This window comes from Nerophis lumbriciformis, linkage group LG13 (genome assembly GCF_033978685.3).
Source record: "Nerophis lumbriciformis linkage group LG13, RoL_Nlum_v2.1, whole genome shotgun sequence".
NCBI lineage: Eukaryota > Metazoa > Chordata > Actinopteri > Syngnathiformes > Syngnathidae > Nerophis > Nerophis lumbriciformis.
In genome coordinates, this window is record NC_084560.2 from 23508934 (window position 1) to 23653112 (window position 144179).

At 39.8% G+C, this 144179-nt stretch overlaps 1 protein-coding gene across 1 annotated transcript; it reads left to right on the forward strand.

Moving 5' to 3' along the window:
* The first annotated feature begins 31385 nt into the window (after window positions 1–31385).
* On the forward strand, window positions 31386–64495 carry LOC133613724 (matrix-remodeling-associated protein 5-like). The gene is made up of 12 exons (XM_061971466.1): window positions 31386–31716; window positions 33027–33225; window positions 33380–33509; window positions 49452–49693; window positions 50182–50333; window positions 50966–54288; window positions 54944–55085; window positions 57936–58071; window positions 58198–59319; window positions 59426–59633; window positions 61383–61604; window positions 61686–64495. The coding sequence occupies exons 2-12, from the start codon at window positions 33047–33049 to the stop codon at window positions 63639–63641; spliced, it is 7812 nt and encodes a 2603-aa protein (XP_061827450.1). The 5' UTR covers window positions 31386–31716; window positions 33027–33046; the 3' UTR covers window positions 63642–64495.
* The last annotated feature ends 79684 nt before the right edge of the window (window positions 64496–144179 follow it).

Genomic DNA, 144179 nt, shown 5'->3' on the forward strand with positions numbered 1-144179 from the left:
TTGGGAATAAAAGCATGAATGAAGACACTCTCAGTGCACTTTAAACCAGAGGTGTCCAACATTATGCCATTGGAACTGTCAGAATAATTGTATCTAAGTTATCACAAAGTTATCTTTGATCCTACCAAGCAAAAGGCTTGTAAAACTCCGCTGTGTAGGATGGGAAGTGACATGAAGGTGTCTGTTTCTTTGATGTATTGTAATCCACAGGAAGATTTTGTCTTGACCCGAGATCTACAAAGCGAAGAGGAAGCCGGACCTGACCCCACTCCAGGCACCTTTTCTTTGAACTGTTTTGTAACCAAAGGCCACGGCTGTTTATGACCGCCCTTCCCTTAGAAACAGCTGTTGCCATGTAATCAGGGAAATTCCAAATAAAAGAGGAGGCGTATAATCTTATACGCGTTTCTCCTAATTGAGCCAAATTTAATTATGTCTCTGTTTGATTCCTTGCTTCTTTGGCTGTTTAATAGATGCCATCAGTGTTTGAACCTGACAGGAACCCAAGTCTTTGTTGACCCACAGCAAAAGTGACCAAATAGGAAATGATGACTTTGAATAGTAAAAAAATGCTGACTGTCACAAGAAATACCATTAATATTGATCAATATGAATGAATGATAGGTTCTCACTTCTCTGTGAAGTGTTTTGAGTGTCTAGAAAAGCGCTATATAAATCTAATCCATTATTATTATTATTATTATTATTATTAATACAGTGATACAGAGTTTTTATACACCCCACTTTTGGTATGATTCGTTTTTTGACGAAAACTTTCGGGAAAAAGCTAATGTATACAATCTCGGTTATGAGGACAGCGTGGTGCAGTTGGGAGAGTGGCCGTGCCAGCAACCTCAGGGTTCCTGGTTCGATCCCCACTTTGTACCACCCTCGTCACATCCGTTGTGTCCTTGAGCAAGACACGTCACCCTTGCTCCTAATGGGTCGTGGTTAGGACCTTGCATGGCAGCTCCCGCCATCGGTGTGTGAATGTGTGTGTGAATGGGTGAATGTGGAAATAGTGTCAAAGCGCTTTGAGTACCTTGAAGGTAGAAAAGCGCTATACAAGTATAACCCATTTACCATAACCCATTTATCATACGACCAAACATTGCACGTAACAAACTACTGTATTTTCCGGACTATAAGGCTTACTTAAAATCTTTTTTTTTTCTCAAAACTCGACAGTGCGCCTAATAACCCGGTGCGCTTAATGTACGGAATAATTCTGGTTTTGCTCACCGACCTCGAAGCAATTTTATTTGGTACATGGTGTAATGATAAATGTGACCAGTAGATGGCAGTCAAACATAAGAGATACGTGGTAAGAGGTATGATGGCAATACGACTCAAGTAAACAACACCAACATTTTATATGTTCCATTGAAAAATATAGAATATTACACACGGCACTCAAAAATATATCAAACTGTTTTAGTACGACTTTGGTAAGCTATGAAGCTGCTATGAGTATGAGTATTATCTGGCGTTTTTTTTTTTTTGCAATATTACCGCAGATATGCGGCCCCCTCCAAGGTTTCTCGTTGTATCCCATTGGGTTGTGTTTTTTCTTGCCCTGGTGTGGGATCTGAGCCGAGGATGTTGTTGTGGCTTGTGCAGCCCTTTGAGACACTTGTGATTAAAGGCCTACTGAAATGCGATTTTCTTATTTAAACGGGGATAGCAGGTCCATTCTATGTGTCATACTTGATCGTTTCGCGATATTGCCATATTTTTGCTGAAAGGATTTAGTAGAGAACATTGACGATAAAGTTCGCAACTTTTGGTCGCTGATAAAAAAGCCTTGCCTGTACCGGAAGTACCAGACGAGTAGCGTGGCGTCACAGGTTGTGGAGCTCCTCACATCTGCACATTGTTTACAATCATGGCCACCAGCAGCGAGAGCGATTCGGACCGAGAAAGCGACGATTTCCCCATTAATTTGAGCGAGGATGAAAGATTTGTGGATGAGGAAAGTGAGAGTGAATAACTAGAGGGCAGTGGGAGCGATTCAGATAGGGAAGATGCTGTGAGAGGCGGGTGGGACCTGATATTCAGCTGGGAATGACTAAAACAGTAAATAAACACAAGACATATATATACTCTATTAGCCACAACACAACCAGGCTTATATTTAATATGCCACAAATTAATCCCGCATAACAAACACCTCCCCCCTCCTGTCCATATAACCCGCCAATACAACTCAAACACCTGCACAACACACTCAATCCCACAGCCCAAAGTAATGTTCACCTCCCCAAAGTTCATACAGCACATATGACATGCACATAGCGGCATGCACGTACGGGCAAGCGATCAAATGTTTGGAAGCCGCAGCTGCATGCGTACTCACGGTACCGCGTCTGCGTATCCAACTCAAAGTCCTCCTGGTAAGAGTCTCTGTTGTCCCAGTTCTCCACAGGCCAATGGTAAAGCTTGACTGTCATTTTCCGGGAATGTAAACAATGAAACACCGACTGTGTTTGTGTTGTTGCTGCAGTCGGCCGCAATACACCGCTTCCCACCTACAGCTTTCTTCTTTGCTGTCTCCATTGTTCATTGAACAAATTGCAAAAGATTCACCAACACAGATGTCCAGAATACTGTGGAATTTTGCGATGAAAACAGACGACTTAATAGCTGGCCACCATGCAGTCCCAAAATGTCCTCTACAATCCGTGACGTCACGCGCAGGCGTCATCATATCGAGACGTTTTCAGCAGGATATTTCGCGCGAAATTTAAAATTGCACTTTAGTGTTGCACTTTAGTGTTGCAATGTTAAGGTTTCATCATTGATATATAAACTATCAGACTGCGTGGTCGGTAGTAGTGGGTTTCAGTAGGCCTTTAAGGGCTATATAAATACACTTTGATTGATTGATTGATAACATAATATTACAGCTAACATTGATCATTAGCTCCTATGTTGAGCAAACAGTCTGAGGTGAGCAGAGAACGCAACACAATATAATACAATTCCTGTGTCAGAATTTCAAATCCCCATTTTGACATTAGCACGTTGCTTAAAACATTGCCTGTGCAACTAATAAATGAAACCCATCAATTCAATTGTCTTCATTTCCTTTGGGGAACATTCAAGTTGTTGAAATACGAACATGTCAGACATCCACCAGCATTCCAGAGCAGAGTAAAAAAGGTGTCCAAAATCTTTCCAGCAGACATGAATAATTAAATATCATGCTTGGCTGGCGAGTCAACAAAACACATGACGTTGCCTCACCTACCAAGTTTTATTTAGTCCCCGTTAAGTCATGCCAGTGCCAATTACAGTCAGCGTGACATTTCTTATAGCGTTTTCGTCAGATGTTTTTCCCCGACTCTTGAATGTCAACTCTCAAATTAAATGAGTTCAAAAGAAGGTGGCAGTTTGCCTTCCATTTTGGGCCAATGCACACTGTTCCAAACAAGTCCTCAGGGGGGTCTTGAGAAAGACCTGAGAAAAAAAATGCTCAGAAACTCAACCCAAGCAATGCAAGCGCCTTCATGTGAAAGGACTTTATGGACCAGAGGCCTGAGCTGGACCAAATGAAGTCAGTGGAGGACTAAGTAGTTACAGCTCAAATGGAATAACTGCAGAACAGCAGGCCATTAAAAAGACCGTTTTAACTCAGGTGTTCCCTAACTGGTTGAAGGCAAACGGGAAATGTGTTGCCTCAGCCTGAGGGCCTGATTCAATAAAAACTATTAAAGCGTTGTCTGCAAGGGGCTGAGGCGGATGCAAGAGAAACCGAGTCCCCCTTAGGGTATTTGGGGTCCCTAATGAGGAAACACCGCTGTGAATTCAATGAATGGTGGGTACAAGTTGAAGTGGGAAAATACGTGATTAAAATATCCAGGTTGTACTATAGCGGGGGTCGGCAATCCAAAATGTTGAAAGAGCCATATTGGACCAAAAATACCCCCAAAAAATCTGCCTGGAGCTGCAAAAAATTAAAAGCCTTATATAAGTGTTATAATGAAGGCAACACATGACGTAAGTGTCTATATTAGCTATATTAGCTTACTATCAAAGGCTAATGCAAATCTTCATTGACAAAAATGTTGTATTCTATTTTTAATCTACACATTTTTGCAACATTGGAAAACATTAGTAAAATGGAGGCTTCTCACAAGATGCGATAACTCCTGGAAATTACTGGCTCAGAATGGCCAAAGGTAAAGATGTGTGTGTCCAAGTTAAAGCAAACGGCAGGCTGTCTTCTTCTAATGGATTTATAACAATCTTTGCAAGCTGGGGAACGTTCGCTGTGGTCTGGAACAACATGGCGCACAAACAACTATGAGAAATGCAGCCAATATTATATACAGATAATGTGTCATGAGACATGCAAATATAAATTAAATACACAGAAGACATACCGTATTTTTCGGAGTATAAGTCGCACCGTAGTATAAGTCGCACCTGCCGAAAATGCATAATAAAGAATGAAAAAAACATATATAAGTCGCACTGGAGCCCGGCCAAACTATGAAAAAAACTGCGACTTATAGTCCGAAAAATACGGTAAGTAAAGGAAATCAAATGAGCTCAAATGTACCGACAAACGAGGTATAATGATGCAATATGTACATACAGCTAGCCTAAATGGCTAGCTGTATTTAGTTAGCATTGATTAGCTTGCAGTCGTGGAATGACCAAATATGCCTGATAAACACTCCAGCAAATCAATAAAATCAACAAAGCTCACCGTTGTGCATTCACGCACAGTATAAAACATTTGGTGGACAAAATGACAAAAAGAAGGAGTGGCAGCCTCGGAGAAAGGTGTACATGTAAACAAACTACGATGCGTTCAAGGATCGCTGAAATTAGTAGGACAAAACGGTGCTCGCCAAATACTCTCATCAGTGAAGCATGTATAACATAAACAGTGGGATTTCTAACAATTAGGAAGGTTCGTGTCATGTTTGTTCTCCTACAGAAAATATATTAAAACAAAAAATATATATTTTTTCTTCATCTTTTTCCATTTTCACACATCTCTGAAAGAGGTCCATGAAGCCACTAGGGTGGCGCTAAAGAGCCGCATGCGGCTCTAGAGCCGCGGGTTGCTGACCCCGTACTATGGCAACTATACCTACTGCTACCTAACGATCATATGGAAACTGTGCACTTACTTACTCTACAGAAGTCTGCGTTTTTCTGTTTCACAACCAGCAAGTTCCAAAATAGTACAAACCAACAAAGTGACCATGGAGTTTAAGTTGTGATCTGTTTCTTGAAAATTAGGCACTTTCACTTTATTCAAATTTTACCGTACACTGGTCACACTTGGGTTGCCAGCCGTCCCTTGAAATACGGAATTTTTCCGTATTTAGAAACAAAAATATGAAGCTGTCAAGGGACGCAATTTGTCCCGTGTTATTATTACAAGGGGGAAGTGGCCAACAGAGTTGGTTATTTCGAAATCATGGTGAAGTGGCCCAAAAAGCCAATTCCTATTTTGTATTCATGTTCCAGGGTTATCACACCCTTTAGAGTTAAAAGAAAAAGCCAAGTCGTTACACCACATGCTAGTTCTGCCCCAGTAGCCAACGCGCACCGAGCAGGCTCTTTAGGTACAGCAGATAACTAAAATAAATGTAATAGTACCATATTTTCCGGACTGTGAGACGCACTTAAAATCTTTTTTTTTTCTTAAAACTCGACAGAGCGCCTTATAACCCGGTGCGCCTACTGTAACGAATACGTTTGGTTGAGCTTACTGACCTCGAAGCTTAGCTAAGTTTCTTACAAGTATCATCCCTGCAGGACGAGGAAAAGCTAAACATGGCGTCAAAATGTAAGCAAACACCGTTGGTGGATCTACACCTAACATCCACTGTAATGATACCAAGTATAGGCGCGTATCAAGTCGATATTACTATGATTACGTCGATATTTTTTGGCATCACAACATCTTCTTTAATTTAAAAAAAATGTATATTATGTTTATAAACTCAGGAAATATGTCCCTGGACACATGAGGACTTTGAATATGACCAATGTATGATCCTGTAACTTCTTGGTATCTAATGTAAAGTATCAAACAACAGAAGAATAAGTGATTATTACATTTTAACAGAAGTGTAGATAGAACATGTTAAAAGAGAAAATAACTAGATATTAACAGTAAATGAACAAGTAGATTAATAATTCATTTTCTACCACTTGTCCTTAATAATTTTGACAAAATAATAGAATGATAAATGACACAATATGTTACTGCATATGTCAGCAGACTAAATTAGGAGCCTTTGTTTGCTTACTTACAAATAAAAGGCAAGTTGTCTTGTAAGTTCACTATTTTCTTTAAAGACAAACTTGCAATAAGAAACATATGTTTAATGTACCCTAAGATTTGTTGTTAAAATAAATCCAATAATGCAATTTTTTTTGGTCCCTTTTATTTAGAAAAGTATAGAAAAGTACCGAAAAGTATCAAATTAATTTTGGTATCGGGACAACACTTGCAGGAAAAAAAATTTAAGAGCAAAAACATGTATTCTGTTCATTTAAAAAAATTTCACATTTTTTTTATTACTGAATAATTTGTTTCCTATGTATTCGTATTAATCCAAAACCTGGGCGTCTAAATGGATTCTGCCTGCAGTCAATTAGTATACAAATATGTCATATAATCCAACAGTCATATCTTGTCCAGTAGAGTGTTGAATATTTTAAAATGTGTTTTGCGGCAATTCAAACTTTGACCACAGCGTCGGTTGCTATGGAGAGAGGCGCTTTCCATCATTTTCAGCACACTGCATTGCAAAATGATTAACCTCTGGGAAAATAAAATACCCCCCTGCGTTTCCAAGTTTGAGACAACCGCTTTCCACAATGCTACAGTATCCTGAGGGCATGTTTTCAAACGAGAAAGTCGTCACGTTTGTAAACAAATATTACAGCTCAAGTCAGTGCAAGTCAGTTTGCTGATGTTTTGTATAAAAGTGGTGGTAGAGATATCCGATAATGGCTTTTTTGCCGATATTCCGAAATTGTCCAACTCTTAATTACCGATTCCAATATCAACCGATACCGATATATACAGTCATGGAATTAACACATTATTATGCCTAATTTTGTTGAGATGCCTCGCTTGATGCATTAAACAATGTAACAAGGTTTTCCAAAATAAATCAACTCAAATTATGGAAAAAAATGCCAACATGGCACTGCCATATTTATTATTGAAGTCACAAAGTGCATTATTTTTTTTAACATGCCTCAAAACAGCAATTATTATTTGGGACATGCTCTTCTTGAGAGAGCATGAGGAGGTTGAGGTGGGCGGGTTTGGGGTGGAGGGTGCTGCAAGGGATTCTGGGTATTTGTTCTGTTGTGTTTATGTTGTGTTACGGTGCGGATGTTCTCCCGAAATGGGTTTGTCACTCTTGTTTGGTGTGGGTTCACAGTGTGGCGCATATTTGTAACAGTGTTAAAGTTGTTTATACGGCCACCCTCAGTGTGACCTGTATGGCTGTTGACCAAGTATGGATGGCATTCACTTGTGTGTGTATGTGTGAAAAGTCGTAGACATTATGTGATTGGGCCAGCACGCAAAGGCAGTGCCTTTAAGGTTTATTGGCGCTCTGTACTTCTCCCTACGTCCGTGTACACAGCGGCGTTTTAAGAAGTCATACATTTTACTTGTAGAAACCGATACCAATAATTTTCGATATTACATTTTAAAGCATATATCGGCCGATAATATCGGCAGTCCGATATTATCGGACATCTCTAAGTGGTGGTAAATTGTTTTGCAACAAAGTGGTGGAACACAAGCAAAGTCATCACTTTACCGCCGCAGAATGACGACAGACATGACAAGTGGCCGTGACGGAAGCTGCGGCATCCAGATTTGCGAACGCGCCTTCATATTAGGCTACCGATCCATCGCCGCGTTCATGAATATCCATCACGCTGAATAGCGGTAAACATAAGAATAAAAGTGTGGAATTAAAGCTGATTTATTACAGCCCGCTTGACAGACAATTTAATATTGAATCACCGAGCGAGTGAGCGCCGCGTTCAATTATTGATGTTGTTTGTGTCTATTGCGGAATGATCTCGTATGTAATCCCCCTAATGAGTTGTTGCTGTTGAAATAGTTATGAAGGGAAGGACGGCGGAAGATGAGCAGGAGCTCGAGCAGGCGAGAAGGGGGGGATTAAAAAAAAAGAGCTACGACAGAAAAGAAAAGGAATGTTCCACATGAGGCTTTGTTATTGTCATTGTGCGTTCCGTGCTGATTTAAAGCTCATGTCTTGTGGCGCATATCTATAGGACCGCAGGCCGTCAGACGTCACGCCTCCAGGATTACACTCTCTTGGCCACTTCCTCTGCGCCTTTGACCCCCCCCCCCCCCCCCCACTCAGCCTACCTGGCCTTGGCTCGTAAATCTCGCCCTCTTCATCACGACCATAAGCATCTCCCTCGTCTTTCCCATCCGCAGCTCTTCTGCGGCATAATTTACAACATCTGTAAAAAAAAAAAAAAAAAAAAGCTTAATTGTACAGCAGGGCTGTTCAGCTGGCGGCCCAGGGGGAAAATCCTGCCTGGGAATGACTCCAGAATGACGCCTCGAGATCATTTAAAAACCTGGGAAAGGACTTTTTACAGCAAATTCCTAAAGACACTAGAACAGGGGTCGGCAACCCAAAACGTTGAAAGAGCCATATTGGACCAAAAATACAAAAAAAAACGAATCTTATAATGAAGACAACACATGACACAAGTGTCGATATTAGCTATAATAGCCAACTATCAAAATTACCTTAAAAGTCTTATATAGGTCGTATAATGAAGGCAACACATGACATAAATGTCTATATTATCTATAATAGCCTACTATCAAAATGACTTTAAAAGTCTTATATGAGTCTTATAATGATGGCAACACATGACATAAGTGTCTATATTAGCTATAATAGCCTACTATCGATAATTACTTTAAAAGTCTTATATAGGTCTTATAATCAAGGCAACACATGACATAAGTGTCTATATTAGCTATAATAGCCTACTATCAAAATGGCTTTAAAAGTCTTATATAGGTCTTATAATCAAGGCAACACATGACATAAGTGTCGATATTAGCTATAATAGCCTACTATTGAAATGACTTTAAAAGTCTTATATTGGTCTTATAATCAACGCAACACATGACATAAGTGTCTATATTTGTTATAATAGCCTACTATCAAAATGACTAAAAGTCTTATATAAGTCTTATAATGAAGGCAACACATGACATAAGTGTCTATATTAGCTATAATAGCCTACTATCGAAATGACTTATATTATATATAATAGCCTACTATCGAAATTACTTTAAAAATCTTATATAGGTCTTATAATCAAGGCAACACATGACATAAGTGTCGATATTAGCTATAATAGCCTACTATCGAAATTACTTTAAAAGTCTTATATAAGTCTTATAATGAAGGCAACACATGCCGTAAGTGTCTATATTAGCTATAATAGCCTACTATCGAAATTACTTTAAAAATCTTATATAGGTCTTATAATCAAGGCAACACATGACATAAGTGTCGATATTAGCTATAATAGCCTACTATCAAAATGACTAAAAGTCTTATATAAGTCTTATAATGAAGGCAACACGTCATAAGTGTCTATATTAGCTATAATAGCCTACTATCGAAATTACTTAAAAAGTTTTTTATAGGTCTTATAATCAAGGCAACACATGACATAAGTGTCGATGTTAGCTATAATAGCCTACTATCAACATGACTTTAAAAGTCTTAAATAAATCTTATAATGAAGGCAACACATGACATAAGTGTCTATATTAGCTATAATAGCCTACTATCGAAATTACTTTAAAAGTCTTAAATAAGTCTTATAATGAAGGCAACACATGCCATAAGTGTCTATATTATCTATAATAGCCTAGTATCAAAATTACTTTAAAATCTTATATAAGTCTTATAATGAAGGCAACACGGGACATGACAATCATTGGCACTTTAACTTTATCTTAATAAGTGTCGATATTAGCTATAATAGCCCACTATCAAAATGACTTTAAAAGTCTTATATAAGTCTTTTAATGAAGGCAACACATGACGTAAGTGTCTATATTAGCTATAATAGCCTACTATCGAAATGACTTAAAAAGTCCTATATAAGTCTTATAATGAAGGCAACACATGACGTAAGTGTCTATATTAGCTACAATAGCCTACTATCGAAATTACTTTAAAAGTCTTATATAAGTCTTATAATGAAGGCAACACATGCCATAAGTGTCTATATTATCTATAATAGCCTAGTATCAAAAATACTTTAAAAGTCTTATATAAGTCTTATAATGAAGGCAACACATGACATGACAATCATTGGCACTTTAACTTTAACTAAATAAGTGTCGATATTAGCTATAATAGCCTACTATCAAAATGGCTTTAAAAGTCTTATATAGGTCTTATAATCAAGGCAACACATGACATAAGTGTCGATATTAGCTATAATAGCCTACTATTGAAATGACTTTAAAAGTCTTATATTGGTCTTATAATCAACGCAACACATGACATAAGTGTCTATATTTGTTATAATAGCCTACTATCAAAATGACTAAAAGTCTTATATAAGTCTTATAATGAAGGCAACACATGACATAAGTGTCTATATTAGCTATAATAGCCTACTATCGAAATGACTTATATTATATATAATAGCCTACTATCGAAATTACTTTAAAAATCTTATATAGGTCTTATAATCAAGGCAACACATGACATAAGTGTCGATATTAGCTATAATAGCCTACTATCGAAATTACTTTAAAAGTCTTATATAAGTCTTATAATGAAGGCAACACATGCCGTAAGTGTCTATATTAGCTATAATAGCCTACTATCGAAATTACTTTAAAAATCTTATATAGGTCTTATAATCAAGGCAACACATGACATAAGTGTCGATATTAGCTATAATAGCCTACTATCAAAATGACTAAAAGTCTTATATAAGTCTTATAATGAAGGCAACACGTCATAAGTGTCTATATTAGCTATAATAGCCTACTATCGAAATTACTTAAAAAGTTTTTTATAGGTCTTATAATCAAGGCAACACATGACATACCGTATTTTCCGCACTATAAGGCGCACCGGATTATTAGCCGCACCTTCTATGAATTACATATTTCATAATTTTGTCCACCAATAAGCCGCCCCGGACTAAAAGCCGCGCCTAGCTGCGCTAAAGTGAATGTCAAAAAAACGCTGCGCTAAAGTGAATGTCAAAAAAACAGTCAGATAGTTCAGTCAAACTTTAATAATATATTGAAAACCAGCGTTCTAACAACTCTGTCCCAAAATGTACGCAAATGTGCAATCACAAACATAGTAAAATTCAAAATGGTGTAGAACAATAGCAACATAATGTTGCTCGAACGTTAATGTCACAACACACAAAATAAACATAGCGCTCACCTTCTGAAGTTATTCTTCATTCGTAAATCCTTCGAATTCTTCGTCTTCGGTGTCCGAATTGAAAAGTTGGGCGAATACGGGATCCAAAATGGCCGGTTCCGTCTCGTCGAAGTCACCGGAGTCAGTGTCGCTGTTGTTGTGCAGCAGTTCTGTGAATCCTGCCTTCCGGAAAGGTCGGACCACAGTTGTGACCGAAACTATCTGCCCAGGCATTTACGATCCACTGGCAGATGTTGGCGTATGTCGACCGGCGCTATCTGCCCGTCTTAGTGAAGGTGTGTTCGCCTTCGGAGCTGTGTGAAAAAAGCCACCCGGCTTCTTCGCGTAAACTTCCCTTAACCACTCGCTCATCTTTTCTTCATCCATCCATCCCTTCGAGTTAGCTTTTATGATGACGCCGGCTGGAAAGGTCTCTTTTGGATGGGTGGAAGTTAGCATGGCAAGCTAGAACCACAGTGAAGGATGACTTCTCATTCCCTGTGGAGCGAATATTCACCGTACGTGCTCCCGTTCCACAGTGCGGTTCAGTTGCTGTGAAATACGGTAGTAATCCGTGTGCGGATGGAGAGATTGCGTCTTTTTATGAACCGGATCGTTTTGTAGGAGCCATTTTGTGGTCTTTACAGATGTAAACAGGAAATGAAACGTACGGTGATATCCGCGCGTTTTTTCTTCTTCTTCCGGGGGCGGGTGAAGCGCTTCCTGTTCTATGGGGGCGGGTGAAGCGCTTCCTGTTCTATGGGGGCGAGTGCTTTCATTGGCGGTTGCTTGCGTAGAAGAAGAAGCGCTTCCTGTTCTACCGGGAAAAAAGATGGCGGCTGTTTACCGAAGTTGCGAGACCGAAACTTTATGAAAATTAATCGTAATAAAGCGCACCGGGTTATTAGGCGCACTGTCAGCTTTTGAGAAAAATTGTGGTTTTTAGGTGCGCCTTATAGTGCGGAAAATACGGTAAGTGTCGATGTTAGCTATAATAGCCTACTATCAACATGACTTTAAAAGTCTTAAATAAATCTTATAATGAAGGCAACACATGACATAAGTGTCTATATTAGCTATAATAGCCTACTATCGAAATTACTTTAAAAGTCTTAAATAAGTCTTATAATGAAGGCAACACATGCCATAAGTGTCTATATTATCTATAATAGCCTAGTATCAAAATTACTTTAAAATCTTATATAAGTCTTATAATGAAGGCAACACGGGACATGACAATCATTGGCACTTTAACTTTATCTTAATAAGTGTCGATATTAGCTATAATAGCCCACTATCAAAATGACTTTAAAAGTCTTATATAAGTCTTTTAATGAAGGCAACACATGACGTAAGTGTCTATATTAGCTATAATAGCCTACTATCGAAATGACTTAAAAAGTCCTATATAAGTCTTATAATGAAGGCAACACATGACGTAAGTGTCTATATTAGCTACAATAGCCTACTATCGAAATTACTTTAAAAGTCTTATATAAGTCTTATAATGAAGGCAACACATGCCATAAGTGTCTATATTATCTATAATAGCCTAGTATCAAAAATACTTTAAAAGTCTTATATAAGTCTTATAATGAAGGCAACACATGACATGACAATCATTGGCACTTTAACTTTAACTAAATAAGTGTCGATATTAGCTATAATAGCCTACTATCAAAATGACTTTAAAAGTCTTATATAGGTCTTATAATCAAGACAACACATGACATAAGTGTCTATATTAGCTATAATAGCCTACTATCGAAATTACTTTAAAAGTCTTATATAAGTCTTTTAATGAAGGCAACACATGACATAAGTGTCTATATTAGCTATAATAGCCTACTATCGAAATGACTTAAAAAGTCCTATATAAGTCTTATAATGAAGGCAACACATGACGTAAGTGTCTATATTAGCTATAATAGCCCACAATCAAAATTACTTTAAAAGTCTTATATAAGTCTTATAATGAAGGCAACACATGACGTAAGTGTCTATATTAGCTATAATAGCCTACTATCAAAATGACTGCGTCGCAGGCTAAAGCAAATCTTCGTTGACAGAAATGTTGAAATGTAATATTTATTCTAAACATTTCTACAACATTAGAAACCATTAGTTAGTCAGAGGCTACTCAGAAGGTGAGATAACTCCTGGAAATTATTGGCTTTTAATGGCCAAAGGTATAGATGTGTGTGTCCAAGTTTAAGGAAACGGCAGACTGTCTTCTTCGAGTGGATTTATTATAATCTTTGGCGAGCTAGGTAATGTTTGCTGTGGACCGGAACAACATGGCAACATTTGCTGTGGTCTGGAACAATGTGGTAACGTTTGCTGTGGTCTGGAACAACATGGCACACAAACAACTATCTGAATTGCAGCCAATATTGCATACAGATAATGTGTCATGAGACATGCAAAACGAAATTATATACGAAGAGGATAAAAGTAAAGGATATTAAATGAGCTCAAATATACCTACAAATGAGGCATAATGTTGCACTATGTACATACAGCTAGCCTAAATAGCATGTTAGCATTGATTAGCTTGCACTGACCAAATATGCCTGACTAGGTCTCCAACAAGTCAATAACATCAACAAAGTGCACCTTTCTGCATTCACGCACAGTATGAAACTTTTGTTGGACAAAATGAGACAAAAAAAAGGAGCCTATCTCAGCTGCATTCCGGCGGAAGGCAGTGTATACCCTGGACAGGTCGCCACCTCATCACAGGGCCATGACACAAAATTATTTAATCATTTAATTATTGATTTATTTAATTATTACAAGGGTCTATTTCTTATTTAAATATTTTACAATTCAATTAGTTGTTTACTAATGAATTGGTTTATCAATTACTTTATCATTTGATAATTATTTCACAATTTAATTAATCCTTTCAAGATTTATTTCATTATTTAATAATTTGATGATGTGTTTAATTATTTCTTGATCTAATTAATTATTTTAAGAATCAATTAATTATTTCATGATTTAATGATTTTTTATTTATTTAATGAATGTCTTTACAACTTGAATAATTATTTCATAATTTAATGGTTTATTTGATTATTTAATAAAGATGCTTGTCAGTGCTTCATGAATTAATTTTATACGTTATCATAAGTCCATCGAAACATATTTAGGTTTATTAAGCACTTATTTCTTGCTCTTGGTGTATCATGTTAAGAAATGCAGTTTATTTTCCGTAATGGAGGTGATTATTATTAGCTTGGGATAGTAGCTCCACAATGTGTATGGAGATACACAATGAGTTGCTAGCCACTTGTCAGCCGGGGGGGGTCTAAAAATAAATACAGTGTCCTCGGCGTTTGTGATTGGCATTAAAAGGCGATCACACTATTTCTCATAAAAATTGTCCGACACTGTTTGGCGTTCGATCAATCGGCACATGCCTAGTTCAACCAAAGAGTCACCCTTTCACAAAATGTTGTGAAAAGTGATGATGTATCTTTTGCATAATCCTGCTAACTAACAACTATACTCAATCAACTAAGCAATCACAGCCCTTTAAGGCTATTTTTACATATGACTGTCTGTTTTTCGTCTGTAAAGAACACAAGTCTGTGTGGTGTATGTAGAACATCTTGCAAACGTAATTGACTTGTTTAAAAAAATGTCATCTCCTTCAATGAGGATTTTGCTCTGGGAGAAATTAAATCCTCAAATGGGCCTTTGGGGTGTTGTTGAGGCCAACTGTAGTGTATGGAATGTCTTTTGCGTCATTTCCATTTCTGAGTACAACTCAATCCCGCTATACTAGTTAAAGCACTCTGACTGCCATTGTGCTGATGTTGAAAAATGAATAACCATCGTATTAGTCATAGTATGATCAAATAAAATGTATGTTAGGTGCTATAAAAATCTCTCGATTAGTCGCCTAGGTGTGTTATACCATAGCTTCAAGTAAATGTATTTTGCCGAGACAATCACTGAAAAATATGTTGAAGAGGTTCATTTAGCCTACTAATGTGTATTTATAAACCAATATAAGATTTTTAAAGTCATTTTGATAGTAGGCTATTATAGCTAATATCGACACTTATGTCATGTGTTGCCTTTTATAAACCTTACTAGCCTATATAAATCAACCATTTATAAATCACTGAAAAACTATCATTAATATTTGCTGCTGTAAACATGTCAACAAAAACTAAGTTTTAACATGTTTAGCATAGGGTTGTCCCGATACCAATTATTTGGTACCAAAATATATATTGATACTTTTCGATACTTTTCTAAATAAAGGGAAATACAAAAAACTTCAATATTGGCTTTATTTTTTATTTTAATTCTTACATTACATTAAACATGTGTTTACCATTGCACTCAAAGAACAATTTTAGAAGGTTAAAATATAAATTAAAAGGCATTAAACACATCAGGCTTTTTTTGTTGTACTCAAAGAACAATTTGCAATATTTCCATATTACATATAGTTTGCCATGATTAAGGATTAGGTTAGAATAGAATATATTGACATTATATTAAATTTATGGTTGCCAATCCTGACAATTATTAGTAAATACTAAAAACTAAACTATGGATAAAAGTACACAGATAAGACATGTGGCAGGTAAAACACACATTGTTAAATCTAAAAATACAAATTGTAAAAATTTGTTGCAAAATTCTGTCATTTCACTTGCATTAGTTGACTCTAATTCAGTGGTTTTAACTCCGCTAATATTTGGCATCAAGCCAAGCAGCTTTCGTCTTCCAACGTCTCACTCTTCCTTTGTGCTCGCTTCTATAACCAGCAGTATATTCAGCTTCAAAAATATAAAATGGTAAATCCTAATGTGTCCAAAAATATTTGTCTTCGTTGTCTTCAACCAAGTCTGCCATGATTAGAAAAAACGCTCGTGTCTGATTCCGAAAGTAGGAACACAAGTTGATTCCAGAAGTCAGATATGTGCTGCTATGGAAACGGAAGTCAATGCGTGGAAAATATCAGTCCCGGAAATTATTAAAATGATCAAAATACAGTAAATATTGAACATATTCCATATGATATGTCTGTTACTACATTATATATATACTTGCTTGCAGTGTATATATAAAACGTTGCTGGAGGGTTTTGAAGTTGTTTTAGAGGGCTTTGAAGGCAACAACCATGACTCCCATTAGCCACATCTTTCAAGAGTTTTTTTTATCTTCCTTAAAATCACTTTTTAAAAAAAAGACGTGTGTTCTTGTCTCTCATAATGATTGTGAACGGTAGGCAAAATTCCCAAAAAAGTGCAGTTCCCCTTTAAGTTTGTGAAAAAAAACTATGTCTTTTACTGACCGGTTCCCCCAGATAAGACCTCGTTTCTTCCATTTTGGAAGATTGAGTGTGTAAACTAGGGGTTCCTAGTGGCGCAGCAGGAAGGTACAAACACAGCTTTCAGCGCGCTCAGTGACACTTCTTCCTCAATCACTTGTCCATTTGGTTATGGTTATGGTTTAAGTATTTTTCATACATGCTATACAGATGGGTGAACATTTTAATGTAGTTTGATCAAATTTGAATGGATTTATTTTAGTACAAAAATTCAAATTAAAGGTTTAAAATCTGGACTCGCAAGTGTCCTACTTTTTTTTTTTTCATATCCTGCACAACCTATTGTCAGTCGCAAATGCGACTAAAATGCTCGCACCGTACAGCCCTGAAACATCTTGGGATTGTAACTGCATGCAAAATCTACTGTGTAGCATTTACAAACAAGACTTACAAGATATAAAAAGTGATCTTAATCATCTCATCTTTAAATGTTCTATTAAAAATTTGATTCTATAACTAAATAATTAACATTTATTAACACATACACAAATACCAACAATTGGTACTGTTGAGTACCGGTATCAATTCCCAGGTAGCAGGAATCGAAACTGCATTGGTTTGAATGTAAAAGGTACTTCTCCCTATAGTGTATACGTAAAAAGTGGATAAAGTACACAATAACACTTCTTGGAGCCACACGGACAAACACAGTTCATTAGCATCACTGTAGGGCTTTTCCTAAAAGCACCTTTTAACTCCAATGCAAGATCCAATATACTATTGTGGGACCTCTGAGACTTCTCACTGAATTGTACTTGGTATTACGCTAAATACTTTTTTAGTTTCAATATTTTAATGTGAAAGGCTGATATTCTGTCACGGGTCTCTTATTTAGGTAGTCAACTGCCATAAAGAGAACATATTTTCCACTTAAGGATGTATTCACACTCCACGATTTCATAGGGGGACGAAACAGCTCTCCAGTTGGTCACAAAGGTCACACTCTAACTGTCCTGAAACTGTAATCTAAAAGTTTTGTGGCTGGAAAGTAACATTGGTTTTTTGGTCGGACAGTTGTCGGATAAGATGACAGCTATTTCCTCATGATGTCTGCGTGCATTACATCATCCACGCAGCACTGTCAGGTTCTGTTTATTCAATTATGCAGACAGGCCAACAGTTTTAATGCAAATACTTTTGAGCTCTCCTCGACAGGATATCTCTAAAATCCTACAAATCCTCAGTAAATCTAGTACAAATCATCTAAGCGTGTGGTGCATGTTGATCCCCACAGCGTGATCTACAGATCTACTATAAGTCCTTGTATGGCTGCAGTTGAGATGATTGGCAGCGTCCTGATGTGACTGTGTCCACTGGTGCTAGGCCTTAAAGTGTACTGCAGAAACACTCCCACATGTGTATATTCGCTACTTACACTATATTGCCAAAAGTATTTTGCCAACCATCCAAATGATCAGAATCGGGTGTCCTAATCACTTGGCCCGGCCACAGGTGTATAAAATCAAGCACTTAGGCATGGAGACTGTTTCTACAAACATTTGTGAAAGAATGGGCCGCTCTCAGGAGCTCAGTGATTTCCAGCGTGGAACTGTCATAGGATGCCACCTGCGCAACAAATCCAGTCGTGGAATTTCCTCGCTCCTAAATATTCCAAAGTCAACTGTCGGCTTTATTATAAGAAAATGGAAGAGTTTGGGAACAACAGCAACTCAGCCACCAAGTGGTAGGCCACGTAAACTGACAGAGAGGGGTCAGCGTATGCTGAAGCGCATAGTGCAAAGACTTTCTGCACAGAGCTCCAAATGTCATGTGACCTTCCAATTAGCCCACGTACAGTACGCAGAGAGCTTAATGGAATGGGTTTCCATGGCCGAGTAGCTGCATCTAAGCCATACATCACTAAGTCCAATGCAATGTGTCGGATGCAGTGGTGTAAAGCACGTCGCCACTGGACTCTAGAGCAGTGGAGACACCTTCTCTGGACTTATGGATCACACTTTTCCATCTGGGCATCTACATCAACTATATGATTTGCCTAAAAAGCTGGACAGGACATCCATCCATCCACCCATTTTCTACCGCTTATTCCCTTCGGGGTCACGGGGGCGCTGGAGCCTATCTCAGCTACAATCGGGCAGAAGGCGGGGTACACCCTGGACAAGTCGCCACAGCAGAGGCCTCCTGTTACATTGAGGATCTTTGACCATATTGTTTTTGCAGTAGGTCCATGTAAACAGCAGAGGCCTCCTGTCACATTTAGGATCTTTGACCATATTTTTCGCAGGAGGTCCACTTAAACAGCAAAGGCCTCCTCACAATGAGGATCTCTGACCATATTTTTTGCACAAAGACCACGTAAACAGCAAAGTCCTCCTCTCACATTGAGGATCCTTGACCACATTTTTTTCAGGTGGTCCATGTAAACAGCAGAAGCCTCCTGTCAAATTGAGGATCTTTGACAATATGTTTTGCAGGAGGTCCACGTAAACAGCAGACGCCTCCTGTCACATTGAGGTTCTTTGACCATACTTTTTGCAGGAGGTCCACGTAAACAGCAGAGGCCTTCTGTCATATTGAGGATCTTTGACCACATTTTTTGCACAAGGTCCATGTAAACAGCAGAGGCCTCCTGTCACATTGAGGTTCTTTGACCATATTTTTTGCAGGAGGTCACTGGACAGGACAAAAAAAAATATATATATATTTTTTAAATTAAACAAACAAAAAAAAAAAAAAAAAAAAAAAACGTTTCCATCTGACAATCGAATGGACGAGTCTGGGTTTGGAGGTTGCCAGGAGAACGGTACATTTCGGACTGCATTGTGCCGAATGAATTATGTGAAATTTGGTGGAGGAGGAATTATGGTATGGGGTTGTTTTTCAGGACTTGGGCTTGGCCTCTTAGTTCCAGTGAAAGGAACTTTGAATGCTCCAGGATACCAAAACATTTTGGACAATTCCATGCTCCCAACCTTCTGGGAACAGTTTGGAACGGGCCCCTTCCTCTTCCAACATGACTGTGCACCAGTGCACAAAGCAAGGTCCTTAAAGACATGGATGACAGAGTCTGGTGTGGATGAACTTGACTGGCCTGCACAGAGTCCTGACCTGAACACCTTTTGGATAAAAAAGAACGGAGACTGAGAGCCAGGCCTTCTCGACCAACATCAATGTGTGACCTCGCCAATGCGTTTTTGGAAGAATGGTGGACAATTCCTATAAACACACTCCGCAACCTTGTGGACAGCCTTCCCAGAAGAGTTGAAGCTTTAATAGCAGCAAAAGGTGGACCGACATCATATTGAACCCTATGGGTTAGGAATGGGACGGCACTCCAAGTTCATATGTGAGTCAAGGCAGGTGGCCAAATACCTTTGGCAATATAGTGTAATTGGTTCACACAAGTTGTATCCGAAATGATGATGCTTGAAAAAGTAATCATTGGAAATCATCACTTAGTGCTGTTTACTCCAAGGCCGCTGTTTGTTCCGTTTTAATGGCCAAATATGATGAACGACTGCGTCTCCATGTTGTAAAAGTCAAGGACAGAAAAGCAGTAGATCTGCATGTACCATCTCAGTTGTACATGCTAAAATACAGCTGGGTAGCATATACCCGTTCAAGAGCACACACATGGTGACAGAACACTAACGCTGATGGGTTGCCACTTACGTAAAAGGTGGGAAAAAGAGGGATGCAGGGTGGATGAGTAAAAAAAAAAAAAAACAGAATGGGCTCTGATGGGGTGGAACTCAGTCTGGGGCCGGGAAAAAAACTCAATAGACACTAGTGTTGTCCCGATAACAATATTTTGGTACCGGAACCAAAATTATTTCGATACTTTTCGGTACTTTTCTAAATAAAGGGGACCACAAAAATTGCATTGTTGGCTTAATTTTAACAAAAAATCTTAGGGTACATTAAACATATGTTTCTTATTGCAAGTTTGTCCTCAAATAAAATAGTGAACATACAAGACAACTTGTCTTTTAGTAGTAAGTAAACAAACAAAAGCTCCTAATTTAGTCTGCTGACATATGCAGTAACATATTGTGTCATTTTCTATTCTTTTATTTTGTCAACATTATTAAGGACAAGTGGTAGAAAATGAATTATTTATCTACTTGTTCATTTACTGTTAATATCTGCTTAATTTCTCTTATAACATGTTCTATCTACACTTCTGTTAAAATGTTATAATCCCTTATTCTTCTGTTGTTTGGACACTTTACATTAGTTTTGGATGATACCACAAATTTGGGTATCAATCCGATACCAAGTCGTTACAGGATCATACATTGGTCCTATTCAAAGTCCTCACATGTCCTAGGACATATTTCCTGAGTTTATAAACATAATATAATTTTTTTTTAAACGAAAGAAGATTTTGTGATGCCAAAAAAATCGACATACTCATAGTAGTATCGACGAGATACGCTACTGTACTTGGTATCATTACAGCGGATTTTAGGTGTAGATCCACCAATGGCGTTTGTTTACATTTTGACAGTGTGTAGTGTTTAGCTATTCTCGTCCTGCGGGGATGATACTTGTAAGAAACTTACCGGTACTTTTCAGAGGCGGTATAGTACGGAATACGATTCATTAGTATTGCGGTGCTACACTAACACCGGTATACCGTACAACCCTAATAGACAATATAAGCACACATACACATGTGCACAGTACCTTTTTTTTGCTTGTTAAAACTCTCAAAATAAATGTAAATTTCAACTGTTAATTAATTATACACTCATTGAACTACTCAAAATGTCTATGTCTACACATTTTTTTGGTACAAACTTCCTATGGCTAAGATGCCTCATTTGAACTATTAAACTGGCCTCGACGAAATTGACAAGATCTTGGGTTTGGGGGATCCTGCTTGTCGTGACGGAGCGGTTGTTGCTGGACACATGACGGACTCTTTGGAAAAGAAGGAGTGCCGCGTGCCTGGCGACCCTGACAGTCGAGGACGTGGAGATATCCACCTTTTCGGAATTATAACAACAGGACATCTGCAGATTGGACAAAGCGTTTCTCTGGTTTGTTGACAAATTGGAAGTTGCTGGCAGTCTTCAAAGTACCCCAAAGCTGCCACAAATGATTGGAGGATGCAGGAAGAACTGTGGACACTCTTGTGATTTGGATAACGTTGGACTGTCTGCCCCGCAGGATGAATTTTGAGGACCAGTCATAGACAATTTAAAGTGAAAAGCAAATTTTATTTTCAGTCACGTATAAAACATTCTAACTTGGATTGTTTCCCTGGCTTCTAGACTCTCCTGAAGGACAGTGCAACCAAGACACAACAAACTCCCTTCTTGTCTCTCATGGACACACATCTGTTGTTGTTGACTTTGGACTGACTAGCGACTGCATGACACTAAGGCCGCGGAACAGAGACACACGGCAGGCTTACACACACACATGCATCCACAAAAATATACGCCACACACACATACCCCACCCCCCATTAAACGCCCTTGACGCGAATCCCTTAGGGGCGCCTAAAGAGCTGCAACCCGCCACCGTAGCCCCCACTCTCTCCCCTCTGTTGCTAGTCTCGAGATGTATGTTGTAATATGCATATGTGCTTTGCTATGGAGTTTTTTTACCACTCCAGACTGGGCCCCCTTAGGAGCTCAGTCTCCATTGTATTTTTTTACTCATCCTTCCCCAGCGTTGACTTTTTTCCCCTCTTTTGTGGCGACCCATCAGCGTTCTTGTTCTGTACCCCTGTACACTGTTTGTGTACAGGGGTACACGAAAATTCTACTGATTAATAAAGAGTGTGGTGAAGTACAATATGGAGATATTTGGGCTTCAAAACTAACGATAAAGGTGACGTTTTAGACAAGGAAGCGCCGCGCTTCAAGTGTTGCTTTAAAACACGCCTCACCAAATGTGGCGATTAGTATTAGCACCTTTGCTTCAAACTTAGGTCAACATCTAAATGATAAGCATTAAGATCTACACAAGGAGTTATAAAGAGTGACAGATAATAATGTAGTTGTTACACCTGTACAGCTGTTCGGCTAGTCGAGGAGCACTGGGGAGACGTTCCTTCCAGGGCAGATGTGTTCGTCGGGGGTAACACCCTTCACTTTACCCGGCAATGGGTCTGCTAAGCTCAGCTTTCCGGTCAGAATTTGCGGCCGCCGATGTGTGACAATCTGGTTGCTTTATTATTAGTTTTGAAAGCACAACCGGACCCGTTCATCACTCTATTACGCAGTACATGCGCTACTGCTCTCTCTCTTTGCTCACCCACTCACTCACCGACGTCACTCAGACGATAAGTTGACATTCTCGCAGACACACATACTTTACGCTACTCACTTAAGTTAACCAGCTCCTCTGTTGTGCACATGTAGCTGCGTAACATGTAGATACATAACATGTAGATGCGTAGACGTGCACACAGCTGCTTGGCTTGATGCCAAATATTATCGAAGTTAGGAAATTGCTACAATTTGTGTTTTATCTTTAACAAGTGTGTGTTTTACCTGCTACATGGCTTATCTGGGTACATTTATCCATAGTTTTATTTTTAGTTTTGGCTTGTGCAGCCCTTTGAGACACTCGTGATTTAGGGCTATATAAGTAAACATCGATTGTTTGTCTAATCTTGAACGGGTTTGTGCTGAAAACAAAGTTTCGTTGTACTTGTGCAATGACAATAAAGACCTACCTTGAGTGTTTTTTACATCAGGATTGTGTTTGATTTCCAGAGCTCTCACAGTATTTTCTTTTTTGACAAAAATTGCAGTTCGGAGGTCACTTCAAAGAAGACATTAAGTGAACGTCTACAAAGTCATCCCAGTGGGTCCTTGACACAACTTGAAACTCTCACAAGTCAACTAGAAAGCCGTGACCTTTGACCCACCACGAAGCTTCAAATCAATAATAGGCCGCGCTGTCTCTTGGCCCCGCTGCCCCGACTTGCCCTGGGGCTTACGGTGGGAAACACCCCCGATAAATAAAGTCGTACACGTCGAAGAGTCGTAGCTGTTAGTTGAACATCGCCAGGTTCTGTTACTGGCTACGATTGGACATGAAATGCAACACATTGGAGGCTGCTAATATACTTTTTGACAGTAAACCAAGGTTGCAAAGATAACCACTGATGCTCTGCCTCCAAGAAGCAGCAATAAATCACGTTTTAAATATCTTATTATATGGTAATGGTTGTGGTTGTTTAAAGGGGACAAGCTGTCACTGCTGCGTTAAACCACTTTACAAGCACACAGCCTTAACCTGCTTGTAGCCCGGAGGTCATGAGTAATTCAGGGTTTCACTTTTTCCAAGGATAGCGCTCAGCTTCCGGTGTTTTCTGCTCTTTCTATTCCTGTTTTCCCTTTTTTTTCTTCAAACTAGCAACTTGCATTTCTGCTTTCTCTGACCAAACGGTATTTTCAAGTGGACTATATAACACATTAACATAGCAACGGATGACACCATCGTCATGTTTTATGGCAGGGATGTATTTTATGCAGCCACAGATGACATCGCACCATCGCCGCCTTCCCTGCCTGCATCTTTATTGCTCGCCGCTTTAGTGACAGAATGAAAACGGGACGTAAAAATGTGTTATAACTTAAAAAGACCCGGACAATACAGTGCTTGGAGAGACTTTCTACACAACGTTGGAGTGTGTCTGTGGGATTCTTTTGTCCATTTGTGAGGTCAGAGGTCACTGTCGGGTCACTATCTTTGCTCGAGGTCATCCCAAAGGGGCTTGAACCGCACCATGCTCACCCGAGCATGACTTTTTGGCACTGGGCCTAGCTGCAGCAAAAAAAAAAAAAAGGCCTTCAGCAAACTCTTCGAAATGCCCATTGAGAATCTAGCTAACACTATCAACACTGCTTATGCAGCATCTCACAGCACTCATAATGCAGCTGACATTTGTCGGACAAAGTGCTTTAAACGTGAATATACAGTACTTTACAGAAGTCAGTGTTCAGTCCGAGTTAGGCATAGGTATGTACCTTTTACATTTGAACCGATGTCATGTCGAGGTCGCATAGTTTCGCGGTGGTCATTTCTGTTACGGCTCCAGAACCCGCCGCTGCTCAGACTGCAATGCGCTCATCTGGACACGCCCACGGGCGTAAATCTCCTGCCGCGTGGCTGCGCTCACTCAGAAATCAACGCACCGGACACCGATGAGGACGCCGCTCACTATTTAGACCAGCGCGTCCGGTGTTCCAGTGCCAGAACGTAGCTACCTGTCATCTTTATTGGCGGTCACTCGAAGCGAGTATGACAATCCTCCTGGTAGGGGGGTATCCCTTTATGGAGGATGCCTGTGCGTGACTTTGTTTAACATGGGGAGACTGGTGCACAGACAGTCACCACACGATCCTTGACAGATCCGGGTCAGGGTCCAGTGGCATGGAGTCCAAGACGACCGAGGACCCTTTTCTACTGCAGCCTTCATCCGCCATCCCAGCCGTTGTGACGCTCCATAGGTTTAGCAATCATTCTCTGCCTGTTCCACCGTTGAGGTCTTGGATTGTTATTTCCCCATAACTGGGCCCACATGGATGTGGGGGTGCCTTCTTCCGCCATCGCAGCCGTTGTGGTGGTTCTTACATTTACCGTCTTCCGCCTGCTCCGCCGTTGAGGTCTTCACCGTATCCCTGGCTAGGGGGCAGTCAGGTACTAGGCCTTTGCCAAGGGCCACCTGGGGTAACAGTAGTAAAGGGTTTAACCTCCTAGTGCCCCAAGACCCCTTAGAGGAGCCTCCACTGCCGGACGCACTTTAACGTCATGCCCAGGACCAGGTAGCTACTACAATACAATACAGATAGCTACTAGTAGCTACCTGTATTGTGCAGTAAGCCCACATGTCTCTAGCTCTGTGTTTCCCCTCCTCTGTGCTCATTGTGTCTTGTCCTGTGTCGTCATCTTGCAGCTCCTCTCTGTCTCCTGGATTCGAGCTGTGTGTCTCGTCTTCCCGTACTCCCCTTGGACTTCTTGCTGCCTTCCCGGATCTCGACCTTTCGCCTGCCCACGGACATTGACGCCTCTCTCCAGCCCTCAACCTCTCGCAAGCCCACAGTGTTCCGAGCATGCTTTGCCCTCTCTGGAGTTTCGCATTCTTCACAACACGCACCTTCAACACCAGTCGGTAACACTCAAGTTAATCGCAGCACATAGTCGCACACCACATATTTTGGTTAGTTGCATACTTCATACTCACAAGGATGAACACAGATCTGGGACTTCTCAATAGATGTATTTCAGAAGGCGGGGTCTTGTAAAAAAAAAAATTGTGATTGGATGAACCACTTGTCCGTTATCTTGAATGACGTGCTACTTCAACCACTCACATCGAAATCAAACCGTGACGCTGATGAGAGCAACGCTGGGAAATCCAAAAGAGAACAGCCGACATATTGGATAACAACAGAGCGAAAAGTTCTCTGTTCATCTTTTAAAGAATTAATATTCGATAGATTCGACAAAACAGTTGCAATAGCAGAATCCATGTCAGCACACAACTCCCCGCCATTGTTGTTTGAATCAAACAGTCGCTTCGGCGCTACGTCACATCTATGAAATTCCGCCTGGCTATCCTGATTGGTTCAATATTTTTTGCTATCTTGAAGGAGTTTGCTTCGCCCTCGATCCCAGCTTCTTGTGTGGAGCTCAGCAAACTACAAGGATCAGGCAAGAGACAGGTTAGGTAAAAATACAAAAAAAGGAAATCCTGCGTATAGCATGAGAAGCTTTGGCAAAGCTTAACAATAAGACTAACAAACCAAAACAGGAGCAAGAAGCAAGTAGAACCAACGTAACTGTTGCGTGTTGCGAATAAGACTGCCAGGCAGAGTATGGCCCGAGGCAGGAATAAATAGCTCTCCGATTAGTGACCGGGAGCAGGTGAGCTTCCCGACCACTAATCAGAGGCAGGTGACAAAAATCAGCACCCATGGCTACAAGGGAGCTGATACAGAACTATTCACCAACTAAAGTAATATCAAACTAAACAAAACATGATCCGGCTGTGGATCATGACAGTAAGGGGCGGATTCCAGACGTCCTAGAAAAACAAAAACTGAAAAAGTTCAAAGTCACAGGAGGGCGGAGGGAGGACTAGGCGGTGGGTCGCCTGGCCATATGTCCTCGCAACCAGGAGGGAGGAATCAGATGGGGAGTAGACCACGGAATGGCCATATTTGTGGCCAATGAGCCGATGAGCGTGAGCAGCACCAGAGCCTCAACAGCCGGCAAGTCTTACGGCCAAGTTCTGGCTGTCGCTGCTGATGACGCAGAGGGCGTCCATGAATTGACCACATACATAGCCAACGAGGAGGCTGACGTGGGCGACAATATCCGACAATAGCCAATAAGACTATCAAACCAAAACAGGAACAAGAAGCAAGTAGAATCAACGTAACTGTCGTGTGTTGCAAATAAAACTGCCAGCCAGGCATAAATAGCTCTCTGATTAGTGACCGCGAGCAGATGAGCGTCCTGACCACTAATCAGAGGCAGGTGACAAAAATCAGCACCCATGGCTGCAAAGCAAACAAACAATGGTGCTGAAACAGAACTAATCACCAACTAAAGAAATATCAAACTAGGGGAGACCGGATGCAATGGACGTTGAGTGGGTCTAGCATAATATTGTGAAAGTCTAGTCCATAGTGGATCTAACATAATAGTGAGAGTCCAGTCCATAGTGGGGCCAGTAGGAGACCATACCAAGCGGAGACGGGCCAGCAGCGCAGAGATGTCCCCAACCAATGCACAGGCGAGCGGTCCACCCTGGGTCCTGACTCTGGACAGCCAGCACTTCATCCATGGCCACCGGATCTGTGCCCCCCCTTCTACAAGGGAGAGGGGGGCAGAGGAGAAAAGAAAAGAAATGGCAGATCAACTGGTCTAAAAAGGGGTGGCTATTTAAAGGCTAGAGTATACACAAATGAGTTTTAAGATGGGACTTAAATGCTTCTACTGAGGTAGCATCTCTAACTGTTACAGGGAGGGCATTCCATAGTACTGGAGCCCGAATAGAAAACGCTCTATAGCCCGCAGACTTTTTTTGGGCTCTGGGAATCACTAATAAGCCGGAGTTCTAGAGTTATCATGTTACCCACCTGCCAGTTGTTTACAAAATAATGGCCGTGTTGAGTCATTTTCAGCTACACGCTGTACACTGACTGCTCTAAAGTGTCATTTCTGAATTATTGTCGCTTGCAAAAATATACCGAGTTCTTCCTGACTTTGGAAGACAGACCAGCCCAGTTTAGTCTGGCAAATTCAGTAAAGGTTGCGATGATGAGCATGGAGCCTGTGTGGCAATATATCACACAGCTGCAGTGCAGCGTAAGAACTGTCAAGCCGTCATGCATTAACCTCGCCCGCGGAGGCAAACCTGCTGGAGATGTTAGGAGAATCCATAACAGCGGAAAGATTCATCTGAGAATATCAGATAAACAGACCTCCTGCTTAAAGATGTTTGCAGATTTCCTCCCAATCTAATAACCACAATCAAAAAGACGTCGCAGTTATTTCTTTAACGTTGTGTTTATTTTTCTTCTTGCATCTGCTTTCTCGCTCTCAGTTGCAGTTTGCTACAACAAAGTCCTCTTGCCTGTAATATGGGTCTACTGGAAAAGTGAATGGAGCATGTAGGGGGAGGAGGAGGAGGGTGTTTTCTGTGCCTCGGAGACAACAGCTGAGGGGCATTAGGCTATTTTTGTTCTCCCCCGTTGTGTCTCACAAGGAGGTTGGCTCATTCACTCACAGTCAGGGATCGCACATATTTCAACTATACATCACCCACTGTACTTGTGGAGCAATGCTGTGTTCCACTCATGCTTTATTCGCCAGCACGACGATTGAAATCATATTCTAGTGCTTACATGTGTATGCCCAAAAGTCTGCATTAGAGGATTGTGGAAGTGTTATTTTTAGGGAACCCTGGGTACTTCACAAACCTGCACTCTCAGGCCTCAAACCCTGAAACTAAATCCTCAAGACTTCATAAATGAAAGAGCAAACCAAAATTAGAAGGAGGTTGAATGTAAGCAGAAATTATCACTGGGGTGTAAAAAAATGAATCCTGCAAATACTTGGGGTGGGAAATTTTTAGTGCTGTCCCGATACCAATATTTGTATTTTGATACTTTTTGGTACTTTTCTAAATAAAGAGCACCACAAAAAAATTGCATTATTGGTTTTATTTGAACAAAAAAGCCTATGGTACATTAAACATATGTTTCTTATTGCAAGTTTGTCCTTAAATAAAATAGTGAACATACAAGACAACTTGTTTTTTAGTAGTAAGTAAGCAAACAAAGGCTTCTAATTAGTCTGCTGACATATGCAGTAACATATTGTGTCATTTATCATTCTATTATTTTGTCAACATTATTAAGGGACAAGTGGTAGAAAATGAATTATTTGCCTACTTGTTCATTTACTGTTAATATCTGCTTACTTTCTCTTTTAACATGTTCTATCTACACTTCTGTTAAAATGTAATTATCTCTTATTCTTCTGTTGTTTGATACTTTACATTAGTTTTGGATGACATTTTGGCATCAATCCGATACCAAGTAGTTACAGGATCATACAGTGGTCATATGTCCTCATGTGTCCAGGGACACACTTCCTGAGTTTATAAACATAATATAAATTTAAATAAAATAAAAAGAAGATTTTGTAATGCTAAAAATATCGATGTAATCATAGTAGTATCGACTATACGCTCCTGTACTTGGTATCATTACAGTCGATATTAAGTGTAGATCCACCAATGGCGTTTGTTTACATTTTGACGCCGGTGAGCTACGGTGTGTGGTGAAGCATGTTTAGCTATTCCTCATCCTGCAGGGATGATACTTGTAAGAAACATACTTTATTTGTCGCCATGGAGACGAGGATTAGTGATTTAGAAGTAGCTAAAACACTGCAGACCGGGGATGGACTTTAGCCGCTAGCTAGCTAGCCGTGTCTTAAAACACCTTTTCCGGTGGGTGTTTCAGTGTTATAACTTCACCTTTATCTTTAGGTTTTTAAGCCAAAATGCGTCCATTCTCCCGTTTCTGTCTACACACTGTGTCTGTTTGTAAGTACTCTATGTGTGTGCGCTGCCGAACATGCTCGTCTGCTCGTAAACCAGCAATGACACGACGTGACGACGACGGGGGACGGGGGGGTGGTGGACCGGTACTTTTCGGAGGCGGTATAGTACTGAATATGATTCATTAGTTTTGCGGTACTATACTAATACCGGTATACCATACAACCCTAGCTGTTATAAATATATACTTTTTATTTTTATTGGATATTTGTCTTATAATTCATTACTTAATATGCATCAAGATGACTCTGTGCACCTTATAACGTGATCTTATTTATTATTGATATAAATATATATATATATATATATATATATATATATTTTTTTTTTTTTTTTTTTAAATAATTATTAAACCCCTGCACAAAATATTTTTGGACAATTATCATTTAATGTATACGTTTATTTACATTTTCAAATTTCACTTAATTAATAAAAAAAAGTAATTTAAATAATCTTGGTTTATACATATACTGTATGTTAATTTATCATAATATATTTGATTGTCATACTGCTTTATTAATTGAATAAATTATGTTTTTCAAGGATTGCTTTAAGCCCTGCGCAGAAATGTGTTTTAATGATTTCTTTACACGCATATATTAATAATATGTTCAATGTTTTTCCATCACTATTAATATTATTGATAATGTTGCTATTATTAATTTTATTTTGTTTTTCTTAGTACTGTATTTGTATGTCTTCTCAATTGCTTTTTTTTTTTAATTACTATCCCAAGTATTGTAAAACTGGGATTGGGTTGAATTTGGAGTCGCTCTTTATTTATTTTTTTATTATTATCATTATTAGATAAATCTACATGCTGTGTGATTTTTGTCATTAAAATAAATATTTAAAAAAAATAATAGCACATTTTCTAAAATGTGCTTTAAAAATATTTTATTCCCACTGTCCTACAATTCACACTTTTTTTTTTGTTTATCAATTTAGGTAAATTATTATTACATCAAAGCTTTTTTTTCCCACTGTACTACAATGCACACATTTGTATTAATTATTTGTTTTCATGTTATTGTATATCAATTTAGGCAAATTAGTATTACATTAGTTTTCAATGTCATATTGTTCAAACCATGTAGAACGTAAAATATAATCATGTTTATTGGATCATCATTGTTTTATTTATGGGAACAAATAGTCATTCAAGCCCTACACTACTGTATCGCCTGGCTTATTTATGTATATAATATTAGTTTTTAATGAGTTTGATTTGGTAATACTGCTCTGAAAGTATTTGTGCAAGCTCTGCACACACTTCCATTTCTTCATACGGCTATTATTTCGTCTCAACTTGTCTTTCTTAAAAAAGAACACCAAATGTGTGTCCAACATTGCATTTCCAGAATGTGCAAACGTTCCCACCCATTACAAGACAAGAGGGGGAGTGGGACTCCCATTGAGGAGATACAGTAAAGTCAAGCCCCTCCTCTGAGAGTGAGAGCTCCTCTGCAAGTTTACTTTTGCCCATTCTCCTTTTCCCCCTCAACACACACACACCCACACACACACACACACCCACACACACACACACACACACACACACACACTCACACACACAAGCAGGCGGGTTTCCTGCAGTTCACTCACAAAAACACACATGCACACACACACGAAGAAACCTATTGGATGCTACCAAAAACAGCTGTGGATCATTTTATCAAACATTTATTTGGGTTGCATGTTTTTGTTTTTTTTCACGTGGAGTTTTTCCATTCCATGTTCACCCATGCAGTTTTTGGGACCGTACACGTTTGCAAGGGAGACATGAATGACTTTGTTGTTAAATAAGTCACTCAGCTGGACTGAAGGATTGTGAGGTAAGCTTTTAACTATTTCCATGCAATAGTCGCAAACAAACTTGAGAAATCGTAATAGTGAATAAATGGTTTGTTTGATACATTAGGCATGTATTTTACATTATGTTAAGTACACAATGCATATAAAAGTCACTGTGCTAATTGACCTTAATTTGACTTTAATAGCTAAATAATGCGATTAAAATAATATGAATTGCAATATCTGCATTCACAATGTTATATTATTGTTGGCGGTAATGATTATTTACATTTTTTTAATAAATGCATCTTTACTAAGGCACACTATTTAACCTTTGTGTGGTGTTCGGGTCTGTGGGACCCCTTTTCATTTTTTATTAAAAGAAAAATGATACAATTAATTAATTTTTCAAACTGAGACTCACTGACTTTAGCTCATTTTCTGTGAAAAACATATATCAGAATGCATATTTAATGACCACACAACATACACCCACCCCCCCCTACACATTTATATTACATATAAGATGTCTGGGTCCACTGGACCCGGGGCTAATATAAGTGTGGAAATTGATGTTCTGTGTACCACACACACACAGCAGGCTTAGACAGGAGGAGGACAGAGTGTAGGTACACAGAACATCAGAGGGTCAAATGTGCGAGAAAATGAGAGCAGACAGTGTTGAAAAACAATGTTGCAACCTTGTGTGGGAACCGCAAGTGCAGAAACTCAAAAGAAGAATCCCTGTGGGATGCAGAAACTGGCAGAGAAATTTTCCGTGCAACGTTCATATTGTTGTTACTCAGCCAGCGTTTGTGGGTCTGATGGACCCGTTGCATTTTGTGGCTTTTAATGCCTCACAATCCAACACTTGTATGTTAAAATACTGAACAGATGTTTATTGGGATACGGTAAACATCTGTTCAGTGGCTTTTAATGCCTCACAATCCAACACTTGTATGTTAAAATACTGAACAGATGTTTATTGGGATACGGTAAACATCTGTTCAGTATTTTAACATAAAAGTGTTGGATTGTGAGGCATTAAAAGACACAAAATGCAACGGGTCCATCAGACCCCCAAACGCTGGCTGAGTAACAACAATATGAACATTACACAAGGGTTAACCCAGGATTGGATGTCATTTGTCTGTGCTTAATGTTATGCATCAGATGTGAGGTGAATTAGTCTGGCAGGCACAAAGTTGTGTTTATTTTAGGACAGGTGCAACAACATGGGGCTGTGCCAAAACATAAGAAGGGCCATGTGTTGCACCGCCTCCAAAGCTCCACGCAAATTAAAAGTGTTGCAAATAAAAACAAATCAATGAGGTCTTTATCGTCTCATCAGTGCCAACCTTGAATACGAAGATGTCTCCCGGTGGTGTGTGCATCCTGGCTGCTGCACTCTCGGCCCTCCTGGCTCACGGGGGCCAGGCTTGTCCCAGGAGTTGTAACTGCTACCAGGCGAGCGAAGTCCACTGTACTTTCCGCTCCCTGCTCACCGTCCCGCCCGGGCTGCCTGCGCACACACGCCGCATCAACTTGGGGTAACGGCCTCACGCCAAGTTTGTCAAATGCTGTGTTTTGTTTACTGTGGAGAGGAAGTGTCAAACCACAGCAGAGTGAAAGTTAAAAAAAAAAAAGTTGATAGTAAACTGTTTTTTTTTTTTTTTCCCGGTGGGGCTGGGGGTGCACCTATAGGTTCAACAGCATCAGCAGGATCAATGACACCTCACTCGCCGGGTTGAAGAGGTTAGAGCTTTTGATGCTGCACAGCAATGACATCCACCACCTGCCGGATGCACTGTTTAGAGACCTGACATCACTGCAGGTAAGCAGGGATGTGAAGCAATACATCACTGGTAAATGATCGTGGGCTGGTTCTTGTCGAACCCAATTGCAGGAAAATAAGATGCATTCTGCATACTTGCCAACCTTGAGACCTCCGATTTCGGGAGGTGGGGGTGGGGGGTGGGGGGCGTGGTTGGGGGCGTGGTTAAGATATATATATATAAGAAATACTTGACTTTAAGTGAATTCTAGCTATATATATATATATATATATATATATATATATATATATATATATATATATATATATATATATATATATATATATATATATATATATAAATAAATAAATAAAATAAATACTTGAATTTCAATGTTCATTTATTTACACATATACACACACATAACACTCATCTACTCATTGTTGAGTTAAGGGTTAAATTGGCCATCCTTGTTCTATTCTCTGTCACTATTTCAGAACACACACATTATACAAATATACATTATAAAATCAATAAGAAAACGGGAGCTCTAATTTGGGAGTCTGAATTAGGATCAGAAGTTCCTATATAAACATTGCGCACTCACGTCGCCTTTTTGTATTGATTACTGCAGCTGTGCACTGGATTCATTCACAAATACAAACTACAACTCACAAACACTTTAGAGTTAGGCTCCACCAACAGAATGTGTACTTAAACTTATAAAGATCACATGGATATTATTCAGTGAGTTGATTCACCAAACCTAACCTGTTATACAGGAGAAAAAAGAACACAGGACGTTTCAATTGTTCACAGACTGGTCGCGCTTATCAGAATGACAAGACACTTCCGGTCTGCAGGTGATAGCATTCAATTGGGAAGAAACGCCCTACTGCCCCCTACTGACCAATGTGAATACTGATAAATGTGTAATGACAGCTCCAAAAACGAATTCAAACCACAAAATAAAATAAATAAATCAACACAAAAATGTGACACATTATGGGGGGGTCACATATGCATGTACAGTAGATGGCAGTATTGTCCTGTTTAAAAGTGTCACAACATTGCTGTTTACGGCAATGTTGTGAACAGGCTGTCAACACGTCACTCAGGTCCGCATGGAGCTGGAGGGGGCGTGGCCTCCAGCTCCGCTTAAATTTCGGGAGATTTTCGGGAGAAAATTTGTCCCGGGAGGTTTTCGGGAGAGGCGCTGAATTTCGGGAGTCTCCCGGAAAATCCGGGAGGGTTGGCAAGTATGATTCTGTCATATGGTGGATTCCACCCTGGATTGGGTAGGTCAGGGGTGTCCAAGCTTTTCCGACTGGGGGCTGCACAATGAAAATTTAAAGCAAGTAGAAACCGGTTTGATATGTTTGATTTTCAAAGCTAATACAATATACAGATTTTTTTTGGTCCCGGGGACCCGGAAGGGTTTAGGTTCGATAAATAACCCATATATATATATATATATATATATAGGTTAGGTCAGGAAAAAATACAGGGGCTATTTCATCCCTACAAGCCTGTTTTACAGGTTTCCCTGCTCTTTAGGGGATTTTATTAATCAAAAAAATGTTTATGAATAAAATCCCCTGATAAAATTGATACCTTTTTTTTTTATTAATAAAATTCCCTGAAGAACAAGGAAACCTGCGCAGCAGGCTTGTAAGGAAGAAATAGCCTCTGTATTTTTTCTTGACCTAACGTATACCGCTCTATCCCGGTATTGAGCACTGTATAACGGATAAACCACAGAAACCTTGACTATATATACAAACCCCGTTTCCATATGAGTTGAGAAAATGTGTTAGATGTAAAAATAAACGGAACACAATGATTTGCAAATCCTTTTCAACCCATATTCAATTGAATGCACTACAAAGACGAGATATTTGATGTTCAAACTCATAAACTTTATTATTTTTTTGCAAATAATAATTAACTTAGAATGTCATGGCTGCAACACGTGCCAAAGTCGTTGGGAAAGGGCATGTTCACCACTGTGTTACATGGCCTTTCCTTTTAACAACACTCAGTAAACGTTTGGGAACTAAAGAGACACATTTTTTTAAGCTTCTCAGGTGGAATTCTTTCCCATTCTTGCTTGATGTACAGCTTAAGTTGTTCAACAGTCCGTTGTGATATTTTAGGCTTCATAATGCGCCACACATTTTCAATGGGAGACAGGTCTGGACTATAGGCAGGCCAGTCTAGTACCCACACTCTTTTACTATGAAGCCACATTGATGTAACACGTGGCTTGGTATTGTCTTGCTGAAATAAGCAGGGGCGTCCATGGTAACGTTGCTTGGATGGCAACATACGTTGCTCCAAAACCTGTATGTACCTTTCAGCATTAATGGCTGTGTAAGTTACCCATGTCTTGGGCACTAATACACCCCCATACCATCACAGATGCTGGCTTTTCAACTTTGCGCCTATTACAATCCGGATGGTTCTTTTCCTCTTTGGTCAGGAGGACACGACGTCCACAGTTTCCAAAAACTATTTGAAATGTGGACTCGTCAGACCACAGAACAATTTTCCACTTTGTATCAGTCCATCTTAGATGAGCTCAGGCCCAGCGAAGCCGACGGGGTTTCTGGGTGTTGTTGATAAACGGTTTTCGCCTTGCATAGGAGAGTTTTAACTTGCACTTACAGATGTAGAGACCAACTGTAGTTATTGACAGTGGGTTTCTGAAGTGTTCCTGAGCCCATGTGGTGATATAGTTTACACACTGATGTCGCTTGTTGATGCAGTACAGCCTGAGGGATCGAAGGTCACGGGCTTAGCTGCTTATGTGCAGTGATTTCTCCAGATTCTCTGAACCCTTTGATGATATTACGGACCGTAGACGGTGAAATCCCTAAATTCCTTGCAATAGCTGGTTGAGAAAGGTTTTTCTTAAACTGTTCAACAATTTGCTCACGCATTTGTTGACAAAGTGATGACCCTCGCCCCATCCTTGTTTGTGAAAGACTGAGCATTTCATGGAATCTACTTTTATACCCAATCATGGCACCCACCTGTTCCCAATTTGCCTGTTCACCTGTGGGATGTTCCAAATAAGTGTTTGATGAGCATTCCTCAACTTTATCAGTATTTATTGCCACCTTTCCCAACTTCTTTGTCACGTGTTGCTGGCATCAAATTCTAAAGTTAATAATTATTTGCAAAAAAAAAAAGTTTATCAGTTTGAACGTCAAATATCTTGTCTTTGTAGCATATTCAACTGAATATGGGTTGAAAATGATTTGCAAATCATTGTATTCCGTTTATATTTACATCTAACACAATTTCCCAACTCATATGGAAATGGGGTTTGCATATACTTTTATATATATATATATAGTCGCAATCAAACGTTTATATACACTTGTAAAGAACATAATGTCATGGCTGTCTTGAGTTTCCAATAATTTCTACAACTCTTATTTTTTTGTGATAGAGTGATTGGAGCACATACTTGTTGGTCACAAAAAACATTCATGAAGTTTGGTTCTTTTATGAATTTATTATTATTGAAAATGTGACCAAAGCTGCTGGGTCAAAAGTAATAATACAGCAATGTTAATATTTGGTTACATGTCCTTTGGCAAGTTTCTCTGCAATAAGGCGCTTTTGGTAGCCATCCACAAGCTTCTGGTTGGATTTCTGACCACTCCTCTTGACAAAATTGGTGCAGTTCTGCTAAATGTGTTGGTTTTTTGACATGGCCTTTTTTCTTCAGCATTGTCCACACGTTTAAGTCAGGACTTTGGGAAGGCCATTCTAAAACCTTAATTCTAGCCTGATTTAGCCATTCCTTTACCACTTTTAACGTGTTTTGGGGTCATTGTCCTGTTGGAACACCCAATGAAGAATTTGGAGGTAATCCTCTCCGTAAAGCACCAGTTCCATTGGCAGCAAAACAGGCCCAGAGCATAATACTACCACCACCATGCTTAACGGTAGAATGGTGTTCCTGGGATTAAAGGCCTCACCTTTTCTCCTCCAAACATATTGCTGGGTATCGTGGCCAAACAGCTCAATTTGTGTTTCATCTGACCACATAACTTTCCTCCAGAAGGTCGTATCTTTGTCCATGTGATGTCAGATGAAACAAAAGTTGAGCTGTTTGGCCACAATACCCAGCAATATGTTTGGAGGAGAAAAGGTGAGGCCTTTCATCCCAGGAACACCATGCCGACCGTCAAGCATGGTGGTGGTAGTATTATGCTCTGGGCCTGTTTAGCTGCCAATGGAACTTTTTTTCAACATAGACCAGTAAGTACAAACATTGGATTAGCCGCTTAACTCTGACAAAAAACACAGCGCAATTGCAATATTACCATTTGGTTTGACGAAAGACAAGAGTAGGTGGGATAAAGTATTGTTTTCATGTAATCATGGCATGCGCACTATAACACCGACATGTGACATGTAGAATAATAAATGCTGGGAAAAGCTGTTTTCTTTATGTAGCTCTGTATATACGTATATGCAGGTGCACCTATTGTTGTGACCAGGTGAATCTATATAATGTTCATGAAGTTTATTTTTGATTGCGTTTGAAAAGAAAAAAATACAAATGATGTTAGTTTTCAAGATATATATTAAACAGTGTAGGTTTTCAAACGATACATTTGGAATCTTTCGGAGAAGGTGGGGTGTGGTTTCATTTGCAATCTACCTCCACAACTCAGAAAGTGAGTTAAAAATGTGAATATGCACCAAAATTTACACCAAAGCATATCCAATGCATATTGTCTAGAACAAGGGTTCTTAACTTTTTTGACCTTATTCCACTACAGAGGGGCCCTGGGCCGACTCCAATATCAACACTGAATTACTCGTCTTTTTAATTAATACGTTTTGATGGTATTCAATAATTATATCTAGCCTACATATAGTTTAAAATCTTGTGAAATGATAAGAAACAATGTATTAATCACAAATATTATTATTTATTGACACATTAGCCTTAGGGTTAGGTCAGGCTGATTCGAAAAATAAGTACTAACTAGAGATGTCCGATAATATCGGCAGGCCGATATTATCGGCCGATAAATGCGTTAAAATGTAATATCGGAAATTATCGGTATGTTTATTTTTTTATTATCGGTATTGTTTTTTCTTGTTTTGTTTTTTTATTACATCAACATAAAAAACACAAGATACACTTACAATTAGTGCACCAACCCCAAAAACCTCCCTCCCCCATTTACACTCATTCACACAAAAGAGTTGTTTCTTTCTGTTATTAATATTCTGGTTCCTACATTATATATCAATATATATCAATACAGTCTGCAAGGGATACAGTCTGTAAGCACACATATTGGGCGTGCTGCTGGTCCACTAATAGTACTAACCTTTAACAGTTACCGTATTTTCCGCACTATAAGGCGCACCTAAAAACCACAAATTTTCTCAAAAGCTGACAGTGCGCCTTATAATCCGGTGCGCCTTATATATGGGTTAATATTAATATTAATTTTCATAAAGTTTCGGTCTCGCAACTACGGTAAACAGCCGCCATCTTTTTTCCCCGTAGAAGAAGAAGAAGCGCGCGGTGCATGCTGGGATATGTGACGTTTCATTTCCATTTGTGTGTTTATGTAAAGACCCCAAAATGGCTCCTATTAAGTGTGTTGTCTGTCTAATTATAAATAATGCAGACGAGGCGTGTTAACTGAGTTCTCAACGTTTACTCACAGCGTGCTCATAACCACATTCTAACTGCCAGCATACAACAACGCTTCTCAGGGCTACCGCGCATGCTCGTCACTATCGTTGCATGCTGGGTAGTGTAGTTGTTATATTTGCTAGCTCATAACATCACATTAAGAGACACGCTTACGCGCTTAATTCAATACTCGCCGTCATTCCGGGTGGATTGACAAAAGACCTCCAGCCGCTAGATATTGGTGTCAACAGGGCATTCGAAGCTAGACTGCTAACTGCGTGGGAACAGTGGATGACAGAAGGCGAACACACGTGACGTTCACCAAGACAGGGAGACAGCGCCAGACGACATACGCCACTATCTGCCAGTGGATCGTAAATGCCTGGGCTGATTCAGTCTCATCTGTGGTCCGAGCTTTCAGAAAGGCAGGAATTGTCACTGAACTAATAAACGGCAACGACACTGACTCCATTAATGACGACTTCGACGATGCCGTATTCGCTCAACTGTTTAATTCGGACACTGAAGAGGAAGAATTCGAGGGATTTGTGAATGAGCTATAACTTCATAAAGTGAGCTTTACATGTTTATTTAGTGTGTTGTGTTGTGTGACATTAACGTTTGAGCAACATTGAGTTATTGATATATTGTTATTGCTCTGCACTATTTCACGTGTTACTATATTGTGATTGCACGTTTGATTTACGTAACACGAGTAAATCAGCTGTTTATTCATTTTGGGAGTGAACGGAGTTGTCAGAACGCTGGTTTGTTATCTATTAATAAAGTTTGACTGACCTATCTGACTGTTTTGTTGACATATGTGCGCCTTATAATCCGGTGCGCCTTATATATGAACAAAGTTTTGAAATATGCCATTCATTGAAGGTGCGCCTTATAATCCGATGCGCCTTATAGTGCGGAAAATACGGTAATTTTACTCATTTTCATTAATTACTAGTTTCTATGGAACTGTTTTTATATTGTTTTACTTTCTTTTTTATTCAAGAAAATGTTTTTAATTTATTTATCTTATTTTATTTTGTAATTTTTTTTTTTTAAAGTACCTTATCTTCACCATACCTGGTTGTCCAAATTAGGCATAATAATGTTCCATAATAATTCCACGACTGTATATATCGGTTGATATCGGTATCAGTAATTAAAGAGTTGGACAATATCGGAATATCGGATACCTGCAAAAAACCATTATCGGACATCCCTAGTACTAACCAAATATACTGCATACGAAGGGACTCATACATAACTGACAATTTTTAAACCATATAATTATGTTGTTTAGAATAAATAAACTAAATGAATAATGAGTATGTGTCTTATCTAAACTGTTAAATTGTTATTATTTCCCTGCCTTGGCTGAGGTTTACACTCTTTATTATACTATAGTCACATTTTGGTATTATCGCTGACAGTGGCGGATGCTGGTCTCTCAAGGAGGGGAAGCTCAATTCCGGCATACATCATAAAATGTGTTGGTTTATTTATACCTAAATTCTACCCTCCGTTCCTATTTAAGAAAGTGATCCGTGACCCTGTCGTACCAAGAAGGCGTCTTTTTCCAGGGATTTGACAAGTGTCCTCTCAATGGCCAGCAGAGCTAGGCTGCTTTACCATGAATTGATTAACGTGGACCCCGACTTAAACAAGTTGAAAAACGTATTTGGGTGTTACCATTTAGTGGTCAATTGTACGGAATATGTACTGTACTGTGCAATCTACTAATAAAAGTTTCAATCAATCAATCGATCAATTGGCCCATGGTGTTGCGGGTGTAAGACTTGAGCCACTTTAAGGGGAACATTATCACAGTTTCAGAATGGTGAAAACCATTAAAAATCAGTTCCCAGTGGCTTATTATATTTTTCGAAGTTTTTTTCAAAATTTTACCCATCACGCAATATCCCTAAAAAAAGCTTCAAAGTGCCTGATTTTAACCATCGTTATATACACCCGTCCATTTTCCTGTGACGTCACATAGTGATGCAAACACAAACAAACATGGCGGAAAGAACAGCAAGCTATAGCGACATTAGCTCGGATTCAGACTCTGATTTCAGCGGCTTAAGCGATTCAACAGATTACGAATGTATTGAAACGGATGGTTGTAGTGTGGAGTTAGGTAGCGAAAACGAAATTGAAGAAGAAACTGAAGCTATTGAGCCATATCGGTTTGAACCGTATGCAAGCGAAAGCGATGAAAACGACACGACAGCCAGCGACACGGGAGAAAGCGAGGACGAATTTGGCGATCGCCTTCTAACCAACGATTGGTATGTGTTTGTTTGGCATTAAAGGAAACTAACAACTATGAACTAGGTTTACAGCATATGAAATACATTTGGCAACAACATGCACTTTGAGAGTGCAGACAGCATCAATTAATATATTCTGTAGACATACCATCATGATCTTGATCATCTTCGGGACGGTGTGAGCCAAGACATCCAGGGGGTTTAGCTCGCTCGTCTGCGGGAACAAACTGCCGCCATTGCTTGCTGTGCTACCGAGGGCCTTTGTCCCTGAATTGCTCACACACTCCGGCAGATTCAATGGGGGTCTTGCGGCAGATTTCTTTGACTTTATCATTGGAAATGCATCTGCTTTGAGTGTCGCAGGATATCCACACATTCTTGCCATCTCTGTCGTAGCATAGCTTTCGTCGGTAAAGTGTGCGGAACAAACGTCCAATTTCTTGCCACTTTCGCATCTTTGGGCCACTGGTGCAACTTGAATCCGTCCCTGTTCGTGTTGTTACACCCTCCGACAACACACCGACGAGGCATGATGTCTCCAAGGTACGGAAAACAGTCGAAAAAACGGAAAATTAAAGAGCTGATTTGACTCAGTGTTTGAGAAAATGGCGGATTGCTTCCTGATGTGACGTCATCGCTCCGAGAGCGAATATTAGAAAGGCCTTTAATTCGCCAAAATTCACCCATTTAGAGTTCGGAAATCGGTTAAAAAATATATGGTCTTTTTTCTGCAACATCAAGGTATATATTGACGCTTACACAGGTCTGGTGATAATGTTCCCCTTTAAACAGGAGAAGCTCCTCTCTACACCTGCAGATGTAGCTCCAATCGTTGCCACTAATGACAATAGTTTGCAGACCTTCAATAAAAAGAAAAAGAAAATAAAAAAACATTCAATTATCTGCCAAGTCAAGAGTCTGGGTGGCTTACTTTCATCTTCGGAACATTAATCATCTTCGCTCATTCCTTACCCCTCCTACTGCTGCCATACTAGTCCATAGCCTGGTCACCTCTCGCCTGGACTACTGCAACTCTCTCCTGTTTGGTCTCCCTCACAAGTCACTTCACAAACTTCAGCTTCTCCAGAACTCTGCAGCCCGGATAATCACCAGAACCCCTTCAGTCCAGCACATCACCCCTGTTCTGCAGCAACTCCACTGGCTACCCATCAAACATCGCATCCACTTTAAAATAATTATTCTCACTTTCAAAGCCATCCATAACCTCTCTCCATCATATCTCTCTGACCTGATCCATGTCGCCACGCCCTGACGTTCCCTAAGATCCTCTTCATCCATCCATCTCACTGTCCCTTTATTTAAACCAGTGACGTGCGGGGCCTCACCTGCCATCATGGAAAGAAAAAAAATCTAAAAAGAAACAAATTTAATTAAATTGTTATATGCATTCAGTGATTATACTATAAAGTTATTTTCCATTTAACTTCACTAGTTTTAGATTATTTTTATTCAAAATCGCTGAATTTTCACATTTGCCGTTCAAATACTGAGAAGAGATGGTGCGGTGATCAGCAGCCAGTTTAGGCACGTCACTCAGTTGTGCCTCAACATGGATTGCGGACTCGGCTAACTGCTGGCCTGCTGTGCAGTGAGACCGTATTGCTATATGAATTATATTATACATTTCCATAGTTTAGTTAGCTGAGGTATATAATGTACAGTGTATTTTGTCAACAACTGTATGTGTGTAACGTATTTCTTGTGCTGAGCAATCATAAAACTGCTGCGAAGACGCACTGTGTGCAGTAATCCCGCCTCCTGGTGCCGGTTAATGCACCCCCGCCGCAGAATGTACCCCCCGACGGGAGCGCCACACCAACCAAAACCCACATCCAAACCCTCCACATGCAAGACCGAATCCACCTAAAAAAAAGTCACTTAACAAGAAGCCAAAAAGTGCAAAAACAACATTGCTCGCGGCGGAGGAGCCGTGAACGACTGCAGGGACACAACATTAGGTACACCTGCAGACTGCAGCATGTATTTCATATTTCATTCATTCACAACTCCTCCAACACGAACACCACTGTTCCCGCACTTATAAGTAAAAGTAAGACCATAATAACGTTTTTTTAATTAAATGTGCTTTTTTGTGTGCTACAGTTTGTATGTGTAAAGTTAAAGTTTAGTTAAAGTACCAATGATTGTCACACGCACACTAGGTGTGGTGAAATTTGTCCTCTGCATTTGACCCATCCCTTGATCACCCCCTGGGAGGTGAGGGGAGCAGTGGGCAGCAGCGGCACCGCGCCCGGGAATCATTTTTGGTGATTTAACCCCCAATTCCAATCCTTGATGCTGAGTGCCAAGCAGGGAAGAATGCTGGTATGAGCTTTTAAACACAACCTGTTAACTTCTGCCAATCAAATGGTGAATAAGATACTCTTTAGGGTTCATATGTTTGTAAATCTGACTGCGATGAAGTCAGTGCCTCACCAGCCATCAACCTCACCGCACGTCACTGATTTAAACTGTCCATCTTTGGAACTCTTTACCACCAGACCTTCGCAACTTAGATTCAATATCCCTCTTCAAATCAAGACTCAAAACACACCTATTCCTGACTGCTTATTCATTGTAATCATCTTTTCTTTTCTCTTTGTTGTTGTTGTTTTTTTTATCCAATTTGATTTTATTTTTGTGATTTTGTACGGTGTCCTTGAGTGCCCAGAAAGGCGCCTTATAAATAAAATATATTATTATTATTATTATTATTATGTGCAGCTTGCTACCTAGCTAGCTCGCTAGCTGGGACTGGCGCAAGGCTAGTGCGGAGTGTGTCCGCCTGTGAGTGCTTTGAGACGGTGGAGGGGCTCAGCAGCACCCGCGGCTCGGCAGGGACAGAAACTGCAGAGTGAACGAAGTCAGTCCCCAAACCAAAAAAATAGAAGCTCTATTTGTCGCTAGTCGTTTTTAACAAAGAAAATGTCGCTAGGAGGGTCAGGAAACTCCCCGGTTAAACTCAGAACAACAGAATGAATATTGAAAAATGCTCGCACGGACGTTTACAGCTAGGGATGTCCGATAATGGCTTTTTGCCAATATCCGATATTCCAATATTGTCCAACTCTTTAATTACCGATACCGATATCAACCGATGCCGATATCAACCGATACTGATATCAACCGATATATACAGTCGTGGAATTAACACATTATTATGCCTAATTTGGACAACCAGGTATGGTGACGATAAGGTACTTTTAAAAAAAATTAATAAAAGAAAATAAGATAAATAAATGAAAAACATTTTCTTGAATAAAAAAGAAAGTAAAACAATATAAAAACAGTTCCATAGAAACTAGTAATTAATGAAAATGAGTAAAATTAACTGTTAAAGGTTAGTACTATTAGTGGACCAGCAGCACGCACAATCATGTGTGCTTACGGACTGTATCCCTTGCAGACTGTATTGATATATATTGATATATAATGTAGGAACCAGAATATTAATAACAGAAAGAAACAACCCTTTTGTGTGAATGAGTGTAAATGGGGGAGGGAGGTTCAAGTCCGAGTCCATGGTTCTCGCCCGGAAAAGGGTGGAGTGCCATCTCCGGGTTGGGGAGGAGACCCTGCCCCAAGTGGAGGAGTTCAAGTACCTCGGAGTCTTGTTCACGAGTGAGGGAAAAGTGGATCGTGAGATCGACAGGCGGATCGGTGCGGCGTCTTCAGTAATGCGGACGCTGTATCGATCCGTTGTGGTGAAGAAGGAGCTGAGCCGGAAGGCAAAGCTCTCGATTTACCGGTCGATCTACGTTCCCATCCTCACCTATAGTCATGAGCTTTGGGTCATGACCGAAAGGACAAGATCACGGGTACAAGCGGCCGAAATGAGTTTCCTCCGCCGGGTGGCGGGACTCTCCCTTAGAGATAGGGTGAGAAGTTCTGTCATCCGGGGGGAGCTCAAAGTAAAGCCGCTGCTCCTCCACATCGAGAGGAGCCAGATGAGGTGGTTCGGGCATCTGGTCAGGATGCCACCCGAACGCCTCCCTAGGGAGGTGTTTAGGGCACGTCCGACCGGTAGGAGGCCACGGGGAAGACCCAGGACACGTTGGGAAGACTATATATCCCGGCTGGCCTGGGAACGCCTCAGGATCCCCCGGGAGGAGCTGGACGAAGTGGCTGGGGAGAGGGAAGTCTGGGCTTCCCTGCTTAGGCTGCTGCCCCCGCGACCCGACCTCGGATAAGCGGAAGAAGATGGATGGATGGATGGATGGATGGATTTTGTGACATTTTAGGGGAAGCTGAGCTTCCCTTGCAGTCTTAGAGCAATCGGCACTGATCGCTAACACAACAACTATAATAATAGTCCGATGATGGCACAGTATGAGTCTGTATTTGAATATGTTTGGGTTCTACATGAAAGATGTTTATAGGTGGATGCATGCAGGGATGAAATGTAGCTAATGCATAAAACAGCAGTTTATTAAGCCCACAGTAGACATGTTAAATGAAACCTGAGCGTAAGTGGTATTACTCAACTCATTGCACCATTCATTTATAAAGCAAATGCAGATATGTTACTTAGACTTAGACTTCTTTTTTATTGTCATTCAAATTTGAACTTTACAGCAAAGATAAGAACGACATTTTGTTCCACATTTCTGTAAAGAGACGTCGTCACATGCTAAAATTGTCAACAACTGGATCTCCTGCAGCCACCCCATGGAGATGATTTGTCCTCAGGATTCACAGAAAATCCACAAGGATGCACCCTCTTGAATTATTGTCATCTCTTGCCATATGACTGGAAGAGCAAGCGTCAGAGTGGTTGGTTTTTAATGCAACAAAACTGAAAAAAGTTCACACTTGTGGTCAAATCATGTATGTAAACATTTTTTATGTGAATCTATATGTTAAATCTTGATCTAAATGTTAAATATAAATGTTGAATCTGATTATAAATATACATGTTAAATTTAAATATGAACGTTGAATTTGAAATATACATGTTAGATCTTGATCTAAATGTTAAATATAAATGTGAAATTTTAAATATGAATGTTAAATGTAAATATTAAATATGATAATGAAATTTAAATATACACGTGAAGTATAAATGTTGGATATAAATCAAAATATTAAATGTTAGTATACATGTTACATCTAAATATAGATGTTACAATTTAAATCCAATGTTAAAGGGGAACATTATCACCAGACCTATGTAAGCGTCAATATATACCTTGATGTTGCAGAAAAAAGACCATATATTTTTTTAACCGATTTCCGAACTCTAAATGGGTGAATTTTGGCGAATTAAACGCCTTTCTATTATTCGCTGTCGGAGCAATGACGTCAAGTTGTGACGTCACATCGGGAAGCAATCCGCCATTTTCTCAAACACCGAGTCAAATCAGCTCTGTTATTTTCCGTTTTTTCGACTGTTTTCCGTACCTTGGAGACATCATGCCTCGTCGGTGTGTTGTCGGAGGGTGTAACAACACGAACAGGGACGGATTCAAGTTGCACCAGTGGCCCAAAGATGCGAAAGTGGCAAGAAATTGGACGTTTGTTCCGCACACTTTACCGACGAAAGCTATGCTACGACAGAGATGGCAAGAATGTGTGGATATCCTGCGACACTCAAAGCAGATGCATTTCCAACGATAAAGTCAAAGAAATCTGCCGCCAGACCCCTATTGAATCTGCCGGAGTGTGTGAGCAATTCAGGGACAAAGGACCTCGGTAGCACGGCAAGCAATGGCGGCAGTTTGTTCCCGCAGACGAGCGAGCTAAACCCCCTGGATGTCTTGGCTCACACCGTCCCTTATGCCACCGAAGATGATCAAGAGAAGAATATCGAACCTAGCTTCCCTGCCCTGCTGACATCAACTCCAAAACTGGACAGATCAGCTTTCAGGAAAAGAGAGCGGATGAGGGTATGTCTACAGAATATATTAATTGATGAAAATTGGGCTGTCTGCACTCTCAAAGTGCATGTTGTTGCCAAATGTATTTCATATGCTGTAAACCTAGTTCATAGTTGTTCAATCAATCAATCAATCAATCAATCTTTATTTATATAGCACTAAATCACAAGTGTCTCAAAGGGCTGCACAAGCCACAACGACATCCTCGGTACAAAGCCCACATACGGGCAAGGAAAAACTCACCCCAGTGGGACGTCGATGTGAATGACTATGAGAAACCTTGGAGAGGACCGCATATGTGGGTAACCCCCCCCCTCTAGGGGAGACCGAAAGCAATGGATGTCGAGTGGGTCTGACATAATATTGTGAGAGTCCAGTCCATAGTGGATCCAACATAATAGTAAGAGTCCAGTCCATAGTGGGGCCAGCAGGACACCATCCCGAGCGGAGACGGGTCAGCAGCGCAGAGATGTTCCCAGCCGATGCACAGGCGAGCGGTCCACCCCGGGTCCCGACTCTGGACAGCCAGCACTTCATCCATGGCCACCGGACCTGTGCCCCCCCCCCCCTCCCCCCTCAAGGAAAAGGGGAGCAGAGGAGAAAAGAAAAGAAACGGCAGATCAACTGGTCTAACAGGGGGGCTATTTAAAGGCTAGAGTATACAAATGAGTTTTAAGATGGGACTTAAATGCTTCTACTGAGGTAGCATCTCTAATTGTTACCGGGAGGGCATTCCATAGTACTGGAGCCCGAATAGAAAACGCTCTATAGCCCGCAGACTTTTTTTGGGCTCTGGGAATCACTAATAAGCCGGAGTTCTTTGAACGCAGATTTCTTGCCGGGACATATGGTACAATGCAATCGACAAGATAGGACGGAGCTAGACCATGTAGTATTTTATACGTAAGTAGTAAAACCTTAAAGTCACATCTTAAGTGCACAGGAAGCCAGTGCAGGTGAGCCAGTATAGGCGTAATATGATCAAACTTTCTTGTTCTTGTCAAAAGTCTAGCAGCCGCATTTTGTACCAATTGTAATCTTTTAATGCTAGACATAGGGAGACCCGAAAATAATACGTTACAGTAGTCGAGACGAGACGTAACGAACGCATGAATAAAGATCTCAGCGTCGCTAGTGGATAAAATAGAACGAATTTTAGCGATATTACGGAGATGAAAGAAGGCCGTTTTAGTAACACTCTTAATGTGTGATTCAAAGGAGAGAGTTGGGTCGAAGATAATACCCAGATTCTTTACTGATTCACCTTGTGTAATTGTTTGGTTGACAAATGTTAAGGTGGTATTATTAAATAAATGTCGGTTGTTGTTAGTTTCCTTTAATGCCAAACAAACACATACCAATCGTTGGTTAGAAGGCGATCGCCGAATTCGTCCTCGCTTTCTCCCGTGTCGCTGGCTGTCGTGTCGTTTTCGTTGGTTTCACTTGCATACGGTTCAAACCGATATGACTCAATAGCTTCAGTTTCTTCTTCAATTTCGTTTTCGCTACCTGCCTCCACACTACAACCATCCGTTTCAATACATGCGTAATCTGTTGAATCGCTTAAGCCGCTCACATCCGAGTCTGAATCCGAGCTAATGTCGCTATAGCTTGCTGTTCTATGCGCCATGTTTGTTTGTGTTGGCATCACTATGTGACGTCACAGGAAAATGGACGGGTGTATATAACGATGGTTAAAATCAGGCACTTTGAAGCTTTTTTTTTAGGGATATTGCGTGATGGGTAAAATTTTGAAAAAAACTTCGAAAAATAAAATAAGCCACTGGGAACTGATTTTTAATGGTTTTAACCCTTCTGAAATTGTGATAATGTTCCCCTTTACGCAGGCATGTGATTTTTCCGTCCATAGTCGGAAATCTGTGTTTTTTATCTATGTACAAATATAAACAAATATTTTAAGTTTTTCTTCGTTTTTTCTGACCTACAATGGGTGTTAAAATCTTATCCGTCTCCTGCCAACAACTACGGTTTTCCCCATAATGAATACGGTTTTTGATCATCCAGTGGTAAAAATTAAGTTTTTCCATTAAAAATGATTAATTTAAAAATCAAAGCTACGTAGCGAAGCAAATGTACTTTACTGTGTATTGCAGTAATATCTCCTGTTTAATATCACCATCTGCTCCATCACAGATTCTTAAACTAAGCTACAACAAGCTGACAGAGATCCCTTCATCCCGGACATTCTCTGGCCTAACCTCGCTACTGCGTTTGTACTTGGATCACAACCATCTCCAGTACATCCACCCTCGGGCTTTGCTGCAGCTGCCAAGCCTCCGTCTGCTCCGTCTACAAGGAAACAGGCTGCACCAGCTTCATCCCCACGCTCTGTGCACAATTTCTCTACTCAACACATACTACTTTTCTACACTCAGGTCAGTAGCAGTCCACAAGTGGCTTTGTTTTGACTCTAAAATTCTGGTATATACATATGGAATCACAATAAATCCTGTGTTTACATCTTCTATAATTTATAGTACAATATGCTGCATTCAAAGCAGCTGGAAAGTTGGGAACATCCCATTGAGATCCGACCTCAAAGCATTCCAGTCAAACATAAACAAAAAACATTTAAGATAACTTGTTTTTTTTACCACAAGAGATACTTTGTTTCTGGCAGCTTTGAGGGAGGTGATTTTGATATACGAACAACTGAATATATACCAGTTTTTGTTAAATTAAGAGGCACTGCCAGCTGTGTTGACATCACAATTTTTGGTGAAGTGATGTTCCATCGATTTCCTTGGAGTGTGCAAGAGCTCTGACTTCACTGCACTTGTCCCAGCTGGAGGTTTTCCATTCAAGACTTACTGTTACTTACTGCAGCATTAATGTATTTCATCTATTTTATTTCCTTCTGTAGGCACTTAGACGTGTCCAACAACAGTCTAAGCACCCTGCCAAGGGCCACCTTTAAGACTGCCCCCATGCTGGAAACACTATCACTGCATGCCAACCCCTGGAGCTGCGACTGCAGGATGAGTTGGTTCCCCACCTGGCATTTTGCTCACCAAGGTTACTATCATTCAGTAGATAAGATTCCAATTTTCCTAACAATGTTGTCACTTGCATGTTGTCCTTCAATAACGGCCATTATGCTTATGTTAGAGGAAAAAGAATGTGTTAGCATCAGGAATGCAAATATAAACATGAGTCAATTTCTGACTGATTGATGAGCCTATAATATGTCTTGTAAAGCTGTCAAATCCCGCCTGATGGTTGACATATGCATTTGCATTTAAATACGTGATTGTATTTTTGCCAACTGATTTGAATCGTGTCACCCTAGTCTATTTCTGGCTTTCAAGAGGGTGTAAAAAAAGACAGGAATTTCAAATGTCTCTCCGAGACATGCCAGACTTAACCTCCCATGACTAATACATATTGGCAGCATTGTGTGCAGGCAGTTGAAACAAAGGCTACCGCTTGCAGTGGAATAATTAGGTTTTGCATATTTACGATTTATAAGCAGATTAAGTAACCATATCAAATTAGTAAGTGATATGAAGTGTAATTAACAGTAGAGAAGAGCGTGCATGCTAAATCTGGCATTAGTCACGCGCACAGAGAGATGAAATGTGCACATTATCATATATAGCGTAAGGGATCACTTTCTCTCACCTGTTTCTGTCTGTCTTTTCAACTAGAATTATTGAAATGTTCCGGAGGTCCTGAGTGTCCGTTATGTGAATCACCAACTGCCCTTCGAGGTCAAAACTTGCTTAAACAGAAAGATATGACCTGCACCTCCCCTGTAATTACCCTGCGGGGAGAAAAAACACCCTCTGAGATTGAGTACAGTGAAATCCGACCGAGTGAATCCTTCAAAGAGCCTTTAGGGACCGCATCCCTTGGCCTGTCGGACCAACAGGGGAACAGTGCCGAACTGCGCTGCAACATCACTCACTCGGCAGACTCTCAAAATGAATTCCCTGCCCTGGATCTCTCTCTTCCCTCCTCTTCTCCTGTCGCCATGGCATTGTCACTAACTCTGGAATGCCCCGTGGAAAGAACGAGCTACGAGAGTCTTTGGAGGATCCTGGCTTACTACAGTGAGACTGCAGTGCACCTTGAGAGAGAAATCATGCTGAATAAACCACCAGGTCTGGCATACCACTACCGGCAAGCAGCAGGGACAGAGGGATATTATAATACTGGAGTCAAAGCCACTGTCCAAACAGGACCACACTGGTTAATGCAGCCAGCAATTGGCATTCAGCTTAACAGAGAACAGTCTAGCCGACACACGGTGAGCCTTATATACTCCACAAGAGTGTCTACTCATCCTGACCCCACAACAGATTCAGCATCATCTACCACTATTTCTCACCCATGGGTACTCATTTCAACCTCCCATACCCCCACAGCACTAGCAGCTATCGCAGGCTCTAGGCTCGAGCTTTCCTGTCCCCTTTTAAGTTCTAGTAAGCCACAAATACAATGGATTCTCCCAGATGGATCAAAACTTATCTCCCCTTCCATTAGTCAAGATGGTGGAATTCAGGCCTCTGGTACTGGGCTACTGCTGCACAAAGTGGAGCTCTCAAATGCAGGGATTTACTACTGTTTAGCCCAGGCTGGAACTGATTCTGATGTTCTCCCTCTGCGCCTGATAGTGGAGGAGTCCTCCGCCTCAACAATTGGCGAGCAAGTCGGACCCCCTGTAACAGGATCAGCTGGACAGCCTGTCAGCCTATCTTGCAAGGCATCTGGTTCACCAGAACCACAAACAGGTTGGGTGTTACCAGATGGGAATGTAGTTTGGAAGGGTTTAGCAGTATCAGGGGGACTTATGATACAATCAAATGGGAGTCTTTTTCTTTCCAACCCCTCTCTGAGAGATGCTGGTCAATATCGTTGTGTTGCTGCCAACCAGTATGGTAGCGCATCCTTGTCCATTAACCTAGAAATAAACTCACTGAACCCGTTGTCTTTTGGACATGTTCCAGTAGGGCCACAGTCAGCCTCTGGACGATCAACAAAGATACGAGCACCATTGTTACGTCAAATAGAGGAAGGATCAGGGGATGGAGTAGAGGAAGAAGTGCGAACTGTTGTAGTTAATAAAAAACATGCAAGACCTCTTCAACCTACTCCAAACAGACACTTTCAAGTTGGCAAGCCCATTAGACGAGGGCCTCTGAGAAAGGGTCCCTTGAGAAGAAGAGGGAGGCCTCTATCAACTGAGCAGATGAGAAACCACAATGACAGCAGGTCTAGAGTCACCCTAAACAAACAAAACATAGACCCTCAAAAATGGGCTGACCTACTGGCAAAAATACGTCAGAAGACTGCGCTTACTAACAACAGTGAGGACATCACAACAGGAAAGCCCACAGCAAAACCATTGAGAGGAGACAAAGACTTGGAAAGAAACGAGGATGGTGATGACATAAAGGGGGAAGGGATAAATATATCAGACATGGAAGGGTCGTCAGTTGATGACGCTGTTCTGCGAGAGGAAAGTTTACAGCCTATTTACCCCCCTCAGACGGTAGATGACGTAACACAAGTGGAAACTAGGACAAAAACTGCCACTGAGAGACATATAGACAGTGAGCCCTGGGACACACAGACACACAAGAATGAGGCTACAACACAGCTCAAAACAACAACACAGACAAATCCAGTCACCTCAACGCCACCCTTTGGAACTAATGAAATTGACCCAGATCCAGCTGGAGGAGAACAAGAGGAAGCAATCCCCACGTCCTCAAGAGTCAAACCTTTAAAATCACATAGGGGATCCATGCCTAATTTAGCCCCAAAAACACGGCCTCAAAACCCTTGGAATTCTCGCAGGAGGATCGGACAGCGGAGGCGAGTTCTCAACAGGACAAGGGGGAGACCTACACTACCACCTCAACCTCTGCCTGACTTTCCAAAAACTGTGATACCTGACACAACCGTCCCTGTCACAACGAACCAAATCACAATATCTCCTATTCTGGTTAAAGAGATGAATGATATTAAAACTACGTTGTCTACTCCAACAATTAGTATAGTAAATCGTTCAACTACGTACATTTATACCACTCTAGGTATCACCACTTCAATAGCCGACTTGCCTTCACTGACTTCATTGCCCCACATGGACACAGAGACATATGTAGACGCGATGACTCATTTAGGCAACATACCAGACAGCACAGAGTCTTGGGTCTTTAAATCTCAATCACCTGTGACTGGTGATTCTCATGATGCGCACACAAAAACACCCTTAAGCATACATGATGATGGTCCCTCAGGCAAAAAAGGTGAAGGACTGGAAACAAATGTTGATGTTGGACGCAATGTATCTCATTTCTCCACTATTCTCCAAGCCCCTGTAACCTCCACAGTTTTATTGCCAACTCCTTCAACTCCTTCAACCAGTCCCACAAATAACTATGTTACAAGTGGTACTAGTGTTGCAGCTTTAGATGAAACATTTTCAACACTGACTACATTTACCCCTCTTACTGAACGTTTTAGTCCATCGACAATGCCTACCGAAACTACCCCTATATTTAGCACTACTAAGGGTAACACATTTTCAACTTCTGCTCCCACAACTGTTATTCATTCTTCCACTACCCTTCCCCCGACTACTACTTTGAGTGGTACAAATACAGCAGATCTCTTCAGAGTTAGTCCTCAGATGACTTTAGGTCCTGCTTCTTCTACTTTGAAAACAAGCAGTCCTATTCCTGGTGCCTCCTCAGTCAAAATGTCATCAACTACTACCAGTGTAACGACACCCAGTGCATCCTCTGCTGCTGCCACTACAACAACAACATCAAGTCCTGCTGCGTCATCCAGAGAGAGGCCAATCATCGGCCAGGTCAAACCCAAAGGGAGGCCTGTGTCTGTCGCTTCAAACCAGAGTCGACCCCCAACTGACTGGAGGAACCCTGGAGCTAATTTAATTCCGGATTCACACAGCAACAGGCCACAGTGGTCTCCATCTCCTCTTCCTGCCGCCCCACGGGTGAGTCTTAATTGATTAAGAAATATTTATTTCAGGCAAATGTGTTTTAAAGCCAATACCTTCAACAATAAGACCAATTAAAAAAGGTCAACACACGTTGATTTAATTTGAATAAATGATCATTTATTCACAATCTTTGGCGATTTTCTTAGTTTTTTAGAAAAGTTTGGCATTTCTTTAAGGGCATGTTTGAAATGTAGCTTGCAGCTTTGACATAGGTTCATGAAGAAGTCATAAGCATACAGTCATCCAAATGTGCAAGCCAAGGGGTAAAAAGCTTAGCAAAGAATGCATAATAGATCTCGAAATACTCTAATCTGTGATCACATGACCTACTATTAAAACCTAAGGGATGTTTATGGAAGTTCTTATATTTATAGGATTTTTCAGCACACTGTCAGTAAGCAAAGATGAAAACCACATGCTCCATTACAACAACATTATACGTTGTCAGAGTTTAATCCCGTGGGATTTGTTACAATGAGACATTAATTCATTTACAAGACTGCACAAGCCAAAGTAATGAATCTATCACAGATGAGGAACTTTTAATCTGAAACAACAATAATGCTGTATTAAACAAATTGCATTGCCACCCTTGTATCATGCTGGTACGTTTTAATCACTAATGTGATTACAATCATACTGTTCCCAGGTAGCGGTTTTAAGATTCAGGCCAAAGATTGCTGACCCACACATCAGAACTGTGTCATTCCCAGCTGAGGGCATTGCAAGGCTGACTTGTGAGGCTCAAGGAGAACCCAAACCCTCCATCACATGGACCAAGATCGCCACAGGTAGGCAGATATGGACACATTTGATTCAGCAACAAAACACATAATACATTTATATGGAAATGAGGCCTCAGAGTCTTACCTTCAACCTACATGCAAGCCTGATGAATTTGATTTGTGTATTGAATTATAAACTCAGGAAAACTGTATTTGTATCCTATGTGGATTATGCAGACCTACAATGAGTTTACCATTTTAAATTGTTTTTAATTCAGTGAAAAGTACCGGTCCGCCATACCCCCCTGCGCCCCTGTCGTCGTCACGTCGTGTCATTGCTGGTTTACGAGCAGAGGAGCATGTTCGGCAGCGCACAATCACGGAGTACTTACAAGCAGACACAGTGTGTAGACAGAAAAGAGAGAAGGTTGTCGTTGTGGCTTGTGCAGCCCTTTGAGACACTTGTGATTTAGGGCTATATAAATAAAGATTGATTGATTGATTGATTGAGAAGGGACACATTTTGGCTTAAAAACTGACGATAAAGGTGAAGCTATAACACTGAAACGCCCACCGGAAGAGGTGCTTTAAGACATGGCTAGCTGGCTAGCGGCTATGGTCCAGCCCCAGTCGGCAGTGTTGAAGCTACTTCTAAATCACTAATCCTCGCCTCCATGGCGACAAATAAAGTACGTTTCTTACAAGTATCATCCCTGCAGGATGAGGAATAGCTAAACATGCTTCACTACACACCGTAGCTCACCGGCATCACAATGTAAACAAACGCCATTGGTGGATCTACACCTAACATCCACTGTAATCATACCAAGTACAGTAGCGTATCTAGTCGATACTACTATGATTATGTCAATATTTTTTGGCATCCTAACATCTTCTTTCGTTTTTTTCAAATGTATATTATCAGGAAATATGTCCCTGGACACATGAGAACTTTGAATATGACCAATGTATGATCTTGTAACGACTTGGTATTGGATTGATACCCAAATCCAACAGAAGATTAAGTGATTATTACATTTTAACAGAAGTGTATATAGAACATGTTTAAAGAGAAAGTAAGCAGATATTATCAGTAAATGAACAAGTAGATAAATAATTCAATGTCTACCACTTGTCCTTAAAAATGTTGACAAAATAATAGAACTGCATATGTCAGCAGACTAAATTAGGAGCCTTTGTTTGCTTACTTACTACTAAAAGATAAGTTGTCTTGTACAAACGTATGTTCACTATGTTATTTAAGGACAAACTTGCAATAAGAAACACATGTTTAATGTACCATAAGATGTTTTCTTAAAGGGGAACATTATCACCAGACCTATGTAAGCGTCAATATATACCTTGATGTTGCAGAAAAAAGACCATATATTCTTTTAACCGATTTACGAACTCTAAATGGGTGAATTTTGGCAAATTAAACGCCTTTCTATTATTCGCTTTCGTTGGTGTGTTGTCGGAGGGTGTAACAACACGAACAGGGACGGATTCAAGTTGCACCAGTGGCCCAAAGATGCGAAAATGGCAAGATATTGGACGAAACTTGTTCAAAATACGAGGGTGTGGGGAAAGCCGACGAAATGGTCAGTCGTTTGTTTCGCACACTTTACCGACGAAAGCTATGCTACGACAGAGATGGCAAGAATGTGTGGATATCCCGCGACACTCAAAGCAGATGCATTTCCAACGATAAAGTCAAAGAAATCTGCCGCCAGACCCTCAGGAAAAGAGAGCGGATGAGGGTATGGCTACAGAATATATTAATTGATGAAAACTTTATTCATTACTCGCGGTTTTACGTAAATGATTATACATAAACTGTGTTTACCAATAATTTAGCTTAAAAACATTTATTTTTTTCAATCATTCGAGTACATTCAGGTAGTCTTGTGTAATGCAGTATTTTGTGTCTATTTAGGTATGGTTAACCTGAGTGCTGAAATCGTGGAAAAATATATGTTCTTAGCGCGCCTGAAATGGGCTGTCTGCACTCTCAAAGTGCATGTTGTTGCCAAATGTATTTCATATGCTGTAAACCTAGTTCATAGTTGTTAGTTTCCTTTAATGCCAAACAAACACATACCAATCGTTGGTTAGAAGGCGATCGCCGAATTCGTCCTCGCTTTCTCCCGTGTCGCTGGCTGTCGTGTCGTTTTCGTCGGTTTCGCTTGCATACGGTTCAAACCGATATGGCTCAATAGCTTCAGTTTCTTCTTCAATTTCGTTTTCGCTACCTGCCTCCACACTACAACCATCTGTTTCAATACATGCGTAATCTGTTGAATCGCTTAAACCGCTGAAATCCGAGTCTGAATCCGAGCTAATGTCGCTATAGCTTGCTGTTCTATGCGCCATGTTTGTTTGTATTGGCGTCACTGTGTGACGTCACAGGAAAATGGACGGGTGTATATAACGATGGTTAAAATCAGGCACTTTGAAGCTTTTTTTTAGGGATATTGCGTGATGGGTAAAATTTTGAAAAAAACTTCGAAAAATAAAATAAGCCACTGGGAACTGATTTTTAATGGTTTTAACCCTTCTGAAATTGTGATAATGTTCCCCTTTAAAATAGAGCCGAAAATGCAATTTTTTTTGTGGTCCCCTTTATTTAGAAAAGTACTGAAAAGTACCGAAAATTATTGAAATAATTTTGGTACGGGTACTGGTACCAAAATATTGGTATCGGAACAACACTACTACAGGATTACACATTATTATCAACATCTTATAAGGGTAAAACTTATACAAGACTTACAAAACACTGTATAGTTTCTGCAACATTTAGGTACTACATAACTTAACTACATAATCGATCATTTATGTGTTTATCGTGTCTAATTATTTTTTATCTTTCTGTTGCCCTTTCTAATGGTGTGTCTATCGATGTTTGTGTATCAGGAGCTGTCATGTCAGTCCATTCCAGGTCTCAGCGGTTTGAGGTGCTGCCAAATGGCAGTCTTGTCATCCAAAGTGTTCAGCTACAAGACAGGGGCACGTACATTTGCAGCGCACACAACTTCCTCGGCCGCGACAGGTGAGAATACTTTAGTTATCAGTTATGAATGCAAAATAACTACACACTCTTATGCCAACACTGAGACTTTGTAAGTATTTGTATACTGAGAGAGGATGCTTTTTGTTTTTCATTTTTTATGGCAAGGCTGCTAACAACCCTGGAAGTGTGGACACGTCCCCCTCGAATGCAGCTGGCTGGCTATAGAGAATTCACCATCCATCAAGGTGGAGAAGTCCACCTGGAATGCCATGCGAGCGGTGTCCCAACTCCTCTGCTCTCCTGGGTTCTTCCGGATCGCTCAGTCCTGACCTCCACTGCCAACTCCGGCAATCATATCAGTATGGACTCAAACGGAACCCTCCATATTTCGTTAACCTTACCAAGTGATCGCGGGATATATCGCTGTGTGGCCTCCAACTCAGCCGGTGCTGCCAGTGCTTCTGTTCGGTTACACATATCGTCGTTGCCCCCGGTGATGGTGCAACCCAGAGAGGAACGCCTGGTCTTGGCTCTGGGTAGACCGCTTTATGCTCACTGCTTTGCTAGAGGGGACCCACCACCAACTTTGAGATGGCGTCTGCCAGATGGGGCTCTAGTTCAGCCATCCCAGTTTCTTCATGGCAACCTTTTTGTCTTGCCAAACGGGACCCTACATATCCGAAAAGTGGGTCCGAAGGATGTTGGGATTTATGAATGCACATCCACTAATGCAGTTGGAACTGATAGGAGGACGGTCAAGGTGGAAATTAAACAGGAAACAGATGGTGAGAAAAGAGTTGAAGGGACAACTTATACATCTGCTCTTTTGAAAAACAGATCTTTGTCCAATCCCAGCTACCAATCAATGCCACTTGATTCTGCTCGCCTGACCCCACTATCGCCTTCTCATGGATCCAGGAATGGGCCAGGAACAGGCTCAAAATACTCACATTATCCTCGCCAGCCCACTTCTGCCGACTCAGCCTCGAAAATCAATAGAACGGTCATTCCCTCCCACTCACAGCTGACTAATTTGACAAAAACCTCAGTGGTTACCACAGTGTCCTCTGGCTTTGTAAACACATCCGAAAAAGGCAGCGCTTCAGTTGTTTTGCGGTCCATGCCCGTAACTCCATTCAGCAAAGCCCGAATTGTCTTCAGCTCACCCTCCACCACTACTGTGTCCTATGGGGAAAATCTGCAGCTTCACTGCTCTGTAACAGGCCACCCATCCCCCATTATTATTTGGAGGACCCCCAACAAGAAACTGGTGGACATGCATTTCAGGTATTGAGTGTTTAAACTAATATAACGTATGAGTAATATAATTTTGCTCTGGCATTGTGTCTCACGCTATGTGTTTGTGTGTTTTCCGTGTATGTTTAAATTGAAGTTTTGAGCGACGCCTGAAAGTGCACCCAAATGGCACACTGTCCGTCCAGTCAGTGACAGAGCGGGACATTGGAGACTACCTTTGCATTGCACGTAACAAGGTTGCAGATGATTATCGTCTCCTGCGTGTTTCTGTTGTTGTCAAGCCTGCAAAGATTGAGCCCAAGCAGCCTTTCAATCAAATGGTCTCATTTGGAAAGGCATTGAAGGTAACGTACAAATCAAATGTTAGGTATTTGATCATATCAGACTATGTGGGAATTAGACTTAGTCTGTCCTGTTTGCAGCATCTGTCGTGATTTCTATTCAGTGCGCTACGCTCAAATTACCTTTCTCAAGTTTTAAAGGATTATGGCAGAGGGGTTCGTGGGTCTGCCTCACAATACGAAGGACCTGAGTAGTCTTGGGTTCAATCCCAGGCTCGGGATCTTTCTGTGTGGAGTTTGCATGTTCTCCCCGTGACTGCGTGGGTTCCCTCCGGGTACTCCGGCTTCCTCCCACCTCCAAAGACATGCACCTGGGGATAGGTTGATTGGCAACACTAAATTGGCCCTAGTGTGTGAATGTGAGTGTGAATGTTGTCTGTCTATCTGTGTTGGCCCTGCGATGAGGTGGCGACTTGTCCAGGGTGTACGCCGCCTTCCGCCCGATTGTAGCTGAGATAGGCTCCAGCGCCCCCTACGACCCCAAAGGGAATAAGCAGTAGCAAATGGATGGATGGATATTCAATAATGTCAAAGCAAGAAATCCACTGGTGGATTTTAAGCGGTATCAGACATGAGATTTCCAAGGTGGTTTAAGTCAATCATTTAATCGGTTCATGTCTTAAACCAATCTTCTAACTTTCCGGAATTGGGAAAATAGAACGCTATTCAATTTCAAGTCTAAGATGCTTTAGATATCATAGGTGAAAGGCAGTGGGGGTGGCACTCTCCACCGTGACTATAAATAGTATAATTTAACTATAAAATTGTTATAACTATACCTCTGTAAAAAACTGTGTGATTTTTGCTCATTTCCCACCGTAGTCACTGTGAAGCCAAGCGCTACATATGCTTCATTATATTCTGGTGCGGCAAAAAAAGCCGGGCCCGCCCCACTATTTGAGAAGGACTGAGCTAAATCATTGCTGTGAGGCTGATTTGGTGTAGGTTCTGCAAAATGTTAACTTTCTCATAGATAATGATGTTAAAGAGATTCGAATTCATGCAGAATGCTGCTATCTATCAGTCAGCAGTCTTCATCGGTGACAATTAATATTTAAAACCTGGTAGTGCTAATAACAAAACTTAATTAAAAAAAAACATGAGGTGATGTGCAAGGGAGGACCCTGACTTACTGCATTAATCTGTTACTCTTTTTTGCTTATACATGTACAGCAAGTGTTTCAAACTCTCACAGTTTGTGGCCTTCTACTTAACTTCATAATGTAGTGTGTTTGCAACCGACACACCGTGGGCGGTGAATAGTTAAATATACTATTGCAATCTTGAAGTCTAAGAGTAAGAACTCTAACTACAATAACAGTGCAAACACAAAGACACGAAGAACAACTTCTTATAGGCAAGCGGAGGTCTCTCTGACCTTCTCCTGGGACACTCAATAGTGTCAAAATATGAAATTTCTACATTAAATTTTACATTCATAATCAATTAAAGCCTACCATAGATCATAGTCATAGTCACAGTTGTTTGTAGGAGTAGTTACCACATTTATACACATGGTTAAATGGTGGAACTGAAGTGAAATTTTGCGAGGCCCAGCCTCAATCCGACTCTACCTCCAGTGGCCCCAGTTAAATTGACTTTGAGACCCCTGATGTACTAATGTGTACGAAGTTTTATAGATTGTGTTTTTCAGTAGCAATGATTAAAATTAATCTGCAATTGATTATCAAGTTCTAAATATACATACTGATTATTAGTTCCTATTGTAAACAATGATTATGGTTCTTACAGGTGGACTGTGTAGCCTCAGGACGACCTGACCCAGCCGTGAGTTGGAGTCTACCAGACGGAACAATGGTAAACAGTGTGTTGCAGGGGGAGGATAGAGCGGGGCGGGCACGCAGGCTAATCGTCTTCGATAATGGAACATTGCTGGTTCCAGCAGTGGGCATGGGAGAGGAAGGGGAATACACCTGTTATGCTGAGAATCAAGGAGGTCAAGATACCATGAAGGTGAAGGCAAACCAAAATTCAGAAAATGCTTGCAATCTTTTATTTTGTAATTTATTTTACCAGATACTTCTTTCCCTTAAGGTAAACGTCAAGGTAATGACGAGATCGCCACCAGCCTCCAGTGATGACAGAAGTTATCAAGTCATTAAAGTACGTCAGGGGGCAACAGCCGTCATTCGCTGCCAGGCCATGGGTGATCCTCCACCAACAGTGACTTGGTTCTCACCAGCACATCGAGCCATTCCAGTCAGCTCTGGTTTTTATTTCGACCGGGTTGTGGCAGCTGCAGGAGGAACTCTGGAGGTGCGTCGGGCCCAGAAGACTGACGCAGGAAACTATACATGCCAAGCAAGCAACTTAGCCGGGGAAAGAAGCATGGTGGTGGGCCTTGAGGTGGATATTCCTAATGATGGAAACAATGGCTTTAGTGATAACAATGGCCATACAAGAACAAGCAGTGGAAATACCAAAGTAACCAGTGGTCTTAATCCAGCCCCCAGGAGCGATTCTGAAAATGGTTTCAAAAAGTCTACTAGTGGAATCACAACACAGCTCAGTCGTGTCATTAGCATCGATGTGAACGACAGTGGAAATGTCAGACTAAAAGCAAATAACCATGGAATCATTGATAAAAATGCCCCAGGAACTTTAATTAGAGAAATAACTACTAGAAGCCATCAGAGCTCAGCTGGAGGTGGAGGTTTTGAAAGGAATCTTGGGGCTAGTACCAATGACTTTGCGGCTGGAAAGGCAAACAATGACGAAAACCCCAGTAGAGACAACAGCAAGATAAGCAGCATTTCAAGAAATAGAGTGTTTGCAAGTAGTACTGCTAATCATGGTGGGAGTAGCACTCTCAGCACAAGTTGGACCATTGGCAACTCAGAAATGAACAATAAAAATAGGAACAGTGGTTTAAGCAGTGCACATGCAGGTGCTGCTGCCAAACGCACAGATATCGCCACTGATAAACGTGTGGGTGTGGTAACAAGGAAACAGCTGGTAATGAAAGGCCAAACTGTTCTTTTGCCATGTCCATCTCATGGTTCCCTACCTTTGACCTGGTATCTGCCTGGTAACGGTGTCCTACCAGCCCCGTACTACGGAAGCCGGCTCACGGTTCACAGAAACGGTTCCTTGGAGCTGCGAGGTGCTCGGGTGAGCGACAGTGGCACATTGGTGTGCGTAGTGAGAGGGGACAAAGGAGAAGTAAGAATTCAGGTCGAGCTGCAGGTCTCTGAGCCACAAGAACTATCCAGATCAGTTTTGTCTGCGGTACCTCGCCCAGGAGACCGAGTACAAATCTCTCAATCGAGACAGCTAATACCTGATGTGCCTTCCCGAATTACTGTTCCTATAAATACTTTTCAACAAGCACCATCTTCACTTGTAGCCCCTGATCCTATTGGCCCCCCCGCACCCCTGGCTGTTTCAGCACCAGCTGTGAGCACCAAAACTGCTTCTCTGATTAGTATTACAAATGGAGAGACGCTTCGTCTATCTTGTTCTGCTTCTCAAGACCCAAAACAAACCCAAGGCTCCCTTTCTTGGACTTTTCCCAATGGCAAGGTGGTGTCCAGGGGGGACAGCGGAGACTCAGGCCGGTATTTAGTCCAAAAGGATGGGACACTGGTTGTGCACCAGACATCCGTGTTTGACCGAGGCACTTATACCTGCAGATCCTCCAGCCAGGATTCCTCTTCGGTTTCAGTTGTCACAGTCCCCGTCATAGTCATTGCTTACCCGCCACGTATCACAACAGGCCCCTCGCCTGTGTCCTACACACGTCCTGGTGTCGCCGTGGAGCTGCCCTGCCTTACCATAGCAACTCCCCGGGCAATGGTTACCTGGGAAACACCAGACATGACACAGCTCAGGGTGATGGGCCAAGCTCGTATCTATGGTAACCGGTACCTGAGTCCCCGAGGATCTTTGGTGATACAGAACCCGTCAAGTAGGGACACAGGATTTTACAGGTGCACAGCCAAAAACGTGATAGGAGTGGACACAAAGACAACATACCTGCATGTTATATAACAAGGTGAAGAATATTGTCATTGACTGATGAAGTATTAACTCAATGCCCAAATCAACTGCAAAGCTCTGTTGAAATACTGGTGATGTTTAAAAAAAGACTCCAATCATTTGTGATGTGTGAAATATTATTCAGTATTTTGTATCAGGTAATTTGCTTAAGCATAAACATCTACAAGTATGGTATTTACCAAATGTGCCTTATATTTTTGATAGGGCTAAAACTCATTTCAAAATGGTGCTCAAGTTGCAGATATTTATGATTTTATGACACTGTGTTTCTTTCTGGGCTAGTACTAAATAACCAAGATCTTTTTCAGTTTAAAAATCATGCACTAGAGGATTATTTGCATTTTGCACCATTTTCTAACTCAGTAACTGCCAAATTTGACTGAGCAGAAGCTTAAACAAAATGCTAAACTGGTCTTTTTTGTTTGTTTTTTAGTTTGGATTTGGATAAAAATGTTTACATTTCTGGAGTAGTTGTTCGACTGGTTTTGAAAAATAATTTTTGCTTGCACCTTTGCAGAATTAACAAGGTCAGGTGAAATTACAACTTCAAAGCATTTAAATATGTTCATAAGACAAAAGGCGTCTTTGTAATTCTTTGAATAATTAGGATTACTTAAATGTTTTATTCCAGGTAACAGACAGACGAATCATATTTTAATTTCTTCCATGTTAAGTTATTGCTCTTGTAAAGACTGTTTCTTTGTGAGAAAAAGACAACTATGTTGAAACTGTCAAGCAACATTAAAGTGCCATTATATTTTTTAACTCCCACAATTTAATAATAAAATGAGAAATGGATTTAACCGTTTTGTTGCGTTTATTATAAAGGACGCTGTATCGATCCGTTGTGGTGGAGAAGGAGCTGAGCCGGAAGGCAAAGCTCTCGATTTACCGGTCGATCTACGTTCCCATCCTCACCTACGGTCATGAGCTTTGGGTCATGACCGAAAGGACAAGATCACGGGTACAAGCGGCCGAAATGAGTTTCCTCCGCCGAGTGGCGGGGCTCTCCCTTAGAGATAGGGTGAGAAGCTCTGTCATTCGGGGGGAGCTCAAAGTAAAGCCGCTGCTCCTCCACATCGAGAGGAGCCAGATGAAGTGGTTCGGGCATCTGGTCAGGATGCCACCCGAACGCCTCCCTAGGAAGGTGTTTCGGGCACGTCCGACCGGTAGGAGGCCACGGGGAAGACCCAGGACACGCTGGGAAGACTATCTCTCCCGGCTGGCCTGGGAACGCCTCGGGATCCCCCGGGAGGAGCTGGACGAAGTGGCTGGGGAGAGGGAAGTCTGGGCTTCCCTGCTTAAGCTGCTGCCCCCGCGACCCGACCTCGGATAAGCGGAAGAAGATGGATGGATGGATGGATGGACAACTTGTTCATTTGAAACTCAGCTTTTGAACCAGTAAAGCGGTTTTGGACACATGATGATGACTTCATATTCTTTGCACTGGAAACTGCAATAAAAACTCAGAGAGCCTGCAGTGCCAGAAGAAAGACTCCGTAGTTGTCCTTTCCTGTTCTCATATCAACAGCAAAGTAATCCTCTTCAAATTATAGACTATAACACAAAGACACAATTAATGATTGACATGTACAAGACTACTAAACATACATAAAACCAAATGTTATTACAATGAGTCATGCAAATATCCAATTTGTTGCTAATTAAAAGTATTGACATCCACCGCCAAGTTAAGCATACTTGGATTTTGTAGAACAAAGTCGATGAGACCCATTGTGTAAAAAAAACGAACATGTTTTCAATTAAGTCCTCATGGTTTCGTAATCCCTTTCACATTGGCCCACCAACATCACAGACCTTTGTCTATGTGCTAAAAAAGCAAACAAAATCGATGAGTTTAGAGGCACCCACGTCAAAAAACAGATAATACAAACTTTTACAATCAGTCAAGCATACAATAGCCGTTGGGAATGGCAAGGCTTCAAAGTCTGGGATTCAGGGGAGCTGTGATAGCTTGAGAAAATAAAGAAAATCTGTGAACAAGGAGACAGTACAGTGGGAGCAGCAAACTCCAGTTTGTTAACAAGGGCAGATATTACAGTAAAATTATATGATATTGTGGTGTCAGACCCACTGTTATATATTCAATAATACTCTGACTTAAAGTTTCACCCAACTGATAAACATTGGATTTTCCAAGGGCTATGTTAAAAAGGAAACTGCAGTTTTTTTGGAATTCTGCCGATCATTCACAATCATTATGTAAGACATTGTGTGCATCAGTGACGTGCGGTGAGGTTCATGGCTGGTGAGGCACTGACTTCATCACAGTCAGATTTACAAACATACGAACCCTAAAGAGTATCTTATTCATCATTTGATTGGCAGCAGTTAACGGGTTATGTTTAAAAGCTCATACCAGCATTCTTCCCTGCTTGGCACTCAGCATCAAGGGTTGGAATTGGGGGTTAAATCACCAAAAATGATTCCCGGGCACGGCACCGCTGCTGCCCACTGCTCCCCTCACCTCCCAGGGGTGAACAAGGGGGTGGGTCAAATGCAGAGGACACATTTCACCACACCTAGTGTGTGTGTGACAATCATTGGTACTTTAACTTAATTTTAACTTTACACATACAAACTGTAGCACACAAAAAAAGCACATTTTATAAAAAAAAAAATGTTATTATGGTCTTACCTTTACTTATAAATGAAGTCCATGCGCCGTTCCTTCTGAACAAAAGCATCGATAACTTGTTTATAGAAGTCTTCCTTATCTTTCTTCAGTTTTAAAAGTCTCTCTGTCTCGATGGAGATCTTCCTTTAATTTTTACCTCCTGCTTCGATTGAAAGTCCAGTTTAGAAAACTGTTTTATTTTAGATATGTAATCCTCCATGTTAAAAGTCCAGGCGAGAGGAAAAAATTAACGATCGCTAACTGTTGCTGCTTGTTGTCACTTATTCTGCAGCCGAGTAGTCGCAAAAATGATCTCTGGGATCACTAGCGCCCTCTATCACCAGGAGGCGGGATTACTGCGAGCCTCACACGGTGCGTCTTTTGCAGCCGTTTTATGATTGCTCAGCACAAGAAATACGTTACACACATACAGTTGTTGACAAAATACACTGTACATTATATACCTCAGCCAACTAAACTATGGAAATGTATAATATAATTCATATAGCAATACAGTCTCACTGCACAGCAGGCCAGCAGTTAGCCGAGTCATTGCGCAATCCATGGCGAGGCTCAACTGGCTGGTGACTCACCGCAAGTCTCTTCTCAGCATTTGAACGGCAAATGTGAAAATTCAGCGATTTTGAATAAAAATAATCTAAAACTGGTGAAAATAAATGGAAAATAACTTTATAGTATAATCACTGGATACATATAACAACACAATTTTTTTTCTTTTTACATTTTTTTTCTTTCCATGATGGCATGTGAGGCCCCGCCTCACCTGCCTCCCCTGACTGCACGTCACTGGTGTGCATTCTATTCTAGCTTGTAAATAGGTATAAATAAAAGTCTTACTCAATTTACACTTTGTGACTTGACTTTAAAAAGAGTATTAGTAATATTGTTATTATAAGCGCAAACGCGGGCAAACTATTTGCTGCTATGTTGACATCATCGGCTGGTGAGCTGCTTCCTCGCCTCGGTGCTCGTGAAAGTTTATTCTAGATCAAAAATAAAGTGTCTCACCTTAATAGTAGTAAGTAAGTAAGTAAATTGTATTTATAAAGCGCTTTTCACAGATAAAATCACAAAGCTTGTTGATGACTGAAATATGCTGATATCAACCTAACCTAGACCCCCCCCTCCCCCTCCACATCCCACCCCCCCGGATTGTAAATAATTCAATGTATATAATCTGATGATTAATTTGTGTGATCACTGTATTATGCTGATAGTATATATATATATATATATATATATATATATATATATATTTGTACCATGAATTGATTAACGTGGACACCGACTTAAAAAAGTTGAAAAACTTATTCGGGTGGTACCATTTAGTGGTCAAATGTACGGAATATGTACTGTACTGTGCAATCTACTAATAAAAGTTTCAATCAATCAATCATTCAAGCGTTGTACAAAACATAGGTGAAGTAAAACAACAATTCAATTTAAAACAACAGGGGCAACATCATAAAAAGAATACATAGTGGATTAAAAATGATAGTTAAAAGGTGCATTAACTAAGAGCTTTACTAAAAAGAGAAGTTTTCAAATGTTTCTTAAAAGTTTCAACACAGTCAAGATCACGGAGAGACTGGTGCACATTGTTCCAGAATCTGGGAGCTATAGCCTGGAATGCCGGGTTCTAAAACAAGTTTTTGGGATTTTGAGAAGACCCTGGCCTGAAGACCGGAGGCTGCGCCCTGAAGAGTAGAGGCATAGTAAGTCAGTGATGTACAGAGGAGCCTCACCATGCAACGCACGGAATGTCAAATCTTAAAAGGATGAGGACATAATCCAACAAGTTGGCGAACTTCGACATGTAATTTAGACCGCGAGAACAACACGGAAAGACACTCGGTTATTCTCTGCGAGGTTTATGATAATTCCTCATCTAATCAGGAGTATATCAACATACCATCAGTCGGCATCCCACTGACAGCAGACATAGTACAGTAAGTGATGTTTGATGCTCTCATGAGGTCTGCAGTGAGTAGTAATCAGTGATGTTGTTGAAGGGAAAAGCAAACGTTGTGATACGTTTTTGAAATTAATGTGATGAATTGATTAACGTGGACCCCGACTTAAACAAGCTGAAAAACTTATTCGGGTGTTACCATTTAGTGGTCAATTGTACGGAATATGTACTGTACTGTGCAATCTACTAATAAAAGTTTCAATCAAATCAATCAATCAAAATAAGTAAGTATTATGAATCTGCCTGTTACTACATTACGTATATACTTACAGCATGTATACAAAACCTTAATTACAGTAATTTCCGTACTGTAATGCTTTGAACTCTGCTCTTTATACAATGCTGTGGTTATTTAATGGATTTTATTGGGGGCTCAAAAGCTTTGCATGCCGCCAATGAATGAAGTCTTGTCACGGTAGACCAATCAAACACACTCGCACGAAATATCACTCTGTCAGCCATTTAATGCGTTATGGACTCACCATCATTACGATGAAGACTTGATAAAATGCACACGACGCAGAATATATGGCACAAGCACAGTGGCGACTCGCCTCGAGACGAGAAGTGAAAGCAAAAACGAGGCCAAAAAAATGCAAGACAAAGCAACCCCAGTTTCCTCAATCCAACACAAAAGAGGAGATTGGCAAAGACCAAGCTCAATGACCTCTCCAGTAGCATACTGTATGCTGTTTACAGGCACTGTCTTTTGTTACACTTGTGAATTAACACAAGCACCTGTGTAAATATTTCATTTTTCAATGTGTACACCAGCGGCTTATAGACTTACGCAACCGATATATGTACAAAATAAAATATGCGCAAAAAAAAGGGGGTGTGACTTATATTCAGGGGCTATAGCCGGAAAATAGGTTAAATCTGAAAGTGTGGATCTTTTATTTTATACTACAGCGGTGTCAAAGTCATTTCAGCTCAGGGGCCGCATGGAGGAAAATCTATTCCCATGTGGGTCGGACGGTTAAAATCATGGCATAATAACTTAAAAATACAACTACAACCGTTTCAGATTGTTTTCTTTGTTTTACTTCGGCCCAAAGTAGAACAAGCACATTCTGAAAATGTCACGTATCACAAATAATCCTCTGGACGAAACATTTCAAGTTATTTGAAAAGTCTAAGGAAAAAATGTGTGCAGTTTTAAAAACCCCATGAAGAACACAATGAATTTAGACCAGGGGTGTGATACGTATCAGGCCCGCGAACAGGTTTTATCCGGCCCGCGGAATGAGTTTGTAAAGTATGAAAATGAGCCAAAATTTATGAACTTAAGAAACTGCTGTTCTAAATGTGTCCACTAGATGTCGCTATAGCAATTCTTTGTATCATTGTAGATTATGCTACACATGTAAAAAAGTGAACCAGTCGAGGAAAATAAGCAAACTAAATAAATAGCATCCTGTAATTTGATTTTGATATTATTTTTGTATATTGACAGATTAAAAATCAACACCAATGAGTTGACTGATAAACATTATCACAATTTATTCAGAAAGTATAAATAACAACAAATAAAGATAGAATACTATTAAGCGCAACATGCAAGTGTAAAAAACAAAACAACAACATTATGATTTGTAAATTTTCAGAATGTGCTTGTTCTATTAGTAAACAAAACAATCTGAAGTTGTCTTTAATTTTAAGTTATCGTGCGGTGATTTTACCAGTCCAGCCCACTTGGGAGTAGATTTTTCTCCATGTGGCCCCTATTCTAAAATGAGTTTGACACCCCTGATTTAGACTTAATCTCAGTGTATCTACAAAACAATTCAACTTTCAAGTCACAGCCCATCGGGGATTGAACAAAAAAAAACATGAATAAAAATTATTCTTTTTATCAACTACCTAATTTGTCATTTGCACTGTTCACTTTCTTTAAATTTGCTCAATAACTTCCATGCAGCATTTTAAGTGGGGTTACCAATTGTTTATTTTACTCCTGTTTGTTTTACCTTGGCTCGAGTGGGAGAAGTCTTAGCCCCGTGTTAGCGTGTACCTCTTGCTTGATATACTTGCTCGCCTAACAGAATTGCTATTGCGACATCCAGTGGACAGATTTAAAACAGCAGTTTCTTTCATTTAAAAATTTTAAATTTTTACACTGAATCTGTGTCGCATGTTTGGTTTACTGTGTATACAGTACTGCAAATGCTCTCAAGATGTTGAAAAAGACATAACCTAAAAACCATTTTTGATGTCTAAATAGACATATTCGTATAACCACCACGACAAAATGAGCTAAAAGACCACAACACCAACATCTGGGGCATAGTTGGTAAAGGAGGCACCAGCTAATATGCAATCCCCTTTCCTTTATTAATTATATTACCGGTAGTTATATTATGTATCAGTGTTTTACCAGTTTTGGACACCTACTGTATGCATAAGTAAAGCACTTTGGCATCCTTTACTGCTACATCTGTTTACATTTTACACCGTTTCAATCATGAAACCCCAAAACACACAAATTACCAGTCGAGTCATCTGTTACTATGAGAACGAGTGTTTGTGTCTTTTAATGGAAACCAGACAGTGTTAAAAAGCAGGCACAGTCAGTCGCTGCTCTGCTCTTGATTTGCTTTTGCACTGAAACACAAAAAAAAAATAGTGGTTTGTAAATAGAAAACCCAAAACCAGTGAAGTTGGCCCGTTGTGTAATTTGTAAATAAAAACAGAATACAATGATTTGCAAATCCTTTTCAACTTATATTCAATTGAATAGACTGCAAAGACAATATATTTAATGTTCGAACTGAGAAACGTACACACATTTTCAATGGGAGACAGGTCTGGACTACAGGCAGGCCAGTCTAGTACCCGCCCTCTTTTATTACAAAGCCACACTGTTATAAGACGTGGCTTGGCATTGTCTTGCTGAAATAAGCAGGGGCGTCCATGATAACGTTGCTTGGATGGCAACATATGTTGCTCCAAAACCTGTATGTACCTTTCAGCATTAATGGTGCCTTCACACATGTGTAAGTTACTCATGCCTTGGGCACTTAATACCCCCCCATACTATCACAGATACTGGCTTTTGAACTTTGCGCCTATAACATTCTGGATGGTTCTTTTCCTTTTTGTTCCGGAAGACACGACGTCCACAGTTTCCAAAACCAATTTGAAATGTGGACTCGTCAGACCACAGAACACTTTGCATCAGTCCATCTTAGATGAGCTCAGGCCCTCTGGGTGTTGTTGATAAATGACTTTGGCTTTGCATAGTAGAGTTTTAACTTGCACTTACAGATGTGGTGATATCCTTTACACACCGATGTCGCTTTTTGATGCAGTACCGCCTGAGGGATCGAAGGTCACGGACTTAGCTGCTTACGTGCAGTGATTTCTCCAGATTTTCTGAACCTTTTGATGATATAGTGAAATCCCTAAATTTCTTGCAATAGCTCGTTGAGAAATGTTGTTCCTAAACTGTTTGACAATTTTCTTACGCATTTGTTCACAAAGTGGTGACCCTCGCCGCATCCTTGTTTGTGAATGACTGAGCATTTCACGGAAGCTGCTTTCATACGCAGTCATGGCACCCACCTGTTCCCAAGTACCCTGTTCAACTGTGGAATGTTCCAAATAAGTGCTTGATGAGCATTCCTCAACTTTCTCAGTGTTTTTTGCCACTTGTGCCAGCTTTTTTAAACACGTTGCAGGCATCAAATTCCAAATGAGCCAACATTTGCAAAAAATAACAAAGTTTTCCAGTTCGAACATTAAGTATCTTGTCTTTGCAGTCCATTCAATTGAATATAGGTTGAAAAGGATTTGCAAATCATTGTATTCTGTTTTTATTTACCATTTACACAACGTGCCAACTTCACTGGTTTTAGGTTTTTATATATTGTGTGATGTAATGAGTGGATTTCTCATTGAGGTTATTTTAATGTTCACCTCTTTATTAAACACAAGAAAAAACTAACTCTCACGGAAGCAAACATATTAAAAATGCCCTAATCTCTTCCGGTGACAACCTTTTATAGCGTTCTTTGAAAAGCAACAATGAGACACAGACAGTCTAGTCTAGTTTTATCTCACCACATCATCTTGAATTGAAAATCTTTTGTTATCATCTGCCGTACATTTATTCGTCTATTTGAAACATGGATATTCAATTATGCATCTTTCAGACTGGCTGTATCGAACACCCAGTTCCCTTTGGTGGAAGTAATTCAATTTTGTATGTAGTCACAACATCAGTCCTCCGTTGTCACTAGAGGGCATGCACCAAAAAAAGGGCTATTGATTCAGGAATGTATGAAAAATAGGTAAATACCTTCAGGTTAATTAAATAACTAACAACAAGCGTGTATTGTTTCTAGAACTGGTCTATGCTAGGACATAAATAATCCTGTATACCAGGGGTCCCTAAACTTTTTGACTCAGGGGCAGCATTGGGTTAAAAAATATACATATACGTATGTATATACATATACATATGTATATATACATATACATGTATATATATATACGTATGTATATATACATATACATATACATATACGCATATATATATATATATATATATATATATATATATATATATACACACACACACACACACACACACACACACACACAGGTATATAAACACATATACATTGACGGCGTGGCGCAGTGGAAGAGTGGCCGTGCGCGACCCGAGGGTCCCTGGTTCAATCCCCACCTAGTACCAACCTCGTCATGTCCGTTGTGTCCTGAGCAAGACACTTCACCCTTGCTCCTGATGGGTGCTGGTAGCGCCTTGCATGGCAGCTCCCTCCATCAGTGTGTGAATGTGTGTGTGAATGGGTAAATGTGGAAGTAGTGTCAAAGCGCTTTGAGTACCTTGAAGGTAGAAAAGCGCTATACAAGTACAACCCATTTATCATTTATTTATATACGTATATATATATATATATATATATATATATTTACATATACAAACCCCGTTTCCATATGAGTTGGGAAATTGTGTTAGATGTAAATATAAACGGAATACAATGATTTTCAAATAATTTTCAACCCATATTCAGTTGAATATGCTACAAAGACAAGATATTTGATGTTCAAACTGATAAACATTTTTTTTTTTGCAAATAATCATTAACTTTAGAATTTGATGCCAGCAACACGTGACAAAGAAGTTGGGAAAGGTGGCAATAAATACTGATAAAGTTGAGGAATGCTCATCAAACACTTATTTGGAACATCCCACAGGTGAACAGGCAAATAAGGAACAGGTAGGTGCCATGATTGGGTATAAAAAAAAAAGATCAGTCATTCACAAACAAGGATGGGGTGAGGGTCACCACTTTTTCAACAAATGCGTGAGCAATTTGTTGAACAGTTTAAGAAAAACCTTTCGCAACCAGCTATTGCAAAGAATTTAGAGATTTCACCATCTACGTTCCATAATATCATCAAATGGTTCAGAGAATCTGGAGAAATCACTGCACGTAAGCAGCTAAGTCCGTGACTTTCGACCCCTCAGGCTGTACTGCATCAACAAGCGACATCAGTGTGTAAAGGATATCACCACATGGGCTCAGGAACACTTCAGAAACCCACTGTCAGTAACTACAGTTGGTCGCTACATCTGTAAGTGCAAGTTAAAACTCTCCTATGCAAGGCGAAAACCCTTTATCAACAACACCCAGAAACGCTGTCGGCTTCGCTGGGCCCGAGCTCATGTAAGATGGACTGATACAAAGTGGAAAAGTGTTCTGTGGTCTGACGAGTCCACATTTCAAATCGTTTTTGGAAACTGTGGATGTCGTGTCCTCCGGACCAAAGAGGAAAAGAACCATCCGAATTGTTATAGGTGCAAAGTTGAAAAGCCCGCATCTGTGATGGTATGGGGGTGTATTAGTGCCCAAGACATGGGTAACTTACACATCTGTGAAGGCGCCATTAATGCTGAAAGGTACATACAGGTTTTGGAGCAACATATGTTGCCATCCAAGCAACGTTACCATGGACGCCCCTGCTTATTTCCGCAAGACAATGCCAAGCCACGTGTTACATCAACGTGGCTTCATAGTAAAAGAGTGCGGGTACTAGACTGGCCTGCTAGAAGTCCAGATCTGTCTCCCATTGAAAATGTGTGGCGCATTATGAAGCCTAAAATACCACAACGGAGACCCCCGGACTGTTGAACAACTTAAGCTGTACATCAAGCAAGAATGGGAAAGAATTCCACCTGAGAAGCTTAAAAAATGTGTCTCCCCAGCTCCCAAACGTTTACTGAGTGTTGTTAAAAGGAAAGGCCATGTAACACAGTGGTGAACATGCCCTTTCCCAACTGCTTTGGCACGTGTTGCAGCTATGAAAATTCTAAGTTAAATATTATTTGCAAAAAAAAAAAAAAAAAATTATGAGTTTGAACATCAAATATCTTGTCTTTGTAGTGCATTCAATTGAATATGGGTTGAAAAGGATTTGCAAATCATTGTATTCCGTTTATATTTACATCCAACACAATTTCCCAACTCATATGGAAACGGGGTTTGTATTAGAAATAGCAACAGCGGAGGATGAATGTCCCATAACAAGAAGATAGAGAAAAAGAAAAAGCTTATAGACTACGGTGTCGGCCCGGACTACAAAGGCGGACGCGCGCAATTTTTCACGATTTATGCGGATCCCAAATACAGTTCAGCAGGTACCAGAAGGTAAGATAAGTTGCTTTTGCATAATGCTGGGCAGCAAAACGCCAGATAATATGTCTTACCTTATCATCATCAGGCCTCCGTCAGTCGTAACGACTATGGAAACTGCGCCAGTCCAGAGGTCAAGTTTAAACTCAGCGACAACGCCTGCTGTGGCTGATGAGTCCGATGTGGGAGAGGCAAACACGGCTACATTTACTGCAGATGTAGCTGGAAGGCGCGACTGCAGGAGTGCGTGTCTTCCGCATGTTCTTTTTTCATTGGCTGTGGCATGGATCTTTTCCTCGCCAGTCTTCAGCTGTTTGTGAAGGACACTGCGCCATTTGCTGCGGTTAGCCGCTGCATCTTCCCAATGTTCAGTGTTTATGTCCAGGGCTTTCATGTCCCGCTTGCAGACATCTTTGAAGCGCAGTTTTGGCCGGCCAACAGATCTCTTGCCAGAGGCAAGTTCGCCATACAGGATGTCCTTTGGGATACGTCCATCTTCCATACGGCACACGTGGCCGAGCCAACGCAGCCTGCATTGTCTGAGCAGCGTGAACGTGGTAGGAAGACCAGCGCGTTCGAGGACCTGGGCATTCGTCACCTTGTCACTCCAATGGATGCCAAGGATGTGGCGAAGGCAGCGCATGTGGAAGGTGTTCAGTTTGCGCTCCTGTTTGGAGTATGTTGTCCATGTTTCGCTGCCGTAGAGAAGAGTGCTGACAATGCAGGCGTTGTACACTGCCATCTTGGTAGGAGTTGTCAGCTTCCGGTTCTCCCAGACGCGGGTCGTGAGGCGCCCTCGGGTTGTGGCAGCGTTGCCGAAACGTTTGTTGATCTCACCATCGAGGGACAGATTGTCACTGATGGTGGATCCCAGGTATGTAAATTGGTGTACGACTTTGAGTTAGTACTCATCGATTGTGATGGCTGGTGGAGTGTCCACTTCCTGACTCAGCACATTGGTCTTTTTTAGGCTGATGGTAAGCCTGAAGTCTTTGCAGGCCTGGGAGAATCTGTCCATAAGGTACTGGAATTCTTGTTCAGTGTGCGAAATGACGGCGGCATCATCAGCAAAGAGCATGTCCCGGATGATTGTCTCACGGACTTTGGTCCTTGCTTTAAGACGGGCTAGGTTGAAAAGTCGGCCGTCAGACCTGGTACGTAGATATACCCCTTCTGTTACAGTCCCAAAAGCATGTTTGATGAGCAGGGCAAAGAAGATGCCGAAAAGGGTAGGAGCAAGGACGCAACCTTGCTTGACTACGCTCTTAATGTCAAATGTGATGGACATGCTACCCTCATACTGGATGGTTGCCTTCATGTCGTCATGAAAAGATCTAATGAGACTATGGAGCTTTGGAGGGCATCCAATCTTGGGTAGGATGCTGAAGAGCCCTTCTCTGCTAACCAGGTTGAAAGCTTTGGTCAGGTCAATGAAGGATATGTACAGAGGCTTCTGTTGTTTCCTGCATTTCTCCTGAAGTTGGTGTAGGGAGAATATCATGTCCACTGTAGAGCGCTTGGCGCAAAAGCCGCATTGAGATTCCGGGTAAACGCGCTCAGCAAGTTTCTGAAGGCGGACAAGCACGACACGGGCATAGAGTTTCCCCACGATCTACAGAAGGGAGATGCCCCTGTAATTGTTAGTCGCTCCTGTCGCCCTTATTTTTGTAAAGGGTGACAATCTTGGCATCTCTCATGTCTTGCAGCACGGCTCCCTCTTTCCAGCACTGGCAGAGGACATCATGCAAAGGCTGCAGGAGGGTGTCTTTACAGCACTTGATGAGGTCTGGGGGGATGCCATCAGTACCAGGTGCTTTGCCTGTTGCTAAGCTGTCGCTCGCTTTGTGAAGTTCAGCAAGTGTTGGTTCAGCATCTAATTCCTCAACGATGGGCAGCTGTTCAATGGCATCAAGGGCTGAGGCGACGACAGTGTTCTCTATGGAATAGATGTTACCTGAGGTAGCTGCAGACTGGATGGATTCACTGAGTTGTTGCCAGTATTCATTGGCACAATGAATACTGCAGTCTGTTGCTTCTTGTAGTTCTCAGTGCTTGCAGGGACTTCTCATTTGGGGAGCGTTTGTATTCAGCGAGGGCAGCACGCTTTGCTTCAATGACGGGGGTCATCTCGTTGGACTTGCTAACAAACCAGTCGTTGTTTTTGAAGATCTTCCTCCCAAAAGTTGCAAGGGCTGTTTTCTGAATGGCCTCCCCCCATTTCTCGGAGGCGGAGTAGTGCTGGTGTCCTTCAGATAGGATGTTGTTGAGAGACTTGGCAAACTCTTCTACTTTCTCTGGAAGATGCATGCTGGTGGAATCAATGCGGGGCTTGCCTTTCTGTTTGGAGTTGTGAAACATTTTGGGTTGCAGCCTGATCTTGCAACAGACGAGTGAATGGTCGGTGTCGCAGTCTGCGCTGTGGTAACTACGAGTAACAAGCACAAACTTGAGGCTGGCTTGTCTGATCAGGATCATGTCTAGCTGACATGTCACTTTGTGCTGTGGTTTCGTCTGAAAGTAGGAGTTGGCCACGCAAAGGTTATGGTAGGAACAGAACTCCAGTAGCCGTTGCCCGTTCTCATTGACCTTGCCAACTCCGAAGTGTCCAAGACAGGAAGGCCATGAGTCATGGTCAGCACCCACTCTAGCATTGAAGTCACCAAGGATGATGAGATGTTCCTTGGGGGGAATAGTCTTGATGACGTCATTCAAGTTATAAAATGTATCCTTAACTTCTGCTGTAGACATTAGAGTGGGAGCATATGCGCAGACGAGGGTCACTGGGACATCAGAGGTGTGAAGGTGGAGTGTCATCAGGCGTTCGGATCCTTTGTCTCCTGGTTCAACCATCTTTAACAAGGTGTTCCTGACAGCAAATCCAACTCCATGCTCTCTGCGGTCTCCGGCACTCTTTCCTTGCCAGAAGAAGGTAAAGTCTTTCTCCTTGAGGGTTCCCGAGTCGTCTCTTGCAATGCAGCTATGTCTACCTGGAGTCTCAGTAGCTCATTGTTAATGACAGCCATTTTGCTAGCATCACTGATGTCTTGAAGATCGTTTGAGTGTCCGGGTGTCATAGTTCAGACATTCCAGCTTCCCAGTTTTAGGACTGGGCACCTGTTTTTCATACTTTGTTTCTTGCTTGGTGCAGGTCTTGCAGTCTGCTTGTCGGTTTTTTCCTAATCCCCATGCACCCAATGAGGAAAGCAGACTGTGGCGGGACAGCACCTAATTGGCTGGGGGATGCCCAGCTTAAGGCGGGCAGTAGCTGTTCAGTGAAATTCAAGGATCTCTCCCACTGTCGGAGGCAACCCCTGGCGCTATGCTATAGTCTACGCCAATCGAGCATTGTAGCTTATAACCGGTAGACTGTTGCTTCCCGTTGTTGTTTCCATGCTATGACACGAGGCTGGAGTGACCTCTCCAGGGCGCAAGCCAGGGCAGAGTAGTATGGAGGTCAAGCTGTTGCCCATGCAGCAGGACACCCCTCTTCCCACTGATGATGGATCCAAAGGAGCAGCAAGAGCTGGTACAATTTGGCACTAACAGTGTCGCAGGAGTTGCCAGTGCACCGCTGTAGCCAGCAGTGGACCACCTTAGGGACTCCGTCTCCGGATTTTTCCTCAGGGTTTACTCCCGAAGCCTTCCCCTAGAAAGGTATGCCACAAGGCAGGGGCGGTTTTGGATCGGAGTTTACCTTCTCCTAGATGGGTCGCCTTACTGGGCTGACGGGTCCCATCTACCCAGGTTATACTGGGTTACATTTTACCAGTAGCAAGGATAAGACCTGACCTTACCTTATACACACCCCGACAATCCATCAAGCGGTGCGGCTTCATAGCTTACCAAAGTCATACTAAAACATTTTGAGAGATTTTTGAGCGCCGTGTGTAATGATCTATATTTTCAATGAAACGTGACTGCGTGGGTTCCCTCCGGGTACTCCGGCTTCCTCCCACCTCCAAAGACATGCACCTGGGGATAGGTTGATTGGCAACACTAAATTGGCCCTAGTGTGTGAATGTTGTCCGTCTATCTGTGTTGGCCCTGTGACGAGGTGGCGACTTGTCCAGGGTGTACCCCAACTTCCGCCCGAATGCAGCTGAGATAGGCTCCAGCAACCCCCCCGCGACCCCAAAAGGGACAAGCGGTAGAAAATGGATTGATGGACATATAAAATGTGGGTGTTGTTTACTTGAGTCATATTGCCCATCATAGTGCAGTCGACACGACATCTACTGGTCACACTTATTACACCATGTACCAAACAAAATTGCTTCGAGGTCGGTAAGCAAAACCAGAATTATTCCGCACATTAGGCGCAATGTCGAGTTTTGAGGGGAAAAAAAAGATTTTAAGTGCGTCTCATAGTCCGAAAAATACAGTACATTCATTTGTGTACTTAAAATTCTACACACAACACCCAATAATGACAATGTGAAAAGTGTTATTTTTATTTTTTTCCGTACAAATGTATTAAAAATTAAAAACTGTGCGTAAGTGTGTTTATTATTTTTTTTTAATGTTGTCATAACCCATATTACGAATACCCCATGGGGGCGGAAAAATTGGTGTCACTTGAACCACGTCGTGTAAATAAGGGCACAGAGGACATAACAGAGCACTTCATTTCTGCTAACATGCCATTCATCTTTTTTCTTTTTTTATGACAAGAGCTCCCAAGTGTTAGCATTTCACCAGCTGTGCAAAAGAAGAAAGCCTGGATTCAAGGCTGCCCTGTCAGCAGCTCACCCTTTCAACACTCCCTATTGCACATACTTCACACAGTGATATCACTTCTCTTCACCGGCTGTGTTTACACTCATGCTTAAGCCCATCATCGGTCCCTGTTAGTGTGATATACATCAGTCCACCGTCTCGCTTTGTCGAAACATTAGAATGAATGCAGGCTGAATAAGAAAAAAAGAAGGTTACGGCTTCTATGCTAATTTGACCCAGTTTTCAGCATTGGATTGATATAATGCTGTACAATACATTCACACAAGTTATGCCTCGGTAACTTTTAATTGTGTTGCTGAACTTGACACAGTATCATTAATTACACTGACGAAGAAAATTCTTAATAACTGTAGAAACTGTTCAAATGCCAGCCCAACATAAATTAGGATCCAAGAGAGGATTAATTCATTTTCTCTTGATCGATGATTTCATCAGGCAGCCCATAATAGGCCTGCAAAGACCGCTCGGCCCATTTTTCATTTACGCCACAGCAAGTTTGCTTAGAAAGAACGCAAAATACAAAATACAGTACAAAATCTCAGGCTGGGTTTACACTTCTCATTTGCTTTGGTTAAAAACAAACTGTGTTGGGTCAAGTGTGGACGCGATCATCCGAAGACTGGTCCACACCAAGCTAGCCGATGGGTCTTGGTCTGCTTGCGAGTTACGTTCAAATACCACTATATTATAATTTATTCACAATGCCATATTACGATTACAACAGTAGTGAATATCCATTTAAGGATGGTGGTAAGTGTAAGATAAGCTAGAAGAAGCTTTTGGCAGGGGGTCCAGAGGTCAGTATATGCATGGAATGCTGAAACATGGTGGCAAGCACAAAAACGCGATATGACAAACACAAAATAGGAGCACAAAAGCAAGCATACACTTACATACATACATACTAGAGATGCGCGGTTTGCGGACACAACCGCGGAGTCCGCGGATAAACCGCAGGTCGGGCGGGTAAAAATAGATTTTAAATAGATGCGGGCGGGTTGCGGTTGAACCGATTCGGAAATATATATACATAGTTAAATGTTGTTACCCACATACGAAAAACGAGCAGCACTCTTTGAAACAGTCAATTTTTCATCAGGCACCGCGTCCCAGCAACAGTGGCGCAAGTGAGCGCTCCTTCAGCGCAGCAGGGCGCATTTTAGAGGCCAGGCGCTCTCGCATGAATCCTGGCACTGTAGATGCCATTTTATTCCTGCATAGTGCTAACAAAAAAAAAAGTAAGTAGACATACGGTTGGATATGTTAAACGAATTAGTCTACGTTACCTATAGGCTATACCAAATAAGCCCATGTCTAATCTATATTGAGTTCGGTCAGCTAAATAATTTTGATGGTTACGTGTTGTTTGGGCGCACTACAATGCAAAGGAATTAAGGCAATTGCGTTGTTTATTGTGGGTTTTTTCTATTCGAGATATACTACTATGTGTGAATAATTATTTGGCCTCGCTTTCAAGTGAAGCGCATCTCCGATTGGCGACAATGTAAGGCTATTTAGCCTGCTTTGTTTGTCGCGACCGTCTATTTTCATTATAATTCAAGTTTGATGTAAAGTGCAGTCTGATGGGTTTGATTTCCCCCCTTCAGCTATTTGCCTTGGCCAATAAGTTGCAGGTAATTTATTATTATTATTATTTATTCAATTTATTTTTGTTTAAATAGAGATGACATACATATGTTATTGTATAATTTAAGTTTGTGCGCGTGATTGACAGCCTAAGGCTTATGAGGCACATTTTTTATTTATTTTTTTATTTCAACTTAAAAACGTATGAGCCTATGCCTACAACATAGGCTATGTGTTTATCTTTATTTTCCTGCCTGTCGTTGACAACGGAGATTGTCTGATATTTTGTCATGGCTGCAGATCAATCAATAAAGGTTCATCTTTGTCACGAAATTGTTCACTGTTTCACTGTGCACCCCGCCCTCATCCCTATTTGAGCATTATAACGTTAACAAGTTAATATTCATTGAAAAAAATTCAGAACATTTTTTTTACCTAACGAAAGTATAGGCCGAGTCTTTCTAAAACATTTTTTTAACTTCTTAAAAGCCTTGTTCGGCTTGCTGCAACTGCGCACACAAAGTGTGAGGAACGCACTCCTGATCTGAGGGCATTGGCAACAATAGTCAACACTTTCTTAATGGAAATGACAATAATATTATAATAATGATAAATAATATTATCACGCATTAATATCTCTTAGCCACGAATGCGTGGCCAAGAGATGCGTGGCACGCATTGAATGTCTCTGCTGAATTGGATCAGTCTCCTTTCTATAATAGGCAAAAGCTTTATAACCTCACTAATGCCTTGCATCGTCTATATTAGATATATAACAACGGGCGGGTGCGGGCGGGTGTGGGCGGGTGTGGTTTTGATAAAATGTTGGTTCGGGTGGATGGCGGATGGTTGACGACTTTTGTGATGCGGTTGCGGATGAAATAATTGCCTATCCGCGCATCTCTAATACATACATACATTCAACCACGCACAACCCAACAGTAGTTTACCCCGAAGCCACATGTGACAATGCTAATCCTCTAAAGGAGCACTAGCCATTCTCATGAGGCATTAGAGATAGGTGGTTAATAGGTATGATTTCAGTTTCTTTTTGAAGTTGGAGAATGAATACAGCATCCTGAGGCTTTTGCCAAAAGTATTTGGACACCCATCCAAATGATCAGAATCAGGTGTCCTAATCACTTGGCCCGACCACAGGTGTATAAAATCAAGCACTTAGGCATGGAGACTGTTTCTACAAACATTTGTGAAAGAATGGCCCGCTCTCTGGAGCTCAGGGATTTCCAGCGTGGAACTGTCATAGGATGCCACCTGTGCAACAAATATATATATATATATATATATATATATATATATATATATATATATATATATATATATATATATATATATATATATATACATATTACTCGAACAAGTATGACGATCCTCCTGGTAGGGGTGTATCCCTTTATGGAGGATGCCTGTGCGTGACTTTGTTTTACGTGGGGAGACTGGTGCACAGACAGTCACCAAATGATCTTTGACAGAATCGGGTCAGGGTCCAGTGGCATGGAGTCCAAGACGACTGGGGACCCTTTTTCTGCTGCAGCCTTCTTCCGCCATCGCAGCAGTTGTGGTAGTTCTTAAATCTACCGTCTTCCGCCTGCTCCGCCGTTGAGGTCTTCACCGTATCCCTGGCTAGGGGGCAGTCAGGTACTAGGCCTTTGCCAAGGGCCACCTGGGGTAACAGTAGTAAAGGGGTCAACCTCCTAGTGCCACAAGACCTCATAGAGCAGTGTTTTCAACCTTTTTTGAGCCAAGGCACATTTTTTGCGTTGAAAAAATCCAGAGGCACACCACCAGCAGAAATCATTAAAAATTAAACTCAGTTGACAGTAAAAAGTCGTTGTCGCAATTGTTGGATATGACTTTAAAGCATAACCAAGCATTCATCACTATAGCTCTTGTCTCAAAGTACACTGCAAAAACTGAAATCTAAGTAAGATTAAATATCTCAAATAAGGGTGATATTTGCTTATTTTCTGTCTAATAAGATCATTCTTCTCACTAAGCAGATTTTATGTTAGAGTGTTTTACTTGTTTTAAGTGTTTTGGTCCTAAATGATCTCAGTAAGATATTACAGCTTGTTGCTGAGATTTGATGACCTATATTGAGTAAAACATGCTTGAAACTAGAATATCAAGTGTTGCAAAGCTGTGTCATCAACACTCACAAGTATAAAACTACTTTATAAAGTAACAATTTCTTATTTCAAGCATGAAAAAAAATTCATGACTTTGACACAATTGTGTCTCATAATTAAAACAGATGACAGCCAAATGGACTTTGCTGTTTTATTTTCAATGAAACAATAGAAAATATGTACTCATATAGTAGTATAGTTGTTATGAGTGATAATATTCTTATTTTAAGGTATTTTTGGGTTCATTGAGGTCAGCTAATTTTACTTGTTTTGGAAAGTCTTGACAAGCCGAATTTTCTTGTTCTATTGGCAGATAATGTTGCTTAGTTCAAATAAAATACCCCTAATTTTTCTTGTTTTTGAACACTGACTTTTTGCAGTGTAGGCGTACTGTCACCACCTGTCACATCACGCCCTGACTTATTTGGACTTTTTTGCTGTTTTCCTGTGTGTAGTGTTTTAGTTCTTGTCTTGCGCTCCTATTTTGTTGGCTTTTTCTCTTTTTTTTTTGTATTTTCCTGTAGCAGTTTCATGTCTTCCTTTGAGCGATATTTCCCGCATCTACTGTGTTTTTATCCTTCTTTGTGGGGACATTGTCGATTGTCATGTCATGTTCGGATGTACATTGTGGACGCCATCTTTGCTCCACAGTAAGTCTTTGCTGTCGTCCAGCATTCTGTTTTTGTTTACTTTGTAGCCAGTTCAGTTTTAGTTTCGTTCTGCATAGCCTTCCCTAAGCTTCAATGCCTTTTCTTAGGGGCACTCACCTTTTGTTTATTTTTGGTTTAAGCATTAAACACCTTTTTACCTGCACGCTGCATCCCGCTGTTTCCGACATCTACAAATCAATCAACCTGCTGCCACCTACTGATATGGAAGAGTATTACATGGTTACTCTACCGAGCTCTAGACAGCACCGACACTCAACAACAACACATCATTTGCAGACTATAATTACTGGTTTGCAAAAAATATTTTTTACCCCAAATAGGTAAAATTAGATCATCTCCTACGGCACAACAGACTGCATCTCACGGCACACTAGTGTGCCACGGCACAGTGGTTGAAAAACACTGCCATAAAGGAGCCTCCACTGCCGGATGCACTTTAACGTCATATATACATACATATGCATATACATATACATATAAACTTTGGAATATTTAGGAGCGAGGACATTTCACGACTGGATTTGTTGCACAGGTGGCATCCTATGACAGTTTTCATGCTGGAAATCACTGAGAGCGGGCCCATTCTTTCACAAATGTTTGTAGAAACAGTCTCCATGCCTAAGTGCTTAATTTTATACACCGGGCTAAGTGATTAGGACACCTGATTCTCATTATTTGGATGGGTGGCTAAATACTTTTGGCAATATAGTGTACAACGATACATTGTATGGGCAGATTTACTGCGTGGAAAACTAATCAGAATGGCAAATAACGGATATTATAGAAGCGGAAACTAAAAACACGGAAATTTCGACTTCCCAGTACATAGGGAACGCACCATAAACCCTCCTGATTGGCAATTTGGGACAGGTGAGCCTCCTAATTGCCAAGCAGGAACAGATGAGGAGAACAGCGCTCACAACAAGGATAAAGTAACTGCCTGATAGTCCAACAAAAAACCAGAACTAAGAAAATAAGAGCGCAAACAGGATATTATACAAAACAAAAGACAAAGTACAAAACTGTCATGATGGACAATGGCTTTCTGTTCAGAATATTTGACTTACGTAACATAAAACAAAAGCTGTCCAATCAACTCAGTATGTGATGCGTACGTTCTTCGCTGCTTAGCCTTCCGACCCGTGACAATAAATACCAAAATATGTTTCGCCACGTGCACCAAAGTGCACACCGAGTATCATGTATTATTTTTTGTGAGAAGTCTGACTGCAGAATTAAACCAATAAGACTAATAAACACAGCATTTCCCATTTGTTAATTAGTTTGTGGCAGCTCGTCACCAATAGATTTGGATTGCCAGAAATACATTTGGCAATACCTGGGGCGGCGTGGCGCAGTGGCAGAGTGGCTGTGCGCGACCCGAGGGTCCCTGGTTCAATCCCCACCTAGTACCAACCTCGTCATGTCCGTTGTGTCCTGAGCAAGACACTTCACCCTTGCTCCTGATGGGTGCTGGTTAGCGCCTTGCATGGCAGCTCCCTCCATCAGTGTGTGAATGTGTGTGTGAATGGGTAAATGTGGAAGTAGTGTCAAAGCGCTTTGAGTACCTTGAAGGTAGAAAAGCGCTATACAAGTACAACCCATTTATTTATTTACCTGTTGAGGATTCCCCATGTTTACGCACTCATTTTTTTAAACTTTAACATCTGATTTCTGAGGCAATAGTACACATCCATGCACGACGAGCGTGCACCAACAATTAACCAGCGTCATCTATCTGGTAACACTGGTCATACGAAGCCTCCTGATTGACAACCAGGGAAAGGTGAAGGAACCAGTGCTTAGGCCAGAAATTAAGTGGTGGGCAAAAGAAGGAAATGTAGAAAACTAAGGAAAACAATAAACTGGGTAACACAAGGCACACTGACAAAGCCTAACCTATTCTTACTATAACAATCTACAAGGTTAATATAGTTGGCTTCTCTTTCTTCCCCTCCATTTATCTGCTTTCTTTTGTATTTCAAGCTATCATTACATATATGTATTGTTGCATTTGAACAATTGTATTATTGATAATAGAGGTAATTATTGTTATTATTCATTATCAATTGTGCTATTTCTATTGGTATTTGTATTGCTCCATGTGTAGTGTAATCAGTGTTGGGTTGGTTACTGAAAACCAGTAACTAGTTACAGTTACTAGTTACTTTATTTCAAAAGTAACTCAGTTACTAACCCAGTTACTTACACCAAAAAGTAATGCCTTTCTGTGAAAAGTAACTATTTAGTTACTTCTTTTTTTCTTTTTTTTAAAGCTCCCATTAATGCCCTTTTAGCCTTCATTTCAGTACTGTTATTGCACTGGAGAATAATGCAATCTGTTGATCAACTTGACATGCATTTTTATTTTCCTTTCAACATAATTAATGAAAACAGTGCAACTTAAAAAGGCATTCCTCCTTTCTTTAAACTTGACCATCAATAAAAAACAAGTTAAAGTGCAACATAAGAAGGCACATCATCTTCCTTGAAACATAGGTAGTGAAATAAAGCCTGACATCTGGAGTGATGCTGCTGTCTTCCACACTTGGAGCCATGGATTGTAGAATCCTTGTTTTCAGCGGCAGGATCATTGACACAGATGGTGAAGTTTCAGTGCTCAGTAGAGATGTAACACTTTTGAGGGGTTTAAGCACCTGGAGGACCTCATCTGCCACTCTCACATCATCATCAGACAGGGTGACATTTGTCTTCAGGGTGTTGTGGGTCAATGCAGAGTATATAGCTGCCTGCTGCTCCAACATATCATAAGTGGAGTTCCACCTCGTTGGGACATCATGTATGAGCTTATGAGTAGGCAGCTTTAGCATTTCTTGCTTTGTCTTAAGCACATGAGCAGCTGTTGTGATTGGGTGGAAGTAGGAAACCTCCTTCCTGATCCTCCCAAGGAGGCGCTCCATCCTATTGACTGAGATTCCCTTCTGTGATGCCAAATTCACTACATGTGCAAAGCACCTATCTGTGGTCCCAGTCCCGCCTCATTCACTGTAATTATTTGATTTTTTGCATTATCACGTGTGACTTTTTTCTTCTCCTGCTCATAAAGATCTGGCACAATCTTATCGCTGCAGTGGGTGCGCGACGGGATGTCGTAACGTGGCTCAAGCACGCTCAGCATGTGTTTAAAACCCTCGTTTTGCACAACCGAGTCTGCACCTATAAACACACCGATTCAATGGCGCGGGGCGTTCAAGCTCCTCCGTTACTGCGCTCGCCATGACCACGCTGTGTGTGGACTGAACGTGCCAACAACTTTTTTGTTTGTGTTTCATATATCAAACCGTGGATCACGTGTGTGCCTCCCCTCCCCACACCCAGACACACATAGACCGCGCCTCTTTTCTTCTCTTCAGCTTGTGACAGAGGAAGATTCAGAAGAACGACACCGCAGCGCTTCTGTTTCTAGCCGATACTACATCAAAAGTAACGTAAAATAACGCAGTAACGCATCATGTAGTAACGGTAACTGAGTTACTGAATATAAAAAATAACGCGTTAGATTACTAGTTACCACCGAAACTAACGGCGTTACAGTAGCGCGTTACTTTGTAACGCGTTAGTCCCAACACTTAGTGTAATAATGCTCATTGTCATTTCTGTTATTAATATTTACTTCGGTAAATATTAATTATTATTCCGGGGCGGTATAGCTCGGTTGGTAGAGCAGCCGTGCCAGCAACTTGAAGGTTCCAGGTTCGATCCCCGCTTCCGCCATCCTAGTCACTGCCGTTGTGTCCTTGGGCAAGACACTTTACCCACCTGCTCCCAGTGCCACCCGCACTGGTTTAAATGTAACTCAGAAATTGGGTTTCACTATGTAAAGCGCTTTGAGTCACTAGAGAAAAGCGCTATATAAATATAATTCACTTCACTTCACTAACTGCTTCTTTGCTATCACCTTTACCATCTTATTTGTACATATCCTATTTGCTGATGTATTTATGTTGTTTTTGTTATTGTTGTGTTTGCTGTTGTTGTTGTTGTCTCTCTGTCTTATACCCCTCTTGTCCCCACAATTTCCCCCTCTGTCTTCCTTTTTTCCCTCTTTCTATCCCCTCCTGCTCCGGCCCGGCTGCAGCAAATAATAATATAAATACATTTAATAAAGTCAAAAAAATAAAAAAAAGGAAAACAGAAAAATGAAGGATCAACAGTTTAAAGGAGACTTATTATATGCAAATATATTTGCTGCCATTGATTGTATTAATATTCAGAAAGTGAGTTTATTTCATTAAATGACAATAATATTGTGTATTTCACATGCACAATGTGCACACTTCAAAGTCCACAGTTAAACCGACTCACTGCCACGTAGTGTATTCTTATATGAAAATATACGCATGCAGAATTGATTATTTTCTATTGTTTTAACCCGCTATCAACTATTTGGTCGCTTAAATTGCACTTGACATCAAATGAACTGACGTGACCTCAAACCAAGAGAAGCAGTAAAACCAAGAAAAGTGCAATGCGCTTCACGTCAGGCGCACAAAGGGAATTCGGCGGAGAGTCAGTGACCTCACCACCAGGCTTCATATTTTACACCCAGGAAGACAACTGGTCACTGCTGAGAGCACACTCGGGTGGGTGTGTTATGGTGCATGCAGCAGGGTCAGCTGTGTGTATTGCCGCGTTGTCGTGGCGACGTGCACATCTTGTGTTCGTTTGGAAGTACCAGCCAGGTTCATGTGTTTCAGGCAGACCTGTAGAGACGACTCAAAGTCTAGAACCTGCTTGACCCACAGCACCTCCGAATGCATAAAATTGAAAACATTATAAGAAAATAAACAATGACATTATTATTAGGGCTGGAATGTTATTGTAGTACTGCGGTATTACGGTTTCAAAATCTTCACAAGGCGCAATACCAAACGAAAACTTGGTAAGTGTAGTTTTTTTCTGGTATTTTTGCTTTCGGCAGGTCTGAAAATAAACTGCATGTCACGCTTGCGGGGCCGCATATTAGCGGTAGTTGTCGTGATTTCCAGATGCAACTACAAAACCCAAAACTGGGGTCCGGGTGGATTACGAGATATAATGACTGATGAACACCTTCGTTGGATAATGAAGGTTGCCTCAGCTCAAAGCCTGAGCCCCGACATTAATGACATAGCATCCAAGAAAAGATGCCAGGTAAATCGTAAATAAAAAGAGAATACAATGATTTGCAAGTCCTTCTCAACTTATACTCAATTGAATAGACTGCAAAGACAAGATACCGGATTTTTCGGACTATAAGTCGCAGTTTTTTTCATAGTTTGGCCGAGGGTGCGACTTATACTCAGGAGCGACTTATGTGTGAAATTACTAACACATTACCGTAAAATATCAAATAATATTATATAGCTCATTCACGTAAGAGACTACGTATAAGATTTCATGGGATTTAGCGATTATGAGTGACAGATTGTTTGGTAAACGTATAGCAGTTCAATATGTTAAAGTTATTTGAATGACTCTTACCATAATATGTTACGTTAACATACCAGGCACGTTCTCAGTTATTTATGCCTCATATAACGTACACTTATTCAGCCTGATGTTCACTATTCTTTATTTATTTTAAATTGCCTTTCAAATGTCTATTCTTGGTGTTGGGTTTTATCAAATAAATTTCCCCCAAAAATGCGACTTATACTCCAGTGCGACTTATATATGGGTTTTTTTCTTCTTCATTATGCATTTTCGGCCAGAGCGACTTATACTCCGAAAAATACGGTACTTAACGTTCGAACTGGAAAACGTTGCTATTTTTTGCAAATATTAGCTCATTTAGAATTTGATGCCTGCAACATGTTTCAAAAAAGCTGGCTCAAGGGACAAAAAAGACTGAGAAAGCTAATCAAACACTTATTTGGAACATCCCACAGGTGTAATAGGGAACAGGTGTGTTATGATCCGTTGCCCGGATCGTAGTTTATCTACGTTTTGATTCACTTGTTGTTTTAAGTTCTGTTTCTGCACCCCTGTTTTGTGTCTCCTTGGTTGCTATGGTTATTCATTGTGTTCACCTGCCTCTGATTAGTGTCCGGGACGTTCGCCTGTTCCCGGGCACTAATCAGAAAGCTATTTAGTCCTACTCAGTCTGGTGCTTATGTTTGCTCTCATGCAACTGTTACATGTATTCCTTGTGTTTCTTGCGCTAAGTTCCGCCTTAGTTTTCCTTGTTTGCTTCCCGTGTGTTAGGCACGTTTGTTTTGTTTGTTTTGTATTGTTTTCCCTGATTTATGAGAATGGAAAGACGACCCACGGCATCAACATGCCACGACCACTTTGCAAGGGGGGTGCCATGATTGGGTATAAAAGCAGCTTCCATGAAATGCTCAGTCATTCACAAACAAGGATGGGGCGAGGGTCACCACTTTGTCAACAAATGCGTGAGCAAGTTGTTTAAGATTATTTGCCAAAAAAAATTACGTTTCTCAGTTCGAACATTAAATATCTTGTCTTTGCAGTCTATTCAACTGAATATAAGTTGAAAAGGATTTGCAAATCATTGTGTTCTGTTTTTATTTACGAATTACACAACGTGCCAACTTCACTGGTTTTGGGTTTTTGTAGAATGCTCGAATGCAGCTTGCAGATAAAAGGATATTTAAGACCACCACTACTCCAACTGTAAATAAACACTCTCGTGCAGGGGTGTACACGAAATAACAGAAAATTTGTGCGATTACGAGCGCACAATAAGGCCATGTCTACACAAAGTTGTTTAACCCCTTAAACCAGTGGTTCTCAAACTTTTTTTGTCATCCCCCACTTTGGACAAGGGGGAGTTTTCAAGCCCCACCTGCCCCCATCGCCCCAACAGAGCGCTAATGCCAAGCTTTAACATTTTCAAATTTATTGAACATCAAGTTGTATACATTCAAACTCAATAACATAAAATAACATCAAGTTCACTAATAAATAAAATAACTGTCCAGCTGTGGTATAACTTGCATCAAGTTCAATAATAAATAAAATAACTTCCATCAAGTTCAATAATAAATAAAACAAAAGTGTTATAACTTGCATCAAGTTCAATAATAAATCAAAAAAAGTGTTATAACTTGCATCAAGTTCAATAATAAATAAATAAAAGTGTTATAACTTGCATCAAGTTCAATAATAAATCAAATAAGTGTTATAACTTGCATCAAGTTCAATAATAAATCAAAAAAAGTGTTATAACTTGCATCAAGTTCAATAATAAATCAAACAAAAGTGTTATAACTTGCATCAAGTTCTATAATAAATCAAAAAAAGTGTTATAACTTGCATCAAGTTCAATAATAAATCATATAACTTGCATCAAGTTCAATAATAAATCAAAAAAGTGTTATAACTTGCATCAAGTTCAATAATAAATAAAACAAAAGTGTTATAACTTGCATCAAGTTCAATAATAAATCAAATAAGTGTTATAACTTGCATCAAGTTCAATAATAAATCAAATAACTTGCATCGAGTTCAATAATAAATAAAAAAAAGTGTTATAACTTGCATCAAGTTCAATAATAAATCAAAAAAGTGTTATAACTTGCATCAAGTTCAATAATAAATAAAACAAAAGTGTTATAACTTGCATCAAGTTCAATAATAAATCAAAAATGTGTTATAACTTGCATCAAGTTCAATAATAAATCAAATAAGTGTTATAACTTGCATCAAGTTCAATAATAAATCAAATAACTTGCATCAAGTTCAATAATAAATCAAAAAAGTGTTATAACTTGCATCAAGTTCAATAATAAATAAAACAAAAGTGTTATAACTTGCATCAAGTTCAATAATAAATCAAAAAAAGTGTTATAACTTGCATCAAGTTCAATAATAAATCAAATAACTTGCATCAAGTTCAATAATAAATCAAAAAAAGTGTTATAACTTGCATCAAGTTCAATAATAAATCAAAAAAGTGTTATAACTTGCATCAAGTTCAATAATAAATAAAACAAAAGTGTTGTAACTTGCATCAAGTTCAATAATAAATCAAAAATGTGTTATAACTTGCATCAAGTTCAATAATAAATCAAATACAAGTGTTATAACTTGCATCAAGTTCAATAATAAATCAAATAACTTGCATCAAGTTCAATAATAAATCAAATAAAAGTGCCACTTTGCAATCTCTGCAAAAAAAAAAAGGAGGAGTTATGCATTTAGCAAGACAGGGCAAGTGACAGCACTTTTCCCCTGGAGAGCCACCTTGCTTCACTGTGAAACAGCACGGCTGTATGATCAGCTCCCATTTCCTCACACAGTGCAGAGAACAGTCGCACTTTCAGTGGTCGTGTTTTGATCAAATTTACCGCGCTCACAACATCTGTTAAAACCTCATTGAGTTCGGGGCTGAGCTGCCTTGACGCGAGTGCTTCCCGGTGAATGACACAGTGTGTGCCCGTCAGATTTTAGTTTCTCTGCAGGCGCTGGCTCTGGCTCGACGACCTTTGAGGTGCGAGTCACAAATGTATATATTTGTGTAATTGTGGTCCACACATTAGCCTGCTACCCATCCGCGCGAAAGTTTGTTCCGCTTAGCCCCGCCCCCATTAGTTACTGTTGCTATGTCTGTCAAACTTTTGCTCGTACCGAGAAATATAAAGCCTGCAGTAAAAATAAGTACCGGTAATTTCCATTTATTTATATAGCGGATTTCACAGACAGAATCACAAAGTGATTTACAGTGTGTATAGAAAATGAAAGCATAGTAAAAAAAATAATCTAAGAATATAATAATTTAAAAAAAAATGTAAAGTGAAATTTCCTCCCGTTCCTCGCGCCCCACCTGTCATGTCTCTATTCCCCACCAGTGGGGCGCGGCCCACACTTTGAGAAACGCTGCCTTAAACCATGGGTGTCAAACTCTGGCCCGCCGTGTAATTTCACTTGGCCCTTGAGGCGATATCAAATTAACACTAGAGCTGGCCCGCCGATTATATACAGCTGCGGTGCCGCGGTAACACGCAATCACCGCTAATTCTCATACTTGCCAACCCTCCCGGGAGACTCCCAACTTTCAGTGCCCCTCCCAAAAATCATCAAGTCTGCTTTTCATCCAGTCCAACAAGTGCTGGCCTAGTCACATAATATGTGCGGCTGCTGAACGCACACATACTTTATCAACAGCGATAGAGGTTACACTGAGGGTGCCCGTAAAAAACAACTTTAACACTGTTAGAAATATACGCCACACTGTGAACCCACACCAAACAAGAATGACAAACACATTTTGGGAGAACATCCGCACCGTAACACAACATAAACACATCAGAACAAATACCCAGAAGCCTTTGCAGCACTGACTCTTCCGGGACGCTACAAGGTGTGTGTGTGGGGGGCGGGGTTTGGTGGTAGCGGGGGTGTATTTTGTAGCGTCCCGGAAGAGTTAGTGCTGCAAAGGGTTCTGGGTATTTGTTCTGTTGTGTTTATGTTGTGTTACGGTGCGGATGTTCTCCCGGAATGTGTTTGTCGTTCTTGTTTGGTGTGGATGCACAGTGTGGCGTATATTTCTAACAGTGTTTAATTCGGCCAGCCTCAGTGTAACCTGTATCGCTTTTGATCAAGTATGCATTGCATTCATGTGTGTGTGCATACAGAAGCCGCACATATCTTGTGACTGGGCCGGCACGATGTTAGAATGGATGAAAAGCGGACGTGACGACAGTTCGTAGAGGACGTTAAAGGCAGCGCCTTTAAGGCACGCCCCCAAGACTGTGGTCCGGGTGGATTACGAGATATAATGACTGATGAACACCTTCGTTGGATAATGAAGGTTGCCTCAGCTCAAAGCCTGAGCCCCGACATTAATGAACTAGCATCCAAGAAAAGATGCCAGGTATCTGGCTTGGGCACATCAGATTAGATCAGTGTGTTGCAAACTGAGCAGTTTAAAGTCCTGATAGAAAAGCGGCATTACATTTTTATTTAAATTTGATTAGATATGCCATTTGATATTTTTTAATTATTATTATTATTATTTGAAACTCGATTTTGCATGTCACTATAAAGTTATATAAGCCTTGCTTGTTCAATATTCAATGCAAAACTTGTTTGGGTCCCTATTAAAAGGTTCATTTGTTCAACCTTGGCCCGCGGCTTTGTTCAGTTTTAAATTTTGGCCCACTCTGCATTTGAGTTTGACACCCCTAGGAATAATTACTTAGCCTAAGCATCATGTCAGCCACACTAAACTATTGTTTAAGGTCCCCCTCCTCGGACTATTTTTTACACGGGTAAGTGCGCCGTGTATTTCTTGAAACTCCGGCTCTTAGCTTTGTATGGACTCATTGATCATTTACAAACTGATTTTGGAGAGGAAGTGACGCCAGAAAGACGCGCCCCACACAGGAAGTGACGTCAGAAAGAACGCGCCACAGCCAGCTTCATAATGAAGAGGTTTCGTAACTCGGAGCTAACCACTGGAAAAATGAAGGCGAGCCATCCAGACATGCCCGTGTTTCTCCTTCTGTCTGTACAGACGCTTGTGGAAATCACACATGAATACCTCAAGAGAAAGCGATTGCAGCTATTTGGGATACAACACTTCTCAACAACTTTCGAATGTCCGGGTCAGTTGTGATTCTACTTACTCAAAAACTTCATCCATTTGTCGAAGGAGAGACAACGAGAATGCGGGCTCCCGTGGATGTGATTAAAAAAAGGTAGCGAGTGCTTTGTATTACCTGGCCGACGAGCAGAGGTGGGTAGTAACGCGCTACATTTACTCCGTTACATCTACTTGAGTAACTTTTGGGATAAATTGTACTTCTAAGAGTAGTTTTAATGCAACATACATTTACTTTTACTTGAGTATATTTATAGAGAAGAAACGCTACTTTTACTCCGCTACTTTTATCTACATTCAGCTCACTACTCTCTACTAATTTTTATCGATCTGTTAATGCACGCTTTGTTTGTTTTGGTCTGTCAGACAGACCTTCATAGTGCCTGCGTTTCAACAAATACAGTCACTGGTGACGTTCACTCCGTTCCACCAATCAGATGCAGTCACTGGTGACGTTGGACCAATCAAACAGAGCCAGGCGGTCACATGACCTGACTTAAACAAGTTGAAAAACTTATTGGGGTGTTACCATTTAGTGGTCAATTGTACGGAATATGTACTGTACTGTGCAATCTACTAATAAAAGTTTCAATCAATCAATCAAAAGTGTGAAGGAAAAAATACCCTTTTTTATTTCAATCGTACATCCCGTCAAAAGCCTAAAGACTGACTGCACAGTTCCTGTCTTCACAATAAAAGTGCCGCTCCATCGCGCCTGCGATTTCAAAACAAGAGTCTCCGAAAGCCAGCGCAAACAAGCTAGCAAGCTACGGAATTTGCCGCCAATGTATTTCTTGTAAAGTGTATAAAAACGAATATGGAAGCTGGACAAATAAGATGCCAAAAACCAACCACTTTCATGTGGTATTAGACAGAAAGGAGGAACTTTTTTTCTCCTCCATTTGAAAACGTGGACGCTATCAGCACTACTGTCTGATTACAATCAATGCAAGTCATCAGAATCAGGTAATACACCAACTTATATTCTTGTCTTCATGAAAGAAAGGAATCTATATGTGTTAAACATGCATGTATATTCATTAAAACACCTTTAACAAAAACGGCAAAATAAATAAATATAAATTATATACTGTATATATATATATATATATATATATATATATATATATATATATATATATATATATATAAATGTGTATATATATATATATATAAATGTGTGTGTGTATATATATATATATATATATATATATATATATATATATATATGTGTGTATGTGTGTGTGTGTGTGTATGTATATATATATATATATATATATATATATACATATATATATATATATATATATATATATATATATAGATGATATGTATGTGTATGTTACTCATCAGTTACTCAGTACTTGAGTAGTTTTTTCACAACATACTTTTTACTTTTACTCAAGTAAATATTTGGGTGACTACTCCTTACTTTTACTTGAGTAATAAATCTCTAAAGTAACAGTACTCTTACTTGAGTACAATTTCTGGCTACTCTACCCACCTCTGCCGACGAGGGAAGACTACGAAAAACAGCGAATGCATTTGGACTGGCAAAGCAGACTGTATCAGTCTAGGTCCAGAGTATATAAAGTCACCAAAAAGGAATGGACAATGAAGGTGAAGGCAAAAGAGTTAGGAGTGTCCTGACCAGATATCTAGATCCCTATATTGATTGTTGTAAAATGTTATTTATCACATTGTTTACGTGTCTAATAAAGATTTGATTAATTTATGATGGCTCAGGTGTGATTCACTACAATAGGGCCCCACAGCACACTGGATTCCAGTTCATTGAAATACCACAACACTGGATATTGTTCAGATAAGTTACATTTAAGAACTTGCAGACAAAGCAACACTGGAGGTGACTATGACGTGCGCATTTTCCACGCATTCGTATTAGGTCGCGTTGCCCCGGCGGACGGAGGGGGTCTTAAACGGTGGCATTGTTGTGTGCGGACACGGATAAGGTTAGGTGGGATTTACCCTGGATAACCTTATCCAACTTAGTGTAAACAGGGCCTAAGACTATACAGGACAACACTTACGGTGAGGCGTGAAAAGAAAGAACAGCGTGCCACAGCATTCAATTCTTGAGCCCTGATTTAAATGTGAGGCTGGCTTAAATAGGCTGTTAATTACTAGAGATGCCGATAAATGCGTTAAAATATAATATCGGAAATTATTTGTATCGTTTTTTTTATTATCGGTATGTTTTTTTAATTTTTTTATTTAATCAACATAAAAAACACAAGATACACTTACAATTAGTGCACCAACCCAAAAAACCTTCCTCCCCCATTTACACTCATTCACACAAAAGGGTTGTTTCTTTCTGTTATTAATATTCTGGTTCCTACATTATATATCAATATATATCAATACAGTCTGCAAGGGATACAGTCCGTAAGCACACATGATTGTGCGTGCTGCTGGTCCACTAATAGTACTAACCTTTAACAGTTAATTTTACTCATTTTCATTAATTACTCGTTTCTATGTAACTGTTTTTATACTGTTTTACTTTCTTTTTTATTCAAGAAAATGTTTTTAATTTATTTATCTTATTTTGTTTTGTTTTTTAAAAGTACCTTATCTTCACCATAACTGGTTGTCCAAATTAGGCATAATAATGTGTTAATTCCACGACTGTATATATCGGTTGATATCGGTATCGGTTGATATCGGTATTGGTAATTAAAGAGTTGGATAATATCGTAATATTGGATATCGGCAAAAAGCCATTATCGGACATCCCTATTGAGTACCAACAAAACTCAAGTGAACCTAAGCGCTTTGAGGCAGGAGTCAAGTCGCTTAAAGAAGGACTAACTAAAACAGTAAAATAAACCAAAATAAGAGCAGAACTTAATCATCAAATACAGGAAAATGCCACCAACTCAAAATAATGCACAGCCTAGTGTGACAAGCCGTTACACTACATTTCCTAAAATCCTCTGGCAGCGCGGGACGGCTTTTTGAAATGTGTTGCTAACAAACAGACAAACCACCCCTGGTGAAAACATAAACTCTTTGGTGGGGATAATATAGTGCACCAATAATTTGTGGCAGCTTCAGGGTACTTTGAATGGCTGCGAGCATCTTCCAATTTGTCAATGCATCAGAGCAGTGCTTACTCCAATCAGCAGATGTCCAGTTATCATTAATCCAATGGCAGTAGAGTGTTGAATATATTAGAATGTGTTCTGTGGCAATTCCAACTTGGACCACACCGTCAGTTGCTATGTAGAGTGGCGCTTTCCATCATTTTCAACAGACTGCATTGCACAACGATTATCCCCCCTCTGGGAGCTCCACTCAGGAACGGGGCCAAATGAATCCCTTCCCAACTGTAGTGCCTTCAGACCCTTAAATTAACACGAGAAAGAGGCGTCAAATGACAAATCAAGAGATGTCTAGAGCTTGCATGCTCGTACGTCCACTCTGTAGCTGCCCATCAACAGGGTAAAAATAGCTATGTCATGTCTTTTGGATCATGTTTTGTTTTGTTTAGTTATTGGACTCTTTCGTTTCTGTTTACGCTCCATTGTTTTTGTTTCCATGACTACCCATTAGTTTTCACCTGTCCTCATGTCACGCACCTGTCTCACGCTTTGCACTCGCACACCTGTCACGAATCATGTCACTGCTATTTAAGCCTGTCTGTTTCTGTTGCTCGTCCTGGTGACATTATCCTTACTATCTCTGTTTACCTCTGCTACCTTTCATTCCAAGCCATAGTTCCATGCCATAGTTTTCATGCTGTTTCACGCCACAGTAAGTGTTGTTTTCGTTTTCATGTTCATAGTCTCTGCCTTTGTGCAAGTTTTTATTTCATTAGCCAAGTTTGTTCTCCGCCATTGTGCGCGCCTTTTGTTTGCTTCCTTTTTTGTAGTCTGTTAGTGTTTAAAATAAAACATGTTCTTACATGGAAAAGGGTGGAGTGCCATCTCTGGGTTGGGGAGAAGACCCTGCCCCAAGTGGAGGAGTTCAAGTACCTAGGAGTCTTGTTCACGAGTGGGGGAAGAGTGGATCGTGAGATTGACAGGCGGATCGGTGCGACGTCTTCAGTAATGCGGACGCTGTATCGATCCGTTGTGGTGAAGAAGGAGCTGAGCCGGAAGGCAAAGCTCTCAATTTACCGGTCGATCTACGTTCCCATCCTCACCTATGGTCATGAGCTTTGGGTTATGACCGAAAGGACAAGATCACGGGTACAAGCGGCCGAAATGAGTTTCCTCCGCCGGGTGGCGGGGCTCTCCCTTAGAGATAGGGTGAGAAGCTCTGTCATCCGGGGGGAGCTCAAAGTAAAGCTGCTGCTCCTCCACATCGAGAGGATCCAGATGAGGTGGTTCGGGCATCTGGTCAGGATGCCACCCGAACGCCTCCCTAGGGAGGTGTTTAGTGCACGTCCAACCGGTAGGAGGCCACGGGGAAGACCCAGGACACGTTGGGAAAACTATGTCTCCTGGCTGGCCTGGGAACGCCTCGGGATCCCCCGGGAAGAGCTGGACGAAGTGGCTGGGGAGAGGAAAGTCTGGGCTTCCCTGCTTAGGCTGCTGCCCCCGCGACCCGACCTCGGATAAGCGGAAGAAGATGGATGGATGGATGTTCTTACCTTCACGACTAGCCCGCGCCAACTTTCCTTTGCATTCCGGGAAAACAAAACACCCCTCAGTCCCCTTTTTGACAAGCTATGCTGAAACTCAGATCTCAATGCGATACCTGCCGGTAACATTGACATGTTCATAATAACACAATATGAACTAAAAACCAGCTGAAGGCCAGGATAAAACTTGAATTAAAATATTGGTTGAGATTTCTTTTTTTTTTTTCACATTTTCAGACATTTGTACTTTTAAAAAACAAACCTAGTTTTCTGATTTAGAAGTATAAATCAACGATACCTGCTTCATTTGTCACATCGATCATCTGTCGTGCAAACACAACATGTTTCTTTCAAACTACATATGCAATGTTACACTTGTGTTTTTGCTCCCATTGTTAAACTCAAAGATCTAAAACATTTACTATACATACAAAAGACATTGTCCTTTCAAATAGTGTTCACAAATCCGTCTAAATCTGTGTTAGTGAGCACGTCTTCTTTGCCGAGATAATCCATCCCACCTCACAGGTGTGGCATATCAAGATGCTTATTAAATAGCATGAATATTGCACAGGTGCGCCTTAGGCCACTCTGAAATGTGCAGTCTTGCTTTATTGGGGGCCTGGGGTTGGGGTCAGAAAAGCCCATCTTCTCCGCATAGAGTTGATCAGGTTGTTGATTGTGGACTGTGGGATGTTGGTCCACTCCTCTTCAATGGCTCTGCCAAGTTGCTGGATATTGGCAGGAACTGGAACATGCTGAATATGCCGATCCACAGCATCCCAAACATGCTCAATGGGTGACATGTCCGGTGAGTATGCTGGCCATGCAAGAACTGGGATGTTTCCAGCTTCCAGGAATTGTGTACAAATCCTTGCAACGTGGGGCCGTGCATTGTCATGCTGCAACGTGAGGTGATGGTCTCGGTTGAATGACTTAACAATGGGCCTCAGGATCACGGTATCTCTGTGCATTCAAAATCCCATAAATAAAATGCACTTGCGTTCGTTGTCCATGATATACGCCTGCCCATATCATACATAACCCCAGCCCCTCCATGGGCCACTAGATTCACAACGTTGACATCAACAAACCGCTCTCCCACACAACGCTACACATGCTGTCTGCCATCTGCTCTGAACAGTTAAACTGGAATTCATCCATCAAAGGAACACCTCTCCAACTTTCCAGACGCCATCGAAAGTCAAGCCGAAATGTTCTAGTTATGCAAACCAATTGTTGCAGCAGCTGTCCGGGTGGCTGACATCAGACGATCATGGAGGTGCACCTGCTGGATGTGAAGTTTTTTTTCTCAATTTTAACATTTGTAAACTATCCATCCATCCATTTTCTACCGCTTGTCCCTTTCAGGGTCGCGGGTGGTGCTGGAGCCTATCCCAGCTGCAAATGGGCGGAAGGCGGGTTACACCCTGGACAAGTCGCCACCTCATCACAGGGCCAACACAGATAGACAGACAACATTCACACACTAGGGCCAATTTAGTGTTGCCAATCAACATATCCCCAGGTGCATGTCTTTGGAGGTGGGAGGAAGCCGGAGTACCCGGAGGGAACCCAGGCAGTCACGGGGAGAACATGCAAACTCCACACAGAAAGATCCCGAGTCCGGGATTGAACTCAGGACTACTCAGGAACTTCGTATTGTGAGGCCCCTGTTCCACCGTGCTGCCCCATTTGTAAACTAGAATAGAAAAAAAATAATTATTCATGCTAAAATTAAGATTTTGATGGAAAGTCAATGACTAAGAATAAATAAATAGCTCTCTGTAATTTTTTAGAAATACATTTTTTAATTTTGGCAAGTGGCAAATAATTTTCAGTGTGTCTATCGAGTCACATGACCACATTATGTAAACATCTGCCTGTTCGTTCACCCATACACACATCGTGTAAAACTCTTTGTCCTTTTCCATACACACAATGCAAAATAATAGAATATCGACTAATGTACACAGAAAAATGGTCGTTACGTGTTATGTTGGTTTGAGGTACTTTTAAAGATTTGTGGAGTGTCGACTTTGCAGGGTGTGTCAGACAGCTGCTGAGACTGAGTGATGCTATCATGTGAGGAGGGTCCGCTTTCACAGGAGAAAAAAAAGAGACTCATGGGCTAGATTAATGGATGGCCTACATTAACTGGACCCTGCGACCCTAACAGACAAACTGGATGTATACCGGAAGACAATACATGCATGCTATAAGACAGAAATACCATCAAAAAAGTTTGCAGAAGTGACAAATCGATGGGAACACTCATACTTGAGTGATTTGAGCTGCGTGAATTTCCATCCTTTTTAAAGCGGAAATATGCCTGCGACTTTATCGAGATGGGAAGCTACAAAGGGCTTTTTTCTGAAACACAATAGTTATGTAGGTTAACCATTCAAGTCATGCACACTGGGACAAAGACTCCAGCAAGAGCAAAGCTGGCACTGAGATAACAGCAGGCATGAACCCAGCTATGAAGAAACTAGAGACTGCTCACAATGATGGGATTTTTTATTGCCGGAGACTATTTTTTTTTTTTACTAAGTACACCATCATGTGACTTGTCCCATGTGAGGTTACTAGCTCATTGTGTCCTGTTTTTCTATCTATTTAGAATACTGTCCTTTTCACCCGACAATGATGGTGAATGATCAGTTATTCCCACACTGATCAATATCAGGTGCAGCTTGGAGCTCAATATCTTTCTGAAGGACACCTTGGCACGTCTCACAGCCCAGCAGGCACAAGACATTGATACAACGTTGATTATACGTACATGTCCTTCAAAACTGACAAAATAGTTGTAACCATACTTGCCAACCCTCCCGGATTCTCCGGGAGACTCCCGCAATTCAGCGCCTCTCCCGAAAACCTCCCGGGACAAATTTTCTCCCGAAAATCTCCCGAAATTCAGGCGGACCTGAGTGACGTGTCGACAGCCTGTTTTCACGTCCGCTTTCCCACAATATAAACAGCGTGCCTGCCCAATCACGTTATAACTGTAGAATGATCGAGGGCGAGTTCTTGGTTTCTTATGTGGGTTTATTGTTAGGCAGTTTCAGTAACGTCCTCCCAGCGCGGTAACAACACACAACAACAGCAGTCACGTTTTCGTCTACCGTTAAGCAGATTGTCTGCCTTAAACAGCAATGTTGTGACACTCTTAAACAGGACAATACTGCCATCTACTGTACATGCATATGTGACAATAACATCTACGGCTTTTAGAGAGTGCAGTGCACAACTGCGCACACAACAAGGAGACGAAGCAGAATGTATCATCAGAGAGGGTGTTCAGCATGGTTAGAAAAATAGTGACAGATAATAGAACAAGGATGGACAATTCAACCCTTAACTCAACAATGAGTAGATGAGTGTTATGTGTGTGTATATGTGTAAATAAATGAACACTGAAATTCAAGTATTTCTCTTATTTATATATATATATATATATATATATATATATATATATATATATATAAATAAAAGGCGCACCCCATGGTTTACAGAGGAAACCAGAGCTCATAAATTATCATGTAGAAAGTTGGAACGCAAATGGCGCGCGACCAAGCTTGAGGTTTTCCATCAAGCATGGAGTGATAGTTTAATATCGTATAAACGCATGCTTACCTTAGCTAAAGCTAAATATTACTCAAATCTCATCCGCCTCAACAAAAACGACCCTAAATTTTTGTTTAGTACAGTAGCATCGCTAACCCAACAAGGGACTCCTCCCAATAGCTCCACCCACTCGGCAGATGACTTTATGAATTTCTTTAATAAGAAAATTTAACTCATTAGAAAGGAGATTAAAGACAACGCATCCCAGCTACAACTGGGTTCTATGAACACAGATACAACTGTATCTACGACGGATACTGCAATACAAAATAGTCTCTCTCTTTTTGATGAAATAACATTAGAGGAACTATTACAGCGTGTAAGTGGGATAAAACAAACAACATGTTTACTTGACCCACTTCCTGGGAAACTTATCAAGGAGCTTTTTGTATTATTAGGTCCATCAGTGCTAAATATTATAAACTTATCACTTTCCTCTGGCACTGTTCCCCTAGCATTCAAGAAAGCGGTTATTCATCCTCTGCTCAAAAGACCTAACCTTGATCCTGACCTCATGGTAAACTACCGACCGGTGTCCCACCTTCCCTTTATTTCGAAAATCCTCGAAAAAATTGTCGCACAGCAGCTAAATGAACACTTAGTGTCTAACAATCTCTGTGAACCTTTTCAATCCGGTTTCAGGGCAAATCACTCTACGGAGACAGCCCTCGCAAAAATGACTAATGATCTATTGCTAACGATGGATTCTGATGCGTCATCTATGTTGCTGCTTCTTGATCTTAGCGCTGCTTTTGATACCGTCGATCATAATATTTTATTAGAGCGTATCAAAACACGTATTGCTATGTCAGCCTTAGCTTTGTCGTGGTTTAACTCTTATCTTACTGACAGGATGCTGTGCGTCTCCCATAACAATGTGACCTCGTACTATGTTAAGGTAACGTGCGGAGTTCCTCAGGGTTCGGTTCTTGGCCCTGCACTCTTTAGTATTTACATGCTGCCGCTAGGCGACATCATACGCAAATACGGTGTTAGCTTTCATTGCTATGCTGATGACACCCAACTCTACATGCCCCTAAAGCTGACCAACACGCCGGATTGTAGTCAGCTGGAGGCGTGTCTTAATGAAATTAAACAATGGATGTCCGCTAACTTCTTGCAACTCAACGCCAAGAAAACGGAAATGCTGATTATCGGTCCTGCTAAACACCGACATTTATTTAATAATACCACCTTAACATTTGACAACCAAACAATTACACAAGGCGAATCAGTAAAGAATCTGGGTATTATCTTCGACCCAACTCTCTCGTTTGAATCACACATTAAGAGTGTTACTAAAACGGCCTTCTTTCATCTCCGTAATATCGCTAAAATTCGTTCTATTTTATCCACTAGCGACGCTGAGATCATTATTCATGCGTTCGTTACGTCTCGTCTCGACTACTGTAACGTATTATTTTCGGGTCTCCCTATGTCTAGCATTAAAAAATTACAGTTGGTACAAAATGCGGCTGCTAGACTTTTGACAAGAACAAGAAAGTTTGATCATATTACAACTATACTGGCTCACCTGCACTGGCTTCCTGTGCACTTAAGAAGTGACTTTAAGGTTTTACTACTTACGTATAAAATACTACACGGTCTAGATCCGTCCTATCTTGTCGATTGCATTGTACCATATGTCCCGGCAAGAAATCTGCGTTCAAAGAACTCCGGCTTATTAGTGATTCCCAGAGCCCAAAAAAAGTCTGCGGGCTATAGAGCGTTTTCTATTCGGGCTCCAGTACTATGGAATGCCCTCCCGGTAACAATTAGAGATGCTACCTCAGTAGAAGCATTTAAGTCCCATCTTAAAACTCATTTGTATACTCTAGCCTTTAAATAGCCCCCCTGTTAGACCAGTTGATCTGCCGTTTCTTTTCTTTTCTCCTCTGCTCCCCTTTTCCTTGAGGGGGGGGGGGGGGGGGGGGGCACAGGTCCGGTGGCCATGGATGAAGTGCTGGCTGTCCAGAGTCGGGACCCGGGGTGGACCGCTCGCCTGTGCATCGGCTGGGAACATCTCTACGCTGCTGACCCGTCTCCGCTCGGGATGGTGTCCTGCTGGCCCCACTATGGACTGGACTCTTACTATTATGTTGGATCCACTATGGACTGGACTCTCACAATATTATGTCAGACCCACTCGACATCCATTGCTTTCGGTCTTCCCTAGAGGGGGGGGGTTACCCACATATGCGGTCCTCTCCAAGGTTTCTCATAGTCATTCACATCGACGTCCCACTGGGGTGAGTTTTTCCTTGCCCGTATGTGGGCTTTGTACCGAGGATGTCGTTGTGGCTTGTGCAGCCCTTTGAGACACTTGTGATTTAGGGCTATATAAATAAAGATTGATTGATTGATTGATTGATATATATAATAAAATAAATATACATATATATATATATATAATAAAATAAATATACATATATATATATATATATATAATAAAATAAATATACATATATACATATATATATATATATATATATATATATATCTAGAATTTACTGAAAGTCAAGTATTTCTTTATATATATATATATATATATATATATATATATGAAATACCTGACTTGGTGAATTCTAGCTGTAAATATACTCCTCCCCTCTAAACCACGCCCCTTACCACGCCCCCAACCACGCCCCCCCCACCCCCACCTCCCGAAACCGGAGGTCTCAAGGTTGGCAAGTATGGTTGTAACAGTGAATTGAGACAACGTTGATGTCCAATGTTGGATCCACGTTGTTGGTTGGGAAATTACCAAATTTCAATGGTCAAATCAATGTCACAACCTGACATTGAATAAATATAATCAAAAAGCATGTTGTTTCAACGTTGTGTTTGTGTTGTAGAATATTAGTTGGGAAGTTACCAAATTCCAATGGTCAAATCAACATCAGAACACAACATTTATTAAACGTCGTCAAAAAGCATGTTGTTTCAATGTTGTATTTGTGTTGTAGAATATTAGTTGGGAAATTACCAAATTCCAATGGTCAAATCAACGTCACAACCTGACATTGAATACAAATCGTCAAAAAGCATGTTTCCACGTTGTGTTTGGGTTGTTGAATATTAGTTGGGAAATTACCAAATTCCAATGGTCAAATAAACGTCAGAACACAACATTTACTAAACGTCGTGAAAAAGCATGTTGTTTCAACGTTGTGTTTGTGTTGTAGAATATTAGTTGGGAAATTACCAAATTCCAATGGTCAAATCAACGTCACAACCTGACATTGAATACAAATCGTCAAAAAGCATGTTGTTTCAACGTTGTGTTTGTGTTGTAGAATATTAGTTGGGAAATTACCAAATTCCAATGGTCAAATCAACATCAGAACACAACATTTAAAGGTGAAGTTAAAGCACTGAAACGCCCTCAGGAAGAGGTGCTTTAAGACAGTGGTCCCCAACCACCGGGCCACGGCCCGGTAACGGTCCTTGGATCGATTGGTACCGGATGCACAAGAAATTTAAAAAAATAAAACAATGTTTTTTTTTTGTTTTTTTTATGAAATCAACATAAAAAACACAAGATACACTTACAATTAGTGCACCAACCCAAAAAACTTTCCGCCGCCATTTACACTCATTCACACAAAAGGGTTGTTTCTTTCTGTTATTAATATTCTGGTTCCTACATTATATATCAATATATACAGAGGTGGGTAGAGTAGCCAGAAATTGTACTCAAGTAAGAGTACTGTTACTTTAGAGATTTATTACTCAAGTAAAAGTAAGGAGTAGTCACCCAAATATTTACTTGAGTAAAAGTAAAAAGTATGTTGTGAAAAAACTACTCAAGTACTGAGTAACTGATGAGTAACATACACACACATATCATATATATATATATATATATATATATATATATATATATATATATATATATATATATATATATATATATATATATATACAAACACACACACACATATACATATATATATATACACACAGGTAAAAGCCAGTAAATTAGAATATTTTGAAAAACTTGATTTATTTCAGTAATTGCATTCAAAAGGTGTAACTTGTACATTATATTTATTCATTGCACACAGACTGATGCATTCAAATGTTTATTTAATTTAATTTTGATGATTTGAAGTGGCAACAAATGAAAATCCAAAATTCCGTGAGTTAAAAAATTTGAATATTACTTAAGGCTAATACAAAAAAGGAATTTTTAGAAATGTTGGCCAACTGAAAAGTATGAAAATGAAAAATATGAGCATGTACAATACTCAATACTTGGTTGGAGCTCCTTTTGCCTCAATTACTGCGTTAATGCGGCGTGGCATGGAGTCGATGAGTTTCTGGCACTGCTCAGGTGTTATGAGAGCCCAGGTTGCTCTGATAGTGGCCTTCAACTCTTCTGCGTTTTTGGGTCTGGCATTCTGCATCTTCCTTTTCACAATACCCCACAGATTTTCTATGGGGCTAAGGTCAGGGGAGTTGGCGGGCCAATTTAGAACAGAAATACCATGGTCCGTAAACCAGGCACGGGTAGTTTTCTAAAACTTGCTGGTAGACGGCTGCGTTGACCCTGGATCTCAGGAAACAGAGTGGACCGACACCAGCAGATGATATGGCACCCCAAACCATCACCCAACCATGCAAATTTTGCATTTCCTTTGGAAATCGAGGTCCCAGAGTCTGGAGGAAGACAGGAGAGGCACAGGATCCACGTTGCCTGAAGTCTAGTGTAAAGTTTCCACCATCAGTGATGGTTTGGGGTGCCATGTCATCTGCTGGTGTCGGTCCACTTAGTTTCCTGAGATCCAGGGTCAACGCAGCCGTCTACCAGCAAGTTTTAGAGCACTTCATGCTTCCTGCTGCTGACCTGCTCTATGGAGATGGAGATTTCAAGTTCCAACAGGACTTGGCGCCTGGACACAGCGCAAAATCTACCCGTGCCTGGTTTACGGACCATGGTATTTCTGTTCTAAATTGGCCCGCCAACTCCCCTGACCTTAGCCCCATAGAAAATCTGTGGGGTATTGTGAAAAGGAAGATGCAGAATGCCAGACACAAAAACGCAGAAGAGTTGAAGGCCACTATCAGAGCAACCTGGGCTCTCATAACACCTGAGCAGTGCCAGAAACTCATCGACTCCATGCCACGCCGCATTAACGCAGTAATTGAGGCAAAAGGAGCTCCAACCAAGTATTGAGTATTGTACATGCTCATATTTTTCATTTTCATACTTTTCAGTTGGCCAACATTTCTAAAAATCCCTTTTTTGTATTAGCCTTAAGTAATATTCTAATTTTGTGACACACGGAATTTTGGATTTTCATTTGTTGCCACTTCAAATCATCAAAATTAAATTAAATAAACATTTGAATGCATCAGTCTGTGTGCAATGAATAAATATAATGTACAAGTTACACCTTTTGAATGCAATTACTGAAATAAATCAAGTTTTTCAAAATATTCTAATTTACTGGCTTTTACCTGTATATATATATATATATATAATTTATATATACATGCATTGATATATACAGTATATAATTTATATTTATTTATTTTGCCGCTTTTGTTTACATGTTAAAGGTGTTTTAATGAATATACATGCATGTTTAACACATATAGATTCCTTTCTTTCATGAAGACAAGAATATAAGTTGGTGTATTACCTGATTCTGATGACTTGCATTGATTGTAATCAGACAGTAGTGATGATAACATCCACATTTTCAAATGGAGGAGAAAAAAAGTTACTCCTTTCTGTCTAATACCACATGAAAGTGGTTGGTTTTGGCATCTTATTTATTCAGCTTCCATATTCGTTTTTATACACTTTACAAGAAATACATTGGCGGCAAACTCCGTAGCTTGCTAGCTTGTTTGCGCTGGCTTTTGGAGACTCTTATTTTGAAAGCGCAGGCGCAATGGAGTGGCACTTTTATTGTGAAGACAGGAACTGTGCAGTCAGTCTTTAGGCTTTTGACGGGATGTACGGTTGAAATAAAAAAATGGTCTTTTTTCCTTCACAGTTTTGATTGATTGATTGGAACTTTTATTATTAGATTGCACAGTACAGTACATATTCCGTACAATTGACCACTAAATGGTAACACCCCAATAAGTTTTTCCACTTGTTTAAGTCAGGTCATGTGACCCCTGGCTCTGTTTGATTGGTCCAACGTCACCAGTGACTGCATCTGATTGGTGGAACGGAGTGAACGTCACCAGTGACTGCATTTGGTAAAACGCAGGCACTATGAAGGTCTGTCTGACAGACCAAAACAAACAAAGCGTACATTAACAGATCGATAAAAATTAGTAGCGAGTAGCAAGCTGAATGTAGATAAAAGTAGCGGAGTAAAAGTAGCATTTCTTCTCTATAAATATACTCAAGTAAAAGTAAGAGTATGTTGCATTAAAACTACTCTTAGAAGTACAATTTATCCCAAAAGTTACTCAAGTAGATGTAAAGGAGTAAATGTAGCGCGTTACTACCCACCTCTGAATATATATCAATACAGTCTGCAAGGGATACAGTCCGTAAGCACACATGATTGTATTTCTTTATGACAAAAATAAAAAAATAAAAAAATAAAAAAATAAAAAAATAAAAAAATAAAAAAATAAAAAAATACCATACCGTAGCTCACCGGCGTCAAAATGTAAACAAACCCCATTGGTGGATCTACACCTAACATCCACTGTAAGGATACCAAGTACAGGAGCGTATCTAGTTGATACTACTATGATTACGTCGATATTTTTTGGCATCACGACATCTTCTTTCGTTTTTATTTTTATGTATAAACTCAGGAAATATGTCCCTGGACACATGAGGACTTTGAATATGATCAATGTATGATTCTGTAACGACTTGGTATCGGATTGATACCCAAATTTGTGGTATCATCCAAAACTAATGTAAAGCATCCAAACAACAGAAGAATAAGTGATTGTTACATTTTAACAGAAGTGTAGATAGAACATGTTAAAAGAGAAAGTAAGCAGATATTAACAGTAAATGAACAAGTAGATAAATAATTAATGTTCTACCAATTGTCCTTAATAATGTTGACAAAATAATAGAATGGAAAATGACACAATATGTTACTGCATCTGTCAGCAGACTAAATTAGGAGCCTTTGTTTGTTTGCTTACTACTAAAAGACAAGTTGTCTTGTATGTTCGCTATTTTATTTAAGGACAAACTTGCAATAAGAATCATAAATGTACCGGAAGAATTTTTGTTAAAATAAAGCCAATATTGCCATTTTTTGTGGTCCCCTTTATTTAGAAAAGTACCGAAAAGTATCTAAATAATTTTGGTACCGGTACCAACATATTGGTATCGGGACAACACTACTCCACAGTTTCCACTTTGCTGCGCGGCCCATATTGCACTCTCGTTCCGCTTTCAGTGGACCAGAACACAACGGAATGACATACAGTCGAGTCAAGCTCCGCCGACGGACAGCATCGCAGCTTCTCGGTCATGCCATAATTAATCATACATGGCTGCCACGTCTGACTCCAAAACACCCGTAGACAAAGCAAAGGCGGCTTACAGGCAGAAGGTTGAAGGCCGTATCGACGACGGAGACCCGCGCGTACATGCAAGGCGCATTGTGCTTTTTCGAACAGGAGAAGGCAAGAGCACAACCACGACCAGTCACTTGGACTTGTTTGACATCTTCGTCGTGCAGAAAGCATCCTGGCAACTCACTGCCAGTTCAGATGATGTAATGAGAAGGCTGCACTGCTGATATCATCTGACATCCACGGTGATTACCAGCTGGTTGCGATGCGATAGATTTCGTGAATTCAATTCCATTACTGGGAATGTTTTGGCTTTCTTACACCGTACAGCACACTGTCATGCCCGGCACATGTTTGAGGTAATCCGTCCATCTTTCAATGTCAAGACGCGGAGGCGTGACGAGCACACATGCACATTTGCACTTCCCCGGGCCGAGCGTGCACGCAAACGTATTCACACCGACGCACGCGCTGCAGGTGGCGGAGATAATGAGTCATGGCAGCAGGTGAGCTTGCCAGGAGTGAATTAGGATGGGAAAGATTAGCGGAGGATAACAGGATTTGAGGAGTGCAGAAAGGAATGCATGACAAGACAGACAACTATGAGGAAGGCTAGGAGGGGGGAAAAAGCAATAAATCGGCAGATGTAAGTGTGCTATATGTGAAACAATGGCAGTTGATTTATGAGATGACTCGGAGTCCTCTTGAGAGTCGAATAAAATTCATGTCGGAGCAATGTGAATGGAAGGATGATGGATGTAGACAACTGGAAAGTGTGATGAGCTCAGGGCAAAGAAAGTTGGAGTAGAATATTAAAGCCGATAAACGCTGTGGATGATTAGCTACCAAGCAAAACAAGAGGAGCGGATAACAGGAATGTAACGTGAGACTAAGGCTACGTCTACGTCTAACCCCTTAAACGAATAATTATTTATCGTGTCAGCCACATAAACCATCGTTTAAGGCAGTGGTTCTTAACCTGGGATTGATCGAACCCCAAGGGTTCGGTGAGTCGGCCTCAGGGGTGCGGTGGAGCCTCCGCCGCGGACGTCAAGACACGCCCGACTCATCGTGTAAATAAAAACTTCTCCCTATCGTCTTATTATGGATAAGGCAACAGCAGAAGTCACACTGGTTATCAGGTGTGTAGTTTGTTATGAGTTCATGCACTGTGTTGGTTTTGTTCTTTGAACAAGGTGATGTTCATGCACGGTCAGAGGTGGGTAGTAACGCGCTACATTTACTCCGTTACATCTACTTGAGTAACTTTTGGGATAAATCGTACTTCTAAGAGTAGTTTTAATGCAACATACTTTTACTTTTACTTGAGTATATTTATAGAGAAGAAACGCTACTCTTACTCCGCTACTTGTACCTACATTCAACTCGCTACTCAATACTAATTTTTATCGATCTGTTAATGCACGCTTTGTTTGTTTTGGTCTGTCAGACAGACCTTCATAGTGCCTGCGTTTCAACAAATACAGTCACTGGTGACGTTCACTCCGTTCCACCAATCAGATGCAGTCACTAGTGACGTTGGACCAATCAAACAGAGCCAGACATGACCTGACTTAAACAAGTTGAAAAACTTATTGGAGTGTTACCATTTAGTGGTCAATTGTACGGAATATGTACTGTACTGTGCAATCTACTAATAAAAGTTCCAATCAATCAATCAAAAGTGTGAAGGAAAAAAGACCCTTTTTTATTTCAACCGTACATCCCGTCAAAAGCCTAAAGACTGACTGCACAGTTCCTGTCTTCACAATAAAAGTGCCGCTCCATCGCGCCTGCGCTTTCAAAATAAGAGTCTCCGAAAGCCAGCGCAAACAAGCTAGCAAGCTATGGAGTTTGCCAATCCAATCCACTTTATTTATATAGCACATTTAAACAACAAAATCGCCAATGTATTTCTTGTAAAGTGTATAAAAACGAATATTGAAGCTGGACAAATAAGATGTCAAAAGCCAACCACTTTCATGTGGTATTAGACAGAAAGGAGGAACTTTTTTCTCCTCCATTTGAAAACGTGGACGTTATCAGCACTACTGTCTGATTACAATCAATGCAAGTCATCAGAATCAGGTAATACACCAACTTATATTCTTGTCTTCATGAAAGAAAGGAATCTATATGTGTTAAACATGCATGTATATTCATTAAAACACCTTTAACATGTAAACAAAAACGGCAAAATAAATAAATATAAATTATATACTGTATATATCAATGTATGTATATATATATATATATATATATATATATATATATATATATATATATATATATATATATATATATATATATATATATGTCTTAATAAGGTTATCCAAAAAATAGTGCTCGATACCGTAGTAGAGCGCAATATATGTATGTGTGGGAAAAAATCACAAGACTATTTCATCTCTACAGGCCTGTTTCATGAGGGGGGGTACCCTCAATCTCCTGACGATTGAGGGTACCCCCCCTCATGAAACAGGCCTGTAGAGATGAAATAGTCTTGTGATTTTTTCCCACACATACATATATATATATATATATATATTTATGACATGTGTGTGTATGTTACTCATCAGTTACTCAGTACTTGAGTAGTTTTTTCACAACATACATTTTACTTTTACTCAAGTAAATATTTGGGTGAATACTCCTTACTTTTACTTGAGTAATAAATCTCTAAAGTAACAGTACTCTTACTTGAGTACAATTTCTGGCTACTCTACCCACCTCTGTGCACGGTTAATTTTGAGTACCAGTAAAAAAACATGTAACTTTGTCTTGAATTAAAAAAATAATAATAATATTTTTTTTCACTAAAGAAGGGTTCGGTGAATGCGCATATGAAACCGGTGGGGTTCGGTACCTCCAACAAGGTTAAGAACCACTGGTTTAAGGTAACCCTCCTTGGATAATTTTTTACACGGGTAAGTGCGCCGTGTATTTCTCGAATCTCCGGCTCTTAGCTTTGTAACCGAGTCCGGAGAGGAAGTGACCCCAGAAAGACCGCACAGGAAGTGACGTAGGAAAGAACGCACCACAGCCAGCTTCATAACGACCTGTTTCCACTCGGAGGTAAACACTAGAAAGATGGAGGCGAGTCATCCAGACATGTCCATGTTTCTCCTTCCTCTACATGTACAGACACTTGTGGAAATCACACATGAATACCTTAAGAGAAAGTGATTGCAGCTATTTGGGATACAACACTTCTCAACAACTTTCCAATGTCCGGGTCAGCTGTGATTCTACTTACCGAAAAAGCTGTTTCGTAACTCGGAGCTAACCACTGGAAAAATGAAGGCGAGTCATCCAGACATGCACATGTTTCTCCTTCCGTCTGTACAGACGCTTGTGGAAATCACACATGAATACCTTAAGAGAAAGCGATTGCAGCTATTTGGGATACAACACTTCTCAACAACTTTCCAATGTCCGGGTCAGCTGTGATTCTACTGACCGAAAAACTTTGCCCATTTGTCGAAGGAGAGACAACGAGAATGCGGGCTCCCGTGGATGTGATTAAAAAAGGTAGCGTGTGCTTTGTATAACTTTGCCGTCAAGGGAAGACTAACTACGGAATACTGCGAATGCTTTTGGACTGGCAAAGCAGACTAGCCGTTATTGGACTGGCAAAGCAGACTGTATCAGTTATTGTCCGCCATGTATGTCGCGGACTCAACGTCTAGGTCCAGAGTATATAAAGACACCAAAAACGAATGGACAATGAAGATGAGGAGTGTCCTGACCAGAAATCTAGATCCGTAGATTGATTGTTGTAAAATGTTCTTTGTTACATTGTTTACTTTTAAATGTCCATTAAAGATTTGATTAATTTATGATGGCTCAGGTGTGATTCACTACAATAGGGCCCCACAGCACACTGGATTCCAGTTAATTGAAATACCACAACACTGGATATTATTCAGATAAGTTAAATTTAAGAACTTGCACACAAAGCAACACTGGAGGTGACTATGATGTGTGCATTTTCCGCGCATGCGTACTAAGTCGCGTTGCACCGGCGGACGGAGGGGAGGAGGGGGTCTTAAACGACCATTGTGTGTGTGTGGACAAGGATAAGGTTAGGTGGGATTTACCCTGGATAACCTTAGCTGGCTTAATGTAGAAGGAACTGAGAAGAAGAGGGACTTTGGAGTCATTTTTTTAAGGAAAAAATGCTAATAGCACATCCTCTCGCCCACATTGAGAGTCAGATGAGGTGGCCAGGCATCTGTTCAAGATGCACCCAAACGCTTCCCTAGGGAGGTGTTAGGGCATGTCCGACCGGCAGGAGGCCACGGGGAAGACCCAGGACACGTTGGGGGGTGGGGGGGTACTATGTCTCCCAGCTGGCCTGGGATCGCCTCGGGAACCCACAGGAGGAGCTGGACGAAGTGGCTGGGTAGAGGGAAGCCGGGTCCGACCTCGGAAAAGCGGAAAAAGATTGGATGGATGGATGGATGGATGGATGGAGGAAAAACTTTTGAGCATTATGAGTTTTGTGACATGACACCAGCACATTCCGACTGTTTGAGACAACTGTTAAGCAGAAACCTACTACAACAGTTGACTAAATCAAATCGTTTTGTGTGTCTCTGATGATTCTAATAACCCCAAGTGTTATTTAAACACATTCAAACATTACCAACAACACTAAATAGCAGCGGAAATGTGTAGTTTGGACATCTCCACAGAGAGGCAAGTGGCAACATTCATGGAGTCAAAAGGTATATTCATGGACATGGCAAATGTGGAAGCTTGCCACCCACTCCATAAGAAGAAGGATAATTCGGCACCAGTAATAATAATGAGATTTGTCAATAGGAAACATAAAACTGCATTACTAAAACAAGGGAGGAAGCTGAAAGGAACAGACGTGTACATAAATGAACATTTAACAAAGAAAAACGCAGACATAGCCAGAAAAGCACGTAGCTTAAGAAAACAAGGAAAAATACAACAAACATGGACAGCAAACTGCAAAATATTTATTAAACTAAATGGAACACCAGAGGAAGCAAGAGTAATAGTCATAAGGAAAATAGCAGAGCTGGATAAATTTCAATAACGATAAAAAAATTAAACACAACCATGACACAAACAAACAATAATCAATCAAACAGAGAATGTATAACCTTTTCCAGCATTGGATATAACAGGACGGAATTGGACAGTGCTATAGATCCAGACACACATTTTTTTTCTCACATGGACAATAATTGTTTATATTACCGGTATACAGAAGTACAGTACAACACCAACATTAATTCCAATAACAAACTGTCAATTATTCACATTAACTGCAGAAGCTTGTATGCCAATTTTAACAATATGAAATCATTTTTGGAACAATTTAAAGAACCTTTCAAAATTATCGCTGTATCAGAGACATGGATGGATCCAAAAAAAGGAATGGACTTTGGACTAGAAGGATATGAACTCAATTATATTAATAGAGTAAATAAGAATGGAGGCGGAGTTGCTGTATATGTGATGAAGGACTTCCGTTACAAGGTGGTAAAAAACATGTCACTGGCTATTGACAATGTTTTAGAGTGTATAACCATTGAGATATGTCATGAAAGAAGTAGAAATGTATTGATCAGTTGTATATATAGGGCACCCAACTCAAGTATTGAAGGATTTGAAGACTGGATTATGGGAACTTTCAATGGAATCAGTCAAAAAGTACTTTTTTTATGTGGCGACTTCAACATTGATCTCTTGAACCCCAACAAGCAAAAGTCCATTAATGATTTCACAGATACAATGTATAGTATGAGTTTGTATCCCCAAATCACAAGGCCAACCAGAATTGCAAGTCACAGTGCTACACTTATTGACAATATCTTCACTAATGTCTTTGAAAATAATACAACGAGTGGACTGTTAACAACCGACATCAGCGACCATCTGCCAGTCTTCACTATTTATGATGGGAACTACAGGAAGAAGAATATTGACAAAAAGACATTTCAAAGACTATGCACAGAGGAAGGAATGATTTCCTTCAGGAAGGATCTGAGGAAACAAATTTGGGACAACGTATATAATGAAGATGATGTAGATGATGCATATGGGAATTTTGTTAACACCTTTCTTACACTCTATGATAAACATAGAACGTAGTAAGAAGCAAAAGAAAAACAACCAACCATGGATGACAAAAGGACTGAAAAATGCTTGTCACAAAAAAAACACATTGTATCGAATATTTATAACACAAAGATCTATAGAGGCAGAAAATAAGTATAAGAAATATAAAAACAAACTAATTGGTATACTACGAACATGTAAGAAGGAATACTACAGTCAATTATTAAACAAGAACAAAAACAACATGAGAGCAACATGGGGCATCCTAAATAGCATCATTAAAAATGGTGCTAAGAAAGATTACCCCCAGTACTTTCTAGATGGAAATACAAAAAATGACAATATGAACCAAATAGCTGAACGTTTCAATGATTATTTTGTTAATATCGGAAAAAATCTGGATCAAAGAATTCCAAATGCAGATGATGGGTCAGTTGAGGCCTTGAGTGAGCTCATAGACAGAAATCCCAATTCCATGTTTCTTAAAAGTGTAACAAAAGAAGAAATAATCAAAATTGTAAAAAATTGTAAATCCAAGACCTCAACCGACTGTCATGGAATAGATATGGTAACGATAAAAAAGGTTGTACAAGACATTTCAGAACCTCTGACATATATCACCAATGTATCATTTTTAACCGGTAAATTCCCTGATATAATGAAAATTGCAAAAGTCGTACCAATTTATAAGAATGGAGACGTACACCAGTTTACTAACTACAGACCAGTTTCATTACTTCCACAATTCTCCAAAATCTTGGAAAAATTATTCAATAGTCGATTAGATTTATTTATTAACAAAAGTGGGACGCTTGTGGAGAACCAATATGGATTCCGAGCAAATATCTCAACATCAATAGCACTAACCAAAATAACAGAGGAAATTACCAATGCAATAGATGGTAAAGAATGTGCGGCCGCAGTATTCATGGACTTAACAAAAGCATTTGACACAATTAATCATGATATTTTAATACGAAAATTAGAACGATATGGCATCAGAGGTTTGGTATTGAATTGGGTAAGAAGTTATTTAACCAACAGGAAGCAATATGTAAAGATGGGTGAAAATATGTCAACACGGCTAGATATATCCTGTGGTGTACCCCAGGGGTCAATACTGGGACCAAGATTGTTCAATCTTTATATAAACGACATTTGTAAGGTTACGAAGGACTTAAAGTTGGTTTTATTTGCAGACGACACAACTGCTTTCTGTTCAGGAGAGAGCACACAGAAGATAATACAAATAATAACAGAAGAAATGAACAAATTAAAAAGATGGTTTGACAAAAACAGACTATCTTTGAATCTCAGTAAAACTAAAATAATGCTATTTGGTAATAGTAGAAAAGAGCATCATACACAAATACAAATAGACGAAGTAGACATAGAAAGGGTAAAAGAAACTAGATTTTTGGGAGTATTAATAGATGATCAAATGAACTGGAAATCTCATATACAAAACATACAACATAAGGTGGCAAAAAACATTTCAATAATGAATAAAGCAAAATATGTCCTGGGCCAAAAATCACTACATATTCTCTACTGCTCGCTAGTGTTACCATATCTGAGTTATTGTGCAGAAATATGGGGAAATAACTACAAATGTGCGCTACATTCGCTAACCGTGTTACAAAAAAGATCAGTTAGAATAATACATAATGTTGGATATAGAGAACACACAAACCCTTTATTTATTAAGTCAGAAATATTAAAGTTTGGTGATTTGGTAAAATTGCAAACAGCTAAAATGATGTACAAAGCAAACTATAACCTGCTACCAAAGAATGTACAACAATTCTTCTCAACTAAAGAGGAGAAATATAACCTTAGAGGAAAAAATAATTTAAAACATTTATATGCACGTACAACACTTAGAACTTTTAGCATATCAGTATGTGGAATTAAATTATGGAATGGATTAAGTAAAGAAGTTAAAAATTGTACTGATATGATCCAGTTTAAGAGGTTGTTCAAAATAATAGTGCTTACAGAGTACAAAAAAGAAGAATTATGAGAAATACTTTCAACCTTATTGAAAATAAGATATTCTTCATCTCAGTATGTTAATAATGACTGAATTAATTAATTAATTAATTACATATTACAAAACTGTTGTATACTAATTCATAGATGTTATTTTATTATATAAAAAGGTCAGTAAATGATTCTATATATTTGTAAACGCTTGAAGTGGGAAAGGGGTAGGATTAAATAAGCTTTGCTTCTTCCTACTCCTTTTCGGGCATGATGTAAAATGAAATGATATGAAATTGTGTGAAGTATTATGATGTAAGTGTGTTCATGTTCGAAATAAACTAAAGAAAGAAAGAAAGATTCGGAGCTTGAAAGTTACTAGCGTTAGCTTTTTAGCATGTAGCATTCTTTTATTTTACTGTATTTACATTTCCGCATAGCCAAACAAGCTAAAATGACCATAATCGCCCCCTAGTGTACAAGAGGCACACTGCGTATGGCCATCAGTCACACTAGAGATAAGCGCATGGAAACTAAAACTTCCCATGTTAGCAATACTGCGACATGATGCTTAGTGTTTCACTAAAGTTTACCACAAAATTTCTAAAACGCGTAGGTCATCCTCCTTATATTCAGGCTCAAAAATGTAAGGTTCTGATCATAATTTTTTTCCTAAAGTAATTGTTGTACATTGCTGTTTGGTTGGGAATGGCCCTGTGGTTTTAACCTCTATGTCACGAATAATGTGACTGGCTTGCTCATTATCACTCAAAATGGCTCGGGAATCTGTGAGATTGATACTATTTTGATCATATGTAATTACTCTGAAACTTTCTGAGTCTTTTGGTGTTATAAATCGGATATATATGATAATTGCTTCAATTTAGAGGCAACTTGCTTTCTTTTCCATTATACTGGTACTTTAATAATACATCTACAGTATGGTGTTGTATGGAGTATCAACAAAATTGTTTAATCTCTATATAAATGACATTTATAAAGTTACAAAAGTCTTAAAGTTAGTATTATTTGCAGATGATACAACTGCATTTTGTTCAGGAGAGAACACACAGAAGCTAATACAAATAACAGAAGAAATGAACAAATTAAAAAGATGGTTCGACAAAAACAGACTATCTTTGAATCTCAGCAAAACTAAAATAATGCTATTTGGTAACAGTAGAAGAGAATGGCAAACACAAATACAAATAGACGGAGTAAACATTTAAAGGGTAAAAGAAAACACATTTTTGGGTGTAATAATAGATGATAAAATTAATTGGAAATTTCATGTTAAAAATATACAACATAAAGTAGCAAGAAAACACGTCAATAATGAATAAAGCAAAACATGTTCTAGACCAACAATCACTTTATATTCTTTACTGCTCACTAGTGTTTCCATATCTGAGTTTTTGTGCAGAAATATGGGGAAACAACTACATATGTGCGCTTCATTCACTAACAGTGTTACAAAAAAGATCCGTTAGAATAATACATAATGTTGGATATAGAGAACATACAAACCCTTTATTTACTTATTTATTTATTTATTTATTAAATCACAACTATTGAAATTCAACGATTTGGTGCATTTTCAAACAGCAAAAATTATACACAAAGCAAACTATAACCTGCTACCCAAGAATGTACAACAATTCTTTTCAACAAAATAGGAGAAATATAACCTTAGAGGAAAATCTAATTTAAAACATTTGTATGATCGTACAACACTTAAAACCTTTAGTATATCAGTATGTGGAATTAAATTATGGAATGGATTAACCAAAGAAATCAAACAAAGCACCAATATGATTCAGTTTAGTATGGGGGACATATTCTCCATTAATTAGTTGCTTATTAACATGCAAATTAGTAACATATCTGCTCATTATTAAGTAGGTATTAATGCCTTATTCTGCATGGCCTTATTATACAACCAGTAAGCTATTAACTAAGAGTCTTCCCTCAATAATCTCAGAATTATTGCTTTTTATTAACCCTAGCCCTAACCCTAACCTTTATATGTTCCCCTAGTGTCCAAATAACTCTAAATTACGTCGTTGTTACTTTAACCTGCAAACTATAACCTGCTACCCAAAAATGTACAACAATTCTTTTCAACAAAAGAGGAGAAATATAACCTTAGAGGAAAATCTCATTTAAAACATTTGTATGAATGTACAACACTTAAAACCTTTAGTATATCAGTATGTGGAATTAAATTATGGAATGGATTAACCAAATAAATCAAACAAAGCACCAATATGATTCAGTTTAGTATGGGGGACATACTCTCCATTAATTAGTTGCTTATTAACATGCAAATTAGTAACATATCTGCTCATTATTAAGTACATATTAATGCCTTATTCTGCATGGCCTTATTATACAACCAGTAAGCCATTAACTAAGAGTCTTCCCTCAATAACCTGAGAATTATTGCTTATTAGTAACCCTAACCCTAACCTTTATATGTTCCCCTAGTGTCCAAATAACTCTAAATTAAGTCGTTGCTACTTTAACCTGCAAACTATAACCTGCTACCCAAGAATGTACAACAATTCTTTTCAACAAAAGAGGAGAAATATAACCTTAGAGGAAAATCTAATTTAAAACATTTGTATGATCGTACAACACTTAAAACATGTCTGTTGTGGAATTAAATTATGGAATGGATTAACCAAAGAAATCAAACAAAGCACCAATATGATTCAGTTTAGTATGGGGGACATATTCTCCATTAATTAGTTGCTTATTAACATGCAAATTAGTAACATATCTGCTCATTATTAAGTACGTATTAATGCCTTATTCTGCATGGCCTTATTATACAACCAGTAAGCCATTAACTAAGAGTCTTCCCTCAATAACCTCCGAATTATTGTTTTTTATTAACCCTAGCCCTAACCCTAACCTTTATATGTTCCCCTAGTGTCCAAATAACTCTAAATTAAGTCTTTGTTACTTTAATAAGAAACTAATTAATGGTGAGTATGTTCCCCATACTAAAGTGTTACCGACTGTTCAAACTACAATTGTTCCCAAAGTGCACAGAACAAGAATTATGATGAACATCTTGAACCCTTTTTTTTTTATTGAGACAAAGATTATTTATGTATTTAATATTTGTTTGATTACTATTGTATATTATTTATTAATTAATTATTTGTCCACTGTTCTGTTACAGAGAATAAGGAAGTTGGATAAAATTGCTATGGTATGAAAAGGGGTAGGATTAAATAAGCTCTGCTTCTTCCTACTCCTTTTCGGACGTGCTGTAATGAAACAACTGGAAATGTGATGAATTACATCGTGTCGTATGCATGTTCCAAATAAACTGAAACTGAACTGCACTGAACTCGTGGTTAGTCCATATTTTCCTGGCACACTTGATAAAATAGCCAACATAGCAGTACTGACAAGAGGAACATTGGTTTTGACATTGCAACAATATGGAAGTTGCCAAGCTTTAAGAGCAGATTGTGGTTGACTTTGTGTGGTTGTACGGTACTGTATGGCGTTGAGAAGGGAACGTGGGCGATGACACGGTAAAATAAAAGTAGCAACCCAGAAGCTGTAAGAGATAGATCTGCAGACGTCTGTTTCATGTCAGAGACAGGTTAAAAAAGGCTGATAGCAGGACTCGCAGCCGGAGACCGACTGGGACGATTGCGGAGGGGAAAAACAAAGCCGACTAAAGAGGAAAAGAAAACCAGCATTGTGGAAAACATTACACACTGCAAAAACTGAAATCTAAGTAAGATTAAATATCTCAAATAAGGGTGATATTTGCTTATTTTCTGTCTGATAAGATAATTTTTCTCACTAAGCAGATTATATGTTAGAGTGTTTTACTTGTTTTAAGTGTTTTGGTCCTAAATGATCTCAGTAAGATATTACAGCTTGTTGCTGAGATTTTATGACCTATATTGAGTAAAACATGCTTGAAACTAGAATATCAAGTGTTGCAAAGCTGTGTCATCAACACTCACAAGTATAAAACTACTTTTTCAAAGTAATAATTTCTTATTTCAAGCATGAAATAAAAAATCATGACTTTGACACAATTGTGTCTCATAATTAAAACAGATGACAGCCAAATTGACTTTGCTGTTTTATTTTCAATGAAACAATAGAAAATATGTACACTTATAGTAGCCCAGTTGGCACAGTACAGTAAACTGACAGGTAATATTTAAACATTTGACATTTCAAAAAATTTTGAACAGAAATAGTTCATGCACATTCAGATAAATTCTTCAAAATTACAATAAAAAAAAATTGTCCGGGGGCCGGGCTGTGTATATGCATATATATATATATATATATATATATATATTCCTTGCGCACTAATTGACTGAAAGAGCACGCACTTGGCGCGATGATGTCATGTTATCGATGGAAAAATGCCTTTTTAGACAATATGATTTGCCTGAGCGGCTTGTAGACCCCGAGAGTAACAAGCGGTTGTCTTGTTGCCTTTCCATTAAAGAAAATATACTAGTTTTTAGTATAAGTTTGCTGGTTTCAAGAAATGTAATGCCGAGCGCATATCATTATGTCAAGATAATGGCAATAGCATTTACTTAATTTAAGAATATTTTTCAACGTACTGAGAAAAAAAGGTCTCATATTTGTTTTTTCTATCAAGAAAAGTGCACTTGTTATTAGTGAAAATATACTTATTTTAAGGTATTTTGGGGTTCATTGAGGTTAGCTCATTTTACTTCTTTTGGAAAGTCTTGACAAGCCAAATTTTCTTGTTCTATTGGCAGATAATTTTGCTTAGTTCAAGTAAAATACCCCTAATTTTTTTTTCCTTGTTTTTGAACACTGACTTTTTGCAGTGCATATCACTGTAAACCGGAATGCTCAAAATAATTAATTAGAGTAAGTAATGTAAACTTAAAAAATAAAATTTTCCTTCTTTTTAAGTTTATTAAACTTGTTATTTTTAGTTAATGTTAACTTATTTGCAGATTATGTAACTGCTACTTAAAACAATTAACTCGCAGTTACTTAAAACTCAGTGGATTAAACATCATTTTGTCTTATTTTGAAAGAACAAATCATTAAATCGAATCAAGAATAAATTAAGAATGAATCAATCGCATTATAAATTTGTATTGTCATTATACTCTGTGTGTGTATGTACCGTATTTTTCGGACTAAAAGTTGCAGTTTTTTTCATAGTTTGGCCCGGCTCCTGTCATGTCTGTGTGACCATGTTTTGCATTAGTCATGTTTTGTTTAGTTATTGGACTCTTTAGTTTCTGGCTTTTCACTCCCTTGTCTTGTTTCCATGGTTACCCATTAGTTTCACCTGTTCCACGTTTGGACTCATTGTGCACTCTTGTTTGTCACCATAGCAACCCATTAGTTTTCATCTGTCACGTCACGCACCTGTTTCATGTTTTGAGTCACGCACCTGTTTTCGTTAATCATGTCTGTAGTATTTAAGTTCATTGTTTTCAGTTTGTCTTCCTGGCGACATCCCGCATTTATGCTTCTGCACACTCTCCACACACCCTTATGACCCTTGCTGCTCTTTTTTCATGCCGGTTTCTCATCCAAGTAAGTTTTCTTTATTCATGCCATAGTTTGCAAGTTTTGTTTAATTGTTCATAGTTTCTACCTTTGTGCAATTTTTGTGTTTATAGTCAAGTTTTGTACTTCCGCCCTTGTGCGCGCCTTTTGTTTGCTTCCTTTTTTTTTGTATAGTGTTTAAATAAATCACGTACTCCCCTTCACGCCACGCATGGTCCAAATCTTTTGCACCTCGGGAGAACAAACCACGCCACAGTCCCAGTCGTGACAGCTCCAGTGCGACTTGCATGTTTTTTTCCTTCTTTATTATGCATTTTCGGCAGGTGCGACTTATACTCCGGTGCCACTTATACTCTGAATAATATGGTATATATAAATTATTACATGCACGCACACACACACACACACAGAGGAAGTGCTTTTATTTTGTAGCATTTGCATACACTTCCTCTTCAGGCAGCAGACACGAGGAGGAACATTTTTGAGTTGGCTTAATAGGTAAATTTAATTGAATTATCATTTAAAAGTGCATCTAACAAACTCCAAATATTTACGATCTGATATACTCAAATATTTGAATTTATGAACTCAAAAAACATGTGGCAACCCATTGCCTCACTTTTTGTGTGTGTTCTGCTTACTTATTCGGGTTTGCAGTGTAGATAGAATTGTCTAATTGGAGGAGGCAGACATTATTGGCTGCAGAAACCTAATGGTGCGTCTCACACAAAAGGGTAAGAAGAAGCACAGATAAGCGGGAAACTACTAGAGAAAGAGGAGAGTACAGCATCAGATGAAAGGGAGCGCCGTGTGAGAGCCATGACGCAGACGGGGCTGCTTAGTATCAGCAGGCCTTTTTACGAAAGACAATGTACAGGACACTCGTATCTAAAGATGTCCTTGGGCTTTTACTGATTTACTTCTAATCAACCATGGAGAAGACCTTCCATCTCATGTGCTGCTATAAACTCAAAAACACACTTTTTTTATATAAATGTCTGTAATGATAATGTCATTGGGGGATTTTTAAATCATTGCTATGGTTCCAAGGATTCTCATTGTCGTCCCATTGGGTTGAGTTTTTTCTTGCCCTGATGTGGGATCTGAGCCACATTCTGAACCCTTTGAGACACTCGTGATTTAGGGCTATATAAGTAAACTTTGATTAAATGATTGATTGATGTTGAAGTTGTTACTAATATTGATACTGTTGTTGATAATATTCATTTTTGTCTGACTGCTTTTGGATTGTTTTGTGTCATGTTTGTGTGTCCTCTCAATTGCTCTGTTTATTGCTATTCTGAATGTTGCTGGGTCGGGTTTTGGAATTGGAATTGGAATTGCATTATTATGGTATTGTTGTGTATTGTTTTGTTGGATTAACGGATAAACCTCGGGATGGCCACTGAGCATCCAGCTTGTGGTTAGAGTGTCCCCCCTGAGACTGGGAGGTCGCGAGTTCAAACCCCGGCCGAGTCATACCAAAGACTATAAAAATGGGACCCATTGCCTCCCTGCTTGGCACTCAGCATCAAGGGTTGGAATTGGGGGTTAAATCACCAAAATGATTCCCGAGCGCGGTCACCGCAGCTGCTCACTGCTCCCCTCACCTCCCAGGAGGTGGAACAAGGGGATGGGTCAAATGCGGCGGGTAATTTCACTACACCTAGTGCAGGGGTCGGCAACCCGCAGCTCTAGAGCCGCATGCGGCTCTTTAGCGCCGCCCTAGTGGCTCTCTGGAGCTTTTTAAAAAATGTATGAAAAATGGAAAACGATGAGGGGGGAAAAATATATTTTTTGTTTTAATATGGTTTCTATAGGAGGACAAACATAATACAAACCTCCCTAATTGTTACAAAGCACACTGTTTATATTAAACATGCTTCACTGATTCGAGTATTTGGTGAGCGCCGTTTTGTCCTACTAATTTTGGCAGTCCTTGAACTCACCGTAGTTTGTTTACATGTATAACTTTCTCCGACTTTCTAGGACGTGTTTTATGCCACTTCTTTTTCTGTCTCATTTTGTCCACCAAACGTTTAACGTTGTGCATGAATGCGCAAAGGTGAGTTTTGTTGATGTTATTGACTTGTCTGGAGTGCTAATCGGGCATATTTGGTCACTGCAAGACTGCAAGCTAATCGATGCTAACATGCTATTTAGGCTAGCTATATGTACATATTGCATCATTGTGCCTCATTTGTAGCTATATTTGAGCTCATTTAGTTTCCTTTAAATCCTCTTAATTACCGTAAATGTATATCTCATGACACACTGTCTCTATGAAATATGGCTTTTAATTTTTTGCGGCTCCAGACAGATTTGTTTTTGTATTTTTGGTCCAATATGGCTCTTTCAACATTTTGGGTTGCCGACCCCTGACCTAGTGTGTGCGTGTGACTATCAGTGGTACTTTAACTTTATTTTTTTTATTTTATGGGCAAAATAGAGGACCTCTTACTGACTCTGCTCTAAGCGGACATGTATTTACATTTATTTACAAGTTAGAATGCATTAAAAAAAATCCATCCGCCGTAATGTCTTCCATAACGATTGTGAACGATTTCCCAAAAAAAGTGCAGTTCCCCTTTAACAGTTTTAACTGTTGTGTAAATAGAACTACAGTTAATGGGCCCATATTTCCATATTTAGGGGTGATGGACGGATGGGCAGCGCCTGAAGAGCTGCAGCCCGCCACCGTGGCCCCCAGTCCCTCCCTTCTGTTGTTACATATCTCGAGTTGTATGTTGTAATATGTATAAGTACTTTGCTATGGAGATTGTTTCCCACTCCAGACTGGGCCCCCTTAGGAGCTCAGTCTAGATTGTATTTTTTTACTCATCCTTCCCCAGCATTTACCCTTTTCCCATCTTTTTACGAGGCCGTCTTGTGGCGACCCATCAGCGTTCCTGTTCTGTAACCCTGTACACTGTTTGTTTGTCTCATCTTGAACGGGTTTGTGCTGAAAACAAAGTTTTGCTGTACTTATGCAATGACAATAAAGACCTACCTAACTACCTAATCTGATAGATTCTTGCAAATATTACAGTAAGTATTTAAATTTACAAGCACATTGTGTTCCACAGCTGAACTCGTAACTCAAAACTGTCACGTGGGGGTCGCAGCTTGCTGCGGGGTAGTTCTTCCAGTGCAAAAGACGGCTCCGGACGACAGCGTAAAGGTAAGAAAAGATTTATTTCTCATAAATCATCCACTAAACTCACGACAAGCAAATAACAAAAAAGCATGCGTGCCTAAAACAAGTAGAGTAAAGACGTTGCATGGGCTAGGACATGGCATAAACAGAACTTACGTGGCATGAACGTGTGATACAAACACAACGAAGGCAGAACGAGTGACTGGCAAAGGCAACTTAAATAATGCCTCTGATTAGCGCTCGGGAAGCAGGTGAGCGGTCGAGCACTAATCAGAGACAGGTGAACACAATGAGTGACCATGACAACCAAAACAAACTCACAGGAGCACAACCAAGAACTAAAGCAGTCCAAAACTAACAGAAAATAACTAAACAAACATGATCCGGACCACGGATCATGACAAAAACACTCGTATCGCAAATCAGCTCTGCCCATTGAAATCAATTTATTCCGTGCCTGACCCTCCCAAAATACAGCTATTTTAACAAGTACCATGCTTTTTAAAAAATAAACTTTTACAGAATGGAATGTACTACAAACAATTACTGTATTTTATGTAATAATGTAGGAATTAATGTACAGCATTTACCTTGGGCAGCATACTTTTGTAGGTGTCTCATACTGGCTGCTTTTCTGTCATGTAACAGTCTTCTACTTTGCAATACATCAAGAGATAGCGCATATCTCAAGTCATTTATAAGTTGAGGTACTGTAAATTGAGGTATCACTGTATTTTATTGTTGTAAATAAGGGCGACTAGGAATGTAAAAGGTCTGCATAGCAGCCTTGTGTGCCTCAGCTGGGATAGACACCCGTTCCTGTTGACCAGGATCAGTAGTACAGAAAATGCTCAACTCAGATTGATTATCTTTGTTACACATCTCTCGGAGCAAATCTCACTACCATTTTGATTGTTACTGGTATTACAATCGTAATTGTAGCTAGGGTTGTACGTATACTGGTATTAGTATAGTACTGCGATACTAATGAATCATTTTTGATTCTATACCGCCTCTGAAAAGTACCGGTCCGCCGGAGTACTTACAGACACAGTGTATAGACAGAAAAGGGAGAACGGATGCATTTTGGCTTAAAAACTAAAGATAAAGGGGAAGTTATAACACTGAAACACCCTCAGGAAGAGGTGCTTTAAGACATGGCTAGCTAGCTAGAGACTAAAGTCCAGCCCCAGTCGTCAGTGTTGTAGCTACTTCTAAACCACTAATCCTCGCCTCCATGGCAACAAATAAAGTACGTTTCTCACAAGTATCATCCCTGCAGGACGAGGAATAGCTAAACATGCTTCACTACACACCGTAGCTCACCGGCCTCAAAATGTAAACAAACGCCATTGGTGGATCTACACCTAACATCCACTGTAATGATACCAAATACAGGAGCGTATCTAGTCGATGCTACTATGATTACGTCGATATTTTTTCTTCTTGTAATGTATATTATGTTTATTAACTCAGGAAATATGTCCCTGGACACAGGTGGCCTTTGAATATGATCCTGCAACGACTTGGTATCGAATTGATACCCAAATTTGTGGTATCATCCAAAACTAATGTAAAAGTATCAAACAACAGAAGAAAAAGTGATTATTACTTTTTAACAGAAGTGTAAATAGAACATGTTAAAAGAGAAAATAAGCAGATATAAACAGTAAACGAACAAGTAGATTAATAATTTATTTTCTACCACTTGTCCTTAATAATGTTGACAAAATAATAGAATGAGAAATGACACAATATGTTACTGCATATGTCAGCAGACTAAATTAGGAGCTTTTGTTTGTTTACTTACTACTAAAAGACAAGTTGTCTTGTATGTTCACTATTTTATTTAAGGACAAACTTGCAATAAGAAACATATGCTTAATGTACCCTAAGATTTTCTGTTCAAATAAAGCCACTAACGCAATTTTTTGTGGTTCCCTTTATTTAGAAAAGTACCAAAAAGTATCAAAATAATTTTGGTACCGGTACCAAAATAGCCAAAGTATTGATATCCGGACAACATTAGGAGGAATTATATAATTGTTCTACACAACCACTGGATTTGAAAACAATTGTGGTATACACACCCTTCAATGGGTGAATTATGCCACCGCACAAATGTCACACACAAGATGTATTACCGGACTTATAATTTGTGGCACTGCCATCTGGAATATATAAAATGTAGTTGTCTTTTGGCTACATCTATCAGCAGCCTGCTATCGTGACTCACCAGCATGATTTGTTAGGCTTTGTTTTTCCACAGATGCCCTTCTGGACATCATTTTCCTATTCATCCAGGCTTGCATAGGCACTGAAAAGATGATGCGGGTACTGAGTGCACAAATGAAATCAGCATGTACAGCTACCGTCGTCCCCTCACTAATTTGAGGGACGACTAAAATTTGAGAATTTTTTGAAAGGTTCAGTTAAGCTCCGCCGGAGGGTTCGAAGGCGGGAGGAGCGAGCTGGCGTCATTTACGCCGGCGCCATGACACTTACGCATATTGCAGCCTATAGGACGCACTGCGTGCCTGAGCACACTAAGCACCTAAAGCGCATATGTTTGACTAGTTTGAGCGCACTTAATCGCTGCCTGCCAATTCCTCTCATTTGACGGAGTTTTGTCAACAAAGCCCCTCAGCCGTTATTACAGTAATTAGAGATTTATAATAGGAAAAAAAATACAGAGGCTCCAAATTAATCCAAAATGATCCAAAAGTTAAACCTACGGTACACTTGCTCACCCCTATGTGTGTGATAAAGACGTAGTATTTAATTAATGTGCTCCGTTAGTGAAAACTAATGACACAGTATGAACAAAAAAAAATTAAAGCAACTTTAGAGAAAATTAATTATAATCTGAGGGGTACACCAAAACAATTTGACTAGACCTGGGGCTTCATAAATTAAAGATACTATAGGATAAATGTGACACTCACTGTTGACAATGAACCTTTTCACTTACTTCAACTCTTTTTTTGTTTGTCGTTGTTTTTATTCAGTGACACTTCTCTGTATGTTTGTGATTGAAATTTTTGTTGTTACCTTTTTTTTCCCTTTCAGTCAGTTATTGTGATTTTCTATCTGCTTGTGGTGAAGAGGAAGGCAGTACATTGCTACTAACTGTGACGGAAATGTAGGACGGGGGTGGGAGGGAGTTGTTATTATTTTTATATTTATTATTTTTCTGTAAATATTTGTATTTATTTGTATTTTTTTAATTTTATTTTTTATTTTATTTTTATTTTATTTTTTTTGGGGGGGGGGCAAAAAAAAAGTGTCTGTTTTCTCAGTACCTGTATTTTGATTCCTCTATCAAAAAATAAATGAATATTATATTTAAAAAAAAAATTAAAGTAACCTCAAATAACAAAAGGCTGACGTTTGCATCTCAGCACATAACTTGGGTGCATTCAAAGACCCTTGATTAAAGTTAGAAACAGGCATCGCTGGGCTTTAAAAACCAAAAAGATGATGCATTATTATGACTGATACTACCTTGAAATGTGAACCAGCTAATCACTACTTTACACTGAATTAAAGAAAAACATATTATAATCATACTCAAGTGTACGGGCATTGTATGATTATCTTAAATGTTATTGTGGCCCTGCGATGAGGTGGCGACTTGTCCAGGGTGTACGCCGCCTTCCGCCCGAATGCAGCTGGGATAGGCTCCAGCACCCCCGTCACCGCGTAAGGGACGAGCGGTAGAAAATGGATGGATGGATGGGTTATTGTGGCAACTTTATATTGAATTTGTTGGCACTTTTTGTAAAAAAAAACAAAAAAACAACAAAAAACAGAAATTACAAAAATAAACCAATTAGGGAGTTTATCTAGATATGTTATAAATACTGTATGTATGTAAATCCTATCTTTAAAAAGTCAAACATAATTTTTGCATGAGTTTTTAAAAGCTTGTTTCAACTACATCCATGCAATAATTTGTTTTTTTTAGTGCGTGTAAAATTCCCAAGTGTGTGTATGGGGTGGTGACTTTAGGTTTAGGGCAGGGGTTGGCAACCCAACATGTTAAAAGAGCCATATTGGACCAAAAAAAAAAAAAAAAAAAAAAAAAAAATATATATATATATATATATATATATACATACATACATACATACATACTGTATATGTCTGGAGCGGCAAAAAATTACAAACCTTATACAAGTGTTATAATAAAGGCAACACATGATGCAAGTGTCTATATTAGCTATATTAGCCTAATATCAAAGGCTGACACAAATCTTCGTTGACAGAAATGTTGTATTTAAATTTTTATTCTACACATTTTTGCAACATTGGAAATTATTAGTAAAAGGGAGGCTTCTCACAGGATGAGATAACTTCTGGAAATGACTGGCTCAGAATGGCCAAAGGTATAGATGTGTGTGTCCAAGTTAAAGGACACACACAAGCAGAATAATACTGCACAGACTAGTAGTATAAGTGGATGTACTTATTAGCCAGGTGTACATGTGCAAAATACATTTAATCTGATAATCATTCAATTAGAATGTTACTGTGTACATTGACTCTTAAAAAATGATCTTATTATGAAGTGAATTTTCGTGCATCACACTTTAAATCGGAATACTTTATTTTGACATGTGCAGCACATCCACTAAAAGGAAGTATAAGACGAAGAAGCAGTGACTTCCACAGTAAACAAACATGGCTCCGTGCATTTCTGATTGTCCGATGTCACATTATTGATTTATCAATGTTTCCTTCTGTTTGCCACTTTTGTTTTACCTCTCTTTATAAAATGGATCTGTTCTGTGCCCTCCATGTCAAATTATGTGTGGGTTGCCATGCGTCTTAATGTTGCGACATTCTGTGTACGTGCATGAGGCTAGCAGTTAACACTTGGAATAGCTGTAAGGTCGTGAATGAAACAAATCGTTGAGACGACAACTGGATCCTTTCTGTTATTGTTACATCGATTGTTACAGAGCAGTGGTTCTTAACCTGGGTTCGGTGAGTCAGCCGCAGGGGTTCGGCGGAGCCTCCGCCGCAGAGGTCAAGACACACCCGACTCATCATGTAAATAAAAACTTCTACCTATCGCCGTGTTATGGATACGGCAACAGCAGAAGTCACATTGATTTTCAGGCGTGTAATTTGTAGTGAGTTGATGCACTGTGTTGGTTTTGTTCTTTGAACAAGGTGATGTTCATGCACGGTTCATTTTGTGCACCATAAAAAACATACAACTTTGTCTTGAATTTGAAAAAAAAAAAACACATTTTATTTTTTACTAAAGAAGGGTTTGGTGAATGCGCATATGAAAACGGTGGGGTTCGGTAGCTCCAACAAGATTAAGAACCACTGCTCTAGAGCCTGCAGGTAGGCCAGTATAGGCGTAAAATGATCAAACTTTCTTGTCCCAGCCACAAATTTAGAAGCTGCATTTCGAACTAACTGTAATCTCGTAAATGCTAGACATTAAATAATAATGTCTGCTGTGATACAAGTCCACTTTGGCATCTTTTTCCAAGAAAGTCGGTTTCTCGTCACATTTAAAAAACTTGCCGTGATACGAAGTCAGCTTCCTCAATCTCTTTAATAAGAGACACAGAGGCACACTTGGCTCGATCTTAAAGTTTGTAAACCGAAAAGCTCGCTTACAGAGGGCTTCATTAATCAAGGTTCCACTTTATATTATATTGGCTGTTAGTTAGACAGAAAGCTTCATCATTTGTATTATTTAGGATACAGATGTCAAACTCAAGACCCAGGTGCCAGATCATTTTAAGTGGTCCGCCAAAAAGAAATATGTCAAAAAATACTTCATTCTTTCTTGTTAATTAAATGTATTTGCTCTTCCAATTTTGAGTTTGACAAAAAAATGTTCCACATGCAATCGTATACATCCTAACCTTATATTTTTAGATCATACACACAAAAAAACAATCAAAGCAATGTTTGGATGATGAAAAATTAATACTTGAATGTACACTATATTGCCAAAAGTATTTGGCCACCCATCCAAATGATGAGAATCAGGTGTCCTAATCACTTGGCCCGGTGTTTAAAATCAAGCACTGTTTTTACAAAAATTTGTGAAAGAATGGGCCGCTCTCAGTGATTTCCAGCGTGGAACTGTCATAGGATGCCACCTGTGCAACAAATCCAGTCGTGAAATTTCCTCGTTCCTAAATATTCCAAAGTCAACTTTATTTTAAGAAAATGGAAGAGTTTTAGAACAACAGCAACTCAGCCACCAAGTGGTAGGCCACGTACACTGACAGAGAGGTGTCAGTGGATGCTGAAGCGCATAGTGCAAAGACTTTCTACACAGTCAGTTGCTACAGAGCTCCAAACGTCATGTGACCTTCCAATTAGCCCACGTACAGTACGCAGAGAGCTTCATGGAATGGGGGTCCATGGCGGAGCAGCTGCATCTAAGCCATACATCACTAAGTCCAATGCAAAGCGTGGGATGCAGTCATGTAAAGCACGTCGCCACTGGACTCTAGAGCAGTGGAGACGCGTTCTCTGGACTGATGAATCACACTTTTCCATCTGGCAATCTGATGGATGAGTCTGGGTTTGGAGGTTGCCAGGAGAACGCTACATTTCGGACTGCATTGTGCCGAGTGTGAAATTTGGTGGAGGAGGAATTATGGTGTGGTGTTGTTTTTCAGGATTTGGGCTTGGCCCCTTAGTTCCAGTGAAAGGAACTTTGAATGCTCCAGGTTACCAAAACATTTTGGATAATTCCATGGGATGGCATTTCAAGTTCATATGTGAGTAAAGGCAGGTGGCCAAATACTTTTGGCAATATAGTGTATTCTTGTCACCTTCTGTTTTGGCAAACTCTACATAAGGCCAAAGCCTTCACCCAAGCAGAAGGGCCTCATGTCCAAATGTCAGTTTGGCTCCCATTTCCCCCCAGAGGACAGCACTGGAATTACAGACAACATTTTACAACAGCTGAAGACCTTGAGTAATCAGGAAGGCTCTCACCTGAAGCAATCAAATCCACTCTTTTTAAGTCTGCAGCTCCAGCTCAGACTTCAGGCCAACAAACACTGCTCGAGAAGATTTTGACAAATACAATAGAGACAACTGTTTAAAGAGACCAGGGTGGCTGACGGTGAGATTACTTATATTATTTGGATGTTTTGATTTGATTAGTGATGGGTTGATGAGGCGTCATGAAGCGTTTCGACACATTGCAAAACTGTATTGATACTGTGTTGATACTGTGTCACTAAATACTGACATCTGCTGGACATTAAAAATCCCTACAGGCAACCTATGGACCGACTCAACTGACACTGATTTTATGACCTAGTACAGTGGTTCTCAAATGGGGGTACGCGTACCCCTGGGGGTACTTGAAGGTATGCCAAGGGGTACGTGAGATTTTTTTTAAATATTCTAAAAAAAGCAAAAATTCAAAAATCCTTTATAAATATATTTATTGAATAATACTTCAACAAAATATGAATGTAAGTTCATTAACTCAGTGAAGCACAAGCTCAGGTTTGTCACTAAAATGTCTGTCAAAAAGAACTGTGAAAAGAAATGCAACAATGCAATATTCAGTGTTGACAGCTAGATTTTTTGTGGACATGTTCCATAAATATTGATGTTAAAGATTTTTTTTTGTGTGAAGAAATGTTTAGAATTAAGTTCATGAATCCAGATGGATCTCTAATACAATCCCCAAAGAGGGCACTTTAAGTTGATGATTACTTCTATGTGTATAAATCTTTATTTATAATTGAATCACTTGTTTATTTTTCAACAAGTTTTTAGTTATTTGTATATCTTTTTTTCCAAATAGTTCAAGAAAGACCACTACAAATGAGCAATATTATTATACAATTTATACAATTTAATAAATCAGAAACTGATGACATAGTGCTGTATTTTACTTTTGTCTTTTTTTTTCAACCAAAAATGCTTTGCTCTGATTAGGGGGTACTTGAATTAAAAAAAAAATCACAGGGGGTACATTGCTGAAAAAAGGTTGAGAACCACTGACCTAGTATATACAATAATATAAACCAAGTCATTGTATTTCATTTAGGATTATTTCATAACTTCATTTAAATAAAAATATATTTTTTGTCTTTTTTAGATACAGTCAATAAATAATGTGAACATGTATCATAACATGGAAATCTAAGAGAACGTGTTGTGAATGAGGATGCTTGTGGACCTGGAAATTATTTTTTTTTTTTTTACACATTTTTATTTTTTAAAAAAAACAGTTTTTCCAACGTATTCAATTTTAGACGCTTTCTCTTCTTAGTTATTATTTCTCCGGCTGTAGAAAAGACCCGCTCACAGGGCACAGAGGAGGCGTCAGTGCGACACAGTTCGCGTATCGGTCACGTGACCAAAACAGCTCATGATCGGTCACGTGACTTTCTAAAAGCGGTACGCGCACCGACACAGGGTTTCGCTCTATGAGCTCGACGCATGCGCCGATGCATCGGTGTTGCCGGACCCATCACTAGATTTGATGTGTTGAATTTATTTTATTTGCCAAGTGGTTGTTAAAATGTTTAAATGTCAAATCCAAGCTGTTAAAGGTCACTATATGTACATTTGGAAACACTTTTATGTTAAAAAATGGTTTATTGTAATTTGATTATATTTGGTCCCTAATTGCTTTTGTATTTGTCCACCCTTTCCAAAGGTTTTTCACCTTTCAACTATTCAATGAAAAAAGAGACAATCGAGTCCAAAATAAAAGGATAAACAGAGATTTGTCTCATCATTGGATTAAAACAAAGAGTGAAGTCCCAGTGTAACCCCTGGTCAAAAAGTGAAACCCTTTTCAAGTTAGGGGAGAAAACAAAGAAACAAAACATAACTTGACACCTTCACATAATGACTTCAAAGCAAGTTATCCATAATAATGAAAGAGTAACGTGTATAATAGTTGTTTTATTGAAATGCCTATTTAAATTCTCTTTAATATTATTATGCAAATGCATTATAATATGTGCTCGGGCCACTAGGAGAAAATAAGGTATTGTGTATTTCTTTTAAAAGGTTGTTTTTGGAAGGGAAATGTAATTAAATGCCAATATTATGTTTGTGGAGTGTGTACACACTCGTGTTGCCGGAGTGTCTAGTTTGAACATGTTTTTGTATGATTTCCCTTCTATGTTGAACAATGATATGCCATTCAGTAGGGATGGGCGATATGGCCTAAAATCTGTATCGCGATATACAGTCCTATAGAGCAGTGTTTTTCAACCTTTTTTGAGCCAAGGCACATTTTTTGCGCTGAAAAAAATCTGGAGACACACCACCAGCAGAAATCATTAAAAAACAAAACTCAGTTGACAGTAAAAAGTTGTTGTCGCAATTGTTGGATATGACTTTAAACCATAACCAACCATGCATCACTATAGCTCTTGTCTCAAAGTAGGTGTACTGTCACCACCTGTCACATCACCCCCTGACTTATTTTGAGTTTTTTGCTGTTTTCCTGTGTGTAGTGTTTTAGTTCTTATCTTGCACTCCTATTTTGGTGGCTTTTTCTCTTTTTTTGGTATTTTCCTGTAGCAGTTTCATGTCTTACTTTGAGCGCTAATCCCGGCATCTACTTTGTTTTAGCAATCAAGAATATTTCAGTTTTTATCCTTCTTTGTGGGGACATTGTTGATTGTCATGTCATGTTCAAATGTACATTGTGGACGCCGTCTTTGCTCCACAGTAAGTCTTTGCTGTTGTCCAGCATTTTTTTTTGTTTACTTTGTAGCCAGTTCAGTTTGTTTCGTTCTGCTAAGCACTCACTCATAGCACTTTTTTTATTTTTGGTTTAAGCATTAGACACCTTTTTACCTGCACGCTGCCTCCCGCTGTTTCCGACATCTGCAAAGCATATAGCTACCGGCTGCCACCTACTGATATGGAAGAGTATTACACGGTTACTCTGCCGAGCTCTAGACAGCACCGACACTCAACAACAACACATCATTTGCAGACTATTATTACTGGTTTGCAAAAAATATTTTAAACCCACATAGGTGAAATTAGATAATCTCTCACGGCACACCAGACTGTACTATGATTACGTCGATATTTTTTTCTTCTTTCGTTTAAAAAAAAATTATATTATGTTTATAAACTCAGGAAATATGTCCCTGGGCACATGAGGACTTTGAATATGACCAATGTATGATCCTGTAACGACTTGGTGTCATTTTGATGCCCAAATTTGTGGTATCATCCAAAACTAATGTAAAGTATCAAACAACAGAAGAATAAGTGATTATTACATTTTAACAGAAGTGTAGATAGAACATGTTAAAAGAGAAAGTAAGCAGATATTAACAGTAAACGAACAAGTAGGTTAATAATTCAATTTCTACCACTTGACCACATAAGTATCGAAAAGTACCGAAATACTTTTGGTACCGCTACCAAAATATTGGTATCGGGACAACACTAATGATTTGTTTGTTAAAATAAAGCCAATAGTGACATTTTTTGGTGTCCCCTTTATTTAGAAACTACCGAAAAGTACCGAAAAACTTTTGGTACCAGTACTTTGGGGGACGGCGTGGTTCAGTTGGGAGAGTGGCCGTGCCAGCAACCTGAGGGTTCCTTGTTCGATCCCCACCTACTAACAACCTCGTTGTGTCCTTGAGCAAGAAACTTCACCCTTGCTCCTGATGGGTCATGGTTAGCGCCTTGCATGGCAGCTCCCGCCTTGAAAGCAGAAAAGCGCTATACAAGTATAACCCATTTATTTACCAAAATATTGGTATCGGGACAACACTAATACATACACACCGATCACCCACTGGCAGAAATGTAGATCGACGCCTATGCTCTCAGTTGCTCTGTTGATTGAACAGAAAGCAAACCCAGAAACATTCAGAAAATGTTGCTGGGTTTGGTTTTGGAATTGGAATTGTATTATTATGGTATTATTGTGTATTATTTTGTTGGATTGATTATAAAAAATATATAAAATTTGTATATATTTACATTGTTTATTTCACAAAACCCTAACATCTAGGAAGGAGAGACGTTACAAATTGTTGATCATTTGTCAGCAAACAATCAAAGGCTGAGACCTTTGTTTGTGTCAGTTTTGTAGGAATGTTTTGTTTTTTGCAAAATAGTTTGATTGACAACATCCTTTTGCACGCCACCATCATCATCCTCCTCATCACCCTTTGCCATTTTACATCTTCACATGTTGGACACAGACATGTGGCCCTCTCACACATGCCATCTCTTGGATCGCACACACACACGTGGTGCCACACAGACACACACACACATGGACACCAAGCACCAGTCGTGAGTTGAGTCAGATCCCCTCAGGTTTGCTGAGTCAGAGCGCCATCCTGTTAGACTTCTGATGGTGTTGCCTGCGCTCGCGGCGCCTTGTCATGCACGTCCAAACACACACACACCAGCGTTGATTTGCCCAAATGTATCTCCTTGTGCACAGCATCACGCTGACATGCACACAGATAATTAAGGACGCTTGAATACGTCCGCTCAAGTGTCTATTTAGCGCTCACAAAATTCATGCAAGAGCCCGGGCAAATATGAGATGTACACATAACACACATGACTTCTCGGAATAATCCAATGCAGAAATGTGGACTGATGACTGGTTGCCATGGACACAAGACTGGTGTTGAACATAACTGTTTTTGTGGTCCCTTTTATTTAGAAAAGTACCGAAATACTTTTGGTACTTCGAGGTCACTTTTAGAATATTCCAAATGTCAATCAATCAATCAATCACTGTTTACTTCATACTTGCCAACCTTGAGACCTCTGATTTCGGGAGGTGGGCGTGGTCGGGGGCGTGGTTAAGAGGGGAGGAGTATATTGACAGCTAGAATTCACCAAGTCAAGTATTTCATACATACATACATACATACATACATATATATATATATATACATCCTGAAATTATGCAAACAAAACTGTTTGGATAATTGATACTTCAAACTTGCATAAATAAATCTTAAGGAGTATAACATAACTTGGCTTCTGAGAGTTTCAAAATGTAATGAATAAAATGCTAAAGTTGTTGATAAACAAGCAATTATCTTAATAATTAAATATGGTCATTTTAAATTAATTATTATTAAAATCAATTATTTCAAATATGTTTATTTTAATGTATAATTCTATGGCTGGATGTAATAAGGAGTCAGGAAAAAATACAAAGAAAAATACAATTAATTTTGATGTTTTTAGCAAAATATAGTAAAAATGTTTTTTTTGTTTTTTTTTAATTAATAAATATATTTATTTTTAGGTAAGATAAACATAATAATACAATGTATCTCTAGTCTGGATGATTTAGTTCTTGTCACCCTGTTGTCCTCCCGTCATGAAAAAAGGCTGTCCTCACTCAGGTCCGCATGGAGCTGGAGGGGGCGTGGCTTCCAGTTCCGGCTGAAAATCGGGAGATTTTCGGGAGAATATTAGTCCCGGGAGGTTTTCGGGAGAGGCGCTGAATTTCGAGAGTCTCCCGGAAAATTCGGGAGGGTTGGCAAGTATGGTTTACTTATATAGCCCTAAATCACGAGTGTCTCAAAGGGCTGCACAAGCCACAACGACATCCTCGGCTCAGATCCCACATCAGGGCAAAGAAAAACTCAACCCAATGGGACAATGAGAAACCTTGGAGGGGACCGCAGATGCTCTATAGCCCGCAGACTTTTTTTGGGCTCTGGGAGTCACTAATAAGCCGGAGTTATTTGAACGCAGATTTCTTGCCGGGACATATGGTACAATACAACCAGCAAGATAGGATGGAGCTAGACTGTATGCTGTATAAATGTATGCTGATATTCAACACAAATGCTATATCAGTAAACTACAATGAATCAAAACAGAGCATTAAACTACAAAACCCAAAACCAGTGAAGTTGGCACGTTGTGTACATCGTAAATAAAAGCAGAATACAATGATTTGCAAATCCTTTTCAACTTATATTCAATTGAATAGACTGCAAAAACAAAAATATTTAATGTTCGAACTGAGAAACAACATTTATTGGGGGAAATAATCATTAACTTATAATTTAATGGCAGCAACACATTGCAAAAGAGTTGGCACAGGGGCATTTTTACCACTGTGTTACATGGCCTTTCCTTTTAACAACACTCAGTAAACGTTTGGGAACTGAGGAAACCAATTTTTGAAGCTTTTCAAGTGGAATTCTTTCCCATTCTTGCTTGATGTACAGCTTAAGTTGTTCAACAGTCCGGGGTCTCCGTTGTGGTATTTTAGGCTTCATATTGCGCCACACATTTTCAATGAGAGACAGGTCTGGACTACAGGCAGGCCAGTCTAGTACCTGCACTCTTTTACTATGAAGCCACACTGTTGTAACACGTGGCTTGGCATTATCTTGCTGAAATAAGCAGGGGCGTCCATGATAACGTTGTTTGGATGGCAACATATGTTGCTCCAAAACCTGTATGTACCTTTCAGCATTAATGGTGCCTTCACAGATGTGTAAGTTACCCATGCCTTGGGCACTAATACACCCCCATACCATCACAGATGCTGGCTTTTCAACTTTGCGCCTATAACAATCCAGATGGTTCTTTTCGTCTTTGTTCCAGAGGACACGGCGTTTCCAAAAACAATTTGAAATGTGGACTCGTCAGAACACTTTTACACTTTACATCAGTCCATCTTAGATGAGCTCGGACCTAGCGGAGCCGGCGGCGTTTCTGGGTGTTGTTGATCAATGGATTTTGCTTTGCATAGTAGAGTTTTAACTTGCACTTACAGATATAGCGACAAACTGTAGTTACTGACAGTGGTATTCTGAAGTGTTCCTGAGCCCATGTGGTGATATCCTTTACACACTGATGTCGCTTTTTGATGCAGTACCGCCTGAGGGATCGAAGGTCACGGGCAGTGATTTCTTCAGATTCTCTGAACCTTTTGATGATATTACAGACCGTAGATGGTGAAATCTCTAAATTCCTTGCAAATAGCTGGTTGAGAAATGTTCTTAAACTGTTGGACAATTTGCTCACGCATTTGTTCACAAAGTTTGTGAATGACTGAGCATTTCATGGAAGCTGCTTTTATACCTAATCATGGCACCCACCTGTTCCCAATTAGCCTTTTCACCTGTGGGATGTTCCAAATAAGTGTTTGATGATCATTCCTCAACTTTATCAGTCTTTTTTTGCCTATTGTGCCACCTTTTTTTGAAACATGTTGCAGGCATCAAATTCCAAATAAGCTAATATTTGCAAAAAATGACATTTTCCAGTTCGAACGTTAAGTATCTTGTCTTTACAGTCCATTCAATTGAATATAAGTTGAGAAGGATTTGCAAATCATTGTATTCTGTTTTTATTTACCATTTACACAACGTGCCAACTTCACTGGTTTTGGGTTTTGTACATTGGAGACAGAATTTCTTGTATGGTACCTTTTGTGCAGGTGTACCTAATATAGTGTACAACCTCCTCCACATGCAACACTTTCACCATCTACATTTTTAATGAAGCCCTGAGAATGTTCTTGCTCAAGAGACCAACTCCAATTTAGTTTAACAACTCATCGCGGCGTAAAACTCCAACTAAACACAAATGCTAATCTTACTCCAATTCAAGCCTTCTCAGCAAAACAGCTAACTTAGCATATAAATATGGTACAATGGAAATTATTCACAGATGACGATTATAGGACCAGTCTGCAAAATACTTAAATATATACAAATGTTTTGCAAGAATAAGACCAGACAGAGGAGCTAAATAAATATGCTAAAATGGTACCAGTGACTTAACCCAAAGACATCAATCAATTATTTTTTGGAGACTTGTTATAAAAAAATTATATTATTTTGGAAAGGCAAACAGAATTATTGGGTATAAATGTTTTTTTTGCAAACAATAAATCATCTACATTGTTTTCTTTCATATATTGACAGGAATTCTTACTCGCAGCTAAAGCTAAATCTTGTTGCAGTTATTCCAAATAAGACTTTCATTAACTTCCACATAAACACCGACTGTGACAGAAACTGTAACTTGGCAGTCTGAAAGGTTTCTCCGAGCTGAATCTCTTCCTTTTTGTTCCCTCGCTCCATGCCTTTTATGCTGTCTCAAACCTTTTAGCGCCGCACAAAACCTAATTTTCACTGGAGTGGAGAATTAAGACGGCACAGCTGTGCTGTCACAAAATCCTACGAATTTAATTCAGCGCCTGGAACCATCGGAAACAAGCGTCTGACTTTAGTTTTATCTGGGAGGAGAACAATGCGACTCGACCGCGCAGGCTGTCATCAGAAGAGCTCATTTTCTGCAAGGGTCCAACCTAAGGCCCGTGGGCTGACTCTGTATATAACACCAAATTCTGGGCCACCATACACAAGACACTTCTTTTTCTTCTTTTCTTTAGTTTATTTCGAACATGAACACACAAGTTCATATCATTTCACTTTACATCATGTCCGAAAAGGAGTAGGAAGAGGCAAAGCTTATCTAATCCTACCCCTTTCCCACTTCAGAGCGTTTACAAATATATACATTCATTTACTGACTTCTTTATAGTAAAATGACATCCGTGAATGAGTAATACAACAGTTTTTGTAATATATAATTAGTGGAGGGAGATGATGGCCAGCGCTGCCCGCAGGAGCAAAGGCCACCGCCTCTGTCCGTGGTGCTGAGGACAGAGCACCATCAGACGGGGGCGTGGCAGTGCTGACGGCAAGACACAGCTGGCAGGTGATTAGATTTCACAGGTGGTACGTGTTAATCTAATCCAATTAAAACATATGATTATTAAAACCTTGGTAAAACCTGCACGCTTGGCTTCTGTGCGGTATCTGACAAGTGGGACTGCGAGGACGCAACTTCCACAATAATTAAGACAGTCATTATTATCATACTGAGTAAGCACTATTCATTTGAACAACCTCTTAAACTGGATCTTGAAACTTGAAAGCAGGGTTCGTGCGGGTGCTTAAAAACCTTGAGAATGCTTGGATTTTAATGTTGTGCTTTCAAGCTTTGAAAAATGCTTGAATTTTGGGTGAAGTGCTTGGAAATTTTCATTTTTTTAAATTTTTTAATTTTTTTTAATGTATTTATTTATTTATGCATTTATTTATTTTATTTTATTTTTTGTCCCGTCCAGCTTCTCAGGCAAATCATATAGTTGATGTAGATGCCCATATCAGCTGTTCAGATTTACTTTACAAAAGATTTAAAAACATTGACAAAAAAAATAAAAAATAAAAATAAAAATAAAAATAAAAATTTAAATTAAAATAAAAATAAAAATAAAAATAAAAATAAAAATAAAAATAAAAATAAAAATAAATTAAAAAAAATTATTTAAAAAAAATTATTTAAAAAAAAAAAAAAAGGAAATGTTGATCATGTTTCTTGGCAGCCTGACTCCATCCATCCATCCATTTTCTACCGCTTGTCCCTTTTGGGGTGGCGGGGGGTGCTGTAGCCTATCTCAGCTGCATTCGGGCGGAAGGCGGGGTACACCCTGGACAAGTCGCCAGCTAATCACAGGGCCAACACAGATAGACAGACAACATTCACACACTAGAGCAGTGGTTCTTAACTTTGTTGGAGGTACCGAACCCCACCAGTGTCATATGTGCATTCACCAAACCCTTCTTTAGTGAAAAATAAAAATAAAAATGTTTTCTTTCAAATCCAAGACACATTTATAAGTTTTTTTTACTGGTGCAGAAAATGAACCGTGCATGAACATCACCTTGTTCAAAGAACAAAACCAACACAGTGCATGAACTCACAACAAATTACACACCTGCAAATCAGTGTGACTTCTGCTGTTGCCTTTGAGAGACCAGTTTAGATATGCGTGGCTTCACCTTGGCAAGTGCCACTCTCATGTCATTTTCACAGCAAGGTCTGCTCCTTTTCTTTGTTTTTATGTCCAGCACCCTCGAAAAGGATTGCTTGCAAAGACTGGGGGTATCCATAATTCGCCGATAGGGAGAAG

What these genes read in the sequence shown, in the direction of transcription:
- LOC133613724 (XM_061971466.1), top strand. Translation starts at nt 33,047, where the DNA reads ATGTCTCCCGGTGGTGTGTGCATCCTGGCTGCTGCACTCTCGGCCCTC. An exon ending in GAGACCTGACATCACTGCAG is followed by an intron (nt 33,510 to 49,451) that starts GTAAGCAGGGAT and finishes GCTCCATCACAG; the next exon opens with ATTCTTAAACTAAGCTACAA. An exon ending in AACTTCCTCGGCCGCGACAG is followed by an intron (nt 58,072 to 58,197) that starts GTGAGAATACTT and finishes TTTTATGGCAAG; the next exon opens with GCTGCTAACAACCCTGGAAG.